The sequence below is a fragment of the Oenanthe melanoleuca genome, chromosome 11, assembly GCF_029582105.1.
Source record: "Oenanthe melanoleuca isolate GR-GAL-2019-014 chromosome 11, OMel1.0, whole genome shotgun sequence".
In the NCBI taxonomy this organism is placed as follows: Eukaryota; Metazoa; Chordata; class Aves; order Passeriformes; family Muscicapidae; genus Oenanthe; species Oenanthe melanoleuca.
In genome coordinates this window covers 6149680-6262577 of record NC_079345.1, presented here as the reverse complement: position 1 = coordinate 6262577, position 112898 = coordinate 6149680, and the positions used below count along the sequence as shown (strand labels likewise).

The 112898-nt window shown below is 52.3% G+C and overlaps 7 protein-coding genes across 14 annotated transcripts; 4 read left to right on the top strand and 3 right to left on the bottom strand.

The window, feature by feature from the left end:
* Positions 1–278: 278 nt before the first annotated feature.
* On the top strand, positions 279–12321 carry LOC130257776 (adhesion G-protein coupled receptor G1-like). The gene is made up of 14 exons (XM_056500623.1): positions 279–436; positions 5533–5620; positions 6095–6517; positions 6999–7122; positions 7199–7346; positions 7429–7557; positions 7764–7880; positions 8415–8460; positions 8797–8897; positions 8981–9096; positions 10087–10358; positions 10955–11066; positions 11269–11537; positions 11686–12321. The coding sequence occupies exons 2-14, from the start codon at positions 5581–5583 to the stop codon at positions 11790–11792; spliced, it is 2004 nt and encodes a 667-aa protein (XP_056356598.1). The 5' UTR covers positions 279–436; positions 5533–5580; the 3' UTR covers positions 11793–12321.
* Positions 12322–12412: 91 nt separating this feature from the next.
* Positions 12413–18476, top strand: LOC130257777 (adhesion G protein-coupled receptor G3-like). Of its 2 annotated transcripts, XM_056500625.1 has the most exons (13): positions 12413–13146; positions 13582–13611; positions 13693–13852; positions 13929–14037; positions 14578–14718; positions 14807–14929; positions 15009–15048; positions 15128–15231; positions 15700–15812; positions 15919–16202; positions 16477–16570; positions 16972–17258; positions 17693–18476. In XM_056500625.1, the coding sequence occupies exons 1-13, from the start codon at positions 13065–13067 to the stop codon at positions 17806–17808; spliced, it is 1683 nt and encodes a 560-aa protein (XP_056356600.1). In that variant the 5' UTR covers positions 12413–13064; the 3' UTR covers positions 17809–18476. The 2 variants fall into 2 exon arrangements, with proteins under 2 accessions (XP_056356600.1, XP_056356599.1); XM_056500624.1 differs by having other exon boundaries at positions 13582–13852.
* A 530-nt stretch (positions 18477–19006) lies between these two features.
* Positions 19007–24390, bottom strand: LOC130258031 (uromodulin-like). The gene is made up of 9 exons (XM_056501047.1): positions 24328–24390; positions 22769–22835; positions 22091–22258; positions 21295–21500; positions 20610–20770; positions 20175–20420; positions 19846–20005; positions 19412–19556; positions 19007–19107 (listed from the first exon to the last, which is right to left on the bottom strand). Exons 1-9 carry the CDS (start codon positions 24388–24390, stop codon positions 19007–19009), a joined length of 1317 nt encoding a protein of 438 aa, XP_056357022.1.
* A 764-nt stretch (positions 24391–25154) lies between these two features.
* On the top strand, positions 25155–39207 carry DRC7 (dynein regulatory complex subunit 7). Of its 3 annotated transcripts, none has more exons than XM_056500620.1 (16): positions 25155–25335; positions 25825–25963; positions 26375–26549; positions 27197–27322; positions 28447–28641; positions 28948–29091; positions 29413–29631; positions 30324–30434; positions 31187–31262; positions 31761–31889; positions 32675–32803; positions 33265–33491; positions 34336–34551; positions 35663–35773; positions 36857–36958; positions 37664–39207. In XM_056500620.1, the coding sequence occupies exons 1-16, from the start codon at positions 25254–25256 to the stop codon at positions 37775–37777; spliced, it is 2295 nt and encodes a 764-aa protein (XP_056356595.1). In that variant the 5' UTR covers positions 25155–25253; the 3' UTR covers positions 37778–39207. The 3 variants fall into 3 exon arrangements, with proteins under 3 accessions (XP_056356595.1, XP_056356596.1, XP_056356597.1); XM_056500621.1 differs by lacking the exon at positions 25155–25335 and adding an exon at positions 25348–25380; XM_056500622.1 differs by lacking the exon at positions 25155–25335 and adding an exon at positions 25397–25454.
* A 113-nt stretch (positions 39208–39320) lies between these two features.
* Positions 39321–56206, top strand: KATNB1 (katanin regulatory subunit B1). Of its 2 annotated transcripts, none has more exons than XM_056500492.1 (19): positions 39321–39725; positions 42907–43037; positions 45068–45185; positions 46864–46964; positions 47481–47522; positions 48168–48251; positions 49130–49245; positions 49766–49837; positions 50095–50245; positions 50640–50827; positions 50959–51089; positions 51881–51928; positions 52099–52175; positions 52820–52939; positions 53653–53802; positions 54116–54192; positions 54589–54663; positions 55325–55441; positions 56026–56206. In XM_056500492.1, the coding sequence occupies exons 1-19, from the start codon at positions 39686–39688 to the stop codon at positions 56156–56158; spliced, it is 1971 nt and encodes a 656-aa protein (XP_056356467.1). In that variant the 5' UTR covers positions 39321–39685; the 3' UTR covers positions 56159–56206. The 2 variants fall into 2 exon arrangements, with proteins under 2 accessions (XP_056356467.1, XP_056356466.1); XM_056500491.1 differs by having other exon boundaries at positions 50956–51089.
* Positions 56207–58737: 2531 nt separating this feature from the next.
* On the bottom strand, positions 58738–74705 carry KIFC3 (kinesin family member C3). 4 transcript variants are annotated; one of them, XM_056500487.1, is made up of 21 exons: positions 73844–74705; positions 72854–72968; positions 71073–71218; positions 69772–69919; positions 67381–67577; positions 65249–65314; positions 64710–64856; positions 64386–64625; positions 64011–64184; positions 63738–63885; positions 63530–63660; positions 63330–63441; positions 63023–63204; positions 62840–62944; positions 62506–62636; positions 61809–61932; positions 61243–61372; positions 60921–61150; positions 60157–60291; positions 59704–59812; positions 58738–59243 (listed from the first exon to the last, which is right to left on the bottom strand). In XM_056500487.1, the coding sequence occupies exons 1-21, from the start codon at positions 74246–74248 to the stop codon at positions 59218–59220; spliced, it is 3201 nt and encodes a 1066-aa protein (XP_056356462.1). In that variant the 5' UTR covers positions 74249–74705; the 3' UTR covers positions 58738–59217. The 4 variants fall into 4 exon arrangements, with proteins under 4 accessions (XP_056356462.1, XP_056356464.1, XP_056356463.1 ...); XM_056500489.1 differs by lacking the exon at positions 73844–74705 and adding an exon at positions 73529–73682; XM_056500488.1 differs by lacking the exons at positions 71073–71218; positions 72854–72968; positions 73844–74705 and adding an exon at positions 59440–59468 and having other exon boundaries at positions 69772–69821.
* An 11340-nt stretch (positions 74706–86045) lies between these two features.
* Positions 86046–112693, bottom strand: CNGB1 (cyclic nucleotide gated channel subunit beta 1). The gene is given in 32 exon segments (XM_056501046.1): positions 86046–86771; positions 87906–88101; positions 88500–88646; positions 89246–89364; positions 89725–89808; positions 89896–89993; positions 90602–90761; positions 90986–91127; positions 92199–92321; positions 92672–92736; positions 93075–93161; positions 93274–93324; positions 94139–94347; positions 95148–95327; positions 95501–95658; positions 96026–96121; positions 97929–97941; positions 99363–99597; positions 103004–103456; positions 103519–103793; positions 104037–104192; positions 107450–107486; positions 108032–108107; positions 108212–108347; positions 108846–108882; positions 109286–109367; positions 109444–109510; positions 109671–109710; positions 109946–110072; positions 110185–110269; positions 110271–110424; positions 110682–112693. Coding segments are annotated over 32 exon segments (4191 nt in total). The 5' UTR covers positions 110772–112693; the 3' UTR covers positions 86046–86558.
* Positions 112694–112898: the final 205 nt, after the last annotated feature.

Here is a 112898-nt window from a genome sequence, read left to right as displayed (position 1 = left end):
GGGGATGGGGAGGGTCTGCTGGTCCCGGGATAGCGCCCTGAGCCCAGCCGGGCTGCGAGGTGCTGAGCCGCGCCGTGCAGTGCCGAGCCGAGCTGAACCGAACCGGGCCGGGCCAAGCCCAACCGGGCAGGTGCCGTGAGCGCCGGCGGTGACCCCGCGGCTCCCGCAGAGTTCGCGGGGGTCTCGGAGGGGTCGGTGCCGGGCGAGCAGTCCCGGTACCGCCCCGCTGAGTCACCGCCCGCCGGGGGGACGGGGCGGGGCGCTGCTCCCGGGGCTCCGCGCTGAGCCGCACGGGCTGCGAGGTGCGCGGCGGTGCTGAGCCGAACCGAACCGAGCCGTGCGGTGCGGAGCCGAGCCGAGCCGGGCGGAGCCGGGCGGTGCCGGGCGGTGCCGGGCGGTGCCGGGCGGTGCCGAGCCGAGCCCGCCCCGAGCCCAGGTATGGCGCGGCTGAGCCGGGGACGGGGCAGGATCGGGGACCCCGGAGTCCGCCGTGGGGCTGGCAGAGGCACCGGGAGCCGAGGGGATGCTGCGGCGCTCCGGGAACGGGCAGGGCGGCGGGAGGGGAGTGAATAGCGAGGGTGTCAGCCGGGGCTGGGGCACCCAGCGGGGCCGGGGACACAGGGGCTCCGTGCGGATGGTGGCACCGGGCAGCGCCCCGGCTCCGGGCAGGGAGCAGCCTGGATGGATGGAGCGGAGGGGTCTCTATGAGGGGATGATCGGCACCCACGGGGCTCGGCTGTGAGTGTGATGTGTCCGGCTGGGCAGCGCCCGGGGACTCTGCTCGTGGTGCGAGTTATCTGTGAAACCAGCCTTCATCCCTGCTCCATGGGAGCACTCGCCTGCCCCGGAGCCAGGCTGGATTCCCGGGCCATGCAGCCACAAAGCCCCCGGAGCTGCCCGGACCAGCCGCAGAGCTGAGCTCCACGAAGCCCCGGCTGTCGGTCCGGTGTGTGGCCACTGCTCCCCACTCCATGGGAAGCACCAGCACACTCCATTCCTTCCTTTCCTCCCTCCCGGCGGAGGGTGCAGCATCCCGTGGGATCACCGGCATGTCTCGACAGGATGATCTCCCTTCCCTAAAATGCCTTTTGGGGGGATTCCTCCTGCAACAACCCAGTTTGCTGCTGCCGGTCCTGGCATGTCGCTGCGGGATCTGGGATGTAGGATCCTTGGGGTGGTCTCTGCTGCCCCTCCACAGAGATCAGCAAAACTCAGTGAGACCAGCTGGAGAATAGAAATGAAGTCTCCTGGAATAACCTCCTGGCAGCGAGTCTGGATGGCTGTCGTGGAGGGAAGGGAGCCAAAGCTCATTTCATGGTCTGAGGGCTGCAGTAACCCCCCCTGCCCCCGCCCCCAAGCTCCACCGCCAGCGGGGAGCCAGGAGTGTTTCGGAGGTGGGAGGAGGGCAAATCCTTTGAGCCTGGGACTGCAGCCACAGTGGGGTTTGCCGTGTCCCTTGCTGGGTTTGCAGCTCCCATGTGAATTAAGCCAAGGATTGAAAATGCTGCATACTTGGTTGCAGTCCAGCTCTTAATCCTGCGGTCTGGGGGCTGCTATTCGTAGAGTAACAGGTTTGCGAGCAACTGTGTGTTGCCTGGACGGGGATCCCTGGGATTGGCCATCCCTGCACCTTGCGGTGGCACCCGTGGGTGCAGGGTCAGAGCAGTGTGGCTCACAGACAGCAGGTTGGCCCGTTCCCAGCGTGCCAAAGTCTGCACGGGACCAGCTGGGCACAGCCTGCTGGCGCCTGTTTTTCAGGAGCGCTTGGCCTCACCAGCTCCTTTCCCATCAGCTCACCCGACAGCTGGGGTTTGGCAGGAATCTGGGAGGCCCACAGTCTCTTACCTGGCTCCTTGGGTGCTGCAAACTTTGCCCTCACTGAGCTCCAGCACCTTGCTCTCTGTGCCAAATACCCGGGAGCCTGATCTGGGGTGGTCCTGAGCTACTTTGCACTGCTCTGCCCCTCCCTTCCCTGGCACCTGCAGCACAGGCAGGCAGTGAGGAACTTGCCCATGTGAAGGGGGATAAGTCCTGGGGGTGGACAGCGTGTTTTGGGAGCCATTTGAAACCCAAGGGAGTGGTTTGGAAGGGAGATGTGCAGGAGGGGAAATGTGGCTGCTCTCTAAGAAGACTGTGTGGTGGGAGTGCATGGCAGGGACAGCTGTCTGTACCCTCGATGGCCAGAGGTGTCCTTGCGTTACTTTGTCACTGTGTCACGTCAGCCTCGGTCTAGTGCCGGTGTGGCTGTTCCTTTGCAGAGTGCGTGTGGCTGCTGCTGAAGCCACAAGGCTTCGTGTGCCACACAGCCAGGTGCCGTGTTGCCGTGGCGCTGGAGGAAGTGCTGGGTTAGTTCACCGTGATGTTTCTGTTTGTGGTGTTTTTTAGGAAATGGAAATTTTAAAAAAAAGATTTGAATGTCAAGGCCCATCTCTAAGCAAATGCTGTCTCAGGAGCCCCAGGCACCCGCCAGTGCCAGCCTCCCCCTGGTGCTCCCCACGCCTTTGTGGAAGGGACGGCTGCCAGCAGCTGGCAAAGAACAGATCTGGCAGGGAGCTGTGCCGCTCCCGTGGGAACCACTACCAGATCTGGTTTCATCCTCTTGGCAAGACTCATCTTGAAGGTGCTGGGTGTTCTGTGCAGTGCCATGGCCCAGGAAAAGCTGAGGCACCCTGTGGCACAGCTTGGCACAGTGCAGCTGCCCCTCGGCTCCTTGGGCATTATCAAATGCACCCAGCTGGCCCTGGCCGCCCACTGTGCCGGGAATCACGTGCCAATGTTGGGAACCACAAGCCAGTGTCGGGAACCACAAGCCAATGTTGGGAATCATGTGCCAATGTTGGGAATCATGTGCCAATGCCATGAATAACGTGGGGCTGGCCCCTGTGGACACGCACCACTGGCCAAGGACAAGGGCACTTTGTGAAGCACTCAGATACTGACACTGGGGCATCCCTTTGTAAGAGAGCCCTGCTGGGGTCCTCGCATCCTTGGACAGCTCCAGACCCAGGGCACACTGTCTTTGGTCCCTACGGTGAGTGGCTGGCTGTGCAAAGCTGTTTTGCATCTCTGGGAGCCTGTCCTGGCTTGCCTCTCAGTACCACAGTTTCCTCATCACGTTGCTGAGTCTCTGCCTGAGTAACCCACTGTGGTGACGAGCTTCAGACTCATTAACATCTCGAGGAACACAGCGTCACTTTCCTAACGGACCTGGAAGGAAAACAGATAAAAGCCCCTGGATCTCCCTGTTTCCGGTGTTTATTTGAGTCATCAGAGCATCTTCCCTTCTTGGGAAAAAAAAGTAATATCCAAAACCACATGCCACCTCCAAGAGCATAAATACCTGCTGCCAAGTCACCCAGAAAGCAGTAAGGTAGTAAACACTGAGCTTTTTGTTTGTGGGGTTTTTAGTCTTTTTTTCCCCTCCATTCACCTAGGGTTCAGAGACCTCAATGTAATGCTTTGGCCTTTCTTTCCAAGACCATATGTTAATGGTGATGGGAGGATAGGAACCAGTGCCCAGGAATAAGGCTCCCTCTCTGCTGGTAAGGGAGCTCCAAGCTGTGTCCAAGAGTGTCTGCCACCTCTTTGTACATAATTTGGTTGATTTTGAGGCCAAGCCAGGAATTTTTCCCCACTACCATCTGCGTATGGGAAGATGACGAGGCAGGACTCAGCCCTGATGAGAACTGGGCACATCCTGCTACCTTTGCTGTGCTTTTTGCCAGCGTGGATGGAAGCCGTGGTTTGTCACTGTGAAACCATTTTCAGGGGATTTTCTCTTGCTATTGTTCACCTCAGGAAACGGCAATCAGCGTCAGGGCGAGAGGGACCGTGCAGGGCTGGGAGGGGAAATACCGGCTCCCCACCCTCCTTCCCACAGGGATTTCTGGTCCCAGCTGAGTAACGGTGAAAGGGGCTGATCCTCTCCTCCAACCATCCCAGGAAAACCTTAAAGACACCAGCATAATGGGATGGGCTGAAGCCTCATTAGGATTCAGCATTCCCCATCCAGAGGCGATGCTTTATTGGCGTGCCAGCTCTGTGCTGCCTCGACATGGTTGGCATTCACATTGCTTTGAAGCGATCCAGGTGTTTCCCATCACCAACAGCATTTTGCCACCCCAGGTCCGAGTTTTTTGTGTATATATGAGTGATTTCTAAGTGTGTGGCCCTGTCCAAATCCATTTACCCTGCCAAGTCATGCCTGTGCCGTACCCTCCCTGCTCACCCTGGGAGACCTCTTTAGTGTCACTTAGTTACAGCCACGCCAGCAGGTTAATTAACAACCCGGAGCCCACTTCTTCAGGTAATAAATTGCCACAAGAAAAAATAGATGGGGAGTGGGCTGTACATCTGTGCTGGCTAGAGAAACTTCCAGACAAAGCCTGTGCTGCTGGGAGAAATCTGCTAATGAGTTTGTAAGCATCTGGTGACCCTTGAGCATCTGGGAGAGCTCGTAAACCTCTGCAGGTGATGCCGGTTGGTGCCCCAGCACCTGCTCACAGCAGTAACTGTGTTCTATCAGTAATAAAACAGGACTTGACTGCTTGGTGGGTTTTGGGGGGTGTTTGAGAGCAGTGCAGAGTGGGGTGCAGCAGTGGCAAGTGGTGCTGGCTGCACTTTGGGCATTGTCCAGTGTTGGGCTGGGCCAGCTGCTCCGACAGCCCCCAGTGCTGTCCCACCCTGTGGGGGTTCTGCTGTCACCACACCCTGGCAGTTGTGTCCCATGGGTGAAGTGACAGCAGGGCGAGGAGGAGGAGGACGTGACACTTGGTGCATGTCAGCAGAGCTGGAGCTGCAGTTGGTGGCCTGAGGCAGGCAGAAAAGGCTCTGGGTGTGAAGGCTGTGGCTGGGTGAGCGCAGGGGTGTAGCAGCACTTGAGGCTGCTCAGTGCTGGCCTGGTGTAGGTCACAGAAGCCTCCTGCAAAGACAAAGGGTGGTGGGGCAGAGTGCCAGATGAAGGGATGGGCAAAGGGGCTGTGGCCCAGCGGGTTGTCAGCAGCAGATTTGGGCCATGGCTGCTGTGCTGGCACTGCCAGGATGTGCCTGGGAGAGCCTGTTTCTGCAGACTGAAACGATGGAGTGGTTTGCAAGGTGCCCAGCTCCTCAGCTAATCTGCAGGAGCTGAAAGCATCTGAGAAAATAATATTAGGGCTGGTGAATTAGGAAACCACAGTTTCCTTCTGTTCCTATCATTTGTGATAACAAGTCAGGGTGTTAACTGAGATGTGGAGCTGGGAGCGGAAGGGGGACCCCTCCTGTGTGAGTTCTTTGGTGATTGGAGCCTGTGCTGGAGTGGGGGCACCCTCTCCATGCTAAGAACTCAGAGGCTTCCAGCCTCTGCCGTCCTTCCAGCCCATAACCAGCTTGGATGCCCAGTGTTCCTGGCTCCTCCTGGATGCAGAGGCAACAGGGAGCTGGCTGTGACATGGCTGGTGTCCCACCTGCACAGCCTTTGCTCTCCATCCCTGTTCTCATGGCGTGGGGGATACTCAAATACTCATGTGGCCCCTTCCTTTTGTACCCTTTCAGGCTCTGCTGTCTCTTTGAAGGCCAAGCCAAAGCAGAGAGCTCTCCAGGATGAAGGTCCTCTTCCTGCTCCTTCTCTCCCCCCTCCAAGGTAGACTGTCCTGCTTTGGGCTGGTGAGCTGGGTTTGGGCTGCTGGGAGTAACTGGCAGCCCCAAACATAGGCTGGGGGGCAGCATGAGATGAAGGCTTCCCCAGAAGTAAAACATTTCACAGGATGATGCGACTCTGGTGGGTCTCTTGGGCAGAGAGATGGGTGGGTCTGTGTCTTTTCCAGGGAAAGGAGATGGTCTCCATCCATCCCTTCTGGGAATGGAGAGCTCCTCTTTCAGTGTCTGCTGATGTGACACTGGGGGAGGGTGTCCCTGAAAGACAGGAGGGGCCCTGGCAGGTCCTGGCAGCGTGGCTGTGACCCTGGGACGTGGCTGGTGTCACACAGCCTGAGGGACAGGGCTGGGAGAGCTGTGTGGAGAGCTGGCCTGCCACCCGTGACAGCTGCTGCAGTGTCTGCAGTGTCTGCAGTGTCTGCAGTGTCTGCTGTCCAGCTGGTCTCTGTGTGCCGTGCAGGGCTGGGAGCTGGCCACAGGCAGGAGGATTTCCGCTTCTGCGGGGACCGGAACCAGACCCAGGAGAGCTCTGTCATCTACCAGGACGGCCCTGCCACCATCTCCATCGAGAACACGGCCCAGGCACTCTTCATAAAGAGGCCCTTCTTGCCAAACAGGAGAAACTCTTACTACAAGTACAGCCTGCCCCCCACCTTGGGCAGGTACCGCTTCTGCATCTACTGGTTTGAGTCCAACAGGACCCTGAGGCTGGTGTATGGGAAGCAGAGCATCCCCCTGGGTGGGGACCCATCCAGCAGCATCCCCTGGGGACAGGAGAGCCAGGAGACTGAGAGAACCACAGCCTACATCTTCAATGTGTCCTATGTCATAAAGGGCGGGAAGAACACCTCCCTGGATGCTAAAGCAGAATACTTCTTCCCTGGTAAATGCAATTTCATGTTATTTTAAGGAAATTAAAGGGTTGTTTTATCCCCAGCCTGTTCACCAGTCATCATCAGAGCACTGGTTGTTTCCCAGTGTTTGGTTTAGCCTGGTGATATGAAGATAGCTGAAGAGTGATTGAAGGGGATGTAGGTTTTCTTGAAGTAGCCCAAAGACAGGCCTGGTACCCAGCATCTCTAAAGGTGGAGATTTTCAAAATGCTGCCTAAAATCCTGGAAAGCTGAGGTCTTTCCAGTGGTTTCTCAGGGTCCAGTCTCCACCATGAGGTCCCCATGGCCTCAGTGGGAGCTGAGCTCTGGGTGGCAGGAAAGCCCTGTGGGTTGGGATCACTATCAGCTTTCCTGGCTGGGGGTCACCTTGAAGCCTTCAGCTTTCTGCTCCCACCAGGGCTCTGCCAGTTCGTTTGGGGCATGAGGAAGCCAATTCTGCCCATGCATTTCATGGCATTTCCTTTCCACCAGCCTCTCCAGAGAGCATGCCTGTCTGGGAGCAGGATGTGGAGCAGCAGCTCAGCTCCTTGGAGCAGCTCATTGCCCAGCCCCTGGCAGCAGCCCCGGGAGCCACGGAGCAGCAGAGGCTCCGGCGGTGAGTCCCAGCCTGCCCCACCCCTGCTGCTGCCAGTGCACCCCCACTGCATCCTCACTGTGCCCCTTCCCCACAGCAAACTGGGGGAGCTGCAGAGGATGCTGGCCAAGGTGGAGCTGGAGGGGCAGAACCAGACCTTTGGGGAGGCCACGGTGCACGCCACTGTCCTGAGGGTGCAGCCCAGCCGGGCTCCTCAGCACCTGACCTTTGCTTCCCAGACAGAGGTGGGTCCTGGAAACCTGCCCTAGTGCTCCTGGCCTGTCATGCTCTCTCTCAGCCTCCTTCCTGATGAGTCTTTCTTTGCAGGAGAGTGGAGAGGTCCAGGGATTCACGGTGGACCTGCCAAGCAGCCTGTTCATGATGGGGAAGGAGAGGGAGGAGGTGGTGGAGCACAGGGTGCTCCTCATGGACATCAGCAGGCAGACCATGTTCCAGGTAATGCCCAGGTGAATGGCATGCTGGGGTGTCCCATGGTGCTGGGGTGCCACCAGACCAGCTGGTGCTCACTGGGAGAAGATGCTTCAAAGATGAGCTAAAAGTTTGGCAGCTGAAGTCATGGGACATTCTTCCTGGGCACTCTCCTCTGCTTCACCTGGCAGCTCTCCCTTCCCACACTGCCACTGCCTCCTCTTCTCCTACAGGATGAAAACAGCAGCCACGTCCTGGGGGACAAGGTGGTCAGCATCTCGCTGGTGGACACGGTGGTGGCCAACCTCTCCGACCCAGTGGTCCTCACCTTCTTCCACCAGCAGCTGCCGGTAGGTGGGAACGGCCTCAGAGAGCCTGATCCCACCAGGAATGGGGGAAGGAGGGCTCAGGCCCTGCCAGCTTAGGTGTGGTGAAAGTGCACAGCTCCATGGCCATGGCCTGCCTGTGCAGGTCTGCTGTGTCACAATCACAGCTTGGCTGTGGGCACTGGTGGTGGCCCTGCCTTCCCCTCTCCAGGAGACACCTCATGGCAAATGTGTCACACCCAGCACTGTCACCAGGGCTGGGGTACACCCTGTGCTGGCAGGCCCTTGGCTCATTCATGGCTCTGTCAGGTGCCTGCTCAAAGCTGAGCCCTTGGTTTGGAAAAGAGGATCTAGAAGGAGGTATCTGCTCCATCTGTTGTTAGCAGAGTGGTCTCTGCCTGGAGCCCACTCCCACCATAGGGAAGTCTGGTTTAAGCTGTAGTTTGTCTCATGAGACCATCTTGTCTCCTGCCCTGTGTTGTCCCCTATCAGAAGTGCTGGGCAGGCAACAGACCCAGAGCTGCATCCTGACCAGGGCCTGTGGTTTTGTCATTGCAGAGGAACGTGACCCCACTGTGTGTCTTCTGGCAGGAGGACAGCTCTGGTGAGTGCCCCTGCCCTTGGGCTGAAGTCAGTTCCTCTTCCCAAGGTGCCACAGCCCCACCAGCAGGGTGAAGGTTGCTCTGCACCTCCCTCCCTCACTCCATCTCCATAAGCCATTCCCGCAGGGCTGATGTCAGTTTTTTCCCTGCATAGCTAATCTAAGAGCTTTCCCCTTCCCTAGGGATGGGATCTTGTGCTGAGGGAGCTATTTGAGTATGTGTGCTTGGCCTGGGACAAACTGGGACCCCACACTCTAGTTCTCCCTCTTTCCATGGACACCTTGCCCATGGCAGATGTTCCTACTTCTCACCAGATCCTCTCCCTTTCTCTTTCACAGCCAGTTCTGGGAGCTGGGACAGCTATGGGTGTACAACAGTGACAGGGAGCAGCCAGACAGAGTGCAGGTGCAACCACCTCACCTACTTTGCTGTGCTCATGGTGGGTAGCACCTTCCCTCAGATCCCTCACATAACACCCTGTGGTGCTCTTCCTCACCATCTCCCATTCCTCCTCTTCCTCAGGTATCCTCTCCAGAGATCACCACTGTGCACAGGAATTACCTGAGTATCATAACCTATGTTGGCTGCCTGATCTCAGCTTTGGCATCCATTTGCACCATTTTCTTCCTCTACTTCAGGTACAGTCTGATGGTTCACTCCCTTCTCCCTGTCTGTGTCCTGTCCCTTGCCATCAACACCTGGGTGGGCACAAGCTCTCCAAGCAGTTGGTGGCCTGGATAGAAGCATCTTGAAGGAGCCTTGTTTGGAGAAAACTGAGTTCCCCTGTCCAGGATCCACTCTCTTGGTCAGGTCACCTGCAGGGGGCTCAGAAACACCAGCTCTTCTCAATGATTTTGGAAAATCTTGGTTGTAATGGATGCAGCAGACAGTAGTCTGCAAAGATCTTTTCAAGGACCTGGAGGAGAGCATGAGTGTCTTTTCCTGAGTCATGTCACTGATCCTAAGTGAATGATTCAGACCTGAAATCATAGAATCATAAAAATATAGAATGGTTTGGGTTGGAAGAGGCTGAAAGATTATTCATTTCCAAACCCCATCCCATGGACAGGGACACCTTCCATTACACCAGGTTTCTCAGAGCTCCATCCAACCTGGCCTTGAACAATTCCAGGGATGGGGCATCCACATCCACAAATTCTCTTGGCAACCTGTGCCAGGGCCTCACACCCTCTCACCACAGGGAAGAATTTCTTCTGAATATCTGATACAAACCTGCCCTCAGATTGAAGCTTTTCCCCCTTGTCCTGTCACTCCATGCACTTACTCAGAGTCTCTTTCTAGCTCTCTTTAGGCACTGGAAGGTGCTTGAAGGTCTCCCTGGAGCCTTTTCCAGGCTGCACAACCCCAGCTCACTCATCCTGTCTCCATAGGAAAAGTGCTTCAGCCCCCTGAGCATCTTCAGTGCAGGCTCAGCTGAGGGGGCTGGATTTGCACGTGGGATGGGTGATCCCACCTGTGGGGTTGGTCTCTCAGTCCCTGGAACTACCAAAGAGTCTCCTTGCTCTTCTGCTGGGGCAAGTAGCTCCATGCATGGCTGAGGGGTGCTGTGGGCACTGTTGGTGCTGGCCAGGCACGGTGCTGAGTTCTGCTCCCCTCTGATTCTCCAGGAGCAAACAGCGAGACCAGATCACGAGCATGCACATCCACATGAACCTGCTGGTCGCCATCTTCCTCCTGGACATCACCTTCCTCATCTCTGAGCACCTGGCTGCCAGCAGCGAGGCCATCTGCAGAGCTGGGGGGTTGTTTCTGCACTTCTCCCTCCTGAGCTGCCTCACCTGGATGGGCATTGAGGGCTACAACCTCTACCGGCTGGTGATCGAAGTCTTCAACGCCTACCATGACCACCTCCTCCTCAAGCTGTGCCTGGTGGGCTGGGGTGAGCATGGGGGAGGCAGACATGGGTGGGAGGGGCACTCAGGGAGGTCTGTCCCACTGATCCTATGCCTGGATGGGGATGGAGACACAGCTGTGGGGCAGCAGCTTGGTGGAGCTCTCTCTGTCAAGAGCCTTGGTGGAGAAGAAGGCTCGAAGGCTGAGAGCAGAGGTTGGATCTAAAGCAAGGGTGGATCATCCTGGGGGATCACCCAGCAGTGGAGAACTGTGAGAGCCACCACGGATCTTTAAATAGTAATAGGATCCTTTCTTTCTGAAAGAAACATCCAGGAGAGCCCAGAGAGATGGGCTGGATGCAGGAAGCTCCCATGCTTCTCTGCCATGCTCTGGGCTGGAGGTCATGGCAGGAAGATTTTATGATCTTTTATGGCCTAAAGCTCCACATCCCTGGGAGGTCTCAGCTGGGGTCAGCACAGCACTACCCTCTCCCCAGCTGGAGGTCATGTTGTGTGTTCCATCCTTGGTTTCCCTTTGGGAGGGAGGATGTTGGTTGTGCCCTATGCAGGGAGAAAGGGGCAACAAGTCCTTCCAGAAGGCCAGGGAGTAGGGCAGCCACTTCACTCTGCTCTTTCCACCCAGGATTCCCCTTCTTGTGCGTGATGCTGATCTTCCTGGCCAGCTGGACCAACTACGGCCCCTTCTCCGTTCCCATCTATGAATCCATTGATGGCAGGTCCACCAACGCCACCATGTAAGTCCTGGCATCTGGTTACCTGCTCTCTGGTTGTAGGTGAAGTCAGCTGGATTAACCTTCACCATATCCTGGGGCTTCTCTGGGGTTTTGTGCCCCCTCCCTGGTGCTGGGCTGGCACCACACTCCTGTGCTTCCCCAGCCCTCCTGGTGAGCCTGGGGAGGGCACAGTGTAACCCTCTGCCCTTTCTCCTCCCTCCAGATGCTGGATCACCAGCCCCCTGATCCATAACATCGTGAACCTGGGTTTCTTCAGCCTGGTGTTCCTGTTCAACTCAGTCATGCTGGGGGCCATGGTACGGGAGATCCTCCGGCAGAACAAGAAAGGTCACAAGCTCAAGCACGTCCTGGCCCTCCTGGGGCTGAGCATCCTGCTGGGCATCCCCTGGGCACTCATCTTCTTCTCCTTCACCTCTGGGGTGTTCTGCCTTGTCTCCCTCTACATCTTCACCATCATCAACTCCCTCCAAGGTGAGCCTGTGACTCTGGGCTCCTCTAAAGGGCACCAGGATTTTCAGGGGTGCTGGTGGGTGGGGATGCTCTGGCAGGCTGGGTGGCTCTCTCAGCTGCTGTTTGTCCCTCAAAGGGGCTCACCCACGGTTCCTCTCCCCTCTGCCAGGTTTCCTCATCTTCCTCTGGTACTGGACCATGGTGCTGCAGGCGAGGAAGTCCCCTGACTCTCAGAGCAGCTCTGACAGTGCCAAGCTGCAGCCCAGCAGCAGCTGAGCTCCATGGTGGCCGTGCCATGCCAGAGCTCCCCACGGCGAGGACGGCCACAAGAAGGACCACACCATCTGCTTTGCTACTGCACTTGCCCCATAGTGCCACGAGGAGCCCAGGGACCCACAGCAGGGCTGGCCCCCTCCCCAGTTTTCCCACCCACTCCATCCTGACTGGCTTGGCACCCTTGGGGCAGGAGGGAAGGAGGGAGGGAGGGAGGGATGCTTACTGCAGTGGGGGCTGTAAAAAGTGGAAGGGGCAGGGACAGGGTCTCCAGTGACTTTGGATGTCCCCTCCCACATCCTGAGGTCAGGGATGATAGGTGGGAAAGGCCCAGTTTTCAGCCCTTGCTGCTGGTCACCATGAGGGCCCTTCCCCAGGGAAGACAAATTGACTCTGCCCCCGCCGCACCCTCAGGCAGCTGAAATAATCTATTTTTGTTATTTTGTTGAATGTCTATTTTTGGGTGATGTAGGGGTTCAGTGAGCATGCCTACACACCAGACTTCTGCCCATTAAAGTTGTTCCTCTCAGAGTGTGGGGTCTCTCAGTGCATTGGTGGGCTCTGCAATGGGATCCATCTCTCATCTGGGTTATCCCATTCCTGGGGCAGGACCCAGCATTTCATCCTGCTGAGCTGGAGCTGATAATGGTGCTCCTGGCAGAGCACTGGCTGCCTGGTGCCATTGGGGTTGGGGCTATGAAGGGAGGTACCATAGCTTGGGAAGTGTCTGGGGACTGTCACTAACCAGCAGAAAGGGAGGCTGGTGAAGGGCAGGGAGGCATCAATGGATGGGAATCATGCCCTCAGTGACTGTGGGGCCAGGCAGAATCTGGCTGTGCCTCTTGCAAGCACAGCACCACATCTCCCATCCCACCATTCCCCTTCCAGCTGGTTGCAGATCATCCCCCTCCACCCAGCTGGGGCAGGGGCACCTTTCCAGGGAGGGGATGTTTCATCCTTGTGGTGATGCCCAGTTTAGGATGAAGATGCTCCAGCATTTGCTGGTTAGGGCCATCAACCCCTTGGCAGGAATGTGGGGAGAAAGGGAAAGCAAAAAGGCTGGAGCTGGTCATGGGAAGGAGCCACAAGGGAAACGCCGCAGCTCTGGCGGTTGCTGCCGTTGCTGTGGGCTGGGACAGGAGGTCACTTGCCAGCCCACAGGAAGGCGTGAGGGGTTCCCAGAAGGGAAATGAGGAACAGCTCTTGCCTCAGAAGTGGCCACAAGCCCTGGGGTAGGGCAGAGCTGCCGGGACAAGGGGAGCAGAGTGTGCTGGGATGGCCAGGTGCAGCCAGGAGACTCCACAAAGTGGCATGAACTTGTTCCTGGGCACTGTCCTGCTGCTCCTGCTGCTGCCTGGTGAGTGGCAGGTGAAGGGGGAACAGGCATCCTTAGCACAGGAGGTGCATGGGCTTTGTGGGAAGGTGTTCACCAAAAGACCATGTGGGCATTTCATCCTGAAATGTGGACAGGCCAGAGGGGAGCATCCCCACTGGGGTGTGCAGAGGTGAGCAGAGTTGGGGGCTTTGTTGCTGGGGCTTTTTTAAAACCTGGGTTCAGCAGTCCAGGGTCTCCTTTGTGAGCCTCTCTGGCAGTCTGGACACAGTGGTTTTGCCCTCACCAGCTCCGGTTGCTGTCCAGGTGTTTTTGAAGTCCTGTAACTGCAGGACTGTTCTTTAAAACCTGGCAGCTGCCAGAGTCCTCTGCCTTCCCTTCTCCTTTGCCTGTGGACAGAGGGAGGGCTGACCCTAGATTTTGATGTTTCCCCCCTTTCTCCATAAACTCCTCTTCCAGATGTTGCCGTAGGACAGAACAGCTGTTCTGGTGAGTGCTCCCCTCCCACTCCTACCCTCGCTCCCAGTGCCCACCCGGTGCTGCCCAGTGCTCACCTGCTGCCCCTCCCAGCCCTGGCTCGGGGTGATGAGCACCCCGAGTGCTGCAACATGACGGTGAAGCAGCAGAGCCCCGGCGACAGCCGCCACGTCCTCGGCTTGTCGCAGCGCTGCCCGGAGCTGTGGCGCTCCGCCAGCCGCGCCTGTGCCTGCCTGCGGGAGCGCTCCTTCAGGTACTGCCGGGGGCAGGACAGGGTTTGTGGGCTCAGTCCCCGTGCCCAGCTGTCCCACAGACCCCTTGTCCCACAGGCTGCTGCAGTCGGGGCAGCACAACTGGCTGGATGGGCTCAAGACGCTGCTCATGTTTGTCACCAGGGCTGTCCCCCGTGACATCCTCATCGCCTTCTCCCCCACAGAGGTGAGATCTGTCCCTCCCTGTCTCTTGCTTGGAAGGTCCCACACCTTCCGAGCATCCCTCAGCCCCTGCCCCAGGGCTTGGTGTGCTCTGCTGTGCTCTTCCTCCTCCCTCTGGGGCTGCATCACGGGCCCACATCAACTTCAACATCCCTTGCCAAGGAGTCATGTGAAGTGACTTGGGAGGAAAGAGCCCTCCCCAAGGAGCCATCCCAGCAACCCAGGTGGTCAGGGGGAGTGTGAGGTAGGAAAGGAGGAGAGACGTGTCACCGTGTGCCTCCTGCCCACCCAGAGGCTCTCCAGGCTCTGGATGTTCCAGGGGACCGTGTGTGGGTGATGGTGGGTAGAGAATCTGCTGGGTCCCACTCCCAGCTCTGCCCCCACAGCTGCTGGGTGCTGGGGATGAGGTTCTTCCCTTCTGCCCTCGGGGCTTCTGATGATACTGCTGAGCAAACCCACCTGGGCAGGGCTGAATTTGTGCCTGGAGCAAGATTGGTGGAGATGTGACATGGCAGCAGCAACCTCTCACTGTTCTCTGCTGCAGGGCCCCAGCAGGCTGAACACCACAGAGGAAGGGAATACAGGTAAAATCCACCTCCCCAAGGAGATATTCCAGTCCCTGAGTAACAAAGCGGTGCCTGTGGTGGTGACAGTCCTCAATATCCAGCAGCTTGGCATGTTCAAGGTACAGGCTGGCATTGCCAGTATCCTTCATGCTGCCACCAGCACTTGCCACCCACCAGCTCAGTTCTTGCAGCGCTTCCCCTCCACAGGAAAACAACCAGACAGCTCAAGTGCTGGACAACACCGTGGTGGGCATCACAGTGGGAGAGAGCAGCATCTCGGGGCTGCAGGAGCCTGTGCAGCTCACCTTCACCCACAGGGAGCTGCCCCAAGTGAGTCAGCCCTGCCTCCCTCCCTCTCCCCTCCAGTGCCCATCCTGTGCCATCGGCTGACGCTGCTCTCCCACTGCAGGGCATCACCCCCCAATGTGTCTTCTGGGATCCCAGCAAAGGTACACCCAGCTGGGGCAGGTGTGGGGCTGGCACAGCTGCTGTACCAGCACTCACAGCTGCTCCCCTTGTCTGTTGCAGGGCAGGCTGGAGGCTGGTGCAGCAGGGGATGTGTCACACAGCCCGGGGACAAGGGGACAGTCTGCTCCTGTGACCATCTCAGCTTCTTCACCCTCCTCCTCCTGGTGACGATCCCACATCCTGCAGCTCCTTCTTATGCCCTGGCAATGCTGCCTGCCCACTCTTGTGGCCTCTTGGGTGTCATGAGTAGACACACAGGGACAATTATAGCTGTTCTCAGGCAAGCCCCAGGCAAGCTGTTCTCACCAAGCACAGCCCCAGCTCAGCAGGTCAGCTGAGCAGGACAGGCTGGAAAAGGCCCCAGCCTTGTGCAGGCTCTGGCACAGCAAGGCTTGAGGTCCCATATCCTGGTGGAGACTCCCAGAAGGGTGCTCATGGTGTCACCCTCACCTCACTCTACCTCAGAGCATCTCCTCTGAGCCACCACTGCCCTGCTTCCCTTGAAGACTTTCTGGGGGCTGGTATGGGGTGTTTGCAGCAGCCCACTGGGTTTATCAGAGTTCTGGTAGCTGCAGTCAGGTTTTCTAGGCTGGCCCAGAGTCTGTCTAACCCAACATCTGCATGTTTGGCAGAACCCAGCTCTGGATGGCTCCACAGCAAAAGCTTTGACAGCTGTTGCCACCGCTGGTTGTGGAGTAGCCATAGCTTTCTCCATCTTCACCATGGCCTTCTGCATCTTCATAAGGTGGGATGTGAGGGGCTTGCCAGGCTGGGAGAGACGTGATGTGGTCCTGCACAAGGCCCTGCTCACCTGTGACCCCTGTCCTTCCTGCTCCCTGTGGGACACCCAGGTGCAGGTTCAGGTTTGAGGAGACCGTCCGCATCAACCTGGGGCTGCACACGAACCTCATGGGCAGCCTGTTCCTCCTCAACCTGGCCTTCCTGCTCAACAGTGGGCTCGCTGGCAGGACCCAGCCAAGCACCTGCAGGGTCCTGGGGGGGTTCACCCACTACTGCCTGCTCTGCTGCTTCACCTGGACGGCGCTGGAGGGCTGCCAGCTCTACCTGCTCTTCGTCAAGGTCCTCGGCATCTACATCCACCGCTACCTGGCCAAGCTGTGCCTGGTGGGCTGGGGTGAGCCTGGATGAGAGAAGGGGGGTGAGAGAGGCAGTGGGAGGTTTGGATTGCATATTGGGGAAAATTTCTTCACTGAAAGGATGGTTGGGTACTGGAACAGGGTACCCTGGGCAGTGGTGGAGTTACCATCTCTGGAAGTGTTCAGAAGGTGTGTGGATGTGGCACTTGGGAACATGGTTTAGTGGTGAATGTGAGTTAATGGCTGGACTTGATGATCTTAGAGGTCTTTTCCAACCTAAACAATTCTGTGATTGTGTTTCCCTTCTTCCAGGCTTCCCTGTTCTTGTGGTGGGAGTAGCAGGAGCTATTGGCAGCTATGGAGAATACTGCATCCAGAGCATGGACCACCAGGACATAGCCCACCTGTGCGTGTGCCACTGACCCCAGAGCTCAGGTGGCCCTTTGGCACAGGGAGGGGTGGCTCAGTCCTACCAGGAGTGCAGCAGTCAGGGATTGCACCCATGTGGTTTGGCTTTGCACCATGCTTCTGCTTCCTTAATTGTGATTGCAACACATCAGCCACCCCCACCTCTCATGCCAAGCCTCCCTGGTCACGTCTGCAGCCCTCCAGGTCATGGAGGGATGTCCAAGGTGCACCTGGAGCTTGTCCAGGCTCCCTTCCAGCTGAGAAACACGAGGGCAGTGGATACACACCACTGTCCCCCTGCTTCACCTTGATCTTGAAAAATGCCCCCAGGGAAAGGCTCCCATGGGTGCTGCTGAGGCTTGCAGGGCTGCTGGAGGCACCATGGTTGTCTCTTTTTAGGTGCTGGATCACTTCTGAACATCTTCTGGTCCACTACATCACCAACTGTGGCTACTTTGGCCTCATCTTCCTCTTCAACATGGCTATACTTGGGGTGGTGACCCAGAAGAGCTGCAGCTTGCAGAGCACTGGGGCAGTGCAGGGATATCAAAAACCCTGGAAGGTTGCTCTGGTGGCAGCAGGGCTTTTCTGCCTGCTGGGAGCCACTTGGGCCACGGTATTCCTCACCTATGGCATCTCCTCCACAGCCGTGCTCTACCTCTTCACCATCCTCAACTCTTCCCAAGGTCAGCACTCACTCTGAGCTGGGTTCCCTGGGCTTGGGTGGGGAAGCTGGAGGAGGCAGGAACCAGCCTGGCTATGGGTTGACCAGGGATCCCAAGGCTCCAGTGTCTTCCCAGCACTGTCATGCCCTTCCTTTTGGCAGGGCACATCAAGCAGCAGGTTCCAACCACCAGCATGGAGCTGCTCATGGCTCCCAATTACACCTGCTTCACCCATGGTGGTTTTCCTCCAAGAAAGACATTCCTTAGCAGAGGACTAGGGACATTATCCACTCAGGGCATGTCCCAGCCAAAGGGCTCATGTGAAGGAAGAGGGGGAGGCAGGAGTGAGCTGAGGGAATCCCCTGGAAGCAGAAGGAAAGTGTCATTAGCATCCTAGCAAGATGCTTCCCACTTTCTCCTGCTGCTGCTGAGTGTTTGTCTTCCTATCCCTGCAGGAATCTTCATATTCATCTGGTTGGTCGTCCTCTACTACCCAAAGACCAGGGAGACCACTGGTTCCCTCTCCTACATCATCAGACATGACAAAACTACCACAGCTTCCCAGGACTAGCTCCTGGCTGGACATCTCTTCCTGCCTGCACCTGCATCCACTGAGAGCAAGCTTTGATCCTGGCAGATGCAGCTTCCTCACAGAGGCTGAAATCAGTTAACCATGCCTCAGTTTACCCTCCAGTGGGCATGATCCACCTCAGCAGGGCTCTTTGCTTTGTCCCTTTCATTCATGGTGGACTGCCCTGGGCAAGGAGTTCCAGAGATGATGCTTCTACAAAGTCCCTCCAGGCTGCAGTTCCATGGTCTTGAGGTGCCCCTGATCTCATTCCCCAAGGGACAAGGAGGAAGCCCACAAAGCACCTGCCTTCAGCCAGGATGGACCCATCACCTTTTTGCTAGAGGTGGCTTTTGGTGCTGAATCAGCCTGGTAGTGAGTTTCCTGCCACTGGAGAGAGAGGACTGGCTTGCTCCAGCCCAGATGTGGGAGATTTGCATCTGGGAATCAGCAAAAAGAAGAGAAAATCCATGAGCTTCTTTGCAAAACATCTTCTTGCTCTCTGGCAGAGATCTGCTGCATGTCCTTCCTCCAAAACAGCCTCTGGGGCCAGCAGCTATTCCTTCATGGACATTGTGCTCCAGCCAAAATACACACACAGCTGCCTTGAAGGGCAACTATTGTCTTCTCCTGATCTGTGTTTTGGTATTAAATCCCTGGCAGCTGTCTGAGCACTGTGAATTTAGTCTTTAATACCTACAATATTGTTTGTTGTTTGCTTTATATTAGGGAAATCAGTGGGAAAAGTCTTGCTGGCAATTTCCCATGGATGAAAACAGAAATGTCATGAATGAAGGGAGAAATCACTATGGATGGGTGCACACACACATGTGCATGCACAAAGCAGCCCCTTCTCTGCTAACACTACATTTGGGTGGCACAGAGCTATGCAAAGACCAGCTTTGGTAGGGCAGGTATCCAGAGTGGGGTCCTTCCACCTCCCCACACACCAGAGTGACTCTGTGGGAAAGAGGGAAGCAGGAGGAAGGACTCACCCATCCCTGGGTACATACTCTGGGTTTAGTTATGGACCCAGAGGGGAGTAGGTCCAAGAGATGCTGCAGGGAACAGAAACACTGTGATGCACCTCATCCTTCAAGCACTGTTTGCATCCAACCATTACCCCCTTCCCCAAAACACCCATAAAGACACAGCCAGAGCCTCTCTGCTCCTGTCACGTTTATTGGGACCCAGCTGTTTCCTAGAGCACTCGCCGCCCCACGCTGACGGCCGCAGCAGCCACAGTGAGCACAGCGAGCACACACAGCGGAATGAGAGCCCTGGAGAGCCACGGGCTGGGTCCTGCCAGAGAGGAGAGAGATTGGTTGTGTATCTGGGTCCCCTGGGCCAGCTCTGAGCCCTGGAGAGGCATCTCCTGACAGGGGATAGATTCAGGGAGTCATCCCCTGTGATGGGATGCCAGAGGAGCTGGGGGTGCTTTGGGATCCTGAGGACACTAACAGGGCTTAGTCACCTCAAACAGCCTCCACCCACCCCTGCTGCCTACAGCCCAGCATGCATGCCTGCTCTGAGCCATGCTGCAGGTGGGCTTGTCCCCAGCCCTGCTCCTGGGCTGCTGCTTGGATCTCCTGTGCTCAGGACATACCTGCTGGGTCCTGCTGGTCAGTGCTGGAATGATGGGTCTCTGCTCCCGAGGAAGGAGCAGCCAGCAAGAGGATGGGCCCGTAGGACACAATCCTATTGTAGTCATCTGCCAGTGCCCTCCTGCTCCTCCAGTGCCTGGGGCATTGCTGTCAACAAAGCCAAAGGAAGGGTGATGGGAGGGCAGGGCAGAAGCACCCTGCACCTGGGCCATCCTGTAGATCTCCCTTCCTTTCCCAGGGAAGAGGGAAAGGAGATCTCTGGTGGGTTCAGGCTCCGGTACCTTTGGTTCAGGGCACTGGGCTGAGCTCCTGATTTGGGACGTGTTTATTCTGTGAGGCCTCCAAAACAAGAGCAAAGCTCTTTCTCCAGGCAGAGCCAGTGAAGGGAGGTCCCACAACCCCCCAGGGCACAGTGCAGACCAGCAAGGCAGCTCACCTTGGCACAGGGCTCTGGGCTGTCAGGAAGACAGAGCTGGACACGGCAGTGCAGGAACACCTCGGGGTAACCAACAAACTGAAACATCTGGAAGCTGAACTTGGCAGCAGTGCTCTCTCCAATGGCATTCAGATAGGTCACTGTCTCATCATGGGGACACCTGGGACATGAGGGCTGGATCAGTGGTGGCAGGCGAGGTGGAGCATCCCAGCCTGGGATACCACATCCCACAGGGACCCACAGGTTAAACTGAGCAGGCCTGTTTCTGTGTCAGTCCTTGTCACACTGTGCTGCAAGTACACTGGATGTGCTGGGGACACTGCACTCACCCCTGCTCAATGAGCTTGTGCTGCATGTCCTGGTGTGGATCCATGCTCGGTGTGGCCCAGCAGTCCAAAACACTCAGCAGGAAGTACTTGAGCTGGTGCTGCCCTTCTATCTTCAGCAGGACATAGAGTGTGTCCGTGAGGGGGACAGCCACACTGGGCAGGTGATAAGGCTCAAGGAAGGAGGGGGACTTGTACAATCTCATGCTGACATTGAAGTGTCCTTCTCTCACCACAAACTGTACCAGCCTGAGAGAAGAGGATGACAGCTCACAAACAGAACAAGGAGGTGGAAAGGACATAGCACAAGTGAAGTCACCTGCAATTGCTCTCAGAGCTCTCAAGGGCTCCAGGGCCTTTGGAAATTGTCTCACTGAATCTACTTTTCTCCAAGCCCAAAGACACCATGTCAGCAGCAAGGTGAAATGGGACACTCACTTGTCAACAGCAGTGAGAGAGAAGGGCAGTCTCACAACCTGCTCGTAGGCGTAGATGCAGGAGAAGTGCACCTCCAGCTGAAAACTGCGGGAGATCATGGCCCTGCCAGCCTCCTGCTCTGACTCCAGGACGTTGGAGTACGAGACATGGGAGCTGTTTTGCTGCAACAACACAGAAATCAAGTCAGAGCAGGACTAAAGCTGTACACAGAGCTGCAAGCTCAGAAGGCACAACTCAGCTATAGCTGCTCCAGGCCTGGATATCTGCTGGGCTTTCAGCTTGTGTCTGGGGGCTGCTGGGTCTGTACACTGAGCACAGGTGAGCACAGGGCTCTTCTGTGCAATGCAGAGCTGGAGCACCATTTCATCTGTACTCCTCCTGCTCCATGAAGTAAGTCAGGGATCAAGGGGACAGGGCTGCAGAGTTCAGAGGATGTCTCCAGAAATCTGAGGGCTGTTACCAGACCACAATGAGACTTCCAAGCTCTCCTAAATAAGACAAAATTTGCTGCCAGCAGGGGTTTGGCAGAGGCAGAAGAGCTTTCTGACATCCTCAGGGAAGATTCTCAAGGGGAATGAGAACTTTTCAGCACCCAGATATAAAAACAAAAACCTTTGGAGTTGCCCTTGCTGTCCCACCTCACCATGTCTGCTCCTTTTGTGGCTTCAGAGCTATGGATTCTCACCTGGATTACTGATCCACAGGCAGTGTGATTTTCACTTGTGAGAGTGGCTGCAAAAAACAGCTCACCCTCTTCTTCCTTCTCTGAGACCTTGCATGCCTTGTTCTTCAAGTGGACAAGCTCCAGCGGGATTTTCAAGAGCTCAAACACCTCCTTCCTCACCATCATCTTCATGTGCTCTTCCTCACAGGCCAGCTTCAGCACCACATCTGGGGGAAAAAGCCATCTGCCATGGCAATAAGGGAGAGGCCTGAAGGAGCCCTAGGCCAGCTGCAGGGTGGCACAGTCCCACTGAGCTCAGCAGCCTCTCGTCCCAGCCTTGGTACAGGCTGCTCTAGGGCTCTTCAGACACACTGGGCAAAAGACAGTCTGGTCCCTTTTGAGGGCTGTTCACACAACCCCCACAGTCTGTCTAGGGCACCAGAGGCACAGGGATCCTATCCTTCAGAGGAAGAAGACACATTTTTTGGGCAGTGTCTGGAAGGGGCTTCACTGTATCTGTGCCAGGGTATATTGTTCTGAAACTGTGAGGCAGTTGTGCCCTGCAGCATGCCCTGCTACACCAAGGCCCAGCCAAGGAATTAAGGCTTTTGGAGAAGAAGAAAATGGCCTGTGGCTGGCTCTTGTACCAGTATGTAGCCAGGATATGGTTGTAGTGGTGCAGAATGCACCTGAACCAGGAGCTGGGATGTGCTCCAGGAGTGGGGAGCAATGGTAACACCAGCTCACTGTGCCCACCACCCTTCCCTCTGGTGCCCATGGACAGACAGGGAGGGCTCACCAGCATTCCCAGCCCTACCTTGGCAGAATTCCCCTGTGAAGCCTGGCTTGCAGCTGCAGACTGGTCTGTCCACAGCCACCTGGCACTGCCCCTGGTGCTGGCACGGGTTTGGCATGCAGGCATCCGGGCTCCTCTTGGCACGGAGGGCAGCCCCTGGCCTCAGGCCATGGGTGCTCACCAGCTCACCTGCAGCAAAGGAAAGGCAAGAAAGATGAAATGCAGCTAGAATGTCTCCTTGATAAGAGATTTGAGAACTCACCCCACTGCAGGAAGCTCTGCACAGCTCTCAAGAGCTGTGATCCTTGCCTAGAGCCAGAGCAGACACATCTGAGGAAGAACCTGCAGCCTCAGCTTGCTGGGAGGCTGTGAGACCTCCTCAGCCTGGCTGTAACCTGGACCAGAGCTATGGGGCCTGTCACTGTCATCAAGGAGCACGGTGGCACATTGCAGCACCCATGCTTGTTTCCATGGGTTACACACCCCTCATGGCTGGGGTGGACAGCCTGCAGTTTCTGCCTCTTTTGCTCTATCCTGGACCCCAGTTGCTGCCTCACTCAGCCCTATTCTCTTGTTCCCCCTAGGCAGCCTTCAGCAGTGCCCTGAATGAGGAACTTGAACATGGATCAGGTGAAGGTTCCTTTCCTTTTCATACTACCCATCCATGACCCAGCAGAGACAGAGCACAGGGAGACTCACTCTTGTTGCCTTCACAGCCAGCCAGGCAGAGCACAGAGAGGAGCAGTAAACATCTCACAATCCTTTCCTGGAAAAACAAGCAGGCTCTGGATAACTTGGATTGTTATCATGCTCACTGGAGATGTTTGCAGTCATTCAGAAAGGCTGAATCCTCAAGCATGTATACAATAACTTCTGTGCTGTATTTCCTAGGTTCCATGGCCCAAAGTAATTTCCCACTCCAAAGGGCCAGATCAGCCTTCCCCCATTAGGTTAACACAAGGGTCCAACATTATCCTGAATTTAGGTAGCTATTCCAAAAAGGAGGTGGGAGAAACCAGCCCTGGGACCTACAGGGATGTGCTGACAGAGACAAAGCCACATTTCAGTGGCAATTTGAGTAAAACTGCACAGCTGAGGCATCAGTCTGGGCTCCCCAAAGAGGAAAGGAGTCACCCTCTTCCCACTACAGCTCTTTTGGAGAGTTAAGATTTGCAAAAGGATCCTCACTGTTCCAGTAAGTCAACAAAGAGACAAAGGGATAATAAAACAAACCCAAAGCCTTGAGCATGACTAAAATTAGTGTCAAAAAGACACAGCAAAAAGACACAGAGTAAGTCAACCTCTCCTGCTGGTACAGATAATGCATTTCTGTAGGGAAATTATTGTCACAGTGCTGGATTAGCCCTGGACACCAGATACTCCTTATCAGAGATGTGGATGTAAGTCAGCCAGGTGGCTGGGCAATGTTCTGTCAGTGAGCAGGAAGAGCAGGGCAAAGCCAGAGCCAAAATCTCCCTCACACAGCCCACCCACACCCCTTTCCACTGACCCTGGGCAGCTGTGACCACCAGACTGCTGGACAAGAAGAGTTAATTCCCCGCCTGCTCCTTGCTCACTGCAGCAATCCTGAGAGATGCCGCACCTTGTTCTCCCCCCGCTTACCATTGCCAGGCTGCTCCCTGCTCCTCCATGCAGCGCTGTCCAGCGCCTTCCCCTCAGGGGTGGCTCGGCAGAGCCGGGGTGCTCCGTGCCTCCCGCCGTGAGCCTTATATCGCCCTCGGACAGCTCATCCCTCTCCCCCACGCAAACACGCTGCTTTGGGATTGCACAAGAGCCTGCTCAGCATCCCTCGGAGGACGGGGAGGAAAGGACTCTGAACACCCATCCCCTGGCACGGACAGCCCTTCCAAAGAGCCGACAGCTTGTGGATGCTGACCCAACTCACAGCCCTGACAGGGTCCCGAACAGGGACTATCAGCAAAACGCTCTGGAATCTGGGGTCTGTGCATCCAGCTGCTTTTGTGGTACCTGTTTTTGATGCAGCAATAACAACAGATACCACAGTGGAACAGGCGAAGGCCAGATAACTCTGGGTGCTGAGTACACGCAGTTTTGGAACCACAACATGTATTTGCCTTATCTGTTTTTTTTTAACATTTAAGAACCGCTGAGAAGTACTGGTGAGAGATGGAGGGTCCTACCCCACTTAGTTTCATAGAATATCCAGATGTGAAGTGCACCCACAAGGATTGAGTCCAATTCCTGGCCCCTGCACAGGACCACCCCAGCAGCCCCACCCTGGGCCCCTCAGAGCATTGTCCAAATATTCCTTGAACTCTGGCAAATTTGGGCCCCCCCATGACCATTTCCCTGGTGAGCCTGTTCCAGTGCCCAACCATTATTTGGGTAAAGAATCTTCTCTTAAAACCCAACCTAAACTCCTGCCCCAGCCCTCAATACAGGTTCATGCCATTTGAGCAACAGTAACCATCTGCAAACTGCATTAATCACTCAAAATGATGCATCCTTATACATTTTTACTGCAGTCTGTGCATCCTCAGAGCTTTAATTGTTATGGTTGCCTTAACAGAATGCCTAATATGGACATATGTCCATCAATCCATATTTTTTCTTAACCCCAACAACAAACCAGAAAAAAGTGTTTATCATCTGATCCTGCTTACAGTCTAATGAAAAAATAAAAAGGAAAAATAAAGGGAAAAAGGATCATGAAAATATGAAAAGGAAAGGGAAAAAGAGTAAGAGAATTAAAAAGAAAAAGGAAATGGTAAAGGAGAAGAAAATAAGAAGAAAAAGCAAGGAAAAAAGAGCCAGGTAACTTGCCATCCCTTTCACACAGCCCAACAGATTCTGCAAAATCAGATTTCCTGCTTTTGTGTAATCAATTGCAGCCTATCCCTGAGACCAGACTTCCCAACTTCTGCCATTTCCTTACCTACCAAGACCAGCTGGTTATCTGTGGGACTTGACAAATTGTCTAGAGACTCACGTCGTCCAGCGATCCCACGGACCACCACTGCTTACCTGGCAGAATTATGACAGCAAAAAACCCACAATTATTGATGACTATAAGGAAGCCATGCTATAAAAGGGAGCTGCAAACCAAAGTTCAGTGGAGCACGGAGTGGGCAGTGCCCCCCATGTATCCCCAGCGCGCTGCTTGCTCTGTCTATATAAAACAAAGCAATCTAAACTTTGCTTAATGTCGAGGCTTTTGTTTCTCATTTTTAACACGGTGTGGCTGGGCAGCCGCAGGTGCGGGCCCGGGAGGCGGCGTTGCCATGGTGAGCGCTGAGGGCCGCGCCGGGCCGGGAGCGCCGGGAGCCGCGGTGAGGGGCGGCCGGGCGGGGCAGGCCGGAGCGGGGCGGGACACGGGCTGAGCTCGCCGTGTGCCCCGCTCGGGGTCAGCCTGACCGCGGGGACGGGGCACCAACAGCCCCGTGTGTCGCCGGCGGTGATAGCGCCAGGCGCTGCCCTTGGGGCTGCCCGCTCCCTCCAAGGCCCCGGGGCGGCCGCGGGCCGGGCGCGGTGCCCAGCGCGGTGATGGGGGAGGGAGGGCACGGGGCTCGCTGTGTGGGGATGTGCTGTGCCCTGCCGAGCCAGGCTCTGCCTGCTCTGCCACGCTCAGCAACCTGGAACCACTTCTTTACCACTTCACTCTCGTGGTTCTGGCTGCCCCAGCCATACTCATGTACAAAACCACTGTGGCCGCAATGTGAGGGTTTCTCTGTTCCTGTGTAGCTGAATTCACCCTGGTGTGTGCATTCCTGTAGTGCCAGGCAGAATGGAGGCCCTGGAGGAGAGAGAGGAAGTGGAGGAAACAGCAGAAGATGCGATCTCTATGAATATCAGTGATGACCTCGATGACCTGCGTGAAGTTGTGGAGAAAGCCTCTGTGACAAGTGGTGAACCGTAAGTCTCTGCCCATGGCCGGAATGAGCAGAGATGTTCCCTTTGGGCCCCACAGGGTGACTGCACACGTGTGGGTGGCACATGTGGTCCCCTTGCAGGGTGTTGGGAGTGAGTGAGTTTCTTGTGCCTGAGGAGGTTGTCCCAGAGTGTGTGTGTGCAAGTAAGAGAAGGTAACTCATATGATTGTACATCCATTCACCACTGTTTAAAGGTCCCCCGAGACTCTGGTTATATGCCAGTTTGCCATTGCTCCAGAGATGTTTGGCTATGTCAAAATCACATCCTTGAATATAACCCCCATTTTTTACCTGTGAGATAGGGAAGTCCTGCCATGTTTTGATAGTAGGTCATCCTGCCTGTATTGCTCCTGGCTTACTACTTGTGTCTCTCTGCCTCCCCCTGCCACGTAAGTGATTTTGACTGGAGCTCCATTGACACATCCCACTTACCATCTTCGTACAAGACAAATTCCCAGCAGGAAGAGGAACTGCTGCAGCTGGCTGACCATTTCTTCCAGCAGTACACTCACCTGTGCCCTGACCGCAAGCCGCTCTTCATTCACCCGCTCAACGAGTGTGGTGTGCAGGTATGGGCTGTGTGGGGCTTGGCCACAGCACAGGCAGCACTGTGCCAAATGTGTGAAAGAACAGCAGCCCCTCTGCCCTCCCTCCTGGCTAAAGGGAATGGGAACCTGCTGGCTGAACCCACAGCCCCTCAACGGGCACACAGAATCCCAGGAATACTATTTTCTGTACAAATCCATGAGCCATATAAACATTGGTGTTTCCATATGGGCTGCAGCGTGATGCTTAGGAAACAGGAGAGACCTGAAACATAAAGGAAGGAAAAGAAACACTGAAATAGATAAGGCTCAGGCTCAGCCACAGACAGGGAGTATGTATCCAGAATTAGGTGATACTCTGAACTTCACAGAAGTTACAGGGAAGAATTTGTTGTAGCATTACCATAGAAGGCAAAAAAATAAAAAATTCAAAAAAAGTTTGCTATTTATGTGCAAGAAGGGAAATTGATGCTATTTATATGCCAGAGAGGGGGTAATGGTGCTATTGTTGTATTTTGCTATTTATATGTGAGAGAAAGAGTAATGGTGCTATTGATGCTAAAGATCCTGAATTTGATCAGCAACATCCAGGGGTGGTCTGAGGATGGCTTTGGACAGGAGACTCTGCCAAGGGCCTGTTGGCTAGCCAAACTCCTCTTGTTGCCCTACAGAAGTTTGTGAGCACAACAGTGAGGCCAACCCTGCTGCCTTTCCCAGACCTATACTACTGGTCAGGCTGTGCCAGCTTTGTCTGTGATTACCTCATCATGGAGCCCCTCAAGTGCCCAATCACACCGGTAAGAAAGGGGCTGCAGCCCCAACAGAGACATTACAGAGGTGACAGAAGGGCCTTTCAGCAGGACACAGTGGAGAAGTCTCAGTGGTTGGGGTTACAAAGGTCTTTGACACTTCCACCATCCTCTCACTATTTAGGCCATCCCATGATTATCCCAGACCCTGTGCATTCTTTTGGACCCACAGTCCCCGTGCATGTTCAGTGTGGTACCTTTTAAGTGATTAAGCACCATTTCTTCAAGACCAGACCCTGCTTTCAGCCAGCCCAGATGAGCAGCTCGAGCACTGTGGGAGGCAATGGCTGACAAGCTTCTCCTCTGAAGAGCAAGACACCTTGGAACAGAGGAACACATAAACAGAGGAGCACCCTAGGGGATGATACTTGGCCTCAAGTGACCTGTTCTTAGGGACTTTCAGACATTCCTATTCCCATATCTGGGGATATTTTAGGATGGCTGAAGGGAGGTTTCTAGGTTGGCAAAAAGGGATGATGCCAGAGCTGGGGCAAGTTCTAGATGAGAAGAGGTTAGCAAGGACTGCAGAGTGACCTAAACAATCTATGCCAGCCACAGGCTGTCTCAAGAGGAGCTCTGGCACTTTGTGACCACACAGAAAATATCTCCATTTAGCAGATGAAGACTGCCTTGATCACCTTAGGTGATGTCTGAGAACTGAGTGGGAGTAGAACCTCTCTGTATGTAGTATGTGTGTACTGATACTTTTTATTGCTCACCAGTGGGGACCAGAAGGAAATATGTTTCCTCCTGTGATCTATAATTTAGCTTATGCGTGTTTTCCTGGTACTGTAAACAGAACAGCAGGAGATAGAGGGAAATCCCATTCCAGGATTGTGATTAATGTTAGGTTTTCAGCAGTTTGATGAGTTTGTCATGTTCTTCCCTTCCTGTGGTTAAATTTGTCACCAGGTTTGGGGTCAGAGTTTCCCCAGATCACTTTGGAAAGGAGTTTTAGAGTCTGTGGCTTTTAAAGAAATGTTATATACCAGATTGCGTAAGGGTGCAGAGCCCAGGGATGTAGGCAAATGCCTCTCTCCCCTGCTCTCTGCCTGGTGCCTGTTTCAGCTCCACAGGACAAGCACTGTGAACATGCATTTCTCTCTTTCAAGCCCAGTTCACTCTATTCCCCAACCACCATTCTGAAATACCAGCGAGGGAACTGCTTTGACTTCAGTGTGCTGCTGTGCTCCCTGCTGATCGGGGCTGGCTACGATGCCTACTGCGTACATGGATATGCCACCCTCGAGATGTGCTCCCTGGACCAGACTCAGGAGCTGTGCCCACTGCTCAGGAAGCCCCCAGAGGTGAGACCTGCAGGGAGGAGCCCAGCACACATGCTCAGCCTGTTCATGTCCAGTGAGCTGAGCTAGGAGGAACAGCTTCAGGTTCACATTGGATTTCAGTCCGTACCAGGGACTTCAACAAAGCAATCTTTTGAGGGATTTTCTACAGCTCCTTACAAGGCCTTTTTCGCTTCACTGAATTTCTGTTCACTGGGTGCAATATTGCAAACTGCCAAGTGTTGGGAACTGGGAGCTACCTGTAAGCCATACATTTACTTTCTTCTCTTGATCTCTGCTGGGTTTAACAATAATACCCTGCTTTTGCAGGTGCCAGAAGAGGAAGATCCCAACAAGTATAGAATTAAGTACCCTTTAGAACCACAAAGCAAGTTTGAGCTTCAGCAGAAGGCCAAGGAGCAGGAAGAAACTGAACCTGTACAAGAGGAGGAAATAGAAGAGGAGGTGGTCACGGTGAGTTAGCAAGGCCCACCTCCTGTGAGCTCCAGGAAGAAGAGCTAAAACACAGGTAATGGCTGGGCAAAGAGAGGAGCTCACACCCTCCTCTGTGAAGGATGACATGACCTTGATCATAGCCATGTGCACTTGGCCTCCAGAAGCACAGTGTGTGCTGGCACAGGAACATGTGCTGTGTATGTACTGCCTCACTCTTAAAGAGCATTAAGAGCCTGGAGTTCTTTAGAAGTGGGCAGAGGAAAGGATAAAATTGCCCTTGGTTTGGAATAGAGTGTCAATAAAATGGCAATAATTACTGCTCTATCCTCTGTGCTACAGGAGGTGGGAATGCCCAAGCGAGACCCTTTGCACGGATTACGGGTGCACGCGTGGGTTCTGGTTCTGCCTGGGAAGAGGAAGGTTCCCGAGACCTTCTTCATCAACCCGTTGACAGGAAATCACCACAGCACCACGGATGAGTGCTTCCTTGGGATTGAGAGCATCTGGAACCACAGGAACTACTGGGTGAACATGCAAGACTGCCGCAAAGGCTGCAAGGTAGGGAGCCCTTAGCGCCCTGGGCACCTGAGGGACAGCTGGGAAATTTCCTGGGGAAATCCAAGACCAGTAGTGGTCCAGTTTCCACTTAACCATTCCTTGTGTTGTTTTTGGCCATGTTGCTCTGATTACATAGACTATAGAACTATTCCAGGGCATCCCAGACTCTGAGCTAGCAAATACAGATCACATCTATCTCTACAGTGCAAGAGTTTCAGCTTTTAAGGCTGGCTAAGCACTCCTCTCAAACAACAGCTTTTGAGGCAGAGGATGTTTTGAGTCTGTCAGGCATAGCTCAAGGCAGGTAAGATCTTGATTAGGCTCCTTCCACACCTCAGCTATTCCCCACAGACACAAAGTCTGGGAGGTGAGGGTCTGAGTCAGATCAGCTTGCCCTTGGGGTCATACTTGCCCCAAGGAGGGAGGCAGAAGCATTTCCAGCCTCTTCCTCTCATTTGAGGAAGAGGCACCATGAGGAAGGGGTTCTGCAACCTCTAGGCACAGGGACAGTCTTTGGGGTCCCACCAGCTCAGTGAGCTCACATCACTGAGGTCCAAATCTTTAGAGTTCTTAAAGTGTCTGACACCCAGGCAGGTCCAGAGCACCACAGACATGTTGATGCAGTGGTCAAGTTTAGTGTCAGGCCCTTGACAATGCCCTGTATTTAAAACAGTTTTTCCTGTATGCCCTAGGATCTCAGCTTTGACTTGAGTGATTCTATCTGCTGGGAAATAATGTTTTCAGAGAGCCATGAGCCTTCTCAGTCACCCACAGAGTCACCCAAGAAAGACACGGATGACACGGTGAGTGAGCCATGGAGACCTGTATGGAACCAGTGTGTCCATAGGCCCGTGAATATCTGCCTGCCTGCTGCCCTCTCCAGGTCAGATCCCTTCTACTCTGGCCAGGTTTAGATTCCTTCTCAATCTAGAAGAGTTCTGGTGCTTTCTGAACAGGACCCCAAGTGGTACTTCAGGTGTCATAAGTGGCTAGGGATCTCTGTAAGCCTCCAGTGCATTGGCATTGGGGGTGAAATAATTTTAAAAAATAAAATACAGAATGAGATTTTTGTGTACATTCTTTCTATGCTGGTCATCTTCCCCTCCTAGCTGCAAGGTGGACCTGCCAACCAAATGCAGAAATAATGTGTGTGCTCTAATATACAAAAAATGCTGTGTACTAGAGGCAAAAAATGTTGTCCTGTTGGGAGAAGACAGCATGATAAAACAGGCATTGCACCCCCACATCAGGACAGAGGAATGCAAATAATAATTCCCTCCTGCTATCTACTCTTCTCACTGTCCATAACTGGGGAGCAAAGAGTCCTCCAGGGTCTACATAAAATAATCTGGTCATTTTGGTGATTGCCACATTTATTGCCTGCCAGCATGAGCAGTAGACAGGAGAAGATAATTGCATCAGTCTCGAGTAGGGATGTGCTGTCATAACTGCTCACATGAGCTGAGCTCTGATCACTGCAGTTCCCCAGGACCAAAATGCCTCCTGGCACAGTAAGAGATGCTGCCAAAACCACAAATCTCTGCTTCTGTTTCAGCCGGAAAAGGGGGAAATAGACATGAGCTTTGAGATGCCACTATCATGGGTAACCCGAATTAGGGTCTCTTGCAGAGGTAGGTATTCTTCTTTTGCCTTTTGCTTGCCTCAGCTGACCTTTCAGTGGATTTGGGACATTTGTTTGTCTCACTGGGTTCTTCCTTCAGGGTGGTCAAACAGTATCAGTGAAATACAATAGATGAAGGCCACAACAGCTGTTGGTTCAAGTGGCTGCCCTCAGTGCTGCACTGTCTCATTCCTCACAGGCACACACCCCACACTGTGTTTTTCCTGCCAGCTGGAAATTTTGCCTGGGATGGTCTTTCTGTTACTGCTATGCATAAGGAATCGCCCCTGCATTATCAAATACCTGTCTGGGGAGAGAAAAAAGTTATTATACCATTATAACATTAAAGAACAATAGGCAGGGTCTGACCAGCTTTATTGCCAGCAGAACGTAATAAATAAATGCATGATGTATCTTAGACCATGTTTTTTTCCCTCTTAAATTCTCTTTTTTTTTGGGTTGAGTACAGAGGAATCAATTTGTCTGACATCTCTCCTGTCCACTGCAGAATATGAGAATCCCTTTTCCCGGGGGAAGAAGGTGATCCTGTACGATAAAGCAAAACTGGAGAAATGGGCGGCGTACGCGAATGGAGATGGGCTGGTGGAACGCCTCACTGTCTATGCAGACTCAGAGCGTAAGAGGGATGAATGAACACACTGAGCAAACAGCCGGGGGCCTGCTGATGGAAAGGGGAGGTGGCCCCCTTCCTGCCAGAGTCTCTCTTGTGCTTTCTCATTTTCCTTTCACCTTTGTGGGGGAATTATTCACAATATCCTCAAACTTTTCATCACACTTAGTCTGTTGAGCCCTGGAACTTCCCAGCATTGCTAGGGGTTTTCACAAGAGTTTGGTCAGCTGCTTGGATTTTCAGTCTTCAGAGGAATGGAAGGCTGGTTTGATTTGATCCAATAGTGTCACTATCCTCATTTCCTCATTGGTGTCAAAAGGGGCCATAGAAAGGGGGAGCTACAGCCTGAGGATATCTCTGTACTTGAAAACATTATTTTTTAGCAGCTGGTCCAAGAAACCATGCAGATTCCTAACTGGACATACAGTGTCCTGCCCTCAGCCATCTTGAATAGTGTGATGCTCCAATCTCCTGACACCATCATTAAGGATTTGGGATGGAATTTTTCTTGCCTATCCATAGCCCTTTGCCGTGCTGTGTTCTATTCTTGAGCTCATTACTCTAGTTCTGGCTGATGGAGAAGAATAGACCCTCTTAGGGTATAATTCATCTACTCAAATGTAGATTATGATTCACATACAAAATTCCCCTGTGCACAGGAGCAGTTCCAGTTGCTGTACTGAGGCTGTATCAGGGGTACAGGGTGCTGGCACAGACACTGAGAGCTAATCAGAATTTTGCCACCTCCAACAGAGTGACCTAAGGTTGCAAAATGACTTGTCTCCTGCCAGGTACTGAAGAACTGGAGGTGAAGGAATGGTTCAAACACCGAGAAGACCTGTTGTATATGAGAGAAGTGAATAAACAAACACAGCTGATCACAGACCATTTCAGGCCAGGACACTCCCTCCTTCTTAAAGGTATTCCAGCTCATCTGGGCAGCCACTGCAGCTGATGGGATTTCACATGACTCCATTCTAGCAGTGGCAAGAGCCCAAAGCTGAAAGGCAGGGGAGACAGGATACTTGTGAGATAAATTGCCTAGATAAATAAAATAGTCTCCAGTGAAGAGTAGAGAATTGGGTTGGTGGCTTGCAGTCCTGGACAGTGCTCCCCCAGCTATGTAGTTTTCTATGTACTAGAAAAATACACAGTTACCATGTGTATCAGGGTGATACATTTCTACTTTTGTCAGTGGAATTGATAGAAGCAGAAATTTTCTTTTTGAGATTATGTTTGTTCTCTCAGTTTTGTGCAGCTGGGGATAATTCCTGCATCAGATCTGTTGCTAAAGCTGAAGAAAATGAGACCTCCCCTGGACATGCTTGTGTTCAGTGTATTACAGCTGCCAACTCTAAAAATGTGTGTGATTTGTCCTTAGTTCACTCCTACACGTCACTGGAACCTGAGACTGGGCACACAGTGGAGTTTTATCACACAGCACGAGTTGATGGCCTCTGGAAACGTTTTGAAAATGCTACTGAGATGACAGAGTACTTCATGGGGCGGGAGGACTTCCTGCACATGCGGCACATAGAGTTTGGTGAAAGAGAAAAGGAAATGGAAAACGCTGGCATCACAGCTGATGCTAACCCCCGGCCTATAGTGGTATGGAACAGAAAAATGTCTCACTGTGATATTTAAACTATGCAAAACATACTGCCTGGGGCTTCAGTTCATTTTCAGTGGGCATGGGTGAGGCAAAACTCCAGATGAGACATCCGTGCATTGTTCAGCTGCTGTGTCTCACAGTTGCTTTCCTGACAGAGAGCTACAGTGTGACCAGTTGTCAGGAACTGCACTGAGCAGCTAGAAATAAACTAGAAAACTAAGGCTTGGAAATTGCATGTCAGAGGAAAGAAAACAAAATGTGACTATGATTTTGGAACAAAATTTTCTCAAGAATCAAAACTAGAAAAAGATTTTGTGTGCTGAGCTCAAACTAATATCATTTCAGGTTTCTGATTAATTTTGTCCCATCACTCTTCTCAGGTCTGGTTTGCAGAACAGGAGGAGAAGGAAATCTGACACCTGGCAGTATGTGTGGGTCAGACACTTCACTCGCCAAGAAAGAGCCATGCAGTGGCCTGTCTTTGTACCAGCACCAAACATGCTACCTTTTCCTGCCCTGTGTTGGGAAATGTGGGAAACTTTGCTTTTCTCCAAAATACCTTGCTTCCTGCAGTTCCCTCAGGCAGGGATGCATCCCAAGCTAACTTGGAGCTTGGAAAGCATGCTCTGCTCTGCAAATAGGAAACTTCTGTATTGCTTTAAGCAGCTTTGTGGTTGGATATTTTTAAGGCATAGGCAAAAAGAGTAGGACCATTGGCCAAGAGATGCAAGTCCAAGCAGAAAAACACACTTTCTACCTTAGGGTTTTACCCAAATCTGTAAATTTGCCAGTTTTGTGTTGTCTAAGTTGTTTCTGTATCTTTTTCTCACTCTCCATTAGCAAATCAAGGAGTACTTCCAAAGAAATCCAGAAAAGCCTGCTGATGAAGATATAGAGGAACGTGTCTTTATGGTCATAGATGATATCATCCAGCTGACATATCACCTGGAGCTTCATGACACCATTGCCTCAAAGGTGGTTTTCTGCAGAGTAATAGGGAGGGAGAAGAGAGAAGATGAAATCTTCCTGAGCAGAGAAAACACTGTCAAATATGAGGTATGAAGACCACAAGACACAAAGGTGAAATGCCAGTAAAAAAACTGCAAGCATGACATATTCCATGCTGCCCCTGCACTCCACCTGCACACCTCCAGGCTGACACCACCAACAGCCCAGGAGATGCACTGCCATGCTGGGAGTGACTGGGAATGCAGGACATAATGTAACATTATGAGCAGACATTAGGCCTGCTCTAGCCATGCCTGAGGTCATCTTCTCAGATCTGGTCATCAGGCAGACTCCACTCCACATCCCCTGGGATCCTGCAAAATGCAAGTTCAGCAGGTGTTGGGCTCAGTTCTGCAGGTTCATGGCAGAGAAGCTGAAATTTCCTCTGTTGTTCTCTCAGAAGAGTGAGAACCGAGCAGCAAAGGCAGACCCTTTTTGTTCTGGTTCTGTTTCTGCCATGGACTTCTTGGGTCCTATCATTCTTTATATCTCCCAATGTTTACTCTGCAGATGCAGAGCAAGATGCTGAGGCAGATAGATAGATGGATAGATAGATGCATAGATAGATAGATAGATAGATAGCCTTAAATAAAAGATAATCCAAGAGAAGTGGAGTGCTGCCATTAAACTAAATGATCTCATCAGGGGTGAGGGGTCACCCCACTAACAGCATCAGTGCCAGTCTGTAACCAGAGGCAGGAGCCTGCCAGTAAATTCTGCACTGATGCTGCACAATTACACTTAAGAAAACTAAACAGAGATTACAAATGGGGATTTTTTTTTTTTTAATGTTAAGGGTTTTTTTTAAATTTCTGTTTCCCACTGGGGGGAATACACAAAACACCATTGCTGGAATTTTTTATCTCTATTTCTATACTTTCCTATTAATCTCATTTCATTCCAACTATAAAGCAGCAGCATCAGCAAAGTGCAAGACATGCCATCTGGCTCACATTACTGATGGATTCAAAATCAAAAGGAAGTCTGATAAACTCATGCTGACCATGGTTTTGATGTTTCAATTATGGAAATTAGTGTTGCTTTCTTCAGTGGACATCAGTGTTGCTGTAGCAGGATTGTGCCAGGTTGTGCCAGCAGACTGCCTGATCCCATGCACCCAGAGAGTGCTGCTGTTTTTCACTGACTTCTCTGCTTCCAGCCATGGTCCTCAGAGAAACACAAGAACATGTTCCATCTGTATGACTTGCTGTGGGAGCTGAGAGAAGAACAGAAGGAGCTGAAGCAACATGTCCGGGACGCTGAAGCAGAGGTAACAGGGAGCTGTCCACAGTGTCAGAGCTGATCATGTGTAGAAATAGTTTCAGCTGACTGGGTGCCAAAGCCTCCTTGGCATAAACTGTGATAAGACAAAGCTGGTCTCCATGCTGAATTATTATGTTTGCTACTCAGGCATTGTTCAGTGAAGATGTAGCTGTAATATATTTATGGAGAGTCACATACTTTCCTACTCCTGCTCTTAGTCTTCCTTCCCTGTGAGGAAACGTTTCAGAGAGCAAATGACAATATATGAATTGGGGCATCTGGAAGCCTACCTGCCATTTGCCCAGGAATGAAGCCAAAAAGAAAGGATATTGTATGTAATGCTTTATCTAGGTGCTAGGCATTGCCAGGAAACCCTATCTAAAATACTGAAGTGACTTGTTGTGCGAGCAGCTGTAGGGAAATACTTCATAAAACACTTTGCTTGTACTGCTTATCACACTGACTGGTGTAACAGATCCATGTTCTTCCAATTACTTCATGATAAATAAAATCATTCTGTCAGGTGGAGGCACAGCTATTGAATTTCTTTTAATGTTTTTTTAAGGAAGAGAAATCCCTGAAAGAGCTGCAGAGGAAACACTCAACTATATGAGCCCAGAATATTAGTAATAATTAAGAGCAACTTTGCAAAAATCCCATTTTTTCCACAGAAATTGGAAGCTAGTTCACTGTGACCTCATGAACTACCTTGCCAAATTTCTCAGTCTTGATGTATCAATAGACAAAATATTCCCATTGCCTGTGCTGCATATCCTATATAAGACAAAGAATAAGCCAAAGCTCTCAGTGAAATTTCTAAAGTAGTGCCAAAACTGTGACTCTAGAAAAGCTTTTGTATCAGTTAATATCAGTAATTGCACTCAAGAATTTTATACACAGTAGCAATCTAAAATTAAGACTACTATCAGTTTGACCTATCAGCAGGACAGGGACATATTTGCACAGATCTATATTTAACCTTATTCTACAATTCTTGTATGCAGCATCTGCTCTGTTAGCAGGTCAGGCATGTAAAGGTACAGTCATTTTGTGGGAAAGCTGAGGGGTCTTTCTTCTGATTTCTTGGAAGATGTTAAATATTTTGATGGTCCGTGAGGATGAAGAAGCCAATATTAAATTGTCAGATTCAATGTACAGCACTGCAAAGAGAGGACAACAGCAAGAAGCCACGGTAGGTGAACTTCATTAATGTCAGCATTCAATGCATGTGCTCAAAGAAATCCAGAGTCAGCTTTTTCTTTATCAGGAGTTATCTCTGAAGAGCTTTTAATATCATTAAAATGTATTGGGACAAATCACAGTATGGTGTAAGCCAGCACAGTTTCAATTGCCTTCCCAGGGAAATATAACATGGTCATGCTGTGGTCACTTTCTGACTGTCTGGAAAAACTTGCACCACCAAGAATGATTACTGTGTTCTTTTGTTTAGTTAATAAAGAAAATAATTAAGAATGATTAGTTGATAATAGGGATTATGGGGGGAGCATTTTAAAAGAGTCATAAATATGCCTGTATATATATAGATACATGTATTTTTATTTGTACTTAGCATATGAGATCAAAGAATAAAACAGCCCCAGGGTCAAATTTAGTCCTCATCTCAATCAGAAATTATTTGATTCTCCAGGGCTTCTTGACTCTAGTGAGGCAAAACATTTGGATTTGTTGCCTCTTCCTGCTCCACATTTTGATTCCCCTTGTTTTCTTCTTCTCTTAAGACCTCATCTCAAACTTTCTGGCCCCCCTCAAAAATAAATCAGCTCCAGCCTGTGGTTTCCTTCATCTCAGCTCTGTGAATTGAGTTGTGCTTTTGTGTGCCTTTGCTCTTCACTTTCCTCTCTATTTCCCTGACTTCTGTTTGTTTGTTCCCTCACAGGAGGTGGAAGAGGAGCAGAAGAGCTCCCAGAGTTCCTTAAAGGATGAGAGTCAGCACATGGGAGGGGAGGCTGAATCCATCGCCCATCGCACTGCAACCAACTCCACCATGTAGAGACTGCAGGGACTGGGAATGGCTGCCTGGGCAGGGAGGTTTACAAGTCAGCCCCAGGAACTGGCACTGAAACTACTCTGTGAAATTCTTCAGTCCATGTCCCACTGAGGTTTCCCTCTGATATCCCCCTTCTTGTTCTAGGGAAAAGCAGTTGCCACAATAGAAAAAAAAAAAACATTCTCTTAAAGAGATGCTGCTTAGGAATCCTCACCCAGCTGGGCACCTTGGGTGTGACTGATTTCTTCATTCCTTTTCTGGAGGGAGCTGCCTGCAGTAAATCTTTCAATATCATCACATTTGTGGAGATTTTAATGGATTTGCACCATTCTGCACCTTTTCCTTTTCCCTATTTTGTTCTAAGGCCCATCTGCAGTTACATAAATTGTCTCCTCATGAAACTCCATCATGTTTGAGACTCGAGTCTGAACAGGACCTTAACCCTAAGATCTGCTTCAGAAGGGGAGACAAACCATGCACAGTCTTTTAGGGCTTTACTTTTCCAAATCTGCTTCATAGCAGGAGTGGGATTATTTGGGAATACTCATTCTTTTCCAATATATTATTTCAACTAATTCATAAATCAGTTTTGCATAAGCAAACATTTTGAACTGCTGAGTTCACAAATGTAACATTTCTTTGACCTCATCTAGAGCCCTGTAATGACAAAACATTGCCCCATGTAACATTGTGGTTATGAACTCATCAGTGTTAATTCAATACCAGAGAAGACACCAGAATAAATAAATTTAAAAATCCTTTTACAGGCATTAGGGACACAGCAGCTGCCAAACCATCAGCAAATGCATTACAGAATCATTACAGAACATTGCAGGGTTGGAATGGCCCTTAAAGATCATTTAACCCCAAGTCCCTGGCCAGGAGATTTCCCTGTAGTCCTCCAAGGACACCTGTCCTCGTTTCCACTTCCTGAAAATTTCTTTTCCTTTCTGAGAAAATAAAGTCTTCTACAGTAGTCTATTTTTTTTCTCTGCTGTTCAGCAGCTCCTTATCCATCCACGAAGGCCTCCTGGCATTCTTGCCGGATTTCCCTCTTGTCGGCATGCATCGCTCCTGAGCTTGAAGGATGCGATCCCTGAAATTCAGCCTGCATTCTTGGGTCATTATCAAGGAGTAGCATCAAATTAATTTTATTTTCCTCAGTTGATTGGAGTAATTGGTTTCAAAGACAGCGAGAAACACGCACAAGCGGCGCGACCGGACCTCAGCGGGCGGCGAGAGGCACAGAAGCCTTGCAGGAGTCGCGGTCCCACCGGAACGGGACACGGCGGACCGTGAGCTACGAGGCCCGGGAGAGTTCCCCGTCGCCCCCACGGAAGCACCGGAGAGGCGGCAGGACCCGAAGCGGCGCAGGGCAGGAGCAGCCCGGCCCCCGCCCCTCAGGGCGGCCCCGCAAAATGGCGGCCCCCATCCCGAGCGCCGCCTCCTCATTGGCCGCTCCTGCGCGGCTCCGCCAAGAAGCCGCTCTGCGAGTGGCGGCCGCGCTGCCGTCGCCATGGCAGCCGCCCCGCCCTCGCTTCCTATTGGCCGAGCGGCGCGCGGAGCCCGGGCAACCGCCCGGCGCGGCGCGGGGTTGTTGTGAAGGGCCGGTTGTCGGGCGGTGGCGGCCGGGGGGGTCCCGGTCCGGTACCGCGGGGCCCCGCCGCCACCTCCGTCCAGGCGATCGCCCTCGGCCCGACCAGCGCTCCCGTCCCGTGATGTTCATCAGCGGTGAGGCCTCGTCCCCCGCCGCGCCGCCTCTCAGGAGGGTCTCGCCGTGACCGTGTGTGTGTGCCCGCAAGACGGCCGGGGCAGCCCCGGCGCCCGGCCTGGCCGTAGGACGCGCTAGCGGAGCGGAGCCTCGCCGGGAGGAGGAAGGCGCTGCCCGCCCGAGAGGCGCCGCGCTGAGCCATGGCTGTGGCCGTCACCACGAAGACGGCATGGAAGCTGCGTGAGTGCCGGGCCGGGGGAGCCGCCCCGGCTGGGAGCGGGGAGGGACAGGAGCCACCTCATCCCTGCCCTGCGTATGGTGCCCTTTCTACATTGCTGACTGGAATTTTTAGCTCCTGCAAGTCCTGCTGGAAAACGTAGCGGCACAGTGAATAGCTTGGCCTTGCCAGTGCTATTTTCAAAGGGTCACGGTCTTTATTTTTTTGGATAGCTTCTGCAGCGCTAGGCTGAGTGCCTGTCTGACCCCACACGACTCTACTGTGGTACGAGAGCAACCGAGGCAGTGAGGGATGGGGCACCTGTCAAGGAACAGCTCTGGATGTAGGAGAGACTGGGGAATGAGAGGCGGGAGAGCAGCCCCACAAAAAGGGATGTGGGGTTCCTGGTGGATGTCAAGTTGAAAATGAGTCAGCAGTGTGCCCTGGTAGCCCAAAGTGCCAGCTGTGCCCTGGAGTGCATTGAGGAAGGTGATGGTCCTGCTCTGCTCTGTGCTGCTGCAGCATCACCTCGAGTCCTGGGGGCAGGTTTGGGTACCACAGTTTAAGAAGGATATAAAGCTTTTGGAGAGCATCCAGAGAAGGGCTGTGAATATGGTGAAGCATCTAGAGGGGAAGCCATGCAAAGGAATGATTTAGATCTCTTGGCTTGTTCAGCCTGTAGGAGACTGAGGGCAGAGCTTATCATGAGCTGCAGCTTGTTCATGAGTGTGTTGGAGGGACAACTCAGATCTCTGCTGTCTGTGACCACTGAAAGGACCTGAGCAAGAGTTTGGAGCTGTGCCAGGGGACGTTCAGGTTGAATAGTAGGAAAAAGTTCTTCATCTTCTCAGGAGCAAGCTCCCCAGGGAGGTAGTGACAGCACCAAGCCTGCATTTGGACAACACTCTCAGGCAAAGGGGGGAATTGTCCTGTGTAGGATAAGCAGGAGTAGGACTTGATGATCTTTGTGGATTCTTTCCAACTCAGAATATTCTGTCATTCAGTGGAAGCTGCTCTTAAGAGTCAGGTTATGATGGGGCATCTCCTCAGTATCAGGGAGAAGGCCCCAAACTTAGGCTCTGTGGGGTTGTCCTTCATTGGTGCTCACTTGTTACAGAAGGTTCACTGAGCACTCTGCTGCAGGAGGAATGAGATGGTCTCTGCAGGGCCTGTGTGTCCCAGCCTCTTGAAAGTGCTTTGCAAGAGGCAGTAAGAATCTGCTGGTTTCATGTCCATTATTCTTCCTCTGAAGGAGAGTAGACAATTGCTGACTATCAATTTCTAGCTGGTCACTGATGAGTTATTTCATAGGGGCAGTTGAGGAATGCTTAGAAGCAATAGGATGTGATCAATTGCTTTAGTCAGTGAGCAGGCTCTGGAAACTGGCTGTCAGAAATAGTGCCCTTGGCTGGTAACACATGAAGCCATCTAAGATTACTGACTTAGGAATTTTGTATCTTTTTGAGGAGAAAGCCAGTTTGCTATGTTATCTCCCCATCCCTGAAACTCCAATTGCAGAAAAAGCTGGGAGTCTGTCCATCTCCATTCTCCCTAGGTGGTCAGAGGTTCTTGATCTTCATTTTTGCTAGGCTCTTCCCCATCTTAGCATCCTCTTTAGAGGGAAAAGCATTCTGAGTGTTAGGGATGTTTCAGCAATGCAAATTAGGAGTTCAGTGTTACTGGGCTGGTGGGTGATAGCTGGTGACAAGAACTTCATAAAATAAAATCTTTGTGGGTTTAAGGGACTTGTGGGAGAGCAAATGAACCTCTCTGCCCAAGGCAGCCATCAGTTTATCACCTGGCTTTTAGGAACAGAGGGTTGGATGCTTCCACAATGACTTTTAAACTTATGATATATTATTAAGAAGGAAATCAAGAGGGGAAAAAGTGGAGCTGCTGACACACTTGTTTCAGCACCAATTCTTAGCCTCTGTCCTTACAGTTTTAACTAGTGAGTTGGTCTAGTAATGCTAATTGTACTTTTGGTTACCTTCTAGTCTGTGTATCCATACAGGCTTTGTTTTAGCATTTTTATGTGGAAGTTTGGTCTTTCAACACAATGCAGGTGTATTTTCATATTTGCCCTTCACATGTAATTTATGGCCCAGTTACCTTTGTAATTTGAAAGGTGTTTCTCCAGCCCAAGTGAAAGTTGCACAGTTTTGCTTTCAAAAAACAGTCTTGAGAATTTGAGATCAAAGTACCTGTAATTATTATTGCAGCCATCTAAAATCCTTTTGGATGAGTGTTGCATGTAAAATGATCAAATTGCTCCTCCTAGCCAAACAGTCTGAATGAAAGCTGAATTGATGCTACCTAGCCTTTTTACAGACTCATAATTATTCTTACAGTTTCATAACTATTAGGCATGCATATCCTGTGACCTTTCAAAGAAGAGAACAGTAAGATGGTGGTGTTGGTAAATGCACCTGCCAAAAGCCCCTGCCAAAATTCTGAGTGAATTTGAAATTCCACTGTGAGATGTCTGAGCAAAGATGCTCATTTAGATTCTTTTTTGCCCAAATTGGTTTCTTTTTGACGAGGTTTCCAAAGAGTTCTGTTGTTGCAGTGTCAGAGCATCCCCTCAGCTCCCAGTTTTAGCATCAATCAGATTTGTTATTTTCTGCACATTTGGATGGATATTCGCCCTGCAGTGGATATTCAGTGCCCTGCAGTGCTCAGTTTTGCCTGAGTTACCTAGTGGGAATGTAGCAAAGCCTCTGCCAAAGCTCAGGGAAGGGAGCTCCACCTCTCCCCGCTGCTGAGTCTGGCTTTTTTCTGGGTAAGGTAACAAACTGTACTGCTACTCCTCTGCCAGTTCCTCTCAGGTTGGACTGTCTGCTGCTGCTCTCTAGAGCAGGATTAGAGGGCCTTTCACTAAGTGACTCTGGCTGCTGTGCACTATTGCTTGTAAAGTGCCTTCTGTGATCAGATTGCTGCACTTGAACAAGTGAGAGAAGATGCTTTTTGTCAGCCATGTGAGTCATGAAACTTTGATCAGCAAATGTTTTAAGTGCAGCAGGCAGAACCAAGAAGGACTGTTCAAAGCAAGATAATGATGTGACTTCTTATCTGGACAGTGGGCTGCTGCAGCTTGTCCAGTGGAAACTGGGAATTGTTTCTGGAGAAAGAATATTTTTTGGAGGGATGGGATGAAAATTTTTATAACTGGTCTGTAATAAGTGTTTGCTTTGTTTTGTGCAGAAGAGATCATGGCCCACAGCAGCAATGTGTCCTCAGTAGTCCTGGGAAAAGGTTCAGGCCGGATGCTGGCCACTGGAGGAGACGACTGTCGGGTCAACATATGGTCAGTTAGCAAGCCCAACTGCATCATGGTAAGAACAAGCCTGTTCTGAGCTTTTGGGGGATGGGAATATTCTGAGGTTTGGAGGGTAGAGAATGAGGGGAAAGATTGTTGGGGTGGAGCCCGTGGGACTTTCAAATAGAGTTTGCCAACATAAGACTGTGTAACCAGATTCTAGCTAAAAATAGGGACAGAATTAATTTGTTGCCTGGTGAAACCACTGCTCTAGAGACATTGTGGGAATTCTTGAGCTGGACTGTGCTTACTCAGATAATAAATATTGTGCTTTATTGTATTACCAGTCTACAAATAATTAAAGGAAGAGCTTTGTATAAGAATAGCTAGTTTTATAGTGCAGGCTACAGGGGCCAGTTTTATAGCCTGGTGTTTGCAGTCACAGCAGGAGATATCCCCAGCAGGATGCATTCCCACCTGTGCCACCATCCCTAACTGTCAGCATGAAGGTTGCCATGATAGTTTGCTGTAGGCTGGGGAGGAGTAACAGTGTGTTAGCAAGGGTAGGGTTACCCCAGCAGTGATCACTAAAAAGCACCATAAATATCAATTTAACAGATATCTGTCCTGCATCACTTTGAGTGGGTGTTGTGTAGAACCAACTGTAGCACATCTCTTGTCATTTGTTTAATTAACAACACAATAATGTGGTGTTGAAGGCGTTGCTCTAGCCAGTGTGAGTCTTGTGGGAAAGAAAGAAATCAGGAAAGTCTCATCAAAAAGGCTAAAAGGAAAATTTGTCCACTTTATTTTTCTGTTCATTAAGTGTATGAAGGGTCACCTTTGGCAGGGCTGTACTTTTTGCATAGTGTAGTTAAGCAGTGTCTTTCCAAGCTCTTGGTGGTGGCATGACTCCAGTTTGAAACTGGACTATTGCCTTTCTAGAGAAGAAGGTTGAAGCACTAACTGAACCTTTTTGTGGCAGCAGAGCTGCACTTCTCTTGCACTTTCTGGGAGCCACAGACACTGAGATCTGCTGCTTCTGAGAGGCAGGGACTGACTGAAGCTGCTTGTGCCGTTCTTGTGTATCAAAAGAATCTTGATTTTTGGGGTTATCCTCTGAAATTAATTTTTAGTGTTTATAGTATAATAGTTATGGATGTTTGTATTAAGAAAGAGGGAGAAGAGAAACTTTTCAAGTAATGTTGCGACTTGGTTTAAGTGTGAGCTCTAGTTCTCACTAGAACAGTTGCAACTGTGGATTTTGTAGAGGATTTCAATTGCACATGGATTCCTAAGAAAGCTCCATCAGAACAGGTAGCTTCCAACTGGCATTCCCAGCCTATGTGTGTGTGTGGGAGGCACAGAGCCAGTGTAGCTATTTAAAAAGACATTTGAGGATGGGCTAAAGCAGAGGATACTGCTTATTAGGCAAGCAGAAAGTCTGCAGTGGTGGAATTTGTTTTCTAGAGCTAGTTTTAAATATTCTTGTGTTTACTAAAATATAAACCTTTTCAAAATGCTAATGTAATTTGTAAGCTTTTGGATGCTTAAGGATGAAAGGAACTTCGTGCATGTGAATTACTGCCTTATGCCTCAAGTCAGTACTTCAGTGTTACACCATGCTATCTATCACTGTGACATCCATTGCTGGCAGCAACCTATGGCTCGCTGCTTGTGTGAAGGTTTCAAAGTAGCCCTGCTTTTGCTCTGCTTTGATTTTGTAACTGGTTCATGACACTTACATGACCCATTTAGAGCAAACAGGGTGCCATTGTGCTACCACAGCATAATTTTTATGATGTAAGAATGTGTCAGCCTTGTCTGAGCATCCGCACCTAATGTTTAACTACCTGTGTCTCTGTTGATGCATCCTTTAAAACTTAGTCAGAAAGTAGGATAATGTGGGAAGGCAGGTGTGCTGTGCTGGGTGCAGTGATGGGCTTTAGAGTGCTCTGCCGTCCTGCTGGCTGCTGGGGAAAAAGGACTGTGCACAGCCAGGTGGTGCCAGCTCATGGCTAAAGAGTCACCCCTGGAGTATGAACAATGCCAGCACACAGGGCTGTGCCAGCAGCTGTTGACTGAGACTGATGGTTTTCTCTGCAGAGCTTGACAGGCCACACATCCCCCATCGAGAGCCTACAGGTGAACCCAAATGAGCAGCTCATAGTTGCAGGGTCCCGGTCAGGGTCCATTCGAGTTTGGGACCTGGAAGCTGCCAAAGGTATGTACCCATGAGTTTTTGCTTCTGTTCATACACACTTTCTAGGAATCCTTATGTTTAATGCCAATACTGACCCAGAAGGTTCCTGATTTAAGAAGGAGCAGGAGCCCGACATTGCTTTCATCTTCATCTGCATCTCTTTTTTGCCCTTCTACTGAGGCTGTAGAGCTGTGTATTCATGCTTCAGCAGAAATTTGGACATGTATTGGGGACACTGATCTGAGGAACCAGTTTCTATGGTTTTGACCTGAGTGTGTCAAAATCTATATTCCAGATCAGTTTCCATGCCTGTATAGATAAATAGGCATATAGAATTTGTATTCAGAGTCTCAACTTAGAATTGTCAACCTTAATAAAAGGATCCCAAATCAGATTGGAAGCTTTAAATTTATTAGGTTCTGCATAAGTGCAGGAATCCTCTGCTTGTTGTCTTCTTGTTCTTAGGTTCTAACTTTTCTTTTTTCCTCAAGCAGTTTTTCTGCTCTCCTGCTCTTGCATGGCAACATAAATAGACAAAGACCTAATTTCTAATAAACTATAAAAGCTATTAACTCATCAAGCTCTGATCCTTTAAAGGCCACTGTTGAGTCATCTTTTATTTACTGCATTTTCTTCAAATCCTAGAATGAGTTTGCAAAGCTATCATAAATCACTTGAGTGCATTCCAGCAGGAATACCAGAAAATGACTGAATATTTCTTATTGGCTACTTGTTCATAGAAGGAATGTGTAATGAAAATAGACTTACACAGGCTAAGCTAAGGAGGCAATCCACAGGCAGCATCAATACTGAAAAGCACTTTTGGCATTCAGACAGTTAGAATCAGTTCAGTTATGGAATAGTTTGGCTCTGCCTGTGGGGAGTAGCTGATCTGGCTGCATTTACTAGAAGACCTATGAGCAAGTGTCTGTGCAAATGACCACCCCAGCTCTGGCTCAAGAGCTGATTTCTGCCAGGGGAATCATTGGCTTGTTCCAGATGACAGATGAGGGAGAGGGATTGCCCTTGTTATTATCTAAGCAGTTTTTCGTAGAGTTGAGTTCTGCATTTGTCACTGCTTGCCGAGATATGATGTACCAGTTCTACTGGTCCTTTCTGGTTTCCAGAATTACAGGGGGTGTTACTTGATGACTTGCTGAAACACTGATTGTTTCTTTGTCTCCTGCTTCCTAAGCATCAATTTCCTGTCTTTATGATGATTCTTGCAAGGGAAGGAGTGTAGGGTGAATATTGGAACCTAAGAAGTGGTGCCTGGATGGGGTGCAGAGTCCTGGGAAGGGGTCTGTCTAATCAGCAAGGTGAATGCTGCAGGCAGTCAGTAATGTTTCACTTCAGTTCCTGGCTAAAACTGTTCCTCCTCCAGCCCATTTGACTGTCTGTGTAGCAAATGGAAAGATGCACTGCCTGCCAGCTGCCTCATTTTCAGAATGGAGATCTTTAGAGTTCTGTCTGTACCTAAGGACAGGACTGTCATTAAGTTCTTTGATCATGGGCTTTCTATTGCTGTTTCTTTGCATTGCCAGGGTAAAGTCAGGGGCATTTCCACAAAATAATGTGTATTTCCATTAAATAGTGGTGGTGATAATATGGCTACATTTCCACATGGTGTCTGGTGGAAATAAGCTATTAAATATTTTCATCCTATTCCTTCTCTCTGCTCTGTCTCTCCTTTTCCCAGTTCTTCGTACCCTCCCAGGTCACAAAGCGAATATCTGCAGCCTTCATTTCCATCCTTTTGGAGGCTTTGTGGCATCTGGCTCTTTGGACACCAACATTAAGGTAAAACCCAGCTTCCAGATTTCCCTCTTTACTTGCAGTGCCTTTGTTTTGAAGAGTGCCAGAACATGTTTTGTGTCAAGCTGTTGGTGGATGCTGCACATCATCATTTCCATGTGTGGGCAGGTGTGTTTGTGAGTGCTTGTGAAATCTGTGCGTGTATTTTCACAGCCAGCTCATGAATGTGACTCCTCTGGTGTGGAATGTGGCTCTGAGTAAGGTGCCAGCCAAGGCCTGGTGTCAGCAAGCACAGATGTCCTGCTTGCTGTGGATTGTATCAACTTCCTCAGGCTGGTGTTTGAAGTCAGAACTGAGCTGCTGTAGTAAGAGATCCCTTCCAGGAGTGATTCTCACTTGGGGAGTTAGAAAATACCCCTAAGGCCTACAGGGGTTCAGCAGCCCGTTCATTCTGCAGAATCTCTTAGCTTGGTGACACAGAGAGCTCTTGTTCTGGCAGGACCCTTGAGCTCCCAATATACTGCTCTAAACATATAATTTGTTTGCTTTTCTTCCTTGTAGCTCTGGGATGTAAGAAGAAAAGGCTGCATCTTCACATTCAAGGTAAAATTTTTCATTAGGTTTCAGGCAGAGAGGGGAGAAATCTTTTTTTCAGGACTCATGAGCAAACCTAGATGTGATTATGTACAATGAACTTCCTGGTTTTCCAGCATGAAAATAAGATCTGCATGATTGTGAAGTGGCCTGGCAAACCTCAGCAGGCCTCTGCAAACTGTGTGGGAATATGAAATGGATATTATGAGATATCAGTGGGTATCATGTGCTATCGTGTGGATGGCTTCAGTGGGGGATGGAGAGGATTTCTTTACATTGTTAATGGTATAACCAATGCACTGAGATGGTTCTGTTCTTGGGACCTTTTTCTACTTGAAGAACTTGCTGTATATTAATTTCCTGTAGTAACCAGAGACTACGTGTCATAGCACTTCTCTCTGAGTCTATGTAAATCTGTAATTCAGAACCGATTCTTACAAGGCCAGATCTGTATTTACCATACTTAAACTGATGGCATAAATAACTAGGTGAGAGAAATTACACACATTTATTGTAGCTGGGTGCAGTGTCTTGAGTACAGCGCTGTGTTCAGCAAGTTGTGAGCTCTATAAAACACTTAATTGTTTTTGGTTTATTATAATGTATAGAGTTGAAAGACAAAAGCCAGAGTACTGTTTGTTTTCCTCATTTCAGGGTCACACAGAAGCAGTTCGGTGTCTCCGCTTTAGCCCTGATGGGAAATGGGTGGCCTCTGCTGCTGATGATCACACTGTAAAGGTAATTTATTGTGACACCCTCCTTATGTCCTTGTGGCACATAGGAGTGCTGGGATTGTCTTTCTACCTGGCATTACTAGCACTCACTCATAAATACCCTTAGTTCATATGGCAGCTGGCTGAGCCCTGTGGCTTTGCAGAGAACAGTTTTCTTATGGAGATTGTGTCTGATGGCCCACAACACCCATGGAAGAGCTGCTTGGGTTGAAATTCCCTTATCCAGCAGATGTATTGGGAAAGACTATGCACAGAAAAATCAATGTTTTGATGGTAGTAGAGTTGTGATACCTGAATGTTGGCCTCAATAAACCTTGTAGAATGAATTGTTTACAGGCACATTGCTTCACCAGACTAATTTCTGGCTCTGTTTGTGTTATACACATGACATGTGGTTATCAGTCTGAAAATTGCTGTCAGGACTGAGCAGAGCAAGAGAAGGAATTCAGGAAAGTATTGACTGAAGTAGTGACTTCAGTTCTTTCACATGGAGTATGGAGGAATGGGTATGAAGGACTGATTTTATTTTTAGTTTACATGAAATTAACTGATTGGTTATTTCACTGCATTTGTTTACTTTTGAGATACAGTCTGTGGGGACAGATGGAACTGCTATATTTTGTCTCAGTCTCTAAATATAAAACAGAAACTTCTAGGGGACAAATTACATGGAAAATAAAAGATAATGCAAAAAAAACCAAAAAAAACCACCAAAACAAAGCCTTAAATTATTTGGATGGTATTTTTTCCCTGATTATTGCCTTCTTTGACAGACTTGAGTCTGTTCATGGTGGGGGGAAGTGTTAGAAGCTTGCCAGTACATGGAGATCCCAAGTGTGTTGGAAATCTCTAACAAGAGTCTCTGTTCTTTTCTCCTTTCAGTTGTGGGATCTGACTGCTGGGAAGTTAATGTTTGAGTTTACAGGGCACACTGGCCCAGTAAATGTTGTTGAATTCCATCCCAATGAATACCTTTTGGCTTCTGGCAGCTCTGACAGGTACGTAAGGGGAGGGAGAAAGAAGGGAAATGTATATGTCTGTTCCAGTTCCTGATGCCCTTCCTTGTAGGAACATGGCAGAGAGAAATGTCAAACAACTCAAACCTGCCATTGCAACAGCCAGACATCTAGACAGCAGGACATGACATCTGTGATGGGCAGAACATGGAGATCTTCCCTTCTCATCCAAAATTGATGGCACCTTCTGCCACACTAGAAACCAGTGTGTAGCCCAGAGCCTTTCACAATCCAGCTGACATCCTGTGTGAACAGCAGGCAGCCTGCTTAGCTGGCAGGGTGTTCTCTTAGCTCTGCATCTGCTCTAAATGACTGTCTGTGTCTAGAGCCTCTTAAGTATCTCTGTCTGGAGTCATGGATCTTAGCTAGACCAGCCTTCTGGGTAGGGTCATTGTGCACAACAGCAAAAGTCATTGTAACTGTTAGTGTTTTGATTAAAATCTGGATCCTACTGTGATTTCTAGAGCAACGAGCAATGAATTTTGTTGTGTTGTGTGTACAGGACTGTTCGGTTCTGGGACTTGGAGAAGTTTCAAGTTGTGAGCTGTATTGAAGAAGAGGCTACTCCTGTCAGGTACATTAAATTCCTACTGAAATGTAGGCAGAGACTAAAGGTGGGGTGAAGGGGGGTTTCCTCAGAGAGAGACTTTACTGGGAAGAAGTTTGGGCTTCTGGAGGTGTTGCACAGGCCTGCCAGGTTGCACAGGTGAACACCACATTGCAAGGTTCATTGTTAGAAACAGAACTGAAGGTGTCCAGTGTAGTCAGAGACCACAAGGGCTGAACAAGGTGGGAATGCTGTGCCTGATTCTCCTCCTGCCTTCCTCCCAGGTGTGTGCTTTTCAGCCCGGATGGCTGCTGCTTGTACAGCGGCTTCCAGGATTCGCTGCGCGTCTACGGCTGGGAGCCAGAGCGCTGTTTTGATGTGGTCGTGGTGAACTGGGGAAAAGTAGCTGACTTGTCTATCAGCAACAACCAGCTGGTAAGCCACTGCTGCTGAGGTGGGGGTAGGCAGCTCTGCAACACAAGATAAAATCCTGCTGCCTCCTTGCAGGCCTTCAGACCTGTAAGCCTGTGTCAGGGCTTGCAGCATGCCCAAAGGCTGTGTGCCTTGTGCTCCACTTTATGTCTCTGGCTTCTGGAGGAAAGAACTGGAGCTTAGTTTGACCAGTATTTAGAAGCTATGCTTGGCAAAAGTTTTATCCAAGCCTTTTATAAATCACTGGCAACTTCAGGTTGAAAAATCCTGCAGCACTGAACAGCACAGAGCAGTCCTCAAGCACAGTTGCTCAGGGTCACTCCATCATGCCTGTTCTCAAAAGGGCTGGTGTGCACCCCGCTCCTTGGTGAATTATCTTGATCTTTTGCCTCTGCAGATAGGAGTTTCCTTTGCACAAAGCACAGTCTCTTCCTTCGTTGTGGATCTCAGCAGAGTCCCAAAGTCAGATTCTATTCCTCATGGGTTGATCAGGGACGACCAGCCTCTTGTGCCACCTACCCCCACAGGGTCCTCCCTTCGCCGCATCTATGACAGGCCCTCAACGAGCTGCAGCAAGCCACAGAGGTGAGGGAGTCTGCTGGCTTGTTGAGTTTCAAGATTTTTAAGGAAATGTCCCAGGCACTCAGTGCTTTCTCTCTCTCTCTCTCTCTCTGACAATATGGCTTCCCCTGACAACAACCCTTTTTCCACAGCAGAGTGAAGCACAACTCGGAGAGTGAGAGGCACAGTCCTAGCAGTGAAGATGACCGGGATGAGAAGGAATCAAGGGCTGAGATCCAGAACCAGGAGGATTACAAAGAGATCTTCCAGCCCAAGAATGCAATCTGTTAGTATCATGGTTTATTGTGCTTTTGAGTGGTGTTTGGGTTTGAGATCAGGGTGCTAAATTGATTCATTAGTACTGGCCTTTGGCATACTGTAACAGAGACTTCACCTGTGATTGGAGAGTTTAGAAAGCTTTTCTTTAATATTCTGTACTTGGACACTGATGGCTAGATCATGTTGGTGAATGGCTTAAAGGTGGCACCTTTGCTAGGGTACAGTGATGTCTGTTTGAAGCCTGGCTCAGAATCCAGAGCTTCGCTGTAAATGTGCTGCCTTCCTATTCTGAATAGAGTGTTAAGGGAATTTTATTAGCTTAGAATTTTGATATGTATAAATCAACAGTCTTCGTTAAAGAAGGAAAGGCAAAATGTTTTGTTAAAGCAAAGACTGTTGTTTAGGAGGCATTGTGCAGTGTCATTTTATGCAAATGATAAAAATAAGATCTCTTTCTGAGGAATTCATAGCAATTATTTTTATTTACTTACATTAATCCATAACGGGAGGTGGATTTTTCTTAATATCATTTGTTGTGACAGTGCCTTGTCTCACATTTCTACAGCAGCAGTGAACCACAGGGGTCAGTTTTATCCCTCCTATCCATGAAGGTTGAAAGCTTTTAGCTAAACTCAACGTTATTGTCAAGGTCCAAAGGAGATAATTCTGCTTGTTGTATCACTGATTACCCTCATGTGTGGAGCTGTTGGAGATTTCTCTGCTCCAAGGCTGACTTACCACTTATCTGTAGCCTTGGATGCTCCTTCATTTGTTTATTATTTAAATATTTTTCTGTAGGCCGAACTCCTCCTCGAAATGAGCCCTTTCCTGCCCCTCCTGAGGATGGTGAGTATGGAAATGATTCCTTGGTGGGGATGGGGTTAATGGCCCTCAAAAGAGGGAGAGCTGCCTAAGGCAGAAATTACTCCTTGTAGTGTAGCTAAACAGAACCTTTGCTCTCAACTCTTGAAAGTAACAATCAGTTTTTTCTTTCCTACTTCTCTCCCTCTTGGTAGAGCCTGGAACTGCAAAGGAAGCAGTGAAGCCCAGCCAGGCTGTGGATGTCCAGACCTCATTGCCAAAGCAAGAGCTCGTACGTACTGTGTGATCCGAGAATCGCTGTTCCTGCTCCCTCTGTGAACAGTGTGCAGAGCTGGAGAATTTCTGATTTCTACTCAGGCTGATTCCTTCACTGAAGGGCAATAAAAGTGCAGTTCCAGATTTTGTGCTGCCAAGTGTCTTGCCTTAGCAGTGGAACCAAGGCCAAGCCTCTGACAGGCTGTTGTTTTAGTTTGCTGCTTGTGCTTGCAGTGGTGCTTCTCCTTGCATCTCAAAATTGGGACACTCCAGAGAACCAAGTGCCAGGTTTCTACAAGTGCTTGAACAGAGACTCTTTTGTTGCCAAAAGTGCAAGCAGCTGATGGGCCAGTATTCATTTTACTGGCTTCTTTAGAATTCTCCCTTAGCCTTCAGGCTAGCCACAGCCCATTGCCCTAATTTCAGATAACAATAACAGCACTTGGCACTTCTGCTGGGACGTCTTCATGTTCTTTACAAACCTTAATTACATCTGGTGTATACCTGAGAGACACTTTATTGCCTCTTAAATTGCTAGCAAACTGGAGACTGCTTTTGTGTTAGGACCCTGCCATGAGAAGAAAGCAGGTCAGAAATAAAGGTCATCAGACTAGGGCCAGATTGTTCCTGCTAGAGCTTTTATCCCAATTTCTTCTGCAGCCTGATCCAGTCCAGAGGCCACCAATTGGCTCCTCAACTTCTTTGACCAGAACAGAGCCATCAGTGATTCCTGCAGCCAGGAATGAGCCCATTGGCCTGAAGGCCTCTGACTTTCTCCCAGTAAGTGTCTCTGGACAATGTTTGTGTTGGGTGACACAAAAGGGGGTGCCCCACTGTGGTAGGTATGAATACAGCAGAGTTGAGCCTTGCTTATGAAGAACCTGTTACCAAAGCAGAGAGCAAGAGGTGAGACAGTCACTGAGCTATTCCATGTACCAGACAGTGATTCATAAAAAAAATTGGTGTCTGCCATTACATAAAAATTTCACAGGAATCTCTGCCTCTTGCATCTTGGAGGTTTCTTGGTATCTCTTGGGGAGAGTATTCCCTTGTCCTATACAGGGGGAAAGACCAGAGCATCATGATGATCCAAAACTCCAAATGTGAGTAAAGGAAATAGCATGGCCTGGGCAGGAAGCAAATTGAGAATCTAATGAATTGTGTAAGATTTATGCTTTGTAATAAAACTTGCAGTTCCCAAACAAGTGTTTCACATTAAAAAAGTTGGTTTATGTGAAAACATTTTTTCAGTAAAACATACTGGTTTTGAAAACTTGCTTTAAATTCACCTTCGTTCCAAAGCTTTAAATGTTTGTGATTGACATAGTAGAAAAAGCAGGAAACAAGTAACTGAAATCAGAACAAATTGAGCATTTCCATTTCAAAAGGTTTTTCACTGACATTCTCTGCACCAAATTGACTCTCAGCTAGGCCAGAGAATGCTCCTACCCTTCTGTGTCATCCTGCTCTCTTATTGGTGTCTGTACTTCCAGGCTGTGAAAAACCAAAGCCAGACAGAGCTGGTGGATGAGGAGGCCATGTCCCAGATCAGGAAAGGCCACGAGACCATGTGTGTGGTGCTCACCAGCCGCCACAAGAACCTGGACGCCGTGCGCGCCGTATGGAGCACCAGTGACATCAAGGCAAGCATGGGGACATACCTGAGGCTCACCAGGGGAGCAGCTGAGCAGCTCTCTTTGCTTCTCTGGGGCTGATTCTGCTTCATACAAAACACAGGGTCTCACAGCTTTTGTCCCCAGGGGTGCACCACAGAGTGTTGGAGTTGAATGGTCACAAAGAAACATGGGGAAAACTTTCTTATGAGACAGTTTTCTTCCCTAGCCAACTTCATGTGTCCTCTACCTTGTTTTGGAAAAGCAGCACTACATACTAATTTGCATTAGCCTAACTAGTTTGACCTCTGCAATAACTGACTTTCTTCCCCTTCTCTCTCAGAATTCTCTGGACTCTGCAGTGGCAATCAATGATTTGTCTGTTGTCGTGGATCTCTTGAATATTGTCAACCAAAAAGCGTGAGTCCTGGGTGGGGTCAGCCCCTGGGATGTGCCAGAGCCCCTGGCTGGGAGTTGGGAGCTCTGCCTTGTACCTGCCCTGTGTCCAGTGGGCCATGGCAGCGTGAAATTCGTTTGCGTGTAGTCACATCTTCAAGCCTGCAGTGACAGTAACTGCTGAAGTTGTCTGGGGCCAAGGAAAATCAGAGTCTTGGCATTTCATAAAGGGATTCTGCTGAGAGTCAAAGAAATATGTCCGAACCTGCCACTTTCTCTCACGAGGGGGAGTCAGTGAACTTGCTCTGTGAACTTGAATGTCTCTGTATATCTGGGCATTTGCCAGGAAGTCTTATTTGTATAGGCTCAGCTTTGTACAGCCTCAGTCTCCAGACTCAGGATATGTCCTTTTCTTTTCAGATCTCTCTGGAAGCTGGATTTGTGTACTATAGTCTTGCCACAGATAGAAAAACTACTCCAAAGTAAATATGAAAGGTGAGGCCTCAAGAACATGGTGTGCTTGGAGGACTGGGTGTAGGTAATGATAGGGGAGCTGTGCTGAAGGAAAATCCTGAGAAATCACTGCAGATACAGTATCACACCTGATATGACACCTGAAAAAGAATTATGGAGTTGCCAGGTGTGTATGGGAAAAGATACAGAAGGTATGCATGGGCAGGAAGAGCAGGATAGTGGGATTTGTTTGAGATGTGTTGGATTTAAGACAGCTCTGGCAGCCAGGAGGAGTTGTGTAAAACAAATGGGCTTTCCATACTGCTGGGAGTGAAGCTGTCAGCTTGGGACAAAGGGAATGAAGTCCTGCAACAACCTGGGGACTCATCTTTAGGGAGAAAAAATTGCAGCCTCTCTTAAGATGGAGTTTCTGTTCTTCCTGTCTTCTGGGAGAGAGGTTCCTGCCAGGTTCCCTTGGCAGGACATCTCTGGCCTTGAGCAGAGAGGTCCCACTTGGGTGGAGTGTGTGCCAGGACCTTTGGAACAGGCTTGCTTTGTGAAAGCTTTGGAACTCAGATGTGTTGTTGGTACTTGGCTGTTGCTCTCCTTCCTGGGTTACAGGTGGCAGAGTAGAGTTGTTTAAGGGCTGTGTGCTGGGGGAAAGGAATGAAATTCAAGTGTGACCTGACTCTCTGTTTTTCAGTTACGTGCAGACTGGCTGCACATCCCTGAAACTCATTCTCCAGAGATTCCTGCCACTCATCACAGACATCCTCGCTGCACCACCTTCTGTTGGAGTGGACATCAGCAGAGAGGAGAGGTGAGGCACACATTGCACTTGCTCCCTCCTGGGACCAGCCCTTCTCTTGGGTGAGCTTTGTCCTTGTCATCAGGGCTCAGATACCAGACTGGACATGCCTTCCCTTTGTCTGCAAACACCAATCCCTCCTACTCAGAGGAAAAGGCCAAGGACTGCTTTTCCTTTTGCCTCTGTGCATTGAGTCATGCCTAAATAAAGTATTGGGAGTAAAACCACCCTGTGGCTTTCCTCTCTGCCTCACAAGAAACGATTTGGTAGCCAGGCCCTGGATTTTGAGATCATTCACAGGACAGCTCCTCTCTGGGAACTGGCTTTTGGAAAATAGCACCTCCTTTTTCCCTGGACTGTACTGCCAAAGGGGGAAGAGGGGTGAAAGAGCCCTAATGTGGATGCCATTCTCCTGTCTCATCAGGACTTGGGCTGAATGCCTGATGTTTTTGCAGAGCTGTGCTCATATTTCAGCCTCTTCCAGGCCGTTTTCAGGGCTTTTCTCTCCTGCTTGAATAGCCTCTCTGGCACTGCAGGAACAGCCACACCTCAGGCAACTAAGGATTCATGCTGTGTCTGCTGTCATTTTTTTCCAGGCTTCAGAAATGCAAGTTGTGCTACAAGCAGCTGAAAAACATCAGCAACGTTGTCAAGAACAAGTCTGGGCTCAGCGGCCGCCATGGTAGTGCCTTTCGGGAACTGCTGCTCCTCATGGCTGTCCTGGACTAACAGCCACCACGTCCTCATGTACAAATACAGGTGGCCAAGCTCCCCCTGCTCGTGGTCTGGCTGGATTTCAGATCTCTCCGTGCGTCCGTCTCTTCCCCCTGCCCCTCTCCAGCATGGTGGGGAAGTGGAATCTGCCTGCCTGGTCGCCCACCCAGCCCTGTGCCTCACGGGCTGGATGGAGGACCCGAGTGCTGTGAGAGGGGCCCTGGCGGGTGGAGGGCCCCACAAAGCCCTGTGGGGACTGCTTCATTTCAGCTCTTCATCTCAGCATCAAGCTCTGGGCTGCTCTGTGTGCTGGCCTGTCCCTGCAGGAGGGCTCTGAGCCTGCTGTCACCCCTCCTTCCCGCTTGTGCTGTCGGTTCTTGTTCGCTTGGCCCTGTGGGCCAGGGCCCTGCTCTCGCTGTGCAGCTGCTGAGGACTGCAGCTTCTGCCCCACAAATGCCTGCTGTGGGGTGGATGCCCATTCCATACAGAAGGGACTTCAACTGCCATGGGGGACCAGCCCCTTTGGCTTCATCTGCCATGGGCAAAGGCACTGTGCCACTGTGCTGGTGCATCTCAAGGACCTGAACCAAGAGACTTGGCCTCTCAGACATCCCTGCTGGCACCAGGGCTGCAGAAGATCAGTATCTTCAGACTGTCCTTGGATCTGAGATCCACCTGAACCTGTTAAAATATGTGGCTTAAACAGGACTCATCGTATGTGCTTGCCTTTGGGGGTGAGGATTTGAAAGGGTGGAGGAACAGAGGGACATGGACTGAGTTATGTCTTTCTACATCCACTGGACCATTCTTGGAGGTTTGTTTTTGGTTCTTTTTCCCCCCCAATAAATGTCTGTCAGAACCTTTCTGTCCCTCTTTCTTCTTTCCTCTGGGGAAAGAGGTTCCTCTTGGTGCTTTCTTTCCCTGCTCTTCCCAGCCTGTCTCCCATTTTATACACTGGAGCTTGCTCTCCAGGAATCTGTAACTTATAATGAATTTTATTAAAATATTTGTAATTTTTTTTTAAAGTTGTGTTAAATGCCTGACTCTCTTGAAGTGCTTTTCATCCTTGGCATGGCTCCTGGCTGGGAGTGCCCAGGAAAAGCAGGGCTCTGTTCCCTGCCTGTCCCAGAGGAAGCTGACCATTCTCACCCTTCCTGCTGGGAGGCTGTGGTGAACAACGGGAGAGCCAGCACTTGCCAGGTGGCTTGTGGAAATCCCGGGGGCGGTTTCACTCTGCTGGGTCATTCCCAGCCCAAGGAGCAGTGTCATCATTGAGGGCTCGTCCTTCTCCCTGGCTGCACACAGATCTCCCTCCCGCAGCTCTCCAGAGGATCAGGGCGGAGTTGCAAAGCTGCCTCTGAGCTCCTGGGCCAGGGAGCACCTTTGGAAAACTGCTCTGGAGAGGGGGAGTGGGGCCATCAGGAAAGCTAAAGCCAGTCCCCACACTGCTGATGCTTCATCCAAACAGTCAAGTTTGGGGAACAAGGGAAGTGCCTGCCCTGCTCTGTGGCTCTGGAGGAGGTGGCTCCAAAGGTGGCTTGTTCAGCAAGAGGCCCTGGCACTGAACCACTGCAGGACTGGCGGTGAGTGCTGCTGGCTTCGAGCACCAGGACGCTCAGCTCTGCTGCTGCTTCCTGCTTTATCTGGTGATAATCCCATGCCTGGACCCCCAGGAGGTGTGAAAAGGCTCTGCCAGCCACCAGCCTATTGTTGGGATGTGAGGTGAGGCAGGACATGGGCACATTGGGCCTCACTTCGGATTTAACCACTGCTCTCCCTGCTAATTGCAGGAGCCTGATAGCTGCAAAATGGGGTGGGGACTGTGCTGCCAGGCTGGCCCCGGGGGCAGCTGCAAGAGGAAGGCTATGAGGGGCTTTTCCAGCCCTATGGGAGCTGCTGGGAGGAGGGAGGAAGCACCCACCCCACCTCAAGCAGAGTTCAAGAACAGCCCAGTGCAGGAAGACTGGCTTTAAGAGTTTATTTAAAATAAGTTTTGTTACAAAACAGGATATTTTTTAATTATTAAAATACATAGAAACATCTAATCTTACAAAAGGCTATATTCATTTTTCCCTTTTTTGTTTTTAAATAGAACACGCCGTGGAAGCGCAAGAGGAGAGGGCTGTGGTGGAAAGAGCCATCAGTGCATCCAGCAGGGGTTTGCAGCAGGAGATGTACCCACAGGTGGGTGTTGAGAGCTCCAAGGGCAGTGCCATCCCCTCCCCTGCCCCTGCCAACCACCCTCCCCATACATAAGCCAAGAGGCTTTTGGGCTGGAGGTTTGGGGTCTTCTGTTTGTTTTCCACTAGTTTTCCATTCCAAGACCATGTAAACAGGTATAAATATTTCAAACACTTTCATGTCGACCACACTGTGATCTCTCTTGACAAGACAACTGGTAAATAACTTTACAATAGCTTCACTTGAGACTGCTCCATCCCCCCTGGTGCCAGGTACTGCAGGCAGCGTGGGGCCCTGGCAGCACCAGCACCATGAGGAACAGCAGCTCGGCTCATGCACAGCACCGGGGGCCTTCATGCAACAACAGGGCTTGAGAAACTGACAGGGACAGAGCTGCTGGGATTTTTTGTGGCTTAACGTGGAGGAAGTGCTGCTCTGAAAGACATGGGGCAGCTGTCCAAACACAGTCTTGCAGGAGCTGTGGCCAGGCTGGCTCTGTGGCAGTAGCAAAGGCAGGGCCAGGGGCTGGTCTGGCTCTGTGCACCCCTTCCAGCCAGATCTTATTGTCAAAGCAAAGCTGGAGAGAGCAGCTCCCAGCAGCTCCCTGCTCTGGGTAAAAACATCTGTCCAGCAAAAATAAACTCACAGAACTGAGCATCCAAGGGGGCAGATCTCTGCCCAGCACCACTGTCCCCCACCCTGAGGCGGGGGCTGGCTGCTGGGAGACCCTTAACCTCATGCTGCTCATGGTGAGAGGTGCCATCACCCTCTGGTCATGGGTCCTGGTGGCCTAAGGGACTGGCACCAAAGCCTTCATGTCTTCCAGCAGCCATCTCTGTGTCACTGTGAGGGGCTGGGTCCTGCAGTGGATTTGATGCCGTGGCTGGCACTCCTCACAGGGGGACTGGCCTCAGCTTCCCTGAGGGGAGACATGCATGGGTTACAGCTGGCAGGGGCACAGCCACCAGTGCCCCAGCCCCGTCTGGTGGCACTGCAGCAGGAGCTGGTACCACAAGCATTCCCAGGAGCATCCCTGCACAGTCCAGCAGCCCTGCCCTGCCTGGGGAAGTGGGGTGAAGCAGAGCCCTCCACCAGCACCGGCCGCAGGCACTCACCTGGCAGCCACGGCTGCCCCTAAGTCAGGCTGAAATCAAAGGGGAAAGAGGTTCAGCCTGGTGGCATTGCCCTCCCCTTGTCCCCCCTGAGCCATCAGCAGTGCCTTCAAACCAGGGCACTCTTGGGGAAGTGCTAACCATGGCTAATTAGCTATTACTACAGAGCTGCTCACTCTCCATTGCAGCCTTTGCCATGGGCTGGTGGCTGGAGCCTCCTGGGACAGAGGGACCCTGTCTGGGCTCTCAAGCTGTCCCAGCACCCACCTGAGGTGTGGAGCTTCCTGCGGATGGAGGCAGAGCGACTGGAGAGCTGCCCCGGGCTGGGGGATGTGTGGGCCCGGCCAGGTGGTGCTGTGGAACCCGGCGAGTCACCCTGGGAGGAGAGGGGACACAGCCCCAGGGTCAGCCCAGCCCATGCCCCAGAGGGAAAGGAACGGGGATGGGCTCACAGGCAGACAGTGTGTGCCTGGGTATTGGTGTCCAAAAGTTCTCAGGGGGCACCATGGGGCTGCTGCAAAACAGGGCTTGGAAAAGCCAAGGTGGCAGCACTGTCTGGACACTGCACTTTGGGGACAACCTGCATCCCACCAGGTGATTGTCCCCAGTGGAGGTGGCTCTAGGGGAAAACCCAACAGCTCTGGGGACCACGTGTGGGGGCAGAACAGGGATCCCTGGGGTGAGGGTGAGGAGGAAGGGCACCAGCAGTGTCTTGAGTACCTCCAGGTGCTCCTGGCTGGTCCAGGAGCCCAGCTCAGCCTTGCGGGAGACAGGACCCAGCTCCACAGAGCGAACCCGCTCAGCAAACTTCAGGGAGCACAGCGTCTCGCTGGTGTTCTTCTCAGCAGGGGACACCTGTGCTCAGGGAGGAGCAGGCACACAGTCACCCTGGCAGCTGCCTGTGCACCCCAGGGGCTCCCCTCTAGAAAACCTGTTGCTGCTGGCTAGTGAAGTGCTATTATTAACCTGCCCCTCCCAGGCTAGCCCCATCCATCCAAGCCTGGGCCAGTGTCTGAGCCAGATGGATTCCCTGTCACCAACCACACAGTGCAAGGAGCAGCTGGGAATAGCTGTGGCAGGTGCAGGGGCTCGGGCAGCCCTCCTGGGGCTCAGTGTGGGTGCCAGCAGCTGGGAGTGGGGGATCACAGGGCAGTGTGGAGAAGCTGCCAGAGCTTAAAATCCTCCCAGAAAAAGAGGGGATGGGGAGATGACAATATACAAAAATATTGTGCCCATAGGGATAGCATCCATGTGCAGGCAGGGAGGGCAGGATCGTGGGTCTCTGAGTTAATTCCCCATTCCTTGGCCTCATCTAGGGTGCAGAGACAGGGAGAGAGCTGCTGCTGGCACCATGACTGCAGACTGGAAGATGTCCCATGGGTGAGCCCTGTCCCCTGATTCCACCCCATCAGCACTGGGGCGAGGAGGGACTCAGAAACCACTGACTGGCTGTGGGGATACAGGCACGGGGTGCCCAGCCCTACCTGCACCATCATCAGGGTCTTGCTGTCGCCGCTGAGCGAGTCCTGCAGCAGGTAGGTCAGCTTGGAGTTGCGGAAGGGCACGTGGCCCTGCCGGGAGCGCAGGGCGTAGATGACGTCGCCCAGGGCCGACAGGGACTTGTTGATGTGCTGCGCCTCGCGGAGCCGGCTGCCCTCGGCGCCCGAGCGCCCGACCCGCTCCGAGCCCGCCAGGTCCACCAGGTTCAGCTTCCCTGAGACACACAGCCCAACCCCACTGCTGGTATCAGCGCCCTGCACAGCCCCGGGATGCACAGCCCCGGTGAGGGTTTGCTCTGACACCCACCTGTGGTGCGGAGCCCCGTGCTGCGGTCGAGGCCGCGGACGGTGACGATGAGGAGGGCGTGGGAGCGAGAGCTGTGCTCGTTCAGGTTGGTGCACTCTGTCACCCGCTTGATGTGGCCAAACTCGAAGACCTGGGGGAGCCCGGGGAGTTAAGGGAGTGAGGCCAACCTGCCCCAGTCCCACCACAAATCCCCTGTGATGCAGGCATGGCCAGGGATGTAACCTGAGCATCACCCCCCACGGGGTGCCTGGCCATCAGGGTAATGACCTCGGTCAGGTCTCAGCCTGGGTGATGCACCAAAGGCAGGAGGTGACAGACAGGGCACCGCGGTGACAGCCGCATCCCACTAATCCCTCAGGAACTCCCTGGGCCCCACGCTTTTATTTTTAACCCCCTGTGGCTCATCCCATGGGACAGTGACTGTCATATCACACCCAGGGACCTATTTTGGTCTCTGTTGCTCCCCATGGGTTCAGAAATGCTTCCAAATCCAGGAGCCACGCACCAAAGACCCCTCCCCAGTTCACTGCACCCCTGCTGTGCCTGCCACTCCCATCTCCCCACACCTTGTTGATGTCTTCCACGCTCTGCACCCTGAACTCGGTGAGCCCGGGCACGTAGAGCTGCCCGCTGCCGTCAGGGCACAGCTTGATCTCCAGCTTCTCCTGCGGCTCCTTCCCCAGCAAGTCCCTGGGCAAAGGGGGCACCCGTTAGCATTCCCATCCCAGGGGCTGCTGGCATCTGTTCCACAGCTCAGGGCTGCTTGCCAATGCTGCCAGAGCAGCCATCTCTCCCCAGAAAAGCAGCGCAGCCTATTTATAGATCTCAACTCTCTTGGCTCTCATGTGCCTTCTCTCACCCAACTCAGACCACGCTCCTATCCCTGTTCCTGGTTATTCTCATGGATGTGCTCCCAGGCTCCTCCCCTCCTGTGGCTGGACTAGGAAGGAAAATATCTCTCATGCTTTCAGCTCCCAGTTACAAATTCCTAAATATAGTGTCCGTGGGCAGGGGAAGGGGGAGAAGGGGATGCCCCCACCGCTGCATGAGGGCCAGAGAGTGGGAGTGATGGCACAGCTGGGAGCCTGTGTAAGCGATGGAGCTCATGGGAAGGGCAATGCGCACCAAATAAATTAAAAATAAATCCTTGCAGGACCAAATGCAAAGGCCCTGGGACAAGCTGTGAGGCCTGGACAGGGGTGGAGGGATGTGGGGGAGAGCAGCATGAGGCAATGTCCAAAAGCTTCTTCCCCGTGCCAGTACCTGAGTGCCTCGTTGTAGATCTCTGCAGCGCTGACAGTGATGGTGTAGTCCCAGTCGGCCGCTTTGCCCCGCACCTCGGAGAAGAGGAGCTGCAGGGCCCGCTGGTTGATCCCTGGGTTTGCTGCTGTCCCCTGAAGGATGGATGTGACAAATGGGGAAAAACACCCTGTATTTTTTCTGAGCAGAAGCAAAGCCCAGGGGGATGCTGTGGAGCAGCAGTGACCATCACTAGTGCACACCAGGTCTGAGCTGGCCACCAGCCTGGGTGATGAGACTGGGCACTGCAGGGTGGGGAACCGAGGAAGAAGATGGAAACGAAGCCAAGCAAACCCACCTCCATCGTGTAGGTTTTTCCTGCCCCTGTCTGCCCATAGGCGAAGATGCAGACATTGTAGCCATCAATGCAGGAGGTGACCAGGGCTTGAACCTCCTGAAACACCTGAGGGAGATAAAGGAGAGTGAGGAGAAGGTGGCTGCCTCCCCACCTCACACCAACAGTGTGGATGGTAGCACCCACCTCCTCCTGGGATGCTTGTGGGGGGAAGACCTTATCCAGCTCAAAGGAGACCTGCTTCCCTTTGTGCAGGAGGTGCAGGACAGCGTCATCGTCAGCATCGAAGGTCACAGCATTGGCTGCCTCGGGGCCCTCCCCATCTTCTTTTGTGATGGGGCGGACTCGCCCAAAAACACGGATGTTTCCTTGGGGGAGAGAATCAGGGAGTAAGCCATCAAACACTGAAGTATCCTGCAGCCAACCCAGCCACCTTACGGGGACGCTCCCGTGCCCCTCCTGTCCCGCCTCAGGGCCACCACGCCCCGCACACCTTTGAGCCGCACCAGCTCGTTGTGGCACTTCTTGCGGAGCTGCAGCTCCCGCCGGTACTTGCGCAGCAGCTCCCGGTTGGTGCTGTGCACCTCCTCGATGGCCTGGCTGATCTGGGGACAGTGGACACCAGGGGCTCAGTGACCCCCCAGCACCTCCAGCCTGCATGCAGGGTGCTGGGTGGGGGTCCTGGGGGCTCACCTCAGCCCTGGCGCTGCGCAGGGTCTCCTGGAGCAGCAGGGGGAAGTCGCGGACCTGACGCTTCAGGCTGTTGTAGTCGTGGGTGAGCGTGCGCAGCGCCGGCTGCAGCGTCAGCAGGTTGGTCCGGACACCTGCAGGCACCACGCAGGGTGAGGGGCAGGTGATGACACCCCAACACCAGTCAGGCAGCACCCTGTGAGCCCCTCACCTGCCAGGTTCTCATGCACTGCCTTCATCTCCACCTGGGCGCGGGAAAATGCCTCTTCAATGGCGCGGTTCTTCTCCTCCTCCATCGCCTGCATCTCCTCCAGCATCTGCCCATGGGCTCGCTCCAGCTCAGCCTCATACATCATGATCTGGGAGAGGAGCAAGTGGGAGGTGACACCGAGTGAGTGCCCACCTGCTGCCACACCATGTCACCTGGCAAGCACCAGGCACCAGAATGTGGGGGGGTTCTGATTTACACCAATTGCACTCAGACCTGAGCCCGGAGCTGAGCCTCTGTCTTCTGGGAGCTCTGCAGCTGCTGCTCCATCTCCTTCAGCACCTGCTTCTGCATCCCCACCTGCTCCAGCAGGTACTGGTTTCGGGACTGGGTCTCGCACAGGGCTTGTTTTGCCTTGGCTGACTCCACCTCCACCGTCTTGATGATGTACTGCAGGGGAGAGCACCCACAGATCAGTGTACTGGGGAAACAGCACCTGAAGGGCCTGGGATGGAGCTGTTGCTGGCCCGGGGGAGGTAATTTAGGAAATCCTGGTGCTGTGCTGATGTGCTCATGGCAGAGAGACACTTGCAGGTCACTGACTGGGCACTATAAGGCATCCAGCCCAATCAGGAAAAATGGAGAGCTCACCTTTATCTGCTGGGGCTGAGACTTGAGGCTGGCGATGGTCTCCTGGCTGTCCCGCAGCCGCCGGCTGAGCCGCTCCTCCTCCTCGGCTCTCTCAGCCAGGGAGTCCTTGAGCCGCAGCTCCACCTCAGCCAAGCGGTTTGTCTTCTGCTGCACCTCCAGGTCCAGCTCCACCAGCTTGGCCCGCGCCTCCTCTGCCTCCCGCTGCAGCTGGGACAGCTGCTCCTGCAGCTCAGCGTTCTCCTGCAAAGCACAGGAAAGCCAAGGCCATGTCACCCATAGGTGCCACCCCCACTGCCACCCCCACTGCTGCCACCGGCGACCCACCTGCAGGTGGGGGCAGTCCCGGCACGGTGCCTGCTGCTGCTGCCGCTGCAGCTCCCGCAGCTCCCCCTCGCACGCTTTCATCTCCTGCCGCAGGCGCTCGTTCTCGGCCGCCAGCAGGTCCCGGTGCTTCTCCGCATCCGTGCCGCCCTGCTCCGGGAGCGGGTGGGAGAGCCCATGGAATCTCCCCAGGGAGCCCCAGCCTGCTGCCCTCACAGATCCCCCAGCCCGCGGTATGGAACAACCCTCAGTGTGCCATTCCCAAGGAGTACCTGCCTGCCCCATCGGGAATCACTCAGCCTCCTTCCCCAGGGAGCCCCAGCCCACAGAGGGGCTCCACTTCCCACCCAGTGACCAGTGTGACATTGCATTGGACAGAAAATCCCACACTTTTGTTCCTCAGTTTGGCCTGCACAGTCCAACCTGTGACCCTGGGGAGGTTTAATCCATCTCCACCCGCCCCGTGTTCCCTCTCCCTCCTCAGTGTCCCAGAGCTCCAGTGTCCCTCAGGGCAAGGGTGGCCCAGTCCCATCCCAGCTCACCAGCTCCGAGCGCAGCCGGCTGATCTCCTGAGCCTGCTCCAGGAGCTTTGCCTTCAGAGTTTCCACCTGCCAGCACAGACTGGGTTAACCAGGAGCACCCCAGCAGCTTTCAGAGGAGACCCCGCGGTGCCGCCCCAGCCAACGTCCAGGCTGCCTCACACTTTTGTTATGCTTTAATTTTCTACCTGGCTCTGAGCGCCTGATTCACACGAGCTGATTAAAATGAGCATTAATGAAAGCTTTGCTTTGACCTTGTTCAACCATGGGTATAATTTGTCCCATGTTGAGCACTAGCAGAAACCAGTATTAAAAAAATAAAAAGGTATCATCTTTGGAGAAGGGAAAAAACAAACCGACCTACCAAACACATAACTGTGTTTGAAGAGCCAGAAGTGCCTTGTGCTCATAACCAGTTTTGCTCTACCTTCTCTATTTTTCTTTCTAGGAAAGTTATCTTGATACAAAGAGAAAACAAAAGCTTTTCAAGAAGACCACATGTCTGAATCCCATGGGATGATGCTCTCCATCAACCCCCATGTGGTCATCTGCCCATCTCATGAGACCAGGCTGTTCTCTCTGCAAAACCAGGTGGATTTCAAAAATCCTCAACCTTTTTTTGTAGAGATCCAAAATCTGCAGTTATTGCAATAAACAGCAGCAGTGAGTGAAGCCAGCAGTTAAATGGGCTGTGTTGTAGTGGTGTTTTCCCACCTGCTCTATCCCCTGCTCGACCAACCATCCCCCAGATCCCAGCCCAGCTCCCAGTTTCCCCACTCCATCCAGCCTCTCTGAGACACGCCTGGATATTGCCCCATCCCAATAACCAGCAAGCACCTGGCCCTCCGTGGACCATAATTTAGGAACTGCTGATTAATAACCAATGCAGATGTGCTGACATGGGGCTGTAATTAATGTGGTAAATTATTCAGCCGCGCCCTTGCAGAGATGGCAGCAGTGTGGGCAGCCCCTCTGTGTGCCCTGTGCTTGGCAGGGCTGGGAGCTGGAGCACAGCTGGAGCACAGCTCCCAGCCAGGATCAGGATCCCCCTCCTTCCACAGCAAGTCTCCCTGGCTCGGCTGGGGGCTGAGCAAGCATCGAGCGCTTGAGTGGGAAAACCCCATTTCCACATCCACTGAGGGAGATTATTGAGCTATTTTTGTAAGTATTTTTAAGGGAGGGGAGGTACTGAGAAGAAAAGAGTTGTGGCTTGTTCTGGGAAAGCCGCCAGCCCAATCAGTCGGCGCACACGCCAGAGCCTGCCCACCATTCCCAAAAATGTCAGTGTTCCTCCATCCCCTACCTGCTCGGGCATCTCCAGCTGCATCCTGCTCTCTGGACGTGACAGGGACTCCTTGGCAGCTGGGTCTGGCTCGAGCCGTGGCCCGGCCATCCCAAATCTCGGGGAGTTTGGGCCAGCTCTTTGCTCCAGCCGGCGCCGGCTGCGCTCGCTGCCGATCTGGCCAGCGCAGGGCCAGAGCCCGCTGTGCTCATGCTTGTGTCATGCAGAGCATGCCAACCAAATGCAGGACAATTACCTCCTCCTTTTTGACACCCGTGGAACAAGCAGAACCTGACTGTAACAGCTTCCACAACAGCCACATGCAAATCTCTTTACGAGCAGCCAAAATTTCCATGTCCCTGAGACGACCCAAGTACTCGTGCTGAGGATGTGCCTGCATCAGTGCAGGAGATGGTTTGGGGGGGCCATGCACAGTGGCCAAAACCTGTCCCTTCTGACAATTCTGTGCCTCCTGCTGAAAGTCACTAAGTTAGACTGCTAAGTCAGTCTAATGAGCTGACCCCATGGCAGCTGTCCTGTGCTGAGTGGATGGATAGATGGATGGATGACTGGTACAGAGCTGCATCCTGATGCCCAAAGCCCTCCTGGCCATATTATGTCCACAGAGCCACACACCCTTGTCAGCACTTCTGCAGTGTCACTGGGGACTGCAAGCATCCCAAGGGAGGAACAGCCAAAGCCAGAACTCAGGAACATCCAGCGAAGAAGATGCTCAATGTTGGAAATCCTACACTCCTTCCAAGTGCAGCCATCACTGACTGCATGCCACAGTGCTCCAGCCAAGCCACACCCTGAGGCTGAAGACCCTGATGTGTCCCTGTCCCCATCATACCTGGCCTTGCAGCTGGAAGGAGAGGGAGAGCTCATTGTTCTCCTGGGCAGCGAGTTTCTCCTGCAGCTCCAGCAGCTCCTCCTGCAGCCGCAGCTTCTCCTTCTGCAGGTGTGCCATGGAGGCCATCACCTCCTGGATGACGGGGAAGGGCCGGGCCGCGGGCAGGCTGGCACGTTTTCCACTGCAGAGCCTCCCTCCTGCAGCGAGAGCAGAGAGGGAGCTGCTCAGCACCCAGCACCCAGCTGGGGAGCAGAATGGCAGCCATGGGGAGTCCCCAGGGGCTGAGCTGCAGATGGGAACGCAGGAAACGGGATTTGCACAAGTCCCAGAGACGTGTCAGAGGTGCATCCTGAGCGCTGAGCTGCTTACCAGAGCAGGTCTGGCTAACAGTGGGGTGCAGCTGGGTGGGAGCCAAAGGGAGCTGCCCATGCCAGCAGAGCATCCCACAGCACAGAGCAGCTGCCCACACCAGTGCAGCGTGCCCCAGCCCCATCACACATGCTGCTGCCTCGCTCAGGTAACAACCACCCTCAGCAGGACGCTGATTCACCCCAGCATCCTTTCTTCTGAATGAGCAGGTGCCCGTGGAAAAGCAGTGTGTGATCATGTCATTAAAGTCTGCGTCATTACACACAAGCATAATGGAAGCAAAATTTAAATTATACAGGTACCCTGAATGGCCATATTGCCTAATCTTTGTGTGTTTGGCTTTCTAACCTTCCTAGTATTATTTTAAACATCACTTTCTGCATGTTAATAGAGCCACCAGTGCTGACAGAAGCCAACCTGGCCATGCATCAGAGCCTACCAAATGACCTGGTAGTTCCCAAGAAGCAGTGAGCTGGCGTGACTCATTCCCAGTGTGGGGATGAGGCGTTGTGGCGGCAGGACTGATGGTCAGGATCCCGGCTGCCCGGCGCCCTGCCCTTCCCTGCCTGCCTGCCGTGGATTTCATCTGCTGCCACCAGAAACCTGAGGTTTCTCAGGCAGGAGCTGGGAATCGCTGTGCTGCCTGCGGGAGGATGCTGCCTGCTTCATGGGAAACGTCCTGAATGCAAGAACAGAGACTTTTTTGTCTCTGAGTCAGATTTTCTACCTCTAAATGGAGTGAAGGAGGCAGTGTAACACGCAAAAAGATGAAATGCTGGGACCAAACCACAAGCCTGCTGCTGACTGCATGCCATGGGACTTATCTGGCAGCAGTTGCAGAAGCAGGTTTTGTCTTCCTGCCATGGGCTGGATACCCCAAAAGAGCATTGTCAGGTGCTGCCTTTTCTTTCTTTCCATGCTGAAAGGTCAGCCCTGCTCAGGCAGGGGACCATAGTCTTCTCTTTAAAATCAACACACAAAAAACCCAAACAAAAAACAAAAAAACTCACTCTGAAATTTCCAAAGTTGACAGGAATGCTAGCCTTGACCCCCTGGGGAGTGTGCAGAGATAAGACAAAATTACAGGAAGCACCAGGCTCCTCTGGACACACCGCATGTCTGCACACATCATTCACACTAATCCTGGGCTGGGACCCAAGGCAGAACCAGTGTGAGAGCCTCAACACTCAGCTGCAAGTCAAACTGCCAGGCAAGAAAATTCTCCTCACTCCAGCATCCTCCTCCTGTGACAGCATCCATGGGAGAAGAGATGCCAACCAGCCCTGTGTTACATCTGCCCCTGGGCAGATATGTTGGGGGTCATGCATAGTGTGAGTGTGGCAGGCAGTGACCCTCCTGCTTTTCAAAAAGCAGAGATTTGCAAAATTCAGAAAGCCATTTGGAAAGACACCTGCTCCTCAGCTCTGCCCTATTATCACTGCCAATCAAACCCCCTTTCTCCTGCACCCTTACCCCATCTCAGGAGCTGCTCTGGGATGCAGCTGGGGATCAGGCCAGGAGCAGCTCCCAAGATGTGCCCTGACAAGCTCACACAATTCAATCCTGACAGAGAAAGACAGGAAATCTGGGATTTCCCCACCCTGGCACAGCCACGCACGCTGCAAGCGTTTCCACACACTTTACATTTTCCTTAAGAAGGTGGAAACAGCAGTGGCTTCATCCTAGCTCACCTGCTCTGTTCATCCAGCTCAATAATTCATCAGTCCCTGTCACCAGCCAGCAGCTGGCTGGTGTTGGATTTCTACTGTGACCTGTTCCCACAGCGAGCGCAGCCACACATCGATGTGCACCCCAAAAGAGGAGAGGTTTCCCTGACACCCACTGGCAGATACCCCCATCCCATCCCATCCCATCCCATCCCATCCCATCCCATCCCATCCCATCCCATCCCATCCCATCCCATCCCATCCCATCCCATCCCATCCCATCCCATCCCATCCCATCCCATCCCATCCCATCCCTCCTCCTGAGCACCCAGCACTGCATCCCTGCTCCCCTCACCTGCTTTCTCCAGGTTCATGGTGGGGGCTGCCGGCAGGGCTGTGGCGGCCGCTGGCTCCCGGGGGGCTGCGGGCGGCTCCTCCGTGGCCGGGGCCGGGGCGCGGGGCCGCGGCTCCTCCCGCCGCTTGCACCTCGCGTCCCGCAGCGCCTGGGAGCACAAACAGAGCAGGGAGCTGAGACAGTGCCCGCCCACACCACGCTGGACACGCTGCCAGCAGCTGGCACTCCAGGGGCTGGCCAGCAGGAGTGAACGGGGCGGGAAGTGCAGAAGACAGAACAGTGCAGCTTGGGGAAACCCTCCCTCCAAGGGAGCTAGCTCTGTGTTGGGAAGCTGCCACAATGAACTTATCATTTTTTTAGTTCTCCACATAAAGAACTTCTCCCAGCTTGACCACACAGTTATACTGAATATCTCCTATTTTTCTCTCTTACAAAGAAAGAGACTCTGACTTGCAGGCATGGCTCATGCCCTGTGGGATGGAGCCCAGCTCCAAAATATCAGAAGAAATCTGAAAGGAGCTTTCATAAGGCTGCTGTGAAAGGGGATGGTCAGTCAAGCTCACCCTGCTCAATAATGCCTTTTCTTTCTTAAATCTTATCTCAGAGCCTGTGGCATCACCCCACAGGCCAGTGATGCTGGAGAAGCCTAACTCCAGCAGAGGGGCAAATACTTGGTACATGCGAGTAATTTGGGAGTAATTTGGAAGGAGGCGGCAGCATCCTCCTGGAGAAGCCGCGTGTCTGCGGTGCCTCTGCATCTGAGACTCCAGAAGGGTTTCGCCGAAGGGAATTCATCGAGGCTGGGGTGTGATAAGAAGGTGTTTTCCTTCTTTTCAAAGAAGGGGAATTTGAATGATTTGCCTGAAGCCTGGAATGAACCAGTGGCAGCTACAGCAGTACATGGTGTCCCGACACTGTCCTTGGCTGTGGCACACTTCCACCTCCTTCTCCTCCATCCCACTGGCAAACACTGCCTCACGGCACTGCATTTTCTTATCACACTTCTGCCTTGAGCTCTCCTGCCAATATGACCATAAGTGACCCAGAAAATCCTATTCTGTTATGAGCACTGTTCCCTATTTTCGATGCCTTTCAACTCCCCAGGGATGCTTTTCCCTCTCCACTCAGGCAGCAGCTCTGCTCGAGGCACACGCTGCCGGGGTCCAGACCCAAACTGGTTGTGGTGAGGGAGGGAACCAGTTGGTTCCCACCTGGATGGTCCAGATGGGTGCAGGGCATCCTCCCCATCACTCTAAAACTGCCCTCCCCATACATGCCACGGCTGGCTCAACGTTCCTCACCTGGAGAGCCCGGCAGAGCCCACGGGGGTTTGCAGTGTCCAGCCAGCTCACGCTGAGGATTTTGTGGTGCAGCAGTGCTGGCAGCAGAGGAGCCCGGGGAGAGGCGCCTGCTCCGCTCCCAGTGCTGAGCCTGTCCTGCCCACGGCCTGAGATGGAGCAAAGAGCATCACTGGATCCACTGGGAGCTCAGCACAGACACAGCCTTTGGCCAGCTCAGCAAACCCACCTCCTCCTCCTCCCTGCTGCCGCCACCGCACCGGTGTGGCAGACAGTGCATGACTTTTATTAAAAATGTTAATTATGTTAATTAGAAAAATTAGCCCTCCGGGGGGCGGAGACTGGTTGCCAATGACTAGTAATGAGAATTCAGAGTGTAGGTTCCGTCTGGCCTCTGCAGGACCAGATCCGTCCCCTCACCAGGGATATCCCAGCTCTACCCCTTGCCAAGCTGCTCCACTTCCTGCGATGCTATCTCAGAAAAGCTGCCAAAGCCAGCTTGCATCACCAAAACCAGACGGACTGACCCTGGCAGCGTCACCTCCCTCCACTGCCCCCAAATATTTCCTTCATTTGTCAGGCAGCCAAACCCAAAAGCAGCCAGGGCAGCACTTCCCTGTCCTGCTGAGCCACACAGAAGGAAACAGCAACTCAAGGAGCCTTCTCCCATGGCTGCATCCCCCTCTGCTACAGGAAAAGCAGCTGGTGAGGGCTACATCCCACTGCTCAGGGACCCTGTGCCCCTGCACCTGTCTGCCACAGGCGCTGCCACCATCGCAGGCGGCCAAATCTCTTCTCCAGCTGGCAGGGAAAAAATCAATCGCTCACAAATCAAACCTCAATAATGCAGCTCTTTTCCCCTAAAACCATCCAGAGGAAGTTGGGCCAGAGGTGGAAGCGATGTCTGGAGGGAGATGTGCCCTTATGAAGTTAGTCCATCACTCTGGACTTCTTCCCAGTCTCTAATTATCCATAACATTTTGCGCGCGCCGTGAAAATTGAGCGTTTCCAAAGCGCTGGCAAATGCCCGAATAACAGGCGATGAGTTCCCCATCCCAGCACGGGCAGCAGCAGCCCTTGGGCAGAGAAAGCACTGAAAAACCCTGGCTTTGGAGGGTTTGGTGCCAGCCAGCATTTGGCTGGACTGGCCCAAGCACCAGAGGAGAAGCTGTACCCTGAGAAGCCGCTGCCAGCACAGACGGATGGCAAATGCTGAAGCCAAGAGCAAAAATAGTCCAGATAGGGGGATTCAGCCTCTACCTTTGCAAAAGCCATTCAGCACCATTGGTGAGGGAGGTGGGAAGGGCTGTTTCCCAACAAACGGCTGCAGGTTGGGGCAAGCAGCTGCCCGCCTGCCTGCAAAGCAGCTCAGCCTCCACAGGGGAAAACTGACTAAACTCACCCGTGGGGTCCATACGCCAGGGAGGGATAAGGAGCCCTTCCAAGGAGCCAAGGCTGGGAAGAGGCAAAGGCTCCGCATTTGCCCAGCCATGCAGATCACTCTGTTTTCTATCTTACATGTTAAATTTTAACCTTTCTCCCTAAGTTTCCCGCTTGGAAGGGTCAGGAGAGAGATGGACACAGCCCTCTCTTCTCACCAGCAGGCTGCCCAGGGCTTTGTGCCTGCTTCTGAGTCCCCGTTTCTCAAATCTTGACCTTCATCCGGAAAGAAATGTGAAAAATGCAGGCTGGCCTGTTCCCAGCCTCTCCTTCCCCAGTGAGCAGGGCGTGAGCACGGCAGGCTGAGCCCCAAGGGGCAAGGACAAGCACCGCGCTGTACTCACCGGCCGGGGCAAGGTCCTTCGTCTTCCAGGCGGCTGCGGCGGAGGGCCCGGGTCCCAGATCCCAGGCGGTGCGGGATGTGATCATGGCACGGGGGTCCCGAGGACAGCAGCACCTCTGCGGAGAAGCGCAAGGACGGACATCTCAGCCGGTCTGTGTCCAGCTATAAATCCCCGTGGGACGTTCTGGAGCAAAACACGACGGTAACACCGGCTCCGACTCCCGAAACCCGCAGGAAGTTGCATCAATCCCGTTTTTTGCTCCCGAAAAGGCGACAGCCCCGGGCTCCCTCCGTGCTCCCGGCGGATGTGACATAAACAGTGTCTGTAATTAATTTACTCATTCCTGAAGCCTCTCCAGGCCCCTCCTAACCTCGGGCCGGGGTGACTTCAGGGAGTTAGGAACTCCGGGACCACGGGCAGCCCTGCACCCGGGCGGCACCGCACCCACCGCATCTCAGCGCACACAATGCGCTGCACTGCACCGCGCACACCGCACACCGCACTGCTCCCCGCACACCGCTCTGCTCTGCTCCGCTATCCGCACTCCGCTCCGCTCCCCGCACACCGCTCCGCTCCGTTCCCCGCACACCGCTCCGCTCCGTTCCCCGCACACCGCACTGCTCCGCTCCCTGCACATCGCTCCGCTTGGCACCGCCCGCTCCGCGCTCTCCGCACCTCACCGCGGCCGCTTCGAAGGGGAACAGGACGCGGAGCCGCCCAGCCCACCGTGGGATCCCTTGTTCTCCCGACTGGCGGCTCCGGGCGGTCCCGGTGCCGGTGCCGGTCCCAGCGAGCAGGGGTCGCAGCCCCGGTCCCAGCCCCGGTGCCGGTGCCGCCCGCCGCGGGCTAACGGGGAGCCGCGCTCCAGCCGCGCCCCGGGCGCTCCGTGCCAGCGCTCCCAGCCGCAGACAAAGGGAGCCGCCGTCCGGCCCGGTCCGGCCCGGTTCCCCCGTGCCGGCCGTGCCGGTGCCGCACCGCGGGGCCACTCACCGGGCGCGGGGCGGCGGCAGCAGCGGAGCACCCGGCAGCAGCCCCGGCCCGTCCCCGCCTTCCCGGGCACTTCGGTAACGGAAGCGCCGAGCTCCGCCCCGCACTCGTTACCACGGAAACCCGTGAAACCCCCGGCGGGCGGCGGAGGCGGGGCTGCCCTGCCCGCACCGGGAGCGGCGGGGAGCTCCCGGTGTGTACCGGGGCACCCCGGCCCCTCCGGCCAGAGCCCTGGAAGCACAGCGGAGCCCCGGTGTTCCCCGTGCCCTTCCCAGGGAGGCTCGCACCCACCGTGCTCCCCTGGCCCTCCCTCGGCATTGCCCTGGGGGCTCCCGGTGTGTCCCGGCGTGTCTCTGCCATTCCCACCCCAGTCCCGGTGCTCTTCAGGGAGTCCCAGTGTAACTGCATCCCGCCTGTGCTCCCCTCCTAGCATCACTCACCACGGTGACCCTGGGGGACCGTGGGGACAGTGGCACTGATGGACACACCAAGGACCTGCCTATCCAAACTATGCTCTCCTCACAGTGCCACACCCCCACTGCTCCCAAACATGCACTGGCAGCAGTGCCAGTTGGCACCCCAGGCTCATTGAGCCCAGGGACACAGATATCACATGAAAAAGAATCTTTTTCTAACCCAGAGGCATGGAGAAAACAGCCTGACATGCCAAGACCTCTACAAAGGCTCTGGTGTTAGGAAGGCAACAGAAAATCCTGCTTTAAATATAATATATACACGCATTTTTAGGGTGTGATTTGTATCTGCCTCCCTGCATTGCACACACAGCCCTCACAGTAATGGCTGGTCTGGGTGACACAAGTCACTCATGACTTGCTCATAGTAATGAAGTGGCAGTACCGGATATTTCCCACAACAAAGCTCAATCTGGCATCCACAGTGGTGGCAGCGCTGCCCTGTGCTGATGGCTCACACCCACACACCTGATGGCAGCTGACCCATGTCCCACACGGGTTTGGGGACACAGGGGTGGCTGTCCCTTGGGACAGGAGGGTTTGATGCCAGCCCTGTGCTGTGCTCCCCTCACACCACGTGTCCCCTGTGCTCAGTCTCAGCCTTTTGCTCACTCCTGGCCAGGTTTGGAGCAGGATCAGGCTTGTCCTTTCCTCCTGGTCTGTCCCTCCTGGACATCCTCAGAGATTCCCCCCCCATGCTCCACTCCCTGTCACGAGCCAGCCACATGGGTGAGAGTGATAGGAGGTCACTGATGTGGGGGGGGGACAAGCTGCTGTAGCCACTCACCCCAGAGAAAAGGGGCTGTGAAGGGTCACCTCCATGTCCCCATGCCCCTGGCACAGAAACTTGCCCGTCAGAAGTCAATGCCAGCCTGGCCTGGCAGCTGCCTCCAGCTCTGGGCTGCATTTGCCATTCCCCTGCAGCCAGTGAAAACCTCCCAGCCTCTCCTTGCCTTCATCAGAGGTTTATTGGCATTCCCAGCATGGATCCTGGCATGGATGGATATAGGTGTGTGTGCCTATAGACACACATTCATATGTACACATGTTTACCCATAGAGGCCCTAAGTAGTGCCTAATTTGCATGAGTACCCCATTATCTGTGCAGCTCCTGAGGCTGGTTTGGGGATAATATTGACACACAGAAAGTAACTTTCCCCTTTCTGATAGCAACTGTAAAGCCATATCATCGCTGACTTCATTTATGAGCTGTAAAGAATAAAATAAATGTTTATGTAAATTACATTAACTGGTAAGTAATTTCCTGGCTTTTGAATGCTTCAGGTTTTTAATGGTATTGCAATTATGCAAAGCACATAAGTTGTATCAATTACATCAAGTAAGTCTACATTAAGCAGGCACATGTGTGAATTCCCTAGTTTAGAAGAATAACTCAATGAATAAACATGGAGCAAAATCCGAGATGCAGGAAGGGTTCTGTGCCAGCAGCCCTATTCAAATAGTCACCTGTGAGCATTGCAAAACCCACCCCTCCCCGCTGCTGGGCTGTTTTTGGCAAGGACAGCGTGGCTCTCTGGCAGCCCCAGCACATCAGGAGCAGGCTCTCCAGGGATCCAGAAGTGGGGCTGCCCTGCATGCACGCTGCTGGCCCGGTACCAGCTCCTTTCCCTGTACTGCAATGCTGCTTGGCTCAGGGGAGCACTGTGGATCCCAGGAGATGCCCACTTGCTGCTGGACAGCCTGGGGGGCTGCAGGCACACACAGGAGCCTCTGCAGGCAGCAGGGACCCTGCTGGTGCCCCCCTCTCTGCAGGGATTCACCTGGGATAATCTCAGCCTGGTCCCCCAGCCAGGCTCCCATCCTCCTTCTCCTGGCTGTCACGTCTCCGTGACCTGAGCGAGCACCGGCTGACGACATCGCCGGAGGTATTTTTAGAAATGCCGCTTTGCAGGCAGGCAGAGGAGCGGCAGCGAGGAGCGGGGCTCGCCGCCAGCAGCAGCTCCTGCCAGCACCCGGCAGGTAGCGGGAGGCTCGATACATCGATGGCCATCAGAGCTAAAACCTCTGCCCAGCCTGGACAGCAGCAGCCCGCCACACACTGCCCGGGGACAGTGACCCAGGCTCGGGTTTGGCTCTGCTTTTAGCCCAGTCTGTGCTGCAGCTGGAAAGCATCGCTGCTGTGGTGCCATGAAGCCAGGCAGGTTAATTCGCCTCTTACGTGGATGAAGGGAAGCTCCAGCGATCGAAACACATCAACGAGTAGAGCCCTTTGTATTGGGTGTTTGTTCTGCCCTGAGCAAATATTTAACCTACATCTGTAAGAGAGCTAAAAAATTCCCCAAATGACAGAAAAAATGTAACTCCTCCTACTCTCCCTTGGAGCAACCCGATAACCTGGTCTAGGAATGCGGGCGGGAGCACACCTGATACCTGAAACCTATTGTATGTTGGGATGCTCCCTGTAGAAAATTCCCATCAGAAGCATCAGGCAGCGTGAGAACGTGTCCCCAGAGCACAATTAATTATAAACCAGCTCATTACCCTAATTTTGCTCCTCCTTGAGGAGGTGAGGGGATTTTTCGGCTTTGCTGAGGCATGGTTTGCCAAGCCGACATGAAATGCTTTGCAAAGCAGGAACGAGCCCCCCGCATTCCTACATTCCTACATTGCTTTTTCACACAATGACAGGAGTTTTAATTAAGTCTTAGCATGCTCCTGAGAAATTTAATACTCATTTTAAAGTTCCCAAGTTGCATTAATTCAACCCCGAGGCTCTGATCCTTGTGATAGGGTTATGTGGAACTGGGTGGAGATCAGGACCTGGGCAGGGGTGTTTCACAGATCGCTGCCAAAAACCAGCACACGGGGATGCTGCTTAGGGTAGTGGTGGTGTCTCTGCAGCTCAGCACCTTGGCCAAGCCCCTCGAGCCAGTTAAGCTGGGTTTGGGCAGCCCAGGGCAGCCCAGAGCCTGTCCACAGCCAAGAATCTGGTCTGGCTGGGAGCTGCAGCATGCCTGGCTCAGCTCTGCCTGTGTCCCCCGTGCAAACCTCCTCTAGATCAAGCAAATGGCAAAAGCAACACCTTTTTCAGGCTGCTGCATTCAGGCAGACAAAACCTCTGCTGTGCTGGCAGCCAGGGCAGTGCCATGGGTGGGTGACTCTTCCACCCTTCCGAATTTCTTATCTCAGACTTCAGTGCACACCATCTAATCAAACCTCAGCCTCCTTCTCCCTTTTACCTACCTTTTATCTTTGTCATATTTTTCAGCTGGCTTCAGGTGCAACTTGGGTTTGGCTTTAATGCCCATGCCTTGCCTAAGCAAAACAGTGCTGGGCTCATCTTGTGCCTCTCTGGCTGCTGGGGAGCTGCTCTGTGGGAGGACTGCAGCTCACCTCCTAAGTCATTAATGTTTCATGGCATTAATCAACACAGGCTCCTGCTTATAAAGCACTTCTTAGAAACAAGGCTAAGAATAAGCACGAGGTGTCCTTGCTGAGGCTAAACCCTCTCTGCTGGCTGGGGGATGCCCGTGCTGGTTGGAGCAGACCCAGAGAGGGGACAGCTTGACACCAAGTGAATTCCACCAAGGCCATTTCATCCAGCAAATAAAAGTTCTGGCTGTACTGGAAAGATGGCTGCATGCCAGGAGGAGATCCTGGTCCTCCTGGTCTGGAAGGAGACCACCAGCACTCCTCCAACCAGTGCTTCCAGGGCATCTCTGGGACCCTCTGCTTGGGACATTGGGTGCTTTCTGCAATTCTTTTTAACAAAAGAAATGTCTGAAGCAGGTGGGCAATTCGAATCTTTTAAGAATATTACTACTGGTGCTCATTTTCTCCTTGAAGCCAAGCCTCCACAATGCCACTGAGCCTGTTACCCTGGCTGGTGACACAGTGTGCAAAGGCAGGCTGCCCTCTGCACAGGCAGAAAGGAGGGGAGCCATCTCTTTAAGAAATAGATTCCATTCTCAGCAAACCCATTTATTTTTAGTGCCCTCCAAAGTGTGCTTGTCTTTGGAGAAGAAATGAAGCAAACGCAGTAATTCTGAATAATTTAGGGAATAGAGTTTTGGGGCTGTAGTAAATGGCTGTGCTCTGCTGGGGCAGGGGCTGGAGGAATGCAGGGCTCACTAATAACATCCAGCTGATTTAGGCACGGGCAGAGGTAAATCAGAGAGCCTCTGCAGGGAAGAGGGAAATAGCCCTGTGGTCATAAAGCAAATGCACCCATGGAAAGGGAAATGTTGTGATGAGCGATGGGCTCGGCTGCACCGCGAGAGCCGCGCCCGACAAAGGGATGAATATGCAAACGAGGTGGATAATCACCGGTGGAATTACACAGCTTTCCTGCTAACCGGCTTTGGCTGCTCGATATCCAGCTGCCTGCGAAATCCCTCTGAGTCCATCCTGGCTCGGGAGCAGCACGCTGGCCCCTCAGCCCCTCGGCTCGCTCCGTGTCACCTTTCTGTGCCCCGGGAGTGCTCAGCAGGCACGGTCCAGCCTGATCCACGTCCCAGGGCTGCTGTGTGAGGGATGCTGGAGCAGTGCTGCTCTGCAGCTTTGGCACCAGGGGATGGAAACATCATCCTCCCGTGGGTCACTGACACCCGCTGTGCATAATGGATATCCCAGTGCTCACACGGCACTGCTGGAGCCCCACAGCAGAAATCCTTCACCACAGCCTGGGCCCAGCCCTGCCCAGGTGTCCATTTGCATCCAGTCCCATTTCCCTGGCACCGTGGGGATGCTCACACTGCCTCCATTCACTGCTGGGTGAACTCTTCCCCACTTTTATCTACACTGAGCTGGACCATTCCAGCCCACCCCATGCCATCACAGCTTCCCACTCACCAGGGAAAAAGACTGAGGTCTTTCTAGTTTAAGTTATATTCCATGCATATTTCATGGTGATTTAATTATGATGGACCTAACTGGGACCAGATTCTCTTTTTTTATAATTCTGAGGTGCAATTGACATGGTGAAGAAAACTGCACTCAGTTAAGAGTGAGTCACCAAAGAGATCCATGAATCTACCTGCCAAAATTTTACAGGAAAAATGGTGTTTTCTTATTTACACAAAAATAGATGCATAACTACCACGGAAGCTCATCCTGTTTCAAAACAAAAGCGAAATGTCTTGTTCCTGTGTTGGTGCTTCAAAGATTCTTTCTCAGCAGACTATAGAATTACAAACTGTAAACATAGTGCCAGGATCTGTCCTCAAAGCAGGTTTTACACCCAGTAAGGGTCTTCTGCTTCCTGGCTGAGCCAGGGGAAAACGTGAAAGACAAGCAAAGGAAACATTGAATTCCAGCCTCCTGCTAAGGTTTAGGGAAAAAAGGAGCAGCACAGCACTGTGCAAGACTATTTTAGAACAGAAAAGTTTTGCATCTACGCCCAATGAATATTAAACAGCCACACTCCAGCTCTGCTGCCTGCGCCCGGCGCCGCGTGAGCAGATTTAATTTCTCTTTATGGAGAGGAGCAGACCCACACCCAGATTTTCATGCATGTGCCTTAGAGGTGAACGGGATGTGAAGGATGAACCCAAGTCGTCTCTGCCAGGAGATCCCTTCAGCAATCACTCACAACTGGAAAAACAAGGAGACATTAAGGAAAAGCTGGCAGCACAGGCAGGGTTTATGCAGACTGACATGGAATAACATGGAATAACAGCCTGCTGGGAACTTCATGTAAACCTTCCTGGGCTTTCACATCTGCTTGCAGATCCAAGAGAGGTGTCAGGTGAAACAACAAGGATGAGATGGAGAAGGCATGGCCAGGGCACTCAGTATCCCAGCTGAGGTGGGACCAGGGATCTCTGGGGCTCAGGCATCTCTATTCAGTTATCTTCACCTTCAGCCTACCAGACAAAATGTGCTTCTCCTAGGAAGCAACAGCAAAATAAACACAGAGCCTGTGTGCAAACATCCAGGGATGTTTCATGAAAACAACTCCAATCCAAAGGCATTGTGCTGGTTTTCACCCTCAGCCTTTGATTTTGACACAGACTATGCCCTGATTACCCCCAACCCCCACCACTGCTCTCACCTGTGGAACCATCCAGGCCAGCCCTGGTGCTGGGCACTTTTTCTGGAAGCATCCTCCTCCACAGATGAGTCTCCTCATGGTGCCCATGGGTCTGCAGCAGGAAGAGCCCTCGAGGCTGCGGCGCTCACTCTCCTCACGGATGCTCTCCACAGCCTGCATCCTGCTCCTCCTGCTGCTCCCCCGGCTCCAGCCCTGCACCCACAGTCCTGCCAGCACCCACAGAGTGTGCATGGCCCAGCACAGCCTGGGAAGGGCTGCTGGGCTCAGGATGTGGTCCGTGGGAAGCCCTTCTCAAGCCCTGTCAGAGGGCTGGCTGATGCTGGCTCAGCTCTCTGGGGTGGGATCCTTCCTTTCACACAGGGCTGGCACACCAGCACTGAAAAATCGTTGTCTTTTCATCAGGGGCTTTCTTGACTCTGTCCCAGCCTCGGGGTCCCTGAGTGAAGCCTCCCTGCAGTTCTCCTCTTCCCTTATTTTGGACCAGGAAATGCTGCTGTAGAGTTGGTCCCTAATGGTGCCAGGTCCCAGGAGGGTCCCAGTGCTGGTGCAGACAGGCTGGAGGGACTCCCCAGGGATGCTCCCCTTGCTCCAGCCTCCCCAGCAAGCCAAGGCACAGGATGGCTTCCAGTGTTGCCTTCTGCACTGAATTTCTCAGCCCATCTCCTCTGGCTCTATCCCATCCGTGGCCAGAGATGGAGATTGTGCCGTCCCCTCTGCTCCCATCTGCCAGTGCATTAAGAAAACGAGAGCTGATTAAAGTCCATCCCCTCCTGAGCACCATTGGTCCCCAGCAAATTGCTGACTTAGGGGCAGTGGCAGACAGGTGGACTTCCCTCTGTCCACAGACATCCAGTCTCAGATGGGTTTGGGGTTGCTCGGGTCTGAGCATTCCCTATGGTCACAAGAAATGCTATAACCACAGAAAATGAATGTGTTAATTTGATTTTCTTTTTTCTATTGCCTGTTAAAAGGTTGGTTCAGGCAGTGCCTGTCCTTGCAGCCCTGCTCCTGCAATGCACACTATGCAAGGAGGCCAAGATGGGATGGGAAGGAGCTTCTGTGTGCCCACAGCACCCATTAACCCACAGCAACTGGAAGGCCCCTGTAGCACCAAAAAATCTCCTGTTTCTCAAGGCAGGCCAGCTGGAAAGTCCTATTTCCTTCCCATTAATCTCCACCTGCCAGCACTTTCTAGAAGGCAGTTAAGAACATTGAAACTGGGGAGATTTGCAAAATAAACAGCGATCAAACGCAAAGCCGTGGGTTCCTGCTCGGAGGGTGTCTGCCAAGACACACAGATCGTATCAGGCTAATTTACAAAAGGAAAACCGCCCTAATTAGTGCTCAGGAAAGCACTTTAATGAGAAGAGCATTAGTGCAAAAAGCAAGAGTGCCAAGAGGTCGAGCTGTTCCTAATGCCAGAAAAACAGGAAATGGGGCACAGCCATCTCTGCCCACCCAAGCTGCAGCACTATTTTCTCTTTTTTTTTAGCAATATCTGAGGCTATTAGTGAGGAATTCAGAAAACCCAGGGCGTAAAGCAGGGCGGCAGGGCAGAGCCACAAGCTCTGATCACCGCCATGTGTGGACAGGGCTCCTGCAGCCTCCTCCCCTCCTTTTTGGGGCAGGTTTTTGGGGTTCCATCCTCTGGAGGGAGGAGCAGAAGCCCCGTCAGTGCCACAGCCGCCTCTGACGGTGCTCGGTAACCATGGCAGCCGAGGGATTCGCACGTGATATCGGCATTTCTGCAGCACAAAAGAGCCTCTTATCGAGAATGAGTGGCTGGGCTGGCTGGGCTTCATTCCTCTGCTTACTGCTCGTGTGATGCTCTCCGTGGGGCAGATTCGCACCATCCAGGTGATGCTCATGCCGGGACATACCCCGAGGATGCTCCAGGATGCCCTGGATGCTCCCCCAGCCCCAGTTTGGGGGCAGAGCCAGCCCTCCCCACCACTTCTGGCAGACAAAGCTGGGGAGGGAGCAGTGATGGTGCAGCTGAGCTCAGGTTTGCAAAATGAGCATCTGCAAACCCTGTGAAGCAATTTGGGCCACGCTGGTTGTCCCCAGGATGTCACAGCCCAGCTGGCAGAGGTGTTCCCTTGCATCCCCACAACCTGATTTATCTCACTTCTCCAGCTGTTTACATTCCTTCTCAGATTTCTTCCAGTTTATCCAAGAAAACAGTTTTGAGACTTTACCTGTTCAACTTGCAGCTTTTCTCATGCATCGAGTGACTTCTGAAAGCAGAGAAAACTGCATGAAAGAACACAGGTTTCCAGGCTTCAGTTCTTCAAGCCCAGCTCACTGATACTGCCCTTAAACATTCACCCTAGGACATGAACCAATGTGGGCAAGTTTCATCCCAAAAACAGAACAGGTAAACAAGGAAAGAATGGGAAAGGAAGAGGTCATAGAGCCTGAGCTCAGCCTAAGCTGCTGCTAACAGGGCTGTCTCGGGCATCCATAGGTTTGTGAAACTCTGTGTGGCCCCTTCCCAAAAGGTGATCTGGCATTTCTTCAGGGTGTTAATTCCAGTGGGATCATTGCTGCATTTAAAAGGAGCTGTGTGCTCATAGCAGAGAAATCAGACTTGTATTAGCTCAATTTTAGGGGAAGGTAAAAGGGATTCAGACAGATTTACATGCAAGTGTCGCTCAAAGCAGAGCTACACAAAGGAAAAAAATATATATAGACAAAGAAGTGGGTTAGAGATGTTCCCAGAACTAGGAGTGTGTCCTGCTGGTTAAGGTCTGCAGGTTTCAAGGTTGAAGTGCTTAATTTTATTTCAAGCTTTCTAATTAAACACCATTTAACTGGGCTTCCCATTTATCCTGCAATTTCTTTCTGGACCTGAGTCTAATCCCCAAACCTGCTTATTTGCTTTTACTTTCGTTACAACCTTATCAGTGATTAACCTGCAATTGCACTTAATCTTTTTAAAAGATTTCCCTGGCTATAAATACAGAGAAGCTACCTGCCCTGTTTCTGTCCAGGGGAAAATAACTTCCTCCACTGTCAGATGTCTGTGGTGGGTTCTATTATTCCTTCTGTCAGCTGATTTTTCTAATGGGAGACATTTGCCTCCTCTGACTTCCTACAGAACATTGAATCAGTGTCAGTTCTCTGAAAGACACAGGCCATGAGGAATATGACTACACCCCCAGTATAAAAAAAAAAAAAAATTACATATATAAAAATATAAACAGTGTATATAAAGCCTCCAGTAAAGATGCTACTGGTGACAATGAGGCAAAACCTACCACATTCCTACAGCTCCAAAGACAAGCTCTGCTTCTTCCTCCAGCACTTCTCTATTCCACTTATTTCACTAAAAAGCAGCAACAGCTAAAATATCACTGCAGGAAGACCTGGTTTCTATGGCAATAAGCAGCTGCCCATCAAGATTGCCCAAGTACTGCATTAATATTATGAAAAGATCTCATATCAGATCGACCCAAGACTGAGGACACCAGAGGAATGAGCAAAAGCTAATAAGAAAGGCAGTAAAGGTACATGGAGTGTTACCAAACCCATCAGGAATGTTCCAAGGACAGTGGAAAGAGCACCAAGTGATGAGTGCCCTCTGCAAGGTATTTATTGGAACCAATGCAAAGGAAGCCCATTGCAAATACAGCAAAACTGGAAAATGAATGGAATTTAAAAGTTCAACAGAGGAAAGCAAACCCATGGCAACCCCCAAAACGAGAGGCACTAAATTCCCTGTCCTCTGCCATCTCTAAATAGTCCTGCAGAGCAAACAGACCTGAGCTCAACTCCCCAGCCCAGCCTGCAAGTCTAGCCCTACCTTGACCTTAATTATTACCTGGAGAATAATCTCTCCAAAGAACTAAAGCCATAAACAGATCACAGAGAAGGATAATTTCAGATCTCCCCATGGTTCCAGAATTACCTGTTGTGTATCCATCACCATCTCATGCTCCATGTTGAAAACTAAGATCTTCAAGCAATCTTTGCTATTTAAGAAAGCTTTTTCCCCCCCTCCTATTAGTGGTTAAAGGCAAATTTCAATTCTACTACCAGTATTATGTGACCTCTGAGCCTCTCAAATATTTTTGGGGAAATCTGAACTGCATGTGAGGATTTTCTGGCTCTGTCAGTGTATGAGTGAGCAAGAAGTTGAAAAATAGCTGGAATGTTGAAATAAATCCATGGCAAGTGAATGGTAATCTACACGGTGTTTATTGCAGATACAGTGAATTATGAGAGCAATTACAGCCCACTGTTTATTTAAATGCTCTTTCTAGAGAATACTAAATCACAGCAGCAAATCGGAGCCCCAGTCTGATTTTTGCACATTTCCTGGTCAAATTATATAAATATTAAAAGAGTCCAAAAAACCCCCAACTTTGCACTCCCCACCAAAGTCTTCTACCTGGCAGGAAACCACTTGCAAATGACTGAGGATAAGAGATATTCAGGGAGGTTTGGATGAGTGCAGGCTCTCCCCTGCAATTGTGATGGCTTCAGACCCTCCTGCAGTATATTGGAGCTCATTAAGTTTGTTGATAAAGAAAGCAATACGTTGTTAACTAATACTAGCATCTATTTTGGAATTTTTTTTTTTTTTTTTTTTTACTACAGAAACCCATACATCTTGCAATAGAGGCAGGGAAAAAGCAACAAAAGAAGATCCCAGAGGAGGTGAAGGTCAGCCCTGGGCTGCTGATGGGACGAGGGATCCCCCAAGGGGTGACACCAGCACTGCCACCCTTCACCAGAGCCCAGCTGTGTCACAGCCAGACCTGTGGAACCTGCAGCACTGCTCACAGCATTTGCTGAACACCTGAGAAGTCCCTTGGCCATGGTGACAGGGCTGCTCCCTGCAGCAAAACCTGCCCCAACTTTCATCCAGAGGATGGAAAGTGGCTCCTCTTGATGGAGCCAGTGGTGCTGCGGGAACACGAGCAGCCAAAAACTTGGGGAGGCTCTGCAAAAGCACATGCACTGCTTCCCACCAGCTCTCAGCTCAGCAGCAGCTTGCTCTGCTTGGTGCTGGCTTTGAGGAGGGTGAGGAAGGACCTGGTGTGCTGGAGGAAGCAGGGACACCTGGAGCCATCAGCTGGCTGCAGACCAGATGTCTGCCTTCCCCTCCAGCACCCGGTCCCAGCACAGCTGGGGGAGTGACTGCAGGACTCCAGTGATGGGCAGTGCCAGAGTGGCTTCTGTCCCCATGGGAAATGTGGCCAAGAGCCAGCCTGAAGTGACTGAAGGGCTGGAAATTGCCTGCTGGGAATGTGGATGTCACTGAGGTCCAGCAATGAGTGCAGGGGAGCACCTGCATGCTCGTGCACACTTGTTGGCATGTTACAGGCTCTGAGCTGCCTCTGAAACACTGTCTGGGAGAGGAGAGCACTTACTGCACTTCTCTTTCCCCTCCCTGGGAACCAACTCAGCTTCTCCCCTCCTGCTCTCTGTTCATCCCTCCCAGCAGTGGCAGCACAGAAAAATCCCAAGGCTGGAGAAGAGCTCCAGGAACACCCCATCCCAGATTGTGCTTCTATATCCTTGAAAGATGCTCATCAAATCTCTCCCTAAGAACCCCCAGAAATGAGAGCCCACCACCTTCCCAGGGTGGACAGCTGGCCAGAATTCCCCCAGTGGCAAAGCCAAGGTGGTCTCTGCACCACGCAGGGACCCTCGAGCCTCCTGCAGTGTGTGCACTTGGGGACAGAGCTTGGCACTCTCATGACAACTTCATTTGCTCCATGCTTGGCCTGTGAGCACAGTCCACATCCTTTTTGCATGAATCACTCCCCACTGCTGCTGTCAACCTTGAGCCCAACAGAGAAACCTTGTTGTTTTTTTTCCCTTGGTTGTTTCTAGCCAAGCGGTGACTCAGCTGTCAGAGGTGAATAACTCTTCATGCTTTGTCTGAACACTCATTAACCATCCAGAGCCATAAAAAGCAATTTTTCCATAGCTCTCCCTCCACAAGGCTGGATTTCAAAGCAAAAGGGCTGACCTGAGATTTAGTGGGAAATTAATAAAGGTGCTCAATAGATCTGCAGAGCATGGAAACCTTATATGGTTCTGGGTCAAATGGCAGAGGGTTTATGAGCAGTGATTGAGGGTCTGGGCAGAATAGAGAGGCAGATCCTCCCACAGCACATAGCAAAACCTACAGCCACTGCATGGAAATCATTAACAACAAAAATCTGCTAGCCCAGGCATTTGCCTGACTCCTACGCCTGCCCTGAGACCTGCTGCTGTTTCATTCTTCTTCTTTTTTTTCATCTTTCTCTGAAATCTCAGCAGCAAGGATTTCCTCATCTTCTTTTGCTGTGGGAATCACACGAATGGTGACTGAGTGATCAGAAGACTCTGAGGATATTTCCTCTCCCAGGCGGGTTTGTGCTTTGTGGGATGTGACAGGGGATCTCTGGTGCACTGGTGATTTTGGTGGGGCTGGGCTGACACTGGAAGCCTGCAATAAAAAGTAAAAAAAGTGGCAAAAGCAACCTTAGCAGATCCTTGCCCACACCCCCTAACATGGCAAAGCTGGGCAGGAGTTCTGTGTCTGCACTGGGATGTCAGTGTGATGGCAGAGATGCTCCCTGCAAGTGGAGCTGCTGGATTATACCCTGCATGTCTTGAGAACCACAGAGAGAGGGACACAGCAGAGCTTTCTCACATCTGCACCAACTCCTGTTTTGCTCCTGAAGCTTCTGGAGGGGCTGATTTTGGCCAAACATGTCACCAGTGCTGTTGTGGGGGAGCAGCCCCAGGCTGCCCTGTCCCCCTTTAGAGAGGAGCCCTGGAAGCCTGCCCCATGGATGTGCCATGGAGAGGGATGTTAGCAGGCCCTGCTCACCCATGGGTGGGGTTAGCTCCCAATACATGCACCCTTCAGCAGCTGGGCTTGTTTCACTCATTGTGAGCCCTCAGTGCCACTGCTCACCGCTGCTGTTAACTGGTTATGGATTAATGCTAAACACCACATTGTCTGAAGCCTCTCATGCCTCTGAAGGACTGCAGAAATGCAGCTATGCTTGGCATCAGCCTGGTGTTTACCCAGCCTCAAGGCCACTGCTCTCCCTACCAGCTCCTCTTCCCCCTCCCTCTGCACATCCAGATGTGATAAGTGTGCCTGGTTCCGTGCTGAGAATAGTAACAACGTCTGCATGGAGACAAAATCTCCTTTACAAGTTTAGTTGAGACTGTTGGAAGAAGAAAAGGGAAAAAAAAAAAAAAAAAAAGGCAGGGCCATTTTGCTTTTTGGCTGCTCATGACAGAAAGCAAGGGGGTTCAGGTAGAGGATGGCATCACCTGCTGCAGGCACCTCTGCCCCAACCAGCTGGGGAAAGCTTTGGAACATTAGCTGGGCTGTGGGTGCTGGGTGCCCCTGCCAGTACATTGATTCATTAATTAAGAGACATTCATTCCTCTGTGGCTATAGCCTAGCTAGAAATTCGGCTCAGGCTCAGCACAGGGTGAGCCTTGACAGACCCCACATCCTGAGCTCAGTCCTTTGAGGCACCTGCACCACTCCGGGGCTGCTGGGGAGAGCACAGCCGGCATCTCAGGAAGCCAAGGCAAGTTTCCCCTCTGCCGAGCTGACCTGTGCCTCCTGCATGGCCCGGAGCTCCCTCAGCCTCCAGCGCAGCCGCCCCACGGCCCCCCTGCCCCCCGTCCTGCCCGCGGCAGCCAGGGCAGCCCGGAACAGCTTGGGGGTGTCGGCTCTCGGGGGGATGATCAGCGGATCTCCGGGGCCTCCTTTCTCATCTTTGGGTTTGTTGTTGCTTTTCAGCATTTTCCTATGGAAAGGGAGAGATGGAACATGTTCTGTCAGCGGGATTTTATAATGCAGAGAAACCAAGCGTTAAAAGGTCGAGGATCTTTATGCGTCTTAGGGAGGACAGAGTAACAAATCTAAGCAACGCTAAAAACCAAAACGGATCTTTTCAAGGATTTTTAAAGAAGGCACTTTGGCCACGCTCGTTCCCCGTCTCCACCCACTTTGAGCGGCGGATTTTGGCAGCGGCGAGAGCCGGGTGCCCTCTGCCGAGGGACAGCGCTGCCGCCGGGAGCGGAGCAGAGCTCTGAGAGGAGCCTTCCAGGGCTTCACACACAGAAAACTGCCCTGAGACTGCCGAGCCCAGGCTCTGCTGTTTTCAAACCCCCCCAGGTTAGAAAGCAGCAGCCCAGCACGCACTTGGCTTTCTTACGCAGCAGCTTCTGAGACTCCGGGTAATGCACCAAGATCTCGTTCAAGTCCTTCTTCTCCAAAATAAAAAGGTTGGCGAAGCCGTGGGCCACCACATTTGCTGTCCTGCGATTTCCCCCTCCTGCTGCCAGCAAGCTGGGAGAGACAATGCAAGACATCAACACCTCTGCTCACAGCTCACAATGTCACATCTCCTCTACACATCTCCTTTACACATCTCTCTTTCAGGGGACTCAGAGCTTAATTATCACTCTGATGGAATTTATCATGCACAATTTTTAAAGGATGATAAAGGGAAATCTCGCATGGACTACTATATAAAAAATTATGTGAGGGTCTGAAGGGTTAAATATTGTGTTTTACACCAGTCTAGTGTCTGCTGGGCTGTGGGGAGGCAGCAGTATTGCTGAGTTACCAACAACAGGGCTTTTCATTCCCATTAAAGGGGTGGATTAATCACTGGGAGACTCTATTTGTGAAACACCTTTTCTGATCAATTTTCCCACTCCTCCATCCATATTCCTGTGTTTACCATCACCAGCTCCCCAGGCAGAAGACAACATGAAGACAAAAACAGCATGAAAGCTGTAATTTGTGTCTCAGCCTCTGCCCAGCATTCACGGCTCTCAGTCACAAAGATTAATTGGGATGCTGCTGATCCTTCCACCTCCCACTCTCCTCACCCAAAGCCCACAAGCTGCATTTCCCCAGCTCCCTGGAAAAGCTTCACTCACCTGATCTCCCCAAAGACAGACCCAGCTTTCAGAGTCACCAGCACGGATTTGCCGTCGGGTCCCCCCAGCACCTGCACCTGTCCCGCCTGGATGATGTACATCTCACGGCCGATCTCCCCCTGCAGGAACAGGGCAGCTGGGTGGGATGCCCAGGAACAGGGACTCCTCATGGATGCCCTAAGCAGCATCTTGCTGGAAACCCCCATGACCATACTGCCCTCTCCCAGCTCCCAAAATGCCTTGATGGTGCTCACTCCTGAGCATCCTCGTCTCAGCATCCCAAAGATCCAACAAGCTCTCTTGCTATTCAGAGCTGCAGCAGAAGAGGTCAGACTTTGTACAAGACCAGCTGCAACCAGCTGGATGTTTTTGCTCCAAATCCCCTCCCTGTGAGGTGAATCACCAGGATGATGGGCCAGGGCTGCCTTTCCCTGGTGCCCTGCACAGCCTGGCTGGGACTCCCCAGCATCTCTTTTTACCTTCTTGCACACGTAGTCATTGGGCAGGTAGACCACTGATCTGAGCCGCTTCAGCATGTCGAAGATCATCTGTCTGTCACAGCCCTGAGCCCAAACACAGCCAAAAGATGCCAACATTAGTCTGTGGTGGCGTGGCAGGCTGTGCCAGTCAGGCCTGTGCTGCAGGGGTACCTGGAAAAGGGCCACTTTGCTCACGATGTTGTAGTTCACGTCGATGGCAATGTCCAGCCTCATCTTGTCTGGCAGCTGCACCAGCAGCTCTGACTCATCTGTGAGACAAAGCAGAAAAGTGGCTGCTTCCAACACTTGATCTGAGATCGTGTCCTTCATGTGGCAGTGGGAAAGCAGCCCACGTCCTGGTGGCAGGGGCAGGACCCAGCTCACACAGAAGGGTCTCCTCCAGCCTCTGCCCACCCCGCAACCTGCAGGTCAAAATCTGAAGTATGATGGAAAATCTCCCTTTGCATTATCCCTGCCCTGATGGCTCTCCTAAACAGACCACCGAGCCCAAGACAGCATTTTTCATGTCCAGGAGGGTGGGCACAGAGGTTCTGTGCTGCCTGATGACCTGCTGGTGGGGTGAGCTGGTGGCTTTGCTGCTGGACACACTCTGGCCAGTGACTGAGTCACTCTCCAGGGCACGTGGAGTGCTGGACTCAGTGTGCTGTGAGTGATGTAAAGCCACCAAAGTGCTGTGACCCAGTGGCAATCTGTAAACTCTACAGGTGGGCAGACAAGCCCCTATACTGAAAAGCAAAAGAAGCCACCCTCCACCCCCAAACGGCAGTGCTATTTGACAGTAACATTTCAGCTCTGCAGAGCAGCCACAGTGAAACAGCAGATTGAAGCATTCACCCTTGGAGTGGCTGGATCTCACCTAGCATGCCCTGAGAGTGCCACGTGTACTCGTACCACGTCTTCACCCGGTTCTGGACAGCTCTGGGGATCTTGTAGAAGTTCATGTATTTGATGGTGCTGTCCATGCAGCTCCGATAGTAAGTTTGCCCTGCAGTAGCAGCACCAACCACGTCTCTCATCTAAATTGAAGAGGTGGAGGAGAACTTTAAGTTGCTGTCACTAATCCATGAGCAGGTTAAGCATGTAAGGCAAACCCCAGCAGTATCTGCCAAATCCTTTTTGTCTTGCACCAATGCTGAGCAAGTATTCCCATGCGAAAAACAAACCCAGAGAAGCAAACCTTGGATCAAACCCACCAAAACCACCCCCACCTGAGGCTGTAAATCCCCCCTGAGCAACTCACCTGCCCTATCATGACAGAGAAAGCAAAGACACCTGTGAAGTAGTTCAGCAGCTGGAAGACAATCTCAAAGAGGGTCTTGGGGTCTGGCAGGCCCCCGATGGTGATGAGGGTTTTCACTGCCCAGTAGTAACAGCGGATGTAGCTGGGAGGAGAAGAGGAAGAGGAAGAGGAAGAGGAAGAGGAAGAGGAAGAGGAGAAGGCATTTCTCTTTCACCCTTCAGCACCAAGCTCATAGCCTCTGGCCATGGCAAGCCAGAGCCTGCTGAGAATAATTATGGTTGACAAAGAGAAAAAACTGAAGGGCTTCAGACTCCCCACTACACCTGCAGGTGCTTCTGGAGATGCTACAGGAGCAGGGGAACCAATGGTCCCTCCAGGAACCTCCACTTGGGAGGCTCAGCTGCTCTGGTTACTCCTGTTTTCTGCTCCTTACAGATCTGCCACAAACCAGCAACATTTTCCCTTTTAGGTATCATATATGATACATGATTTAGACAATCACTTTTAGATAACATTTTTTCAGCAATGTTTCACACGTTTAGAAATCATCAGGGGAAAAAATGAGTTTGTGAGCAAATTGTTGGCATGGGATTTAGGAGAAGCCAAGTGAATTCCTGATTCCGTGGTCTTGGGCATTCCCTTGGGTGTTTTGTTTCCACCTGAAGATGGATACAGATTTGTGTATCATACAAAATAACTCTCTAGCAGCAGCATTAACACAGGTGTGGGCATTCAGCTTGTGAGCCAAGGACTCTGCCTGTAGCATCGATCACTGACAGCACAGGGGACATTTAACACAGGTATTGCCATGGTGAGGGAAGGGCTGGCACTGTCCCCATCTCACACCCCAGCTGGTCTGAGGGGCTGACACAGGGCACAAGGACACAGTGTCACTCCTCCATCCCAACCTGGCAACACAGACAGAAACAGGATTCATACTTTGATCCTGATTGAAGTATTCCTTTGCTTCCCAGCACCAGGATCCCACTTTTTCAGCCACTTCAACCTGCCACTGCTTTCCACCTCTTGCAGCACTGTGTATTACTGCACACCCCATCCCTTCCATCCTTGTCCTTCTCCCTGGCTCCACATCTTCTCCTGGCACTCCCAACCCTTTGCTTCAGGGTTTTTACAAATCCAGCTGCGTCCCAACACCTCCCTTATTCTCCAGCTCATGGCAGCAGGCTGTGCTATGTGAGACCCTGGCTCATACCTGTTTCCTTCCCCATCATAGACCCAGGTGGTGGAGCCCAGTCCTTCGTAGGCTGAGGCCCAGTAGTAGAGGCAGGAGTTCACATGCAGGCTGTACAGCAGGTAGGCAGTGGTCCGAATCACTCTGCAGAAAAACCCAGCAGAAGGGAGATGATGTCTGCCTTGAAATGGTGGCCATACAGGTCCTGCCAATGCAGAACCACAGAGCATCCCAACCCTTCTGCTGCCTCCTGCAGCTCCAGAAGTGCCAGAGAAAGCAGTTTATCTGCTGATGGCTCTCCTTCCCTGCCAGCACCCCTGTCCCTGTGGCTTGGAGAGAGGTGATCCTGCCCATGCAGGCTTTGGGACCCTGACCCACCACATCAGCCAGCCCAGGCACAGCAGGGAAATAAATCAGGGACCCAGAACAAGTGCAGAATGTCTCCCCAGAGGCAAACAGCAATTCCATGCTCCCTCCTTCCCCCATGCCCTCACCTGTAGATGTATGCCTTGGTCAGGATGGCCTCCAGGCGGTTGTTGAACTCGAAGAAAGCCATGTACTGGGAGGAGAAGGAGAGCTGCATGTTCCAGGCTCCCTGCTGGGACAGTGCCCTCCCCATAAAACCCCTCTGCCCCTCATTTCCCTGCTGCAGCCCCTCTGCAGCATGGATTTGTCTCCATCCATAAGTGTCCTTCTAGTCAAACGTGAGTAGCTCAGGATTGAAATGAAGTGTTTGACCAACAGCCCTGCAAAGCCTTTGGGACAAAACTTCTCTCCATTTTATAATCCTCCTGTCATCATCCATGAGCCTGACAAGCCATAGCTCACCCCAGCCAGCACAGGGCTCCTCCAGCAGTGCAGCTGCTGTTCTGCCTGATTTTGTGAGCTCTGACTCACCTTCAGACAGCGAGGGAAGCGCAGGAGGGGGTTGACACCCACTTTGAAGTAGAAGAAATCCAGGGGCAGGAGGCACAGCACATCCATCTGAAATCCACACAGGAGAAACCTCTGTGGGGACCTGCAGGAGCACTGGGGTGGGGCTGCAACCAGCAGGGTAGATTAGAGATTCAGAGGAATGAAGAAAATTCTGACAAACCTTGAAGCGTTGTGATCGCATGTAGTTCTCTTTCATGGCCTTCTTGTCAGTCTGGTGGGGAGCAGGAAGGAAAGAGAGAGAGAGAAATATTGATTGTTGTTTAGAGAAATGAAAGCTAGGACCAGCATGGTCATGCCTGGCTTTCCTCCTCTGCACCACAACAGGGAAGATGCTCCTTTGTGCCTGGAAAGGCAGAGAAGTCCTGGCTGTGTGCCATCTTCCCATCCTACCTTGGGACATCCTGTGTTCATTTTGCATCCCAGGAAAAGCACACCACAGTGGCAGCACCACAGAAATCAGAGAAACAGGGGAACTGCCTGTCTGAGCATCTGCATGGCCATGGGAAGGCTGTACCCTCAAGGTGTGATTTTTCACAGCTTGTTTAATTGAATATGGAAATGAAATAAAAGGCTTCCCTTATCTCAGGCATGTGATCTGTGTGTTCAGATTGCAATTGCTAATGCATCCTGCCTGGTGTGCTCCTGAAAATCAACTCAGTGTTAGTTACACCCATGCCCAAGGTTGGCAGCACACAGAAGTGCCAGGGCACCTCACCAGGGGCAGAACCACCCCATGGAGCAGCACCCTGCACCCTGCAGGCATCCCCACCACTGACCACACTGTTTCTGGGTAGGGTGGTATTGATTGTACAGGAAAAAATGGTGTGTTTGGCAGACAAAAGATTGCTGGCTTATCCAGTCCGTGTCAGGAGAGATGCTCGTGGTCTCTGAGGGTGGGCAGAGCCCTGATGGCCATGGCCATGGTGAGAGAGCTTCAGAGCTCAGTTCAAGGCCAGCAGCACCTGTGTCCCTCAGGGTGATGGGATGGGATGTCCCCACACTGTCCCCAGTGCCCTGCCACTCACGATGATGTCTCCTCCCTGCACGAACTGCAGCCGGGTCTGAAAGACGAGGATGTCCAGCAGGTAAATGAGGTCACAGAGGTAGTCCACCAGCAGCCAGTAGTGGATGTTTGCTGCAGTCTGGTAGGGGAAAGCCCAGCGGACAGGGATCAGCCAGCAGTTCCAGTTCCAGGCCATGACAACGAAGAACAGCCACAGCACATACATCAGATCTGCACAGGGAACAGCAGCACCATCAGCTGGGCACACAGCCCTCTGTGAAACCTCTACACAGGGAACAGCAGCACCATCAGCTGGGCACACAGCCCTCTGTGAAACCACTGCACACAGGAACAGCAGCACCATCAGCTGGGCACACAGCCCTCTGTGAATCCTCTGCACACAGGGAACAGCAGCACCATCAGCTGGGCACACAGCCCTCTGTGAATCCTCTGCACAGAGGGGTTTCCATCCCCTGACCTCCCTCAGCACAACAGGAAAACCTGCAGGAAGTCTCAGTGTCTAATTGCAGCTGGGCTCTAGCACAGAGTGAACACCCATGGTCACAGAGCACACCATCCTTTATCAGAAAACTTCTTCTAACTTTGCTCATTCAGCTCATTTGCTTTTGCTCTGCTCCCACAACACCATCTTCACTATTTTTCTTTTTCCACTCCAGCCATGCTGAACTGGTGGCCAGCTGCCTGAGCCCAGAGGCTTCCAAAGGACTGAGGAATACGAAAGACTAAGGAAAGAGCTGGGCTTCTGTGGGGTGGCCACAAGGCAGTGGAATCTTCTTTTGTGATTTTGATTTTCTGGGAGGATATCCACACCACAGGGAAAACAGAAAGCCCAGTCATGCTCCTGACACCCACAGCTGGAAGTATTTAGGAAAGCCTGTGCCTTGAAGAGGAATTTAAAATTCTGTGCTTTAGTGAAAACTAAGCTTCTTGCTTAGTTCTCCTCCCTCCTCACCCTCTCTCCCCCATCCCACCAGCTTGTCCCCAGCCCAGCTGGAGGCTCCATCACTCACTGGTGAGGGGGTCGATGCTGCTGGGGAACTTGTAGCTCTTCAGGCGGTCCAGCCAGGGCCGGTGCTTGAATGTGCAGCACAGCATCTCACAGTAATGGTCATCCCCCGAGGGTCTGTCCCCCTCTGGCTCCCCTCCTGGGGCAGGCAGAGGTGCTGCTGCAGGTGCTGGCTTGGTGGGAGCTGGGAGAAGCCACACAGTTATTTCAAAGGGCAGAAAAATCTTCTCACTGCAGTTCTTTGTTTTGTTTTTTTTTTTAAGGTTCTTTAAACTGTTAATAAAAGAGCTGCCTCCCAGAAAACGCAGTATGGATGGGGACCTGCCAGGAAACACTCCCAGCCCCACCTGAACTCACACGGCACAGGGCTCTCCTCATCTGAGGTGACATCAGAGTCAATCAGCTTCTCCTTCACCTTCTCAGTCCTCTCCTTGAAGAGCCTCACCAGCTCCTGCAGCCGGCTGTTGATGGTGGTGCTGCTCAGGCTGGTGGCTGAGCCCACGCGCTCGGGCAGCCTGCAGGGACACCAGCAGCGCTCAGGAAGGGAGGAAAGCCCCAGGGCAGGTTCAGGGATCATAAAAACCTGCAATGGTTTGGGTTAGGAGGGACCTTAAAGCTCATCTCATTCCAACCTCCCTGCCTGGGCAGGGACACCTTCCACTAGACCAACTCCAAGCCAGCCTGGCCCAGCCATGATCCATTCTTTAATCTACAGCATCTGAATCAGGATTCACCTGCGTTAATTTGGGTATTGTGTAGTGAGAAGAACACAAAGTGGCATGGCTCCCTCTCCCTTTGGTCACTTCTGGGATCTTTGCCATTTCCCCCCAGGCACCAGGATGTGAACCTGGCTGATCCAGAGCCCCTGGGCCCATCACACACCTTTCCTTCTGCTCCTCATCCCAGCCCAGCACTGGGCTGGGGCATTGGCTCACCAGCCCCTTGTCCAGCCCATCCTCTGGGAGCAGTCTCTTCCTCCTGCAGGCACAAACACAGAGACCAAGGATCAGCTCAGCTCCTCCTCCTCCTCCCAGCTGTGCCCCATTCTCTGTTCCCCCTTCTCAGATTAGTTTCCCTGAATTTTTGACATTGTCTGGAATAGATGGGAGTGAAACCCCCTGCCCCTTTCCTGCTAAAGCTGTTTTCCCTGAGCACCAGCAAGTCCTTGGCTCTATGGACATGCAGCCACCTGGCCCATTCTGAAACTCAGTTTGGGTACCTGGCAAAATGCAGCAGGGCAGGAATCATCCTGTGCCTGCCCCCAGTGCCACAACTTCACATGGCTGCACTTCACGAGGCAGGCAAGGAAAGTGCAGTGCCAGCAGTACCTAAAATTGTGTCCTAACACAGCTGGGGGCTCCCTTTTACATGTTCCTCAGATGTCTTCTTACATGTGGGCAAAAAAGGTGTCAGAAGGCAAGCTGAATATGAGGATAGCAGTCCCAGCAAAAATCTAGACTGGTTTGCGAACCTGCAGCCAAGTCCAGAACTTTAGCTGTGATGAAGAAATTGTCTCCTGCCAGCACAACTGCTGATCCCACTGGCCATGGCACAAAATGTCTCAGTGCTGAGGAGCAGGAGAGAGCAGGGTGCTGAGGGAGCTCATCCTGCCAGCACAAATCTGTGCTGTGAACCCACCACCTTCAGCCTTGCTGGCTCTCAGGTACGAGAGGTGGAGGTGGAGCAGGTGAACAGGACTGATGAATCCACATTTCCCACGTGCCCAGTGCAGGAGTGGAGGAAAACACAAACCCCTCTTTTAAAGCACCCTCAAATGTGGATGGAGAGGTTCCCAAAACATCAGTTTGGAGAAACAGTGGTGCCAAGGTCTGTGTTGTTGTTAGGACAGCATCCATTGCCTCTCAGCAGTGTCCAGCTGCCCTTCCCCAGCCTCTGCCCCCCCCAGGGCTGCCCCATGGCCAGGTGCCTGCACTGCCAGCCCACACACCCTGCAGGGAGCAGCCAGCTGGGATGGAAGCTCTGCCACAGCCTAAGCCTTGCTCTGGTTTTGGTGCCCTTGAAATGCTGCAGCCAGAGGCCACAGGCACTGGAACATGTGGATGCACAGGGTCCCTGCCCACATGGCATCAGCCAGAGCATCCTGCACTATCTGCAGGAGCTTCTTTCCAGGCTCCAGTCAGGTGTGTGGCTCATTTGCAATGAGTCTTTTATGACTCTGTCAAATGTTCACATGAATCCTTCACAGAGCAATGTAGGAAATAATGGCTAGTAGTGCCTAGTGGAGGGGATTTAGAGCTAACTGGGTGACTGCTCAATGCAGAGCCACATCTTCCTCTGGATATACCAGCATCCCCCTCTGCTGGGGGATGACACTCCCTGTACACACATCCCTGTCCAGATCTGCTGGCAGTGAGTATCTCCTCGTGGCTGCACAGGAGCTGCAGTGTCTCCCAGCTGCAGTGAGTGTCTCCCAGCTGCAGTGAGTGTCTCCCAGCTGCAGTATCTCCCCATGGCTGCACAGGAGCTGCAGTATCTCCCAGCTGCAGTGTCTCCCAGCTGCAGTATCTCCCAGCTGCAGTATCTCCCAGCTGCAGTGAGTGTCTCCCAGCTGCAGTATCTCCCAGCTGCAGTATCTCCCCATGGCTGCACAGGAGCTGCAGTGTCTCCCAGCTGCAGTGAGTATCTCCCAGCTGCAGTGTCTCCCAGCTGCAGTGAGTGTCTCCCAGCTGCAGTATCTCCCAGCTGCAGTGAGTGTCTCCCAGCTGCAGTATCTCCCAGCTGCAGTGAGTGTCTCCCAGCTGCGCCGCGCCTGGCAGAGCCGTACCTGGGGGAGGGCACTGCCAGCAGGTTGGGAGCAGGGAGCACCAGCACAGGGCTGCCATGGATCTCCTCAGCACTGTCCACATCCTTGATCTCCACGGTGGGGCAATTACCTGCTCCGTGGGGAAGCACAATAATGGCAGTGAGGGGGTGCAGGGCCCCTCCTGCAGCCAGGGTGGCTCCCCAGATCTGCCCCCAGTGCATGGAGTGATTCTCTTCCCTCCATTCCCTTCTTGCCTGGCTCTCCTTTCCCCTAAGCATTTAGAGCACTTCTTTTTTTTTTTTTTTTTTTTTTTTTTTTTTTTTTTTTTTTTTTTTTTTTTTTTTTTTTTTTCCCCAGTTTTTAGCACTCTAAGAGCTGCCATCTGCTCTCCTTCTGCTTGCCCAGCTTGCAGTGATTGCAGCTACTCCATCTGAGTGCTGGGTTCCCCATGGTTTGGAAAACAATGGAAGTTAGGATTCCCAGCTGCAGGTGCTATGCAGGAACCCAGGATTTCCAGGAGTAAACCTGCCTCCCAGGGTGTAGAGATTCTCCTGGTTCTTGTGAATGTAGACATATGGATTGTGACACAGATTGTGACACTCTGAACCACACAGTGTTTGCTTTCCATGCAGAATAGGGCACTACTTAATACCATTTATGGCTTCTTTCTTCTGCAGAGGTAATAACTGCTTCCTGCCACAGGCAAGGTTAGAAGCAGGAAGGTTGGATGTTTATAGTGGGTAAAGAAAGATGCCAGTTGTCCAAAGGAGAAATGGCACTGGGGGCTACCTTGGCCAGACCTCACAGTTGTTTGGCTGTGAAGTGTGATATATTTTCTTAGCTATTTAACAAAATACAGTGAATTTATGCAGGATTTCTTCTGTGGGAGGTTTTCACACATCTGAAAACCCCATGCACCTCCTCCTTCACACTGGTGTGAAGCTAGTGGATCAGAGTGTGACTTGATTAAATGCTGAGAAAAGGCCTGTTTGGGTTGCAAAGTTAAAATCCCATTGCATGTAAGGAAAAGCAGCAGAATTCGGCTTGCTGGTTAAAAACAAAGCAAAGCAAAGCTGCAGAAAAGGCAGAAAGCCATGAGCAGCAAATCTCCACCTTCCTCTCCTCTTAGTATGAGCAAATGCTGGAGAGAGCTGTGTGTGGTGATATTGCACCCTCTGCCTGCAGGTCCTTCAGGAGAGCTTTCCTGAGCAGCTCTGAACACACAGCATTTGCAAACACTGTCTAGGCTGAGCTGAAAAGGCACATAGTGATGATGCAGCAGCAGACAAACACGTGGATTTCGTTCCCCAGCCTCTGTGCTGCGGCACGAAGCGTGCTTTTATTTTTTCAATTCTTCCCCCCTCCCCGCCCAGAAAGCAACAAAAAAAAGCAACTACACCAGCAATCATCCCCCTGTAACTACGCCAACATGGTCAAAGCCAACACCTCTAATACCTAGTGGGGATTGCTCCTCAGTGCAAAAGGTGGGGTTGGCAGCTCCAGCCTTTGTTGCGCTGGCAAGGACGGGGGTGCGGGCGGCAGCTCTGTAGCTGGGGACATTGGGGAGCTGCTCTAGAGCCCCCTGGGCAGGAGGGGAGGGGTCCCTGCCAGCCAGCGGCCTGTCATGCACCAGCAGGTCCAGCTCGACGTCCTGGGCCCGCCTGGCCATGCTGCTAGAGCCTGCAGGGAGCTTCAAGCAAAGGGCAAGGCGCCTGAAGCTGCAATGAAACACAGAGAGGTTGGAGGCGGCAGCGCTGCGCCGCGGCACAGATGGGGCTGCTCACAGGGGGGCATCCTGACACCTGCTCTCCATGGCATCGTGGAAGGTTAAGGGTTGGAAGGGCAGAGACAGCTCCCACCTGATCTTGAGCACTGCCTTGAGTAACCTGGAGTAGTGGGAGATGTCCAACCTGGCCTTAAGCACAGCCAGGCTTGGGGCATCCACAGCCCTCCTTGGCAACACGTTCCAGTATCTCACCACCCTCATTGTGAAGAATTTCTTGCTGATAATCTAGCCTAAATTCCCCCTCTTTCAATTTGTGCCCATCACTCCTTGCCCTGTCACTACAGTTCCTGACAAATCAGCATTTTTGAGCATCATTGCCCCTCTGCAAGGGCTGCATGCAGAGGATCTCAGGGGTGAGGGCAAGCCATTCCCTGTGCAACTTTCTGATGTCAGTGGAGTTCTGCCAGGATGTGCCTTTGTTCAGTCAGACTGCAATGGGAACTCACCACTTAATTTTCATTAGCAACCATTACTTCCAAAAAGGTTATATTAAATGTGTTTTATGCCACTGGCTATTTCCCAAATGGAGGAAAGTGGTAGAGAAAATACTTTTTATCCCTGAACATTCTCCAGTTGGAGGAGAAATTCTTATTTCCCATCAGGGATTGCTTAATCAACAGGACTAAGCATTGTACATTCAGAGCCAGCTCCAGACAATGCCAATATTGCCACTGTGCTGTGCCCACAGGATGCTTTACCCCAGTGAAAAGTCCTGACTGCCCCTGCAGGCTCAAGTGCAGAGAAGTCAGCTGCCTGCTCCCTGGCAGCAGGAAAGGAGAAGCTCAATTCTCCCCCCACCAGGCACTGCATCCCCTGCTGCACTCCATCCCAGTTTGGCATCACACTGCTACAGGTTGTACCTTCAGCATCGGTTTCAGCAGCTTCAGCTGTCTCTTCTTCAACCTTCAAAATAAAACAAACAAACAAACAAAAAAAAAACTTAAGGAGGAAAAACCCATTCTGTCAGTAAAACAGCAGACTTTGCAGCTTGACTGGGTGCCCCATATCCCTCCTACTCTCCAGACTCTCAGCTTGTTGTTCAGTGCCCACTTTGTGGAGAAAGGAGCCCTCCCTCCATCCACAGCTACTTCTGCTGCCCCAGCTTCAGGGATGGGAAATGTCCAGTGCCCAGCCTGCTCCCCCAGGGCAGTGCATCCCCCTGGAGGAGCTCTGAGCCCCCTGCACCTGCAGGGCAGCAGGAGCTCATTGCAGGAGCCCAAGCAGGGAGCGATGCTGTACCTGCACAGGAGCACCTTCCAGATTGCTTATCTCAACTTCTTCCAGCTGCTCAACCCTGAGGGGCTCCTCAGCAAGGCAGGCTTCATCCACACCCTCATCAGCAGGGAGACAAGGCAGCTGCAGCAGGGGTCTGGAGGGGAGAGAAAAAATACTGCCAGGTGAGAGGCACATAAACAAAACAGGGCATTGCACGTGGATAAGCAAAAACTGCAGAGGCAGGAGGATCCAGGCAGAATGTTTCTCCTCCTGTGCATAATCATTTCTCATATAATTAAAATGGGCCAAATAAAAAGCCGAAAACTAATTTCCAGGCAAGGCTTTCCCACAAGCACTATTCAAATCCCACGTTTTCCTGTGCAAGACACCACCAGGACACATAATTCTCATTTTCTTCAGCAGCAAGCACAGACCTCAGCTCCACCATTCTGACAAAGGGACACTCAAGACTGATTTTATTGCTTTAATTTAACTTCATAACTGAAATAAAAGCAGCTCAAATGTTGCTCTCTGCATTTATCTCTTAATTTGTTTTTTCCTGGAAAGAAATGCAAAGCAGGGATTTGGGATAATGAGAAGAATTTTAAGACAGCGAAATGCATGAAAATATTTGTTTTGTTATTTGTAATAATTTCCCCCCTTCATATTTAAAATCATGCTCCCTTCAAATGTGATCACAAATCTTTCCATCCTAAAGTGGAAAACCTGTTGGTCTCTCTCTCTTTTCCCAATAAACAAACACATTGAAAGATGGAGGAGCCTCTCATTTACCCCATAACTGAAGCTCAAGTTTCTACAGTGAAGCTCCAGGAACAGATTTTGATAAAATATAAACATATGGGTTTGACACTGAGTAATCCTGTGTTTTCAGCTTCTTCCTGAAAATCTAGCTACTTCAGAGGAATTAACACAGAATAATATTGTAGTACTAGGTAATAAATCCCCAAATGTTTATCTCATGTGAAACCAGAGCAAACTACTAATCTGAGCAGAAATCTAGACCGAATAACCACCTTCCACAGCTGACAAGAACTCGCCTATTTTCTACCACAGGAAAAAATGTAAAATTGTACCTACTTGTACGAAGCAGTATTTGCAGCCACAACACATTATCCTGCCTTTACATTCAGCTCTGTAACCCTCAAACCAGCCCCGAGTGCCCTGAATTAATGGGTATTTAAATAGCACGGAGCATCTCCCGAAGCTGCTGCTCCCGTGAAGGTTCAGGAGGGGCTGCGGCTGCTGAGATGGAGATGGGGATGGAGACGGAGCCCGTGTCACCAGGAGACACTCGCCTGTCACCAGGAGACACTCGCCTGTCACCAGGGGCCGCGTCAGCAGCGAGCTCTGGGCTGAGCCGGTTTGCCAGAGCATCCCTCCTGCATCCCATCCCTCCTGCATCCCATCCCTCCTGCATCCCATCCCTCCTGCATCGCATCCCTCCTGCATCTCATCCCTCCTGCATCCCATCCCTCTCGCATCCCATCCCTCCTGCATCCCATCCCTCCCGCATCCCATCCCTCCCGCATCGCATCCCTCCTGCATCTCATCCCTCCTGCATCCCATCCCTCCTGCATCTCATCCCTCCAGCATCCCATCCCTCCAGCATCCCATCCCTCCTGCATCCCATCCCTCCTGCATCCCATCCCTCCCGCATCCCGTTCCTCCCGCATACCAGCCCTCCCGCGTCCCATCCCTCCCGCGTCCCATCCCTCCCGCATCCCATCCCTCCCGCGTCCCATCCCTCCTGCATCCCATCCCTCCTGCATCCCATCCCTCCCGCGTCCCATCCCTCCTGCATCCCATCCCTCCTGCATCGCATCCCTCCTACATCGCATCCCTCCCGCATCGCATCCCTCCTGCATCCCATCCCTCCTGCATCCCAGCCCTCCCGCGTCCCATCCCTCCCGCATCCCGTCCCTCCCCAGCCCTGCTCTGCCGTGGTGTCTCAGCCTCTCCGAACGCCGTTCAAACAAAAGCTGCAATCGCTCGTTTCCGACAAAGCCATAAAGTCAACAGGAGCCACTCACTCCGCGCTCTCCTCCTCTTTCTTATCTTCCTCTTTCCTCTCTTCCTCTTTCCTCTCTTCCTCTTTCTTCTTCTCCTCTTTTTTCTTCTCCTTCTCCTTCTCTTTCTTCTTCTTCTTCTCCTCCTTTTTCCTCTTCTCCTCTTTCTTCCTCTCCTCCTCCTTCCTCTCCTCTTCCTCTCTCTTCCTGTCCTCCTCCCTTTTCTTCCTCTCCTCTTCCTCCTCCTTTTTCCTACCCTCTTCCTCTTTTTTACTGTCCTCCTCCTCCTTTTGCTTCCTCTCCTCTTCCTCCTTTTTCCTGTCCTCCTCTTCCTGTTTTATCCTCTCCTCCTCCTCTTTTATCCTCTCCTCCTCTTTTTTCCTGTCCTCCTCTTTAGTCCTCTCCTCTTCCTCTTTATTCCTCTCCTCTTCCTCTTTTATCCTGTCCTCCTCCTCTTTTATTCTCTCCTCCTCTATCTTCCTCTCCTCTTCCTGCTTCATCTCCTCCTCCTCTTTTTTCCTGTCCTCCCCTCTTCCTCCTTTTCCCTGTCCTCCTCCTCTTGCTTCATTTCCTCCTCCTCTATCTTCCTCTCCTCTTCCTCCTTTTCCCTGTCCTCCTCCTCTTGCTTCATTTCCTCCTCCTCTATTTGCTTCCTCTCCTCTTCCTCCTTTTCCCTGTCCTCCTCCTCTTGCTTCATTTCCTCCTCCTCTATCTTCCTCTCCTCTTCCTCCTTTTCCCTGTCCTCCTCCTCTTGCTTCATTTCCTCCTCCTCTTTCTTCCTCTCCTCTTCCTCTTGCTTCTTCTCTTCCTCCACCTCCTCTTTCTTCTCCTCCTCCTTATCCTCCTCCTCTTTTTCCTCTTCCCCGTTGGCAGTGTTTGGGGAGCACAAACACAGTCTGGAAAGGAGAAACTCCTTATGTAAAATGCAGAAAGGAGGTGTGAGCCCCACAGGAGGATCTCTTGGGAGCAGGCAGCTCAGCTCCACCACCAGCTCTGGCAGGGAGGGAAGGCCAGGAACAGGCTGGTCCCCTCCCATGGCCACCAGTGGTGACTGGGGAACACAGACCTGCCCATCAACAGCATCTCCCTTCCCCTACCTGCTTTCTTCTTCCTGAGGTTCCTCCTGTATGGTGGGAAGGGAACGAGCCTCCAGCTCAGCCTTGTGAGCCCAGGCTGCCATCTCTTTAGCAATCTGCTCATCACTGATCTCTTTCAGGATGGGATGGGTTTCCTCCTGTTCCACAGGGGCTACATGAACTGAAACAGGAATGGGGAAAGGAGGTGATGGAGTGACAGTAGCACATTCTCTCAGCCTGCACAGAGCTGGGCAGCCCTGCTGCCCTGACCTGTGCTGCACAGATGCCTTGGGCCCCTTTGCCAGAGGGAGGAAGAAAATTCACCATTTTGTGCCAAGCACAGCCAAACCCCCATGAAGGCCTTGAGCAACCTGGTCTAGTGGAAAATGTCCCTGCCCTTAGCAGGGCAGTTAAACCTTTAGCTTTAGGGGCCCTTCCAGCCCAAACCATTCTGTGATTCCATGAAAGCTATACTCCTCTGCACACAGATGGGTGCTGGCTCCCCAGCACATGTAGCCAGCTCCACCAGCAGTGACCTGGCCCATCTCCAGGCTACTTTTGTCTCTCCTTGCAGTCTGGAAGAGCCCAAAGCCTTTCCCCTTCTGAACCCCCAGTGAATTGCTGTCCTAGCACTGCCCTGGGGCCCTGGGTCTGCCGGACCCAGCCCAGAGCTCACATCACAACACTCGAGCACCATGTCCTGTCGACTCTGAGCCCTCCCCCAGGCAAGGAACATCCCACACCCTTTGCCACCTCCCAGCATCACTGGGGTAAACCCACAGCAGCTCACTGGGGGCTGTGGGCCAGCTGCAGAGTGAGGAGTCTGACCCCTGATCAGCCCTCTCCATGTCCCATCCTACCACAGGATCACACCAGAGAAACAGGAGGAGGAAGCACATCCGCTTACTGTAAAACCAGTTTATTTTGAGGTCTACCCGACAGCAAAACTTACATGTCCACAGCAAAGCTAATAGGAAACGTGCAAATTGAACTACAGGAAGGCAGGAAACCCATGCAGTGTCATATCTGTGGCTTATTTACCCACCCCACAGTGTCCACAATGCCTTTAGCCCATTCCCTCTGGATCTCCATTAGTTAAAGCGTGGGACAGCAATCTGGGAAAGACTTTTAAAGCACACCATGGGTTTAGGATACCTTATATGAAAATGAGGTAAATACTAAAACTGTGTCCTAGTACAAATAAGATTCATTATAAACACAAGGGATGGTTCTCAGGGCTGTCTCTTGGCTCACAACTCATTGTTACAATTGCCTGGATGGTCCTAAAGAGATGCAACAGTGGGAGATCTTAACCTGGCCTGTCAATACACCAGGGGGCTTATTTAAAATATGGAAAAAGACTTTTTACCAAGGTCTGTAAGGACAAGGGGCAACAGTTTTAAACTGAAAGAGGGGGCATTCATGTTGGACATAAGGAAGGAATAGAGTACTGTGGCTGCCCCATCCCTGGAAGTGTTCAAGGCCAGGTTGGATGGGGCCTGGAGCAGTGACAGTGTCCCTGCCCAGGACAGGGAAGTTGGACCAGATCATCTTCAAAGGTCCCTCACAACCCAAACCAGTCTGCTGATCCAGTCTACACCCAAAATCTGGGGTGTCAGGGCTCCCAGCCCCTGAGCTCAGAGTGCCTGCACTGGCCATGCCTGCCTGCAACCTCTGGGCTGGAGGCAGCCCCTGGAATCCCCTCCCTGCTGGACATTCCATGCAGCTGTGAGCTTCAGGAGGGAGCAGCCATAGCTGGGGGTAAGGAGGGTTTGGGGTAAGTTCTCTTAGAAGAAGAGCCTGGGCAAATGTGTTTAACCATTAACTCCTACCCATTCACCTAGAGATTAACCTCACCCACCTGATTTGCTGCTGCAAATCAGAGCCCTTTCCACTTGCTGGGAGGAAACACTCAGTTATGGAAGAAAAGCAACAAGGAGCTGACAAGAGCTTCAAGAGGTTTATAACATTACACCTCAGAGGCAGAAGCTGACTCAAAGAAGCCTGGAGATTTCAGCTGGGATCTCAGGGGGAATATTCAGATGTTGTGGGGGCATTGAGAGGGCCAGGGGTGCTGGGAGACTACAGCAAGAGGCTTTCTGCCACTGAGGTGTCCTGAGTGATGCTTTTCTACCATCCTGTAAATTATAGCTCCCACCTCACAGACATCATCCTGCAAAACCAGTAGCTCAATTCCCAGAGCAAAGAGGGAGCCAAGTGGGACAGCCTTGGGTCCCCACTGCCCCAGCTGGGAAGGAGCTAGAGACCATTTGCAGATTCCCCTTTGCTTTTCCTCCCCAGCTGTGCTTTCTCCTCAGGCTGGTCTCTTTTGGGTGAGGGAAGGGCTGGTGTGCCACGGTCTTCGTTTTCCGTTTGTTTCAGAGGCGCTAAGCCCCTTTGCCCCCTGAAACAAAAGGAGAAGGAAAACATTAATGAGCGTGATGGCAGTTTGGTGCCAGGGCAGATCTCTTGCTTGACCCAATTGTTCCCTTCCTTGGGCAGGTTCAGTGACCTGGAGATGCCTCAAGGCACCAAGGCCAGCTGGGCACAAGGCTGTGCTCACCCAGCACACGCTGCAGCATCCCTGGCTTTGCCTCTTTCCGAGGTCCATGGCAGCACACAGGCCTCCAGTTTGTACCAACACATGGACAAATGCCTTCCCCCAGGATTTCCCTCTCTGAGGTTCTGCCAAGGGGCTGTTGGCCTGTGGGATATCCCTGGGGGTGTGCATTTTCCATGTGCCTCAGCAGGTCCCTGCTCCCTTCAGTTGCTCCTGCAGCCCAAACAGCCACTCCTTCCAAGGGACAGCACAGGGGGTGTAACCCTGCCCAGACCATCCACAGAGGCAGCTGTGCTCTGCATTTTGTTCAGCATCCCCCAAAGTGGCTGGTGTGGGGAGCCAACCCCCCTGCCTGCAGAGCTGGTGCTTGATCCCCTCCACAGGCACTCAGCAGAGCCCTGAAGGTTTTCCCACAGCCATGGAGATTCCATTCTAAGACATCTAATCCCAGCATTTTGTTTTCCTGGGGTACCTTCCTAGACATCTCACACCAGGCTTGGCAAACACACCAAAGGAGGGAAAGAAAGCAGCAGGTTTGAATTCCCTTGTAATTCTTTGATCAAATCCCTCCAGCTCCAGCACAGCTCAGGAGAGACTTTGACATCAGCAAAAAACCCAGGACCTGAGGATGTGGGATGCTGCACTTGGAGACTCCCTCATACTGAGTTTTACCAAGTCCACACCACAGCTCTGCAACAGCTCCCTCTTCTCATGTCAACAACCTCCCATGGCTTCCCTGGGGGATTCCAGGGGCTCCTGAGCTGGCACCCAGGGCAGAGCAGGGTATAAAAGATGCCAGTGACCCCTCTTCCCAGTAACCCAAGCCAATAAAGAGCTTAGTAGTCAAACCATCATGAAAAAATGGAGCCATCACTTACTTTGTTCCACAGGAGTCAAGGTTGCTGTGGCCACTCCCTGTCAAGAGGAGAAGGGAACCATGAGACATTGCTCATTTTCAGTAAGCCTTAATTTTTACCCTCAATGCCCCATTTTCAGTAAAGGTGGCCCTTTTACCCTAAATACCCCATTTTTGTGGCAAGTTGGATGGCTTGGCCATGGGCACAGGCATCCCCACACTCAGTGGAGCAGGGCAGGAGCAGGTGAGTGAGTTTGCCTGGGGACCAGGCAAGGGAAGGAGAGCTATGTAAAGCTGCTGCTGCTTCTCCTTAGAGCTGGAACCACACCTGTGTGAGATGCCAGAGCCTGCACACCAGCCAGTGCTGCACAGAAAGGCAAGGAAACAGTAAAGAAAGCACATGCTGTGGCATCTCCTGCTGCTTAGAAGCCAAAGACTGGCTTTCATCAGCTGAGCAGGTCATGGGGCCTTGCTCTCTTGACAGAACTTGGTGACACCCAAACCACAGCAGGTCCCAGCCCTGATCTAGTGGCATCTGCATGGCAGGGGACACCCTGACCATGTGGTGCTCCCGTGCTCTGTCCCTGTCCCTCAGACAACATACCTGTGTGTCCTGCTTCTCCCTGGTCACCGGCTGGGGCATCACCTTCTCCAGCCCCTGGACAAACCAGCTGAACATCCTGGAAACGAGGAACCACTGCTAGAACCTGCAGCCAGAGCCTTTCCCTAGCACCATCTGTCCCTCTGGCCACCAGAGCCCGGCAGGAGGTGTCACTGGGGTTACCTGAGGCTGTCCCCAGCCAAGGACCGAGGGCTCAAGGCAGTCACTGCCTCCGGCTGCCCCTCCTCTGCCGCTGGGGCGCTCTGGGTGCCCGAAGGGATGGGCTTGGGCTTCGCCTGGGCTTTAGTGTCTTTGGTGCCTGTTTATTCGAAAGAAGGATGAGGATAGGCAGTGGAGCAGTAATAAATAGTTGGGAGGTGGAGCAAGCCGGGAGGGGTCACCTCTGGCCTCGGGGGCTGCCCTGGCAGCTTGGGGACAGAAGCTGTGTAGGGGCTGTGCCGTGATGGCGGGACCTGTATCCCCATCCTTGGGACCTGTGTCCCCATCCCTGGACCTGTGTTCCTAACCCTGGACCTGTGTTCCTAACCCTGGACCTGTGTTCCCATCCCTGGACCTGTGTTCCCATCCCTGGACCTGTGTTCCTAACCCTGGACCTGTGTTCCCATCCCTGGACCTGTGTTCCCATCCCTGGACCTGTGTTCCTAACCCTGGACCTGTGTCCCCATCCCTGGACCTGTGTTCCCATCCCTGGACCTGTGTCCCCACCCTCCCGGCACACTGGGAATCCTGGCCATGTAGCCGCGGGCAGTCCCAGCCCAGCCGGGCTCAGCCAGGGCACGGGGATCGCATCGCTCACCTTGCACCGCGCCTTCGCTCTTCTCCTTCGGCTCTGTCTGCAGAGGGACACACGGACACACGGACACAGGGAGAGAGGGACGGATGGATGTGGCAAAGCAGTGCCTGCGGCCTCAGGCCACCCCAGGTGGCCTTGCCCCACCGCAGCAGGACCCACATGCTCAGCCCCGCGCACCACCCGCTGCGGTTCCAGCCACATTTAACCCGGACACCAGCGCTGCTGCACCAGCAGGTCAGTCCCACATGAAGGGTCCTCCCTGGATCAGGGTTGAGGAACACCGGGACAGCACCCAGAGGTCTCTTTTTGCTCTGCTGAATTCCCTCGGGGTTTTCCTCCCCAAGGTCCCAGCTGGGGTGTGCAGGAGGATGAAGGCAGGGAGCTCACCCCACTCTCATCTCCACCCGGCAGCCCCCAGTCTTCCCGAGCTGGGCAGCGCTCACCTCCGGCTTTTTCATCTCCTCTGGCTGCGGCAGGATCCTCTCGAAGCCCTGTGAGAGCCAGCTGAGCACCCGCTGTCCTGTCCTGCGGGGAGAGGCCGTGCTCGGGAGCTCATCCCGCTCTGCCCTCCCGCATCCCCCGGGGCTCGCTGGGCACCCACCACTGCTCCGGGACGGGCTCCGGTTCGCCCTCGGACACATCCTCCTCGAGATCGAAGGGAGTTATCTCTGCAAGGACAGCACTGCTGTGGGCACGGGCAATCCGCACTGCCGGCAGCTTCAGGTCCCCCATCAGCCAGCGCAAGGGGACAACAGTGCCGGCATCACCAGGGAGGTGGGATGTGGGAGTTGCAGGATGCTGCACACTACAAACCCCAGCTCTCCTTACCCAGATCGTCCTCCTCATCCCCAAGGTCCTGGACCTCTGTCTGAAAAGCCAAACATATTGTCTGAAAATCCGACAGCCCAAGAGAGGGATCATCCCACTGAGAGGGGAGGGAAGCCTGCCCTTTCTCCAGGGATGGATGAAGGCTGAAACCCATGCAGGGCAAGTTTAGTGCTCCCAGTTAGTACCAGGAGAGTGATAAGAAGGAAAAAAGAAGAAAAGGTAAAAAGAGGTAGAACCTCAAATACACCAAACCTTTTCCCAGATCTGTCTCCTACCTCATCAGCAATGTCGATGCTTGTCTCGAAGCTCTTCCCGAGTGCCTGCAGCCCTGGGGGTGGGGCTGGCTGGGGAATCACCTTCTCCAGCCCATAGGAGATCCAGGAGAGCACACTACTCCCCACACTGCCAGGGAAGGGTGTGAGTCAAGCTGGGAACGCCATCCAAGGCATCCAGCCCCCAACAAAACGCAAAATCCCAAGCAAATAATGTTGCACGAAGGGTGCAGGAGCCGTACCTGTCAAACACAGAGTCCTCAGAGACCACAAAGGTCACTTTCTTTTCCGTTTCTTCAATGGCAGCAGGGGAAAATAAGGCAAGCTTATGTCACCACTCTGGCAGCCCCCAGGAGGCCAGGCAGGGGTGGGACAGGTGGGTAAAGGAACTCTGATGTGCAGCCTGAGCCAGCATGGGGCTTACCCTCAGTGTGTGCCCGAGCAGCAGTATCTGTGGTACCACCGGCCTTTCCTGTTGGTGCCTTCAGGGAAAAAGGCAGAAGGTGTCAGAGAATGAGGCACAGGGGACACTGTCCCTGTTCAAAGGTGGTTGCAAACCCCAGGGACTCCCTGTCCTCCTACTGCTTCCCAGCAGCTCAGAGTAGGAATGCATCGTGGCCCCCATCCCTCCTGGGGATGCTGTGGAGCATCCCTGGGTGCTGCAGTGCTGGGGTGGACCAGGCACTCTCTCAGAGGCACCAGGCACCTCTCATCATGCTCATGCTGTCTCCCTGCTCACCTTGGCTGGCTGCAGCTCCTGCACAGGGGTCTCCTCTGTCACATGGGGCACCGGGGGCTGGGGCACCACCCGTTCAATCCAGCCCATCATCCCGCCGGCTGCGGGCAGTGCCGAGGGGTCTCCAGCTGGCAAGAGCCCAGCAGGGGTGCACACTGCCCAGGGAGCACCAGCTGCACCAGCTGCTCACCCTGTCTCCTGAGCAGCCCAGAAAGGTCCCTGGTGTCCTTCTGTTTCCACGTCCTGCTTGGAAAATATGGCACTGCAGCACAGCCAGAGAAAACCCAGCTCAGCTCGTCATCCCTCACTGCTATTGTGAGCAAACTAAATGCTCTATTTTATGCTCACCATCTCAGTTAAACTTACTTTCCCTAAAGGTAGCTCCTCAGTTAGATATTTTATTTTCACAACCTGTCCTGACTAGGAAGCCATTGCAGATAGATCACAGAAGTTGTGACACTTCTCAGGGTCCTCTACTCTCTCCATCATTTTTCATTTGAAGGAAGTTGAACAGTAATTTGAACAGAATTTTTTACTGAGGAAGTTCATGTCCCAACACACACACCCATTCTTTCTGCCCCTGCAAAACAACTCTGCTCCACTGCCTTTCAGCCACACCCCAGGGACATGGTGGCTGCTGGGGCAGGTACCTGCTGGGGGTTCTGGCAAGGGCAGCAAAGGCTGCTGTGATGTTGACAGGGTAAGTAAAAGCAAGATGTTGCAGAGCAGGGATTCAGCTGTCTGAGCTCTGGCTGCTTGGTCCTTTTGGGTCCCTTTCTTCCCTTCATGAAGCAGCTCCAGACTGGGATATAGCACCAGTGAGCCAAGTGATACTGGTATATTCCCATTCTTAGGTACTGAACAAGAGCTGGGGTCTCTCATCTAGCTCAAACTGGGGGTGTCACTTGCTGTTGCTTCTCTGAAGGGCTGCACTCTGCCCAAAATGCCCCTCTAAAATACCCCACTCTGCTCAATGAAGGGCTCAGGAGCACCCCAGACAGCCCCCAGGTGATACCTGCGAAGGGCAAAAGAAAGCAGATCCCTGAGCTCCTTCCAGCCCAGCCAGGAGACTGCACAGGAGTTTCAATCCCAGTTACACAAATGATCCCAGTCCCACATGCAGCAGGTAGAGGATTAAGCTGCTCAGCACTGGGCTCTTTGCATTAACCCTTCATGCAGATTTCAGGCATGCAGGACATCTCCAGTTCCCTTGAGAGGGCTCATCAAAACCTGGCTCCTTAAATCTAGGCTGGTTTGCAGGATGGGTGGTGTGTCCTCAGCCCTGTGCTTGCCTGCACCTCGGCAAGGCCAGGAGCCAGGTTTGGGTGCAGCCAAAGCATCGCTCCATGCAGCACTTCCAGCCCCCATGGGCAGGACCAGCTCTCCCAGAGACCCCCACATCCCACAGCTGGACAGAGGGGCTGTAAAATACCTCCTGACAAACCTGACAACCAGAAACCACTTAAATTACCTTGTATCTCTCACTGGGTAAAAGGGATTAAGGAGCTGCAAATGCCCTAGGAACAACAAGGAAAAGCTGCCAGTGCTGTGCAGCAGAGGCTTTTCCACCCATGTTTTGACACTCCCAAAGCATCCCAGGGTTCACAAATGAGCTCAAACAATCCTGGAGAAAGCCCCCTGAGGCTGCAGCGAGCCCCTCTTGTCAGCCAAGGGCTCATTCTCCCTCTACATGAGCTGGTGCAGCTCTAAAAACCTGTACCATATGATTGTCCTTGGTCTGGGAAAGAAAGTGGAGGGCAAAGGCTGCTCCTCTGCCAAATCTGAACAAGAAGTGGGCAGAAACATTTGTGGGTCCGCACAAAACTAGCTGCTGAAAGAAATAGGAATAAGTAGCCAGGATTTGCCTTCAATGACATGAAAGAGTCAGCAGTCTTATGCACCCTGCTGCATTGCAGGCACCCAGCGGTGCCACCACCTGTTGTGGAAGCTCCTTTTGCCAGCCAGTAAAGTCTCATTTCTAAGAGCAAGAAGGGCACAGACCCACGGCCTCATTTGGAGCACTGTGGCTTTTCCTTCCCCCCAGCAGCTGATCAAACCTCCACATTACCCATCCCTCACAGCATCACTCCCCATGGACCGGCACAGCTCATCCTCCGACTCTGTTTTGGATCACCCAACCCCCCAGTGATGGGCAGAGGTGTCCCTGCAAACATCCCCGCCGTGTCCCTCGCCTCCATCGCTGCCACTTACCCTGCAGGC

What these genes read in the sequence shown, in the direction of transcription:
- LOC130257777 (XM_056500624.1), top strand. Translation starts at nt 13,065, where the DNA reads ATGGCCAGGTGCAGCCAGGAGACTCCACAAAGTGGCATGAACTTGTTC. An exon ending in GCTGCTCCTGCTGCTGCCTG is followed by an intron (nt 13,147 to 13,581) that starts GTGAGTGGCAGG and finishes CTCCTCTTCCAG; the next exon opens with ATGTTGCCGTAGGACAGAAC. An exon ending in CATCCTCAACTCTTCCCAAG is followed by an intron (nt 17,259 to 17,692) that starts GTCAGCACTCAC and finishes CTATCCCTGCAG; the next exon opens with GAATCTTCATATTCATCTGG.
- LOC130257776 (XM_056500623.1), top strand. Translation starts at nt 5,581, where the DNA reads ATGAAGGTCCTCTTCCTGCTCCTTCTCTCCCCCCTCCAAG. An exon ending in GAGCAGCAGAGGCTCCGGCG is followed by an intron (nt 7,123 to 7,198) that starts GTGAGTCCCAGC and finishes CCTTCCCCACAG; the next exon opens with CAAACTGGGGGAGCTGCAGA. An exon ending in CTGGCAGGAGGACAGCTCTG is followed by an intron (nt 8,461 to 8,796) that starts GTGAGTGCCCCT and finishes TCTCTTTCACAG; the next exon opens with CCAGTTCTGGGAGCTGGGAC.
- KATNB1 (XM_056500491.1), top strand. Translation starts at nt 39,686, where the DNA reads ATGGCTGTGGCCGTCACCACGAAGACGGCATGGAAGCTGC. An exon ending in GAAGAGGCTACTCCTGTCAG is followed by an intron (nt 49,838 to 50,094) that starts GTACATTAAATT and finishes CCTTCCTCCCAG; the next exon opens with GTGTGTGCTTTTCAGCCCGG. An exon ending in AATATTGTCAACCAAAAAGC is followed by an intron (nt 54,193 to 54,588) that starts GTGAGTCCTGGG and finishes TTTTCTTTTCAG; the next exon opens with ATCTCTCTGGAAGCTGGATT.
- KIFC3 (XM_056500487.1), bottom strand. Translation starts at nt 74,248, where the DNA reads ATGCAGTTACACTGGGACTCCCTGAAGAGCACCGGGACTGGGGTGGGA. An exon ending in CACGGGGCTCCGCACCACAG is followed by an intron (nt 61,151 to 61,242) that starts GTGGGTGTCAGA and finishes TGTGTGTCTCAG; the next exon opens with GGAAGCTGAACCTGGTGGAC. An exon ending in CCAGCCAGGAGCACCTGGAG is followed by an intron (nt 59,813 to 60,156) that starts GTACTCAAGACA and finishes CTCTCCTCCCAG; the next exon opens with GGTGACTCGCCGGGTTCCAC.
- LOC130258031 (XM_056501047.1), bottom strand. Translation starts at nt 24,390, where the DNA reads ATGGGGGGGCCCAAATTTGCCAGAGTTCAAGGAATATTTGGACAATGC. An exon ending in TGGCTGTGAAGGCAACAAGA is followed by an intron (nt 22,259 to 22,768) that starts GTGAGTCTCCCT and finishes CCTTTGCTGCAG; the next exon opens with GTGAGCTGGTGAGCACCCAT. An exon ending in CCTGTGGATCAGTAATCCAG is followed by an intron (nt 20,771 to 21,294) that starts GTGAGAATCCAT and finishes GTGTTGTTGCAG; the next exon opens with CAAAACAGCTCCCATGTCTC.
- DRC7 (XM_056500620.1), top strand. Translation starts at nt 25,254, where the DNA reads ATGTCGAGGCTTTTGTTTCTCATTTTTAACACGGTGTGGCTGGGCAGC. An exon ending in AATTAGGGTCTCTTGCAGAG is followed by an intron (nt 31,263 to 31,760) that starts GTAGGTATTCTT and finishes TGTCCACTGCAG; the next exon opens with AATATGAGAATCCCTTTTCC. An exon ending in AAAACACTGTCAAATATGAG is followed by an intron (nt 34,552 to 35,662) that starts GTATGAAGACCA and finishes CTCTGCTTCCAG; the next exon opens with CCATGGTCCTCAGAGAAACA.